Here is a 144,179-nt window from a genome sequence, read left to right as displayed (position 1 = left end):
TAGAAGATGGGTGTTTAAAGTATAATTGTAATGTAGATAGTTAAAACCTTTATTAATCATCTAATTCTTAATATTGAGGATTCGAGTCATTTCATGCGTATTTTATAAATTCAACTCATTCTGAATTTGAAGTTCTAACACACCCTTTTGTGAATAATTCAATTCTTAAGGTTAAGGGCTCGAGTCATTTCATATATATTATGGAAGTTAATTTGTTCTAATTATTTTAAAATAAATTCAACTTGTTCTGAATTTGAGAATCCAATGGACTTATATAATAAAAAGTCTAATAAACTTCAGACTACAGAAAATTCTAAAAAATAAAAAATAAAAAAAAGGGTCTAGCAGATTGTTATATACAAAGGACTTTTGAATAAAAGTATACTCGGAAGTGCATTTGATGAGATTGTTGTTATAGGGCTAAATTCTCCATAGTTTCGAATATAATATATTCTTGTTAATAATATGTTCTGGATTCTTAAGAATCTTGGCATTGAGTTAAAAAAGAAAAAAAAAATAGTTAGGCGATTTCCATGAAAGGCAATTCTTGTACAAAGTGGGAGATTCTTTGTCGTTGTAAAGGTATATTTTGCATTTGACATAGAGAAGTTGCAGTTAAGAGGAAAGTAGTGATTCTCTTGGACTGCAATCGAAAGGATCATTTGCTTTCAGGCTTTATTTCGTATTTACCCTTTATAAAATGATAATTTTTAAAATATCTTTTAAAATATTATACATCTCAACCTTCCATCATTATTAAAAAGATTAAAAAAATCATAATCTGTTTTTATTTTTCCTTTATCTTTTGAATAAAAATAAAAATAATTTGAGATTTAGAATAACTTAAGAATACTTATAAAATTATCATTTCACAAAAAGTATTTCAAAATTTACCCTTGCTTTTATTCACCATAAAATTTAATAGCAGCCCACTTTACTTTTGACAAAAGAAAAATACAACACAATATATTGGTAGTGTGGTTGGTGTTTGTTAGCTAAATAATTGTTGTATATATGTTATCTAAGGGTTAGATGATTAAACTAGCTTTTATATATATACAATTTTCATTTTGGAATATTAGATTACTCTTATGTTTGCCAATGAAAAACTGCCCAAACCTAATCTTTTAAAAAGTGAACAGCTTAACTCTTATCATTTAAAAAATTATAATTATTTATATTTATTTAAATAAAAATAAAAATATCATAGCACATTAATTTCGTGGAAATTATAGTGCTAAATAGACAAAACCCACAAGTTGAAAAAGACCTTATTGTCCTTTTTTTATGGTGAGATCTAGTTGTGCATTATGGAAACTATTATTGGGTTGATTGTCTTTTTATATTAAATTTATTGATATTTACAATAAAAAATTATTAAAACCAAATTTATGTAGCTTTTTTTTGTCTAAAATTTGAATGGGTCTAAATTTTTCCTAAGTCTTAATGGATCTGAATACAAATGTCTAGATGACATTTTTTTTTAATATCTGAATATAAGTGGCATCTTATTTGTTATTATAAACAAAAAATATTTTAAACATAATTATTTGACATTTATCGTTTAAAAGATAAGTGTATTTAATATAAATATTTTTAGAATATTATATTTACTTCTCATTCAGATATTTTCTTATTCATATAAAAGTCATAAAAGCTCACTTTTGATATGTAGATATAAATCTCTAAAATCAAACATAAGTAAAATTTTAATAACCCTATATAAATAGGGAGATTGCCAATTTCCCTCTTACAGTAATCAACATATATCATTTTTCTCCTTGCTGTTTTTATAATGGCCAAAAAACCCCCCTAATAGCATAAGTTTACAATATTACCTTTATTTTCAACTACTCTTTTATTTATATTTATTATAAATTAAATAAATCACATGAATATAAACTAAATAAAAAATTAAGCATTTAAAACAAGAAATATATGTTTTGATATGAACAAAAAAATTAATAAGAATTTTTTTTATACTTATTTATTTTGTGAAATTTTTCTTATAATACATTTATAAGAAAATTATTAGTAAAATGATAAAAAAATTATTATAAGAAAACTTGAATGACAAATAAAAATTTATTATAAGATAAATATTAAAATATTTTGCCTATACTTTTTACATTTACTTTTAAAATATTATAAAATGTTTATTATAAGAAAATGTTCACAAAATAAATAATTACAAGAAAAAATTTTATTATTAATTTTTTTGCTCATATCAAAACATATATTTCTTGTTTTTAATACTTAATTTTTTTATTTAGTTTATATTCATGTAATTTATTTAATTTATAATAAATGTAAATAAAAGAGTTGTTAAAAATAAGGGTAATATTATAAACTTATGTTGTCAGATGAGTTTTTGGCTATTATAAAAATAGAAGGGGGGTAAATGGTATATGTTAATTACTGTATGGGGGAAAGTGGTAATTCCTCATATAAATAATCATTCTTAGGTGCGGATGCTCTTTTTTTTTTTTTTAATTTTAATATGAACACGCTGTTAAGTCATTCGGCTTAAAAGCATTAATTTTCAATACACTATAAAGTCATGCAGTTGAATAACACTAGAAACTGACAAATATATATATATATAAATAGACACACACACACACACAAGATAAATTATCTCTACACCACATTTGTTTTGTTATATGTGATATGTACATCTAACCACCACAAAATTTTGACATGTTCTTTCCACCAGATTTGTTTCTAAATTGTATCAATCAACCACTTTTCATGTTAATTTTTAATTTTAATTTTATTTAATTTTTTTAATTAAATTAGGTATAGGAAAGTTTACAAAAATTAACATGAAAAGAATAACTCCCTATAATTATTGTAAACTTCCCTATAATTGATATTAAGAAACTTCCATATACAAATTAAATGAAATTATAATTACAAAAATTAACATGATAATTTTTAAATGAAATTATAATTATAAAAAATTGACATATTGGATTTGAGATTTATTTATTTTATTAAATTCAAGGGTATTATTGTAATTATAATTTTTATTTTTTAAAATTTTGTAGAATAAAATGATATTTTAATTCACTTAGAGATAAGGTGGTCATTTTTTAGTGTTAAAGTGATTTGTTGATATAAATTTAAAAACAAAAGTGATGTAAAGAACATGTCAAAATTTTGAGATAATTAGATTTACATATAACAAAATAAATGTGGTGTAAAAATAATTTCTCATATATATGTAACATGAAATCTTAAATATTTAAACTCCATAAAAACTGAATTTACTTCTAAATAATTAGATGAAAAAAATTGTCCAATTGAATAGTAAACGAAGGAATTTATACCTCTTAACTATACATGTGGAAAAAAAAAAAAAACTTATCACCCAACAAATGAGTAGTTTCCTTATCCAAAATTATCATTATACCAAACATAATCGATATAGTTACATGAGAACGTTACATCAATACGATTACATTGTTACACGAATATAAACATATAATTAATTGTTTCTTCGACCATGATATTGTCGAAAGAAAGAAAGAAAGAAAATTAAAAAAAAAAAAAAAACTTTGATATGAGCGAATATAAAAGTACTTTAGTTCTTTTTCATGGATTGGGTTTAGAACTTCTTTTACTTTGGCATTACAGGTGGGCACAATCATTAGAATAAATCTTATTTTGTATTATCTTTGAGATTCTTAACCTTACTTTGCGTTATCCAATGAATATTATTGCCAAATAAAAACGATAAAAGAAATTTGTAGAGTCACTCATTACTTTAGAAAATTGCTTGTTTGAGTTGCTTGATTCTCTGCAACTAGGGCACACATGTCTAGAAGGAGACCAAAATTCAAACACTTGCACGTACACGCGTGGCGCACGCACACATATATAAAATAGGGTTAAGAGTAAATATAATTATATTTTATTCTCACATTTGGTAGACTGTAATAATCTTTTCCATATTTTCTAATAAAATTGAATTACAATGACCAATAACAAAAAATTCAAAAATATTTTGATAGGCTTATTTGGTATGTAATCACCATTATATTAATGGATCGTCCTATATTTATTAGTACGATATTTGATAAGTATGACCATAATATATGTTACGTGAAATACAAAAAAAATGTATTTCCACACAAAAAATAGTATTAATCCATTAAAATAACTAAAAAAATAACACAAGATAAAAAAAAAAAAAAACTACAAGATATATTTTTTAAACTTTTTTTATAAATTGTATACTATTTTTGACACATTGATTGTATAGTATTATTCATCCGAAAAATATTATTGACATATCAAATGAGCTCAACCGTACGTGAGCTGTTAAATTGTTAGAGCCACCTTCACGGGCAGAAACCAGTGAAGCATTCAAGGATTGTGACGTGGCCAAGTACTTACCATCCACGTAGCGCCCTTAGTACCTGTAGTCTGCAATCAGCACCTTGAAAAATGTTTTTTTGATCCTACACTGAATACAATGACTTCACTCCCATGATGTAATCATGTGGACGTGAAGCAGAAAATCTGAAAAGTCGATTTCAAAGACACTAACGTCATTTTTTAACAAAATCTCGTTTATATGATTTATTTTGGACAAAAATAAAATAAAATAAAATATCTTACTCATCTTATTAATGGTTTGAAATTCTTAAAAAAAAAGTTTGAATAATTTTTATTTAATTGACTCATTCATAGTGGTAAAAGTAACCCATTTGCACAAGCATTCTATTTTACTTTAATTAAGAGCGCAATTAGCATTAAGCAAGTGAAAACAATCTCACAACCGCTCTCGCTTGATTAAAAAAAATTTTAAATTATTTTTATTATTTAAATTTTTATTCCGGTAAACTTAATTAAAATATCTCATGAGTTGAATTTGTGATCACTTATATTAAATCGTACCCTATTTTAATTTGTAACCCATTTGCACAAGCATTCTATTTTACTTTAATTAAGAGCGGAGTTAGCATTAAGTAAGTGAAAACAGTCTCACAACCACTCTCGCTTGATTAAAAAAATTTTTAAATTATTTTTATTATTTAAATTTTTATTCCGGTATACTTAATTAAAATATCTCATGAGTTGAATTTGTGATCACTTATATTAAATCGTACCCTATAAACTAAATTTTTGACTCGTGCACTATTTGAGAAAATGGAAGAAAGAAAAGAATTAATCCATTAAATTAATATTTTTTTTGGAGAAAATGGAAGAAAGAAAAGAAGCAGTAACAATCATAATATTTGGGAAGAAAATTTACATCCACCTATATCTTTTGCAGAGAAAAATTTTCAAGTCTCATGAGTCATGAAAACTATAAGTGATGCTAAAATATCAGTGTTAAAAAGAAAAAAAAGAAATTGCTTGGAGGGCAAAAAGTATCATGGGCAAATCGTATATGCATGTACCGGTAGAAATTAGTGGGTATTAAAGAGAGCTCGTATTGAAGTAACATGATCTTATCTAAAGAGAAGGCGTGGGATTCTTTTTGGATGAGATTTTCAGTGAACAATGGGGCCCCAAAGGATTGCATTTGGTGGATTTGAAGATCATTTGGATTATTTAACTTTGAATAAGGACATTCATTATCACAAATTTATGTCAAATTTGGATGGATAGATGGAGACCCCGATGACCATGATGCGTCGCAGTGCCTTGCAACTGGCCATGCCTCCTACTCTTTTCTAATTCATTATCTTAATTTTGTCTTTCAAGTTTCAACATATGCAGTCGTGGTTTGATTTTTTTTTGAGTAGTCGGTTTACTTTTATTCTTTTTTTTTTTTTTTTCCAATTCTTCTTAATATGGATTTGAGTTGTGATAGTCATACTTGGTGGAATTGTCCACCTGAAAATATTGGCAAGTGCCTACATGAGATTTCTTTGAACTTATCTAAATGTCGTTTTGTTTAGTTGAAACTCCTTCTCTGTATATTTCTTATCCTTTTCTAATAATTTTTTTTTGAATTTATACAAAATATTAATAACAACAACAATAATAATTTAGGTTTCGGTTTATTGATACACTCGATTTCATAAATCAACAAATGAGCACATTGTGGAATATATTTAGGGCTTGATTAGGATTGCTTCTGGGAGCGTAAAAAATGATTTTGAAATGCTAAAAACTAATTTTGGTACTTGATACATTTTTTTTTAGATCACTTTTAGTAAAATCACCTTATCGTATAACAGATTTTGAAGTACAAAAGGAGTAACTTTTCAAACTATGATTTTGAGAATCAGTTTTATACTTAACACAATTCCATATATATCCTTATATATATATTATAAAAATCTAAAACTAACCTTATTAATTAAGAAATGAAATCATTAACTTTAAAGAGATTATTATTATTATTATTATTACCAACTATATTAGGATAAAAAATAAAAATAAAATTAATAATATAAAATATTTATTTTAGTTATCAGTTATTACATATACAGAATAAAAAATATTTATATACATTTTGTCCAATTTAATCATTTAAATTCTTATAGCAATTTAACAGTAAAATTCTCCAAACACATGTGACGGTTTTTAAAACTCACAGCACTGCTAAAAATAAATTTTACCAAACATCTAACTAGCTCTATTCACAATTGATTATTTCTATACAACAACTAATAATAATTATTTTAAAACTACAACACTATCATACTAAGTTACTAACCCTTGGTCTCATACTTGTCGGAGTCTGCATAATTGTTAATTGATTTTGGGAATCCCCTAAGTATAATTAAGGTGACTTCCGTTTATTTAATGAATGTCTGTAGCGGAGGGACTGGTAGTTATGGGCTCAAATCCCGGATTGGGCCCAGGCCTGGTTTTTTGTTTTTGTTTTAGTTTTAGTTTATTTATTTATTTATTTTTCCCTTCAGAATGGGCCTGGGTTTTTGTTAACACTATAGAAAGGAGGTATGAAACAATTTTTTTTTTGGGTTGAAACGAAACCAGTTAACCGTCTTAGAATATAAATTAGCTTGCAAGTTGCATACGTGCAAAGTAGTTTGTACTTACTTACTACGACGCAAGCATGATCGTTCGTGGTTGCTTTCTTACAACTCTCATCGTTTTCGTCTAGTTATCAATCTATTTTGGAAGGCCCACTCTCCTCCGTCATCATCACAGATGATATCGCACGATCAGGTGGTTGCCATGCGCCTGCCACGTTAACCTTTGCCTGTTCATCAGGTCAGGTCATTTACTTTTTCGTGGGACCATATCCATCCATGTGCACATGACGTGTTTATTTGATTGCCTTTAGAATACGTTACGTGGTTTTGACGGCCTCATAGAGATGGTAAAATTCCGGGCCGGATTCGGGTATTACCATGATCAGACCCTAACCGGATGTAATTAGTTTGGGTCTGGGTTCGGGTTGAGTTTTAATTCGGGTATCCAGATTTTATATTTTTTAATATTTTATGTGTATATATTTTTTATTTTTTGATAATTTTATAAGTTTTAAATTTATTTCAATAAAATTTGACATAAAAATATAAACTTTAAGTGTTTAAAATTTTATATATGTATAATAAATAAGTCAAATAAATATAAAATATTTAAAATAATATATATTTTATAATTTTTTTAAATAAAATTCGGGTTCCGGGTTTATCAAGTGATGCCCAAGACCGACTCGGCTTCATACCCGGGCCGGATAATACCCGGCCCGCAACACCCGGGTACGGTCCGGGTCCGGACCGGGCGAGTATTTTTGCCACCTCTACTGCCTCATTGCGCCGCATGCTTCCTGCACGTGTCCTTCCGATCGCTTTTCTTCGACTTCTCTCGTTGGGCTTACCGATTGCTTTTCTCTCACTTCTCTTGGTCTTTTCTCTTTGGGCTTACGATATTGAGCTTCTTTCAAATTGAGATTACACATTATAACATGAAACCAACTGTAATTTTAAATGAGAAAATGTCACATTCATATTATAAACAATCACATAATTATTATACAGAGTTTTACAAACTCATGTCAGCAATCAGCTAGACGAGTTTCTCCATTTTTTTAAAGAGAAAGTAAAGCTTTCTATTGATAACACTTAGAAAGCAAAATCATGATTTGAACCGGAAAATCATCTATCCAAATAACAAGTTTCTCAATTTCTAAAGCTATTTTAGCTATGAAGTGAGCAATGACATTGCACTTTCTAAGAGCATATTGAATTGAAGACAGATCCTGGTTCTTCAAGCTTATCTGGATTTAGGGATGACAATTTTTTCCAATGGGATTGGATCATGCGGGATCCAATCCCATTTGGAATGTGATTGAGACATATTTTTATCCCATAAAAAAATTTTGGGATAGGAGTGAGACTTTTTTTTTTATCCCACTTGTATATACGAGACGTGAGTGAGATTGACAAATTCCGTCATATTCCGTCTCATTACCGACTAAGAATGAGAATTTTTTCAATTGAAATGGGATTCCACAGGATCCCATCTCTTTTGGGATGAAATTGAGACATATTTTTGTCCCCAAAAAATATAGAGACGGGAGTGAGATATTTTTTCATCCCACTTGCATATACGAGACGAGACTGGAATTGGTAAATCCCATCCCATCCCGTCCCATTACCAACCCTACCTGGATTTCTTCAATAATCCAATATATTTTAGTTATGCTACTCTTTCCTGTTCATATAGAGCTCCATCACTTCTTTTGAATATGATTCAATTATTATTGGCCCACATTTTGCTTGTTGAGCCATATGAATCCCAAATAGCACTATTTCAGCCTTCGTGTTTGCTACATTTCCTCCACAAGGGACTTCTCTGAATTGTTGTGGCTATTATCTTTCCATTTGAATTTGTAATTACTACCCCTCAAGCATGCCTTCAAATCTGAAACTTGAATAACCGCGTCCACATTCACTTTGTACCTATAAAATGGGGGAGGCTTCCATGATTGCTAACTATTTTGCTGATGAAATGACAGACCTTGAGCACTTGGAGCATTAATTCGCCTGTATGACTCCACCACTCTTGCAGCTGAAACTTTGGGGTCTTCTTTCCTTACATACCGAACAGCCCAACATACTACAATTGTTTACTCCAAACCTTTTTTCTTTCTCTTCTTAGCCAATTCTTGCAACACACTCAACAGATCTTGATAAGCCATCCACTTGACATCTTAATGGGATTCTATCAACTTCCAAACCATATAAGCATCCTTACACTCCATCAATGCATGGAAAACATCTTCACTTTTACATCAACATCTCTAGCAAATCGAAGTCCTCACAACTTTTCTCTTCCATAAATTGTCAATTGTTGGTAACATGTTATGTGCAGCCCGCCACATAAATATTTTCATTATTTCTGGAATGTCATTTGCCCAAATAACTTTCCACTAGGTTTTTGTATTGTCTGAGCAACTTGGATTTTCTGGAAGTTTAAACTTTATAGCCAAATGATACCCATTTTTGATAGAATAATAACCACACTTATCAAACTGCCGTACCGACATGTCTTGCCTTGGGGTTCTTGGAAGTAAAGTCCTCAAAATCCTCTCTGCCACCTCCTTTGAGAAATGTTGGGGAATCATGTTTGCCTTCAACTGATTTCTCTCATTAATGAAATCAACCATCATTGCATCAGTCGATAATTCAGGTTGATTGACATTTTTAGAAAACTCAAAATTCAGAATCCAATTACTTCTAAATATTGGTACCTGCCTCCCGTTCCTTATCTTTCATCTTAATCCTTTATGAAGCACTGGTCTGCCCCATAATATACTTCTCCAAACAAATAAAGGACTTGAACCCAGTTTTGCTTCCATAAAACTAATATGCTTGAAATATTTTGCCTTCAACATTTTTGCCATTAGAGAGTCAGGATTATGCGAAATTCTTCACCCCTATTTAGCAATGAGAGCTTGATTAAAGCTAGAGAAATCCCTAAATCTTACCCAGTGTATGCATCTATGAGACTCAGACGGTCCCCGTCAAAACCTTGTTATAGCTTTTTCAATATCATTACATAGGCCTTGGGGGATTTTGAATGCACTCATTGCGTATGCTGGAACTACTTACTCTACAGCTTTAATGAGAACCTCTTTTCCCTTCATAAGAAAAGCCCTCACTTTATCAGCTGGACAACTTACTCAAAACTCTTAGCTTTATGTTATTGAAGAATCTGATATTATTTCTTCTTACCATAGATATTTATCATGTTTAGAAACCACACTCAGGCAAAAAATGCTTTTAATTTCCTTCATTTGACTTTGGCTTGTACTAGAGTTAAAGAACATAGAGGACTTTTCATAGTTGAAAACGTGCCATGATGCTAATGCGTAGCAATCAAACATGGACTTTAAATTTCTATAATCAGAGGTGGATGCCTTTGTAAATACAAAACTGTCATTCGCAAATAGAAGGTGAGTGACCGACAATTCTCTATTGAATCTCAGCCCCTGTATGAGAGTTTGATTTTATGCCTGTATCAGCATATTTGAAAAACTTCTATACATACAATGAAAATGTAAAGTGCGGGAGGACATCCTTGCTTTGTCTTCTTTGGGGAATGATGAGACCTTTTGGCATTCTGTTAATTAAAATTGAAAAACTTACTTTAGAGATATAATCCATGATTAAATTCACCTATTTTACAAGAAATCTTAGCTTTTGCATTGTACATTTTGTAAAGTTCTACTCAACCCTATCATACGCTTTACCAGTATCTAACTTCAAAGCCACCAGACTGTGTCTCTTACTTCTATTCAATCTAATTTTATTCAAGTACTCATAACCAATAATTATATTATCGGTAATGGGCTCGTTGGAGACAAAAGCACTTGAATAAGGGAAATGATATCATTCAAAATTTTCTTAAGTCTATTAGTTATTGTTTTAGCTATGATTCTATAAATAACATTACAAAGGCTAATTGGTCTAAATTCGGTCATTTTTCTAGGCTTTTTCACTTTTGATATCAAAGCAATATAAGTATGATTCAGAGGTGTGAGATTACCTCCCTCATTCAAAATATGAAGCATGTTGTGACTACTCTCTCATTCATTAAACTCCAATGCTTCTGAAAAGACACTACAGGGAGTCCATCCGGGCTTGGTGCTTTTGTGAGACATATTTGTGTAAGAGCTTCTGTATTTTCCTCTTTTCTAAACAGTTGTTCTAGAAAATTAACCATCTTCTTTGTAACCTTGGTTGGTAAGTCTGATAGAGTTATATTCATTTGACTCAATGAAGGGTTTGTTGTAGTAAAGATATTTGTGAAATACTCACAAAACATCATTTCCACTTCCTCCCTTTCCTCAACCCATTTTCCATTTTCATCTTCAAGGCCATCGATTCTATTCTTTTTCTTTCTTGCAGAGGATATGGAGGGAAAAATTGTATTCTTGTCCCCCTCTCTCAACCAATCAACTCTTGATCTTTGCTTCCAAAAAGTTTCCTCATCTAAGAGGATATTATCAACATAATTTTTTGTCCTTCAAATTTCCTTTCCATTATGAAAATGGTTGTACTCACTTTTTAACTAATTTAACATGTTAATTAACTGCTTCAACTTCTTTTCCCTTCCACTAAGTTCCTTCTTGCTCCAAATCTTCAACTTTGCCAATGAGTTCTTTGAAATCTTCTTAAACATTTCAACCAAATTGCTACCGTTCTAATAGCTCATTTCTTTTCATTCATGCTCAATAATTTCCTTTTACATTTCATATGAACTCTACATATATTTATAGTGGACTCTAGGAAATGTTATTTTCGTGTATCTTTCTCCCTTTATTTTTTCTAATACCTCCATCAATATTGGATTATGATATGAACTCTAGGAAATTAAATTCAATACTACCTTATATTGGAAATAACTTCTCCAATTGTTATTACACAAAAATCTATCAAGCCTATCTTCTATTTGACCATGTGCAATGATACCTAATACTCTCCAAATCCATTAAATGACAATCCCTGATAGCTTCTCTAAAATTATTCACCATAGATACCTTTTTATCTCTTCTTCCTAGCTTCTCATTCAAATTCTGCACCCCAATAAAATCACCAAAACACAGCCATGGTAGTGAAGAAAGAACAATTAACCTTTTAATAGCTCCCAAGTAAATCTTTTCTAATCTAATTATAGGTGGCCATATACTCTCGTACACCTCTAATATCTTTCATTTTCACTATGAACTATAGCATCTTCATAATGTTTACTAAAAGATTGGATCTCTATATTTATCTCGAAATTCCACAACATTGCCAAATTACCTCCCAATCCCTCTCCACTAACCGCAAAATAGTTATAGAACCTTAATTTATTTGCCCTATCTTGTAGTTGCTTGGATGTCATCTTTGTTTCATAGAAAAATCAAATTTGAGGCCTGTACTTTTGCAAAAGTTGTTGGGCTTCACAGAACGTTCAGCCTTTCCCGGCCCCCTGAACGTTCCAGCTTAAGAGTTTCATGGCTATCAGCGGTGATGGCTCCTAACCACCGCGGATATCCCATTATCAATATTCTTAACTTCCTTTTTGTCATCACGGACTTTATTTTCAAAGATCAGGTTCTTAGTTACTACATTAGCTTTCTGGAACTATGCTAATACAACAATGTTTGTGGGCAATTAAATTTGGTCTTTTTTGGTTTTGGGCTTTCCCAATCCATGAAATTGCTGGGCCTTTTAACTTTTGTGACCCTTCATTTATCCCACTTCTTCCTTCTACATTCCGAGCTTGCTATTTTTACTTCTTTTTTTAGGCCTTATTTTTTTCGCCCTAAGCCTATTTTCACTGTCTTTAACTTCAGATTCCATTTGAATTGGAAGCCCATTTGTTTTTTGTTTACATCCCATCTCATCTACAACCTTCATGGCTTCCTCATCTTCCCACTCAAAATTTCCGACTCTTCATAATACCTCTTCTTTGCCAAGTTTTTTGCTTTGAGCTTTTTCTTCCTAATGTTTTTCTTTCTCGCCCATAATTTATGCTTTCTCGAACACATCCCAATGAGCTATATCACAATTGGCTAGATTTTTGCGCACCTTATAGCTATCAACTAGCTCTCTGTGTTCTATAGACCCTTGCATTAATTATATCTCACCAACTCTCTGAATTTCTCCCATTAGTCCACTTGAACTATCCATACTTGAATTCAGATAAGTCTTGTTTACCTCATCATCTCTGTCCATTTCGACTAGGTTGCATTGTCCATTTTTGATTAGCTTCTACCTGTTTATTTTTTTGTTGGCATTGAGAACATGTATGGAATTTACTGGGCTCTGAATCCCATCTATCTCTTCTCCTGTTTTGTTTTATTCTTTCAGTTATGGTGGTTGCCTTGAGCTATCGACTGTACGCTAGTTCATCATTTGATTTGTACATGCATAAGAATGTGCTCTTCCCCCATCCCCTTCTTAGTCTAGCTTAGTTAACTTTTTTAATGGCTTGGTGATGTCCACTAAAATTCTCATTCTTAAAAATTATTCAAAACATTCCCCGGCAACATCAGTGTCTACTTCTTCCACTTTCCCTATCACTTCACTCAGCTCTACTGCCATCTTCTTGGACATGCACATAATGGAGACATCATGAATTTGAACCAAAAAAGATATATGATTAAAATCTTACTTTTTGACATCCCCTACCCCAGTTGGTTCAGTGAGCACAATGAGTGCTCTATTAAAGTGCCACGAGCCTCTTACCATGATACTCTTTTTATATGTTCCACACTTTCTGCATCGCAGTATCTAGACCTTCAATACTGACCCCTTTGTATGAAACACTTTCTTAATCAAGCACCCATCTATAATTGTTTCACTTCTAGCTTTCATTTTACTTTTGAAAGCTACTCTCCCTTCTTTTTCTTCACTTAGCTTTATTGATATACATCTCTTAATTAGTTCTTTTGGATCCATCTATTCTAGGTTGTTGCTCTCAATAAATGACCATTGTGCGTTGTACACCCAAGCCTAAAGTTCTGCTTCTGAATCTTTGACTGACTGAGCTGAGAAGCTTTAATAAAAATAAATATTCCCTATTAACAATGATAACACCTAAACACCCATATAAGAGTGACTTAAAGAGTCACGATAGCTCTACTATTTCTCTCATCCTTATTTATTTTTAGAGAAAACTCATAAAGAGAGAGATTCTTTATATATATATGCAATTAATATAATTATTCTGAGTTTCTATAGTTTTAATAATACAAAAGCATATGTAATATTTTTATGCACTGAAGGGAAATTGAAGCATACAACAATATTTTTGCACACTAAAGGGAAAAGAAGGCATAATAATTATTAGCCTTCAGATCTTGATTTTCATGCAGTGGGGTAAGAGGCTTGCATGGCAGTTCCTCAGAGGCCTTCCTTGGCATCAATATCCCTTTGCATCTTTATGTATCATTCCTCTCCCCAGGTTATACCCTATGAAATTTTCACCAGCCAATACTTGGTTCCATCATCAGCAACTCCATAATCAACATACAGTAATAACAACATGGTCCAATTCAATGCCACAATCTTTGGTAAACACACCGCTGTAGTATAATAAGAAATCAGAGCCCTAGGCATCAATTGCAACTAAAATAGGTTGATTAACAATAACCTTCATTAGTGTTGTCTCACTGTTGGCCAACACATCCTTGTGTCCATTAATCTTGGCCGCATGATTTGCTTCCTCTTTAGCATTGCATTTTCTATCAACTCCCTTGTAAGGATAGTTTATTTCAGTTGTTATCACCTTGTTATTTTGAATGAATTGGAATACATTGTCGATCAAATCACCGTTGCATCCTTTATCTTTACCCCTAGAAAATTTAACACAATCTGATTATCCGACACAAACATAACATGAATAAATGGGTGTAAATCGTCAGATTTTACATTATTATCAAAGGGGCCGAGTCTGAGTTGACACAATTATTTTTCTATGTCGGGTTAGGCTTAAAGTTCTTGACCAATTTACTCAATCAATGACACGATTATATCTTTTTATTTTAAATTAATTTGTAAGTTCTTATCATCAAGACTCAATATTGGACATGATTCTTTCTTTTTCTTTTTATTTTTTTGGAAGGATCACAAACATATACATAGTGTTTCATTTATAAAATTCTATATAGATTTGAAATTTCAATAGTGTAAATGTGTAAAATATTGGTAGACATGTATATTTTATAATATCGATATATAATATCATTCACATGTATATAATTAGAAATTCAATAGTATAAATGTATAATATTTTAAATTAACATTAATAGCATTGTGCAAATATTTGGTGTAAATTTTGTTAAATATAAAGATATTAAGTGGATTATTGGGTAACCCATTTATTTTCTATGTTGTGTTAGGGCTTCAATATTTTGACATGATTATTAAATGGGTCATCTTTAGATTAACCTAAATGAATGCTCTTTAAAGATTTCACATCAGAATTAGATGTAAGTTTAAGCAACAGATGACTGCAACATTGACTAGCATTCTATATTCACGATAAAACGTCTATCTTAGAATTATTATTATTAAGCTTGAAAAATAAAATTACCCCTATTGCGTTCAGACATGGAACTTAATTAAAAATGTTAGCTACATGACACAATGATTATTTTTTTTTGCAATTTAAAAACTGAGAAATACTATCATGCATACATCTTGAGATGTTATAATTAGTTCGATATCTTAATACTGTTTTTAATCTTCCTTGTGAGGTTTTAAGAATATTTGGCTAAATTGTAAGTCAAAGGCTAAAATATATATTGCACTCACATTTATTGAGAGTGTAATGTTGTTCAGAAATATCTTTGACAAACTTTAGCTTCAGATTTGTTGAGCTATGTCTTACATTAGTTAGTAAAGGAGAGTAACTTGGATATAAAAAAATACAAGAATTGATTGAAAACAATTGCCCAATCATTACATTATACATAGATTATGTTTAGTACAAATGGAAGATTATCATAATTGTATCGATTACAATAATTTTCTAAAATCACGACATTGAATGCTTGCTATCAAGATTTGGCTTTTGACCGTTAGACTTCTTGAGTCCTGCTCTTTTGTCCATCGGTAGTGTATCACGACCTATGTCTTCATCTTTCTTTAATCTATCCTTTGTAAACCCTTTAGCTAAGGCAACATATACTACCACATTTGTCTCAACTAGTGACCTTGATACTTGTTAATTTATATGATTCTTTTGTTGCTTATCAACCCCTTCTCAAACTAAATGCGTTAATGCAATGAATGCTCTATGTGGTGAACAGGGCTCGGTTTAAAGCTTTGGTGAGAACATTTGCAATTTGTGTTCGTAAAAGTACATGCTTAGTAATCAATAAACCTTGACTTACTTTTTCATGAATGAAGTTGAGGTCAATTTCATGTGCTTAGTGCGAGCATGATTGATAGGTTTCTTTGTCACATATAGCACAATTATGCTCCTATATAGAAGAGTAAGGGTTTATTAGCCTCTTAGGCCAATGTCTTTGAGTAGGAAGGTGATCCATGTAAGTTCAGCTATTACTAAGGTGATAGAGCGTTATTCAGCTTCAGCACTTGATCTTGCTATTGTGGATTGCTTCTTAGAGCTCTAAAAAATACAATTGGCGCCAAAATATATGCAATAACTTGTGGTGCTTTATCTTATTGTTGGATAGCTTTCCCAATCTTGAGGCTAGCCTTAGTCGGTTGTTGAAAATGACACATGTTAATAGCATAAGTGATATTGAGTCGCGCAAAAAATATGAGTTATTGCCAAGTTCATTATCATCATGGGAAGGAACAACTTTTACTACTAAGAATGTTGCAATTGCCATGCAATTTTCCATTTTTGCTTTGACTAAGACATCCTTTAGTATATTTGGCCCGTGATAGAAAAACGCCTTTTGTAAAATAATTTATTTAAATGCCAAGAATATAATAAAGTCTACCAAGATCCTTAAGAGCAAATTTTGTGCTTGAAGTTTTGATAATAGATTCCATGGTAGTAACATTGTTCTCTGCAACAAATACATCATCTACGATTCTACATGAATGAGTATAAGAAAAGTAATAGAATTATTTATAATATAAAGGGAAATTATCATTCATATACCATATAGATGCTCTGTTATCAAAAATACTACAACACTTTGATGGTGTATCAATCGTCCACCCTAAGTTGATAAAATGTATCTGCCGTCCACCAAACTATTACTTGCCGTTTAAATAGGATAGCGCCAGAGGGGTAATTTGGTCTTTTCATATAATACAAGTGATAATTTAAGGGTATACAAGTGATAATAAAAGAATTTAAGGGTATACAAGTGATAATTTTCAAGGATAAAATCGTCAATTCACTATTATTCCGTTAACTTTCAAACGGCAGCTAACGGTTTGGTGGTCGGCAGATAGCTTTTGTCAATTTAGGGTGGACGATTGATACATCCTCAAAGTATTGTAGTATTTTTGATAACAGAGCATCTATAGGGTATACGAATGATAATATCCCTAATATAAATAATTATATGTCAGCTTTACAACTATGAAAACCAAGATTAAAAAGAGCTTGGAAAAGACACTCAAACAAACCACGTGGAGCTTACTTTAATTTACATAGGGACTTGTAAAGTTTGCATACATAAGAACGATATACCGGATCTGTAAAGTCCTAAGGCTGCTCCATGTAAGCAACTTCTTTTAAATGACTATGGAAGAAAGTATCTAAACACATCTAATTGCTTTATTGTCCATTTTTAGCTAACAGCTAAAGCAATTATCATCCAAATTATGGTATGTTTTACAATAGGACTGAAAGTCGCAACGAAACCATTGCTAGGAACTTTTTGTAAATTCCTTAGCAATTATTGTGCCTTAAAGCTATTAATATATCCTTCTTCTTTCTGTTTGATTCTAAAAACCCATTTTGACCCAACAACATTGGCTATAAATGGTCATATGACGAGTGACTAGGTTCAATTTTGATATAATGCTGCCAATTCTTCTTGCATTACAACTAAATCTGGCAAAATGGATTACTAGGTCATGCTTGTGTCGTTTTAACTTCATATGGTGTCAAATTTAAGTCGATGTAAACAACACTCATTTAATAACCATGTCAAAATACTGAAACTCTAAATCGACATAGACAATAAATGGGTTACTCAATGATCCACTTATTAGTTATATATTAAATTAAATTTATGTCAAATATTTGCACACATAATTTATTGGTATTATAAAATATACATATGTACCAAAATATTACATATTTACACTATTAAAGTTTAAATTTATATAAAATTTTATAAATGAAACATTATGTAAATGTTCATCCTTCCAAAGAATAAAAAAAATAAAAAGAGAGAATCATGTCCAATATGTATATGAGTTTTATGACAAGAACATACAAATTAATTTAGAATAGACAATATAATTAATCATGTCATTACTTAGGTGAATGGGTCAAATACTTTAATCCTAATCTGAACAAAAAAAATGTCAATCAGACTCGACCAATCTAATAATAATGTCAAATTTAACGAGTCATACCCATTTATTCATGTTATCCTTGTGGCGGGTAATCAAGTCATGTCAAATTTTGCCAGCTCTAATTACAACCATTCACAGAGGATTTTTAAGGTTGTCTTTATGGATTTTAGTTCGAATGGTGCACCTGAACTGATTAAAGCGAGGCCAGAGTTACTTTTAAGCTTTTGCTTGGTGATCACTAGATGAGTATTGTCAGCCAAAGATGTTGGTTTTGATGGTTTTCAATGGGAATATTAGGAAAAATCTACAACTAGATTTCAAGATATATATGGTGTTATTAGAGTTTGCTTGTGATAAGCACTTTTAACTTCTGCAGTGGTTTAAACGAGATTTTCAATAATGCTTGCTGAACTAGGAATTTTTGTGAATTCATTTTAAGATTTTATGTGGGGAGATTTTGGTAAAGAAATATCGATGGTAGTGCTTTGTTGAGGACAGATGGATTTGGACATCCTTAAATTTTAGCTTAAGGCAAATGCTTGCGAACATGCTCTGGTATGTTGGCATTATTTAAGGAATCACAAAAATTTAGTCGTGAAGCAATTTAAGATTCACTAGAATTGTCATCGATTTGTTGTTGGCTTGATGGAATTTTGTCTTTCATATATGAACCAATCCACTCTTCACACATTGAATAAGATGAAACTTCACTTTGTTGCTTATAAGAAGAAGAAGAAGAATTTGAGTTAGCAAAAGGAAATCCTTTTTCATAAAAAATTATGTGCTTAGATATATAGACGAATTTCATTTTAGCTCTTGCACAGAGGAAATCGATCATGGCTACTACTCTTTCTTTCTTCTTCTATGTCTTCAAAACTTTCACCCCTCTACAAAACAAGTATCCTGTGAGAAAAAAATTCACTACTGCAGGAGATCTTGTGAGAAAAAATCTTTGAAGTAAAATAAAAAATAATTCACTGCTGCAGGAGAGAGTTGTAATGAGACTTGCCGCGGAAGTTGAGTTACACGATTGCGTCTTGTTGCATTCATGGGCAGAGACTGGGATTAAGACATTGATGACCCTTATACAATTGACTATATCTAATAAATTTACGAGGTTATAATTTTGCGTCAAATTTATTTTTCTTATAGTCCCATAGATAAGGGAAACTTCTACACTCCAAAAATCTTTATGCCATTGAAATTAAGAGTCTTATGCAATAATGTTTCGTATAGACTCTTCATATTTAATGTAGACAAGGGCATTCTATTGATGAGATAAACAACTGCTAGAAATATTTCTGTCCAAATTTGCAAAAGTATCGATGTGCTGAACATAATTGTAAGGGTTGTCTCAACTATATGGCAATGTTTTCTTTTTGCAACACAATTTTGTTCAGCTGTATATGCAAAAAAGATTATTGATATACATTCACTTTCCCCGTCACATTGGAAAACCTTAATCTTTCTGTCAAATTGGTTCTCCATTAACTTTTGAAATTTAAGAAAGCATATGAAGAAGTCAAAATTGTTTAAGAGGATAAAGCCAAGAAAACCTAGTATAATCATCGATAAAAAGGCCAAAAAACGATAGCCCAGTTATAGTTGTAGGAGCAAGACCTCACGTATCACGATGTATTTACTCAAATAGAAGTGCCGAGATTTTATATGATGAAAAAAAAGGAATGTTTACAATTTTTTTTCTAATTGATATAAGACACACAAATTAGGTTCCTTAGTCCATTGGGAATTGATAATTCTCCTTTTTGCTTTGATAAAATGTAACAATTTGGCATTGGGGTGTCCAACTTTTTGCATGTTGGAATAAGTGGCTTTTCCTTTTATTACTGACAAGGCTGCTTTATTTTTTTCTTTCAAAGCATGCAAGTCTCCTCTTCTACACCCTCTTACCAATACTTGGTTAGCTTGGTTCTTAACAACAATACTATTAGAATTAGATACAAATGAATATTTATTGTCTCTTTTAAATTTTCAATAGATAAAATTTTTTTCTTTAATCTAGTAACAACAAGAATATCATTAAGTCTAAATTTTCCATAGTCAGAATCAAAGGAGGCATTGCCAGTATGACAAATTTTAAGTCCTTGACAATTCCCTACGAATATTTTATCATTACCTTTCCAGGTAATTATTTGGTCAAAGTTACTTGTGTCGTTCATCTCGTGGGAGGTGGCACTTGAGTCAGTGTGGATTTGAGGATCGTTTTATTTTATGTTCGAGGCTGCAAAAGCTTGAGGAGTTTCTTTGCATTATATTCATAACGGAAATAACGCTTTGCACCACTGTGATTTTTTTCTTTTATAGATTTGACAAACAACGACCTTTTGTTGAAATTTGAGAACAAATTACCAAAGAAAAATCCAAGAACGAACCAAGAACAGAGAACAAGAGCACTGAAAACAGAAGCACTTAGAAACTAACAAACTAATCAAAACGACATTGTTTGAAGGAAAAACTCACAAGATTTTATTGCTCAAACTGATTACACCCTGATTGCACATTACAAAAGAAATTACGAGTTTTTAATCAAAGCAAGAATTATAGAATTTGGTTAAGAAACGAAAGAGAAATCACATCCTCTCCAGAGGCTATGTAACAACCCTTTTATATTGAGGTTTTTGAAAAATTTCCAAAAACACTATTAACGACCGTAACAGAATTTGCCACGTCAGCAAATTACTTGCATATTGACCCATAAACTGAATGTAATCTGCACTATGGCGTAATAACTCTCTTTCGATTGCACTTAAGTCTCCAAATCCACAACTCAATTCTTTACACTCTCCACCTTGCAATCTACACTATTTGATTCAGTTTGAATTATCACCAAGCCAACATTTAAAAAACCTTCAACCATATGTAATTCACTTCTAAATTCAGTTTGAGTTGGGCAAAACACCTATGAAGTTCACACAAAACTTAAATTTTGCAACGGGAAGCACTTTGGTAAGTGGATAAGCTAGATTCATATTTGTATGAATTTTAGACACTACTACAGTCCCCCTTGCAACTTCTTCTCTGATAAACTGCAGCTGTACATCTATATGTTTGGTCCTTTCATGATAAACTGGATTCTTGATTAATTGAATGATATTCTGATTGTCATAGAAAACTTGAACTGTTTTTTTATTCAACCAAAGCTCATTAAGTATTCTTTTAAGCCACAAAACCTTCTTTACAGCCTCTATAGGTACAACAAATTCATCCTCAATTAAAGACAAGGCTACTACTGGTTACAAGGATGTTTTCCAGCTTATCATGCACATGTTTAACATAAACATGTACCCTGAGATAGACTTCATTTTGTCTAAATCACCAGCAAAGTCAGAGTCTACATACCTCATGATAACTCTATGAAATTTCATAGAGTTATCATGACACTTTTAGACTTAAATCAATTTTACTTAAAGAGTAAATGATATGTTTCTATTGTTTTTTTGTTACATTTTGCATAAACATTCATTTTAGTTTAGTCTTAATAAATTTTGTTTGATTTAGAATAATTCATACTTAGATTGTGTGCATAATTGTAGGAGTCCAGAGCTCATATTTCAAGTAAGGAATGCTGATGCAATAGACTTGCAAAAATGAGGAATGAACATGGCTACAAAAGAATTGAAACAAATCTGGAACAATGTAGTTGCAGTAGCAATCCTGGAACAACGACAGAGACAATTTCGCACGTAGAATCGCGATCTGTAGTTTTCTAATCTGACTTATGCACACCTTAAGCTTCTGTTTACCCTAATTTTCAAGTATAAAATGAACACGCATCATATAGAAACGGGTGGTGAATTAACATCAAAGAAATCAAGAGAAAAAAAAAGGAAGAAGCATAATTCAAGTAAGAACAAATTTAAACCATTGAAGAAATCTGCAGAACTATTTGGATTCAATTTTCATCATTCTTTACTTATTTCCTTACTTATTCTCTAATTGAGACGATGTATTTCATGACTGATATTTTGTTGTTAGTTTTTCTTTTACAAGTTATGAACTAAATTTGATTGTAATTGAGTGACAAATAATCTTAATGGGTTCTTGACTGTTCTTATGAGTTGCTGCAAGATTGCTGTAGCATTTTGCTTTAATGGATTATATTACAATCATTATTTTGGTTGACCTCTCATTTAATGGTTGAAGTTAAGAGAGAGCCGCAAAATGGCCAGTCTTGGTGGAAATTATTAGAGTAATACTTGATCTTAATTTAAGTTTTCTGGATTGAGTTTAACTTGAATCCCAAAAGGACCACACTTGAGTTAAGATTTGTGAAGAACTAGATATAGGGATTCACCTTGTAGGATAGAGAGAGTACATGTTTGTAATGTCATTTCTTATGTGATATAACAACTGGTCATTGTTAGAGTGCATAAGGGTATGAGAAGTCCAACAAGCGGCAGCTGAGGATGCAAAATAATTCTGCCTAGTGCTGTAGGAATTGCTGTAGCAACTGGTGCTAGTTTGAGCAAAACAGTCAGCCATGTTAGCCTAAAGGGCTACACATATTATAATTTTGATGATAACAAATATGTGTCTTAAGTAAATTTAATAGATATTATATTTCACTTTTTCATTAGTTTTTGAAGGGTAATATTTATGCAAGTGAATCAAGTGAAATCAAGATTGAAGACACTCAACGGACAACAGCAACATCAAGAATATAGTTCAGAGCTCAACGAATAAATTAGTGCGATAAATTCTTGTAAAGTCGATATGATTTAATTGATGCATGATTTAGCATTTGAGAAGCTCAAGAGATTAATTCAATTAAATACTTTTCATAAACTAAAAGGTTTTATTTTTATAAAGTAAAGTATTTTGTGGATTTGAGTAATTTGGACTTAAATGTAAAGTTTTGAAATCTTTGATTTTAATAAGTATTATTATTAAATTTCAGAGTTGGACGTTTTTACAAACATTTGAAATGTTTTGGGCCATACTATAATTTATGAATATTTTGGACTAAAGTGAAAGGTTTTGAGAACTTTAAAAAATATGGGTATTATGTTAAAAAAGACCTTTTTGTGAATAATAATATCTTTGGGGCCATATCATAATTGTAAAAAAGTTTTAGAAAGACAATGATTCTTAGAAAATTCTGAAATTAGACCTATTTGTAAAGTTTTATGACGTTTTGGGCCGTATTATAATTATAAAAAGTTTTAGGCTAAAGTGTAATTTTAGTGAACAGTATTATTGTAGCAAAATTCAAAAATAACGGTAATATCACTGTTCTTGAGCGGCTAGCCGGATAAATCAAGCGGCTAACCGCTTGGGCGCGGGAATTTACCTATAACGGCTAGTTTTCGGGCTTTAACTATAAAAACTCAACTCAAACTTCAGTTTAAGAACTAATGCTAGCATAAACAAGATCATATAACATATATTGAGCTTCCATTTCGTAAATCATCATTTATTGAATCATCATTGAGCTATAATTTGTTATCTACTCTTAAAGAGAGTTTCATTGTTGTGATTTTCATTTCTCATCAAATTGTGAGTGTACAAGTGTGAGAAACACTTGGGGTGAAGAGATTTGGGAGATAATCTCTTGTTGTAAAGATCCATTGATACCTTGGAAGTCAATTGTAAACATTTGAAGCCTTGGGAGGCTTAGATAGTGAAATCCTCAAGCCGGGTGTGCTTGGAGACGTGGACGTAGGCGGGGATAGCCGAACCACGTAAAAATACTTTTGTTTGTTTTCTCTTCCCTTACTCTTTTAATATTGTGCTTGATTGAATTTATTGTTTTTTATTTGATTAAGGCAATAGATTAAATTGTTGTGCGAATTGTATTGCATAATTTTGAAATCTCAATTCACCCCCCCTCTTGGGTTGCATAACTTGCATTTCATTTGGCATCAGAGTAAGGTGCTCTTGTGTAGACTTAACCGTCTAGAGTTAAAGATCCATGACAACCGATAATGACTCAACCTTTAGGGAAGGACAATCCGCAATTAGACCACCGTTTTTTGACGGTAATGACTACCCATATTGGAAAACTAGGATGAGAATTTATTTACAAGCTTTGGATTATGAAATTTGGAAAATTGTTTGTGATGGTCCATTTATGCCTCTGACTAAAAATGAAGTCGGGGAAGATATTCCAAAACCTTCACGGGAATGGAAAGAATTGGAAAAGAAAAAAGCTGCTCTAAACTCCAAAGCTATTAATGCCTTATTTTGTGCACTAGATAAGAAAGAGTTTCATAGAGTATCTAGTTGTGAAAGTGCTAATGAAATTTGGCACAAACTTGAAGTTGTTTATGAAGGCACGAATCAAGTGAAAGAGTCTAAAATTAGTAGGTACACTCGACAATATGAATTGTTCCAAATGGAACAAAATAAGAGTGTGTATTCTATGTATACTAGATTTACAGACATAGTGAACATTCTAGGAGCCCTAGGAAAGACCTTTTCAAATAACGAGAAAGTTAGGAAAATTATTAGGTCGCTACCTAAGGAATGGAGACAAAAAAAGACTGTCATTGAGGAAGCCAAAGATTTAAATATTTTACCTATTGATGATTTAATTGGTTCTTTTATTTCTTATGAGGAAGACTTGGCAGCCGAAAGAGGCAATGAGGAGTAGAAGAAAAGCATTGCTCTCAAAGCCTCGAAACATGAAAGTAATGAGGAAAGCGAGCTGGATGAGGAGGAGATGGATGTGCTAGCTAGGAGGTTTAGAAAACTTTTTAAGAAACTCGGTGAGCGAAGAAAATTTAGAGACCTCAAGAACCGAAAGGAGAAAAAGGAAGTAATAAAATGTTATGAGTGCAAGAAGCCTGGCCATATAAGAACGGAATGCCCTCTTCTCAACAAGCTTAAGAAGAAAGCAATGGTAGCCACATGGGATGATAGCGATGAGGAAACAAGTGATGATGAAGAGCATCAAGAAATGACAAATCTAGCTCTCATGGCAATTGGAGACGAATTAGATGATGAACTTGATGAGGTAAATGATCTTTCTACTTATGATGAATTATATGATGCTTTTAAAAAATTGCATGATAATTGGATAAAAATTGGTAAAAAGAATGCATGTCTTAAAAAGAAAATAGTAAAGCTCACAAATGAGAATGAATCTCTAAGTGCAAAGATTACGTGCCTAGAATTAGAGAATAAAACATTGCATGATAAAGTTATATTATCAAATGAGAAACCTAACACTTCACATGAGCATCTAGAATCATATGTAGATAACTTGAAAAATGAAAATGATGCTTTACAAAAATGCAATGATTCATTAAATGAAAAAATTAAAAGACTAGAGTTAGATAATAAAATGTTGCATGATAGAATTGCATCATTTAAATACAAACAAAGAACTTCATATGAGCATGAGAAATCACATGTTGATGAATTAATGAAAGAAAATGAAGTGCTCAAGAAGAAGAGCAATGAGCTAAATCAAATTGTATTAAAATTCACAAATGGGCAAAAGATGTTGGATAACTTGCTTAATTCACAAAAATGTGTGTTTGATAAAAGAGGTATTGGTTATAAGCCAAATTTGAAACAAAAAATATTATAAGAGTTATTTTGTTAAAACTACCTCCATTAATGATAAAATTGTATCCCATTATTGCAATCAAAATGGTCACATAAAGCTTAGATGTCCGATCAAAAGAAATGCATATTATGGAGTAACATGTATTTGGATTCCAAAAGGAACCATTGCTAACACTCAAAGACCCAAGAATATTTAGGTACCAAAGCACACAACTTGAATATTTTTTGTAGGCACCACAATCAAGGAATGGCGGAGAGTTCCTTGATAAAAGCTTATGAGAATAATCACTTGATTATGGTGTAAGCAAAAATGATGAGACAATATGATTTAATTGTTTTGGTAACAATTATTGCCTTAATGATTATAAATGATGATCTTTTAAGCTTAGTAAGTATTTAATAATTTATTTGGTATCATGTTGAGTGAATCATGAAAAATGGATAGTAACTTGAATTTATGAAAGTATACTTGTATGTTTACATGATTGAATTATCATTGTGTTTAACATTGAGTGCTTTATCATGATGCATGGTTATATATATATGATGATAGCTTGTCAACTCATCATGATGGATTTGTTTGATTTTAATGATTATGTAATGCCTAAGCATGATAAATGAGTGATATGCTTATTAATCTTCGAATGCATATATGTTTAATAATTGTGTAAAATATATGCATGATGGATGAATTATATGTGTGAATTAATCATGTCTTAAATGTTTATAATTCCAACCATAAAGTGTTATCGTATCTCATAATTGTGATGAATATGTTATAAATTTGAATTAATCATCTTTTGAATGTTTAAAATCATGAATCATGCATTAAATTCGATCTTGAGATGTTTCAGGATCATTAAATGGTCACGGAATTGATCGAAACTAGCCGGAAAACAAGTATTGTGCAGATGGACAGCCACCAGGCGGCTAGCCGCTTGGAAACTATCCCAAACCCGAGGGCAAGCGGCTAGCCACTTGCCCCCAAGCGGCTAGCCGCTTGGTCACGGGTTGGAGTCATTTTTTTTGCTTCTTCTTCTTCCTTCATTATTTTTCTGCACTTGTTCTTTCTCTCACCCAAACTGTGAAACACCTTTCCATTTTCACTTCCAATTTCTTCCTTTTTCATCCATTTTTATGCCCAAATCAATCATTCAAACTAAAACCCATACATCTCATCTTCATTAATCACTTCTCCATCATCTTTTCTTCACTTGTTCTTCACTCATTTCTTTTTCTCTCTCACGCATGAATAGTGCCCCTCCATTTCTCTCTCAAATTTCTTCATCTTTCACTCATTCTCTTGCCAAAATCAATCATCCAACTCATTATTCATCCATTACTCCTTCAATTTTCACTCTCAAAACTTGATTTCATCTCTCCACATAAAACCCAAAATCAAAAACCTAACTTACCCATTTCTTTCTCTTCCAATTTAAGCTCTTTTTAGCCCACTTTTGATCCAATCAACATCATCCATTATCTTAAATCATCTCTTGGATCAAGATAATCGGTTTAAAATAATCCATTTCACTCATTATTTTACAAAATCGAATTTGTGCATTTTGGGTATTTTAAATTACCACTTCCATAGTGTGCTCTTCTTATGGATTTTACCATGGTTCCTTATTATATTATGCACCTACATTTTCATATGCATAATTTTTTTAATTGTGGATTACGGATAATGGTTGTTTAATATTTGGATGATATTTTCTGAATTCTTAGAATGAATATGACTCTTTGAATTAATTGCATGCTTTATTTTTATATGCTTCTTGATTAGTCATTGAGATGTTATTTTTGGTGTGAGCATCAAATTTATAGTAATTTTGATGATGAAGGGGGAGAGATCATGTATTTTGAATACGGAGACGTGTAATACGTATTTTGTATTTCAAGTATTTATGCATGGTTTTGAAATATTAAGGGAGAGCTTACAAATTATCATAAATCATATATTTAGGGGGAGTTTTTGTTTTAATTTTGATTTATTTGTTGAATTATATATGCCATGTATTAAGGGGGAGTATAAATGCCAAAATACATGAGATGTTTGTCATCATAAAAAAATGGGAGATTGTTAGCCTAAAGGGCTACACATATTATAATTTTGATGATAACAAATATGTGTCTTAAGTAAATTTAATAGATATTTTATTTGTTATTTTCACTAGTTTTTAAAGGGTAATATTTATACAAGTGAATCAAGTGAAATCAAGATTGAAGACACTCAACGGACAACAGCAACATCAAGAATATAGTTTAGAGCTCAACGAATAAATTAGTGCGATAAATTCTTGTAAAGTCGATATGATTTAATTGATGCATGATTTAGTATTTGAGAAACTCAAGAGATTAATTCAATTAAATACTTTTCATAAACTAAAAGGTTTTATTTTTATAAAGTAAAGTATTTTGTGGATTTGAGTAATTTGGACTTAAATGTAAAGTTTTAAAATTTTTGATTTTAATAAGTATTATTATTAAATTTCAGAGTTGGACATTTTAACCAAAATTTGAAATGTTTTGGGCCATACTATAATTTATGAATATTTTGGACTAAAGTGAAAGGTTTTGAGAACTTTGAAAATATGGGTATTATGTTAAAAAGGACCTTTTTGCGAAATAATAATATCTTTGGGGCCATATCATAATTTTAAAAAGTTTTAGAAAGACAACTACTCTTAAAAAATTCTGAAATTGGACCTATTTGTAAAGGTTTATGATGTTTTCGACCGTATTATAATTATAGAAAGCTTTGGGCCAAAGTATAATTTTAGTGAACAGTATTACTGTAGCAAAATTCAAAAATAACGGTACTATCACTGTTCTTGAGTGGCTAGTCGGATAAATCAAGCGGCTAACCGCTTGGGCGCGGGAATTTACCTATAACGGCTAGTTTTCGGGCTTTAACTATAAAAACTCAACTCAAACTTCATTTTAAGAACTAATGAAAGCATAAACAAGATCATATAACATATATTGAGCTTCCATTTCGCAAATCATTATTGAGCTATAATTTATTATCTACTCTTAAAGAGAGTTTCATTATTATGATTTTCATTTCTCATCAAATTGTGAGTGTACAAGTGTGAGAAACACTTGGGGTGAAGAGATTGAGGAGATAATCTCTTGTTGTAAAGATCCATTGACACCTTGAAAGTCAATTGTAAACATTTGAAGCCTTAAGAGGCTTGGATAGTGAAATCCTGAAGCCGGGTGTGCTTGGAGGCGTGGACGTAGGCAGGGATAGCCGAACCGCGTAAAAATCTTTTTGTTTGTTTTCTCTTCCCTTACTCTTTTAATATTGTGCTTGATTGAATTTATTATTTCTTATTTGATTAAGGCAATAGATTAAATTGTTGTGCGAATGTATTGCATAATTTTAAAATCCCAATTCATTTCCCTTCTTGGGTTGCATAACTTGCATTTCAAGCCCATGAAGAGAGTTTGATCATTTAACTACCGTATTCTTATTAAATTATTTTTGCGCAATTTATCTAGTTTACTTTATTACTGCAGTTATTTTATTATATTGTTAATTTCATTAGTCAATTAGCTTAAATTAGATTTTTCTTTAGATAGAAAGAAGTTTGCACTATCGTGATTGCTGCAGCATTTCTAGTAACATCAGTCCTTGTGGAGACGATCTTGAATATTCATCACTTTATTACTTATTGTGTACACTTGCACATTGACATCGATAGCAATTGAGTTAAATTATCCAACACCCCACAATCTCACTTCCATCACTTCTTGACTTCCCATTTTGCAGACCACATGCAGAAAATCCCTTGAGATACCTCATTATCCATTTAACTACACCCCAATGAGTCTTATTTGGACAACTCAGAAATCTACTCATTGCATAGGCTATATCAAGCCTGGTGCATATCATTGCATACATCAAGCTCCCCACAGCCTGTGCATATGGTTTCCTATCCATTTGAGCCTTTTCAGCCCCTAAGTATTAACTTGTTGTCAACTTGAGCTAAGAACCAATAAACGTTATAACAGGCTTGCTATTATGCATATCAAACCTTTCTAAAACCTTCTTGATATATTTTTCTTGGCTAAAAAACAAAGACAGCAGCCCTGTTTCTAAAGATCTCCATGCCAAAGATTATTTTTGCACTGTCTAAATCCTTCATTTCAAACTCACCTTTCAGTAGATTCTTCAATTTGTCTACCTTAGTTTTGTGTTTGCTTGCAATCAGCATATTATCCACATAAAAAAGCAAGTATACAACTCTACTTTAATCTGAGCCACTATAGTAAACACAAGTATCGTACTTGCTATTGTAATAACCATTAGTCAACATAAACTCATCAACTCTCCTATACCATTGTCTTGGGGATTGCTTGAGTCCATATAATGACTTATACTGCAAATAAACATAATTTTCTTTTCCTTTGTGCTCAAAACCTTCAGGTTGCATCATCAGTATTTGTTCTTCAAGATTTCCGTGAAGGAAGACTGTTTTGACATCCATTTACTCAAATTCCATGTCAAGCAAAGCCACCATAGTTATGATAATTTTATAGAACTGTATTTAACAACAATAGAAAAAATTTTAGCGAAATCTATGCATTCTCTTTGTGCATACCCTCTAGTTACAAGTCTTGTTTTGTATCTAGAAGGCTCAACATCTGGAATACCCTTCTTCTTCTTCTTAAAGATCAACTTACAACTAATTAGCTTCTTATTACCTGGATTTGGCACAAGTGTCCAGGTATTATTTCTTTGCAGGGAATCCATCTCTTCTTGCATAACTATAAGCCACTTATCACAATCTTTACTTTCAATGGCTTTAGAATAACTTCCAAGTTCCTCAATTGCCATATCATCAACACTAATCAATGCAAAAGCAATTAAGTCAGTATAACCAAATATGTCTGGTGCTCTAGTTTGCTTTCTAACCTTGTCTCTAGTCAATTGATAGTCTTGTAGATCATATTACTGCAAGGCTGGTGACTCAATGTCTTCAACTTCAGTATGTATTTTATCCTCATTATCAGATGCTTCTACTTCATGGCCAGAAAACTCCACCTCAAGTGTTGGAATATCAACAAGTTGTTCAACATCATTATCAGCATGCATATCAGTATCACCTGCTGCATTTCCTTTCAATATTGCAGCCTTATGAAACACTATATTTCTGCTGACAATGCATTTTTTTTCTCCACACCAGACTTAATACCCTTTAACTCTATCAAGGTATCCAATAAAGATTTCGTTCAAGGCTCTAGCATCTAACTTACCCTGATTGATGTGTACATAAGTAAGACACCTAAAAATTCTGAGATTTTTCATACTTTGCAGGCCTTCCCGACCACATTTCTTCCAGTGTTTTAAAGCCAATAGCTGCTAATGGGCTTTTATTAACTAAATAACATGTTGTACCCTCTGCTTCTGCCCAGAAGCTTCTTGAAAGCTTTAAGTTGATAATTATGCATCTGGTTTTGTCTACTAGAGTCCTATTCATTCTCTCAGCTAAGCCATTTTACTGAGGGGTAAATATGCCTATTTTATATCTCAAAACATTATGCTATTGACAAAAGTCTCAAACTCCCCATTGCAAAACTTCAAGCCATTGTCAATTCTTAAAGCCTTTACCTTCCTCCCACTTTGGTTTTCTAACAATGTTTTCCAAGCTTTGAGCCTAATATTTAGTTTTCAGAATATAAAGCCTCACATTTCTTGAGTAATAATCAATTAAAGTCATGAAATATTTGCCCCTTGATAATGATGGCACTTGGGCTGGTCTCCATAAATCAGAATGAACATATTTTAAGACACACTTAGATCTATGCACCCCTTTAGGAAACTTAGCTCCATGTGCCTTACGAAAAACATAATTCTCACAAAATTCAAGACTACTTAATTATCTAATTTTGATTATTATTATTTTTTAATCTTATTTTTTTATAATAATATAATTTTTCATTCTATCTAATAATAGAATTTTAAATAATATAATTTTATTGTTTATTTTTCATTCTAGTTCCAAAAGTTTGACCCCTCCCACGAATTTTTGTGTTTTTTTTTATTTGCATTTTGGAGACTTATAGTGAAGGTAATAGCCTTTGTTTTTCAAGTTCTTGTAGCTCTTTTACACTCGTATGACCAAGCCTAATATGCCATATTTTTGTCTTATCTACATCAGATTCTACTGTCATTACAACATTTGCAGGTATAGAAGAGCCAATTAACACATACAACCTAATTTTCTTTTCACATTCCATCACTACAGAACCCTCTTTAGTCACACATATCTCTCCATTATTTGAATTAAATGAATACTTAGAGTTGTCTAACATGCCTAAAAAGATTAAATTTCTCTTTAACTCAGGAGCATGTCTGACCCCATATAGAGTTCTAATGACCCCATTAAACACCTTTATCTTGATAGATCCTTCCCATGAGAATTATACCACTATCTACAGACTTATATTTATGATTAAATGACCTATTGGGACATATGTGAAAAGAACAACCTAAATCTAACACCCACTAACCTTTTAAGTCACTTTTTGAAGTTATCAACAGATCAGCCCTGTAATAGCCTTTATCAGTAGAGTCATTTAAGGCCACAGTTGCATCATTTGACCTTTCTTGATTGTCCTTCTTCTTCTTTTCCTTATTGCAGTATCTTAGTTTTTTCCTTGCCTCTTTCTGTTCCTTTTTTCTTTTCATTTTTGGCCCTTTTTCTTTTCTTTTCTTTTTTGGCAATCAGCCTTTCACTATTGCTTTCCTCATGCCCATTCTTCTGAACTTCTTATAAACTCGAAAATGCTTTAATATATTCTAAGGTCAAAGATGTTCTACCATACAACATTGTATCCACAAAGCCTTTATAAGACTTTGGCAGTGAACTTAGTAGGAAAAAAACTTTATCTTCATTACTGATCTTCACATTCTTAACCCTTTCAAGATAAAAAATAATCTTGTTAAAGGTGTCAATGTGATCTTGAATTAAAACTCCTTTTATTAACAAGGTGTATAGTCTTTTCTTCAAGAAACGTATGTGGACTAAGGACTTCATCATGCACAAAGCTTTAACCTTATTCTAAATTCCTAAGGTTGTCTTTTCCTCAGAAATCTCTCTCAAGATTGAGTCAGTGAGACTCAAAATAAAAGTGCTTTGAGCTCTATTTTAAATATGGTTTTTCTTCTCATCAGGGAATAGAACTTGCAGCAGCCTCTAGATCTTTTTCTTCCAAAGCAGATTCAAGGCCTTGATGCATAAGGGGAGCCTTTATTTTCAGTTCCCAAAGTGAGGACTCACCACCAATAGTGAATTTTTCAATTTCAGGCGTTGGAGGAGACATGGATAAGATTCCCTAAGCTCTGATACCACTTGTTGAAATTTCAGAACAAATTACCAAAGAAAAATCCAAGAATGAAACAAGAACAAAGAACAAGAGCACTGAAAACAGAAGCACTCAGAAACTAACAAACTGATCAAAACTGCACTATTTGATGAAAAAACTCACAAGCTTTTATTGCTCAAACTGATTACACTCTGATCACACATTACAGAAGAGATTACAAGCTTTTAATCAAAGTAAAAATTGAAAAATTTGGTTATGAAACAAAAGAGAAATCACATCCTCACCAAAGACTATGCAACAACCCTTTTTATATTAAGACCATAACAGAATTTGCCACGTTAGTAAATTATTTGCATATCGACCCATAAACTGAATGCAATCTGCACTATGGCCCAATAAATCTCTTTCAATTACACTTAAGTCCGCAAATCCACAACTCAATTCTTTACACCTCTTGCTACTCGTATTGATTTTATTGGTTTTGCTGAGTTAGTTGTTTATTTTAAAGATTCATTCCTTTGCATTTGAGCCTATCCCATGATGATTTCTTTCTAAGCTTGCTTGTTAGAAAAGACTCTATTATGGTTTACGCGTCCTTTTTACTTTTGACTTATTACCACTTGCTCATGATTTTAATATTCATTTAACACAGGCTTGCTGATTGTGGCAAGTTTTTCACAAAGCGTTTAAATATCTTAAGAAATTCTTTAGCTTTCAGAACCCTTATTTAAGGAGTACAAGCTATTTTTTAACCAAAAATTCATATTCTTTAATTACAAGAAACATGTGCTCTTCCATAGATAACCAAATATATCTAGTGGAAAACACCCAACAATCATGGTCATTACATCCTTGCTCTTTATTCCCCAAAGCCAAGTCATGATAAATCCATCATTATTTTGCCAAATAGCTAATTCAAATTGCTAACTTCTTTTCCTTCTGCAAAAATAGTTTTTAATAGAATTGTTGCATTGTTGATATAATGCTCTAAATCGATGCTTCTTATAAGTGGTAGGACCTACGACTTTGAAAAAATGTAATTTTTATTGTTGATTTTGATAGAAATTAGGCTTGCACATTGGTGGAATAGCTGGATTGAGAGTTTGCTCAGTTTGTATTTTTGTAGCCATAGGCTCTAATATCACAAAAAAACACAAGGATTGATTGAAAATAATTTTTTTTCTTGCTTATTGTATTTGCTCGATCAGCGCATTATATACATAGATTATGTGTAGTAAAAATAAAAGGTTATTAAAATTGCACCAATTATAATAACTTTCTAAAATCATGATGTTGAGTGCTTACAGTCAAAGTTCACTTGTAGCTGTTGGATTCTTTGATTCATGCACACTGATTTTTCTTTTTTTTGTTGGTAGTGTATCGTGCTTGTTTCTTATGCTTTTCTTAATCTTTCTTTTGCAAACTCTTTAGATAAAGCAACATGTACTGACATATTTGTCTCTATCGGTGACCTTGATTTTTGTTGATTTATCTTATGCTTTTGTTGATCTTTCCACTCAATAGGCTAATCTTATAGGTTGAATACTTAGAGATTCTGGGCCCAATTCTCCCAACAAGTGGTATCAGTACTAAGGTTGCAATGCAAAGTAAAATGAAATTCTCAAAACAGTGAAGTAGAAATAGAAAAATTTGATGGGAGAATAAAATTTTGGCTTGAAATTTTCAAAGCTTATGAAGTAAAAAATAGAAAAGTTTGGGAGAACCAGTTTTTGCATGAAGTTTTCAAAACATGTGAAGTAGAAATAGAAAAGTTTGATGGGAGAATAAATTTTGGCTTGAGGTAGATTGAAGTCGATATATATATTGATCCAATATATGTTTAATAAGAAAATCAAGGGTAATGTAAATCTCAAAACACCTAAAGGTGTATAGACAATCAAGATAATTTAAAGAAGATTGTTGGAATAGAACATGTTCGGCAAGTAGCTCTAAATTAGTTGATACAAATACTAATAGTGACAGCTAGCTGTATGACACTTTTCTCCATGAGAGACTAGTCTATTGTTTTTGGTGTGCTATAGAAGAGGATGTGTAACTGCTCGCGGGTCTACAAGGTTTGTACACAAGGCATAGTTTGGCATTTATGCAAAATGCATAGAGGAATTTTTATGTTAATGGTTGAGGGCGCTTAAGGAAGCCAAACATGAGAATGGGTATTTTTATCAATGTGATCGACATGAGCTGAATATATGCACTTTGCGTACGATGGAGTATGATAATTCTTGATATGAAGAATTAAAGTTGCTGGATAAAGTATAAGATTTCATCCATAGTTGAGCGATTCTTATAAGCCCTATGCAAGTGTGGTTTTGGTGGAGTAAAGATGGTGGAGACAACATGGTTATGTGCATAGATGGTGGATCATGTTTTATTATGTAATTAAAAAAACTCGCGAAGGTGAGGATTGTTAGGAAATATGTCTCTTTAATAAGAATTTGTAAATCCTAAATTATAATATTTCCCAGATTTTTCTTATTTAGTGGTTTTCTTATTTAAAAGGATTCATATTTAAGGAATAACTAATTTTTTTAAGACTTAACTTATTCAAGGAAGAATAAAATTTAGAAAGAAATACTACTTGAACAAAAAAAAATCACTATATATAAAGAGGTTGGGTTCACTCGGTAATTACTCAGTTTTCTCCACAAGTAGATAATTTCAGTGTGAGAGATACAAAAAGTGTACTGCGAGCCTTGGGTATTATTAGGGTTTTGTAATAATTTTTTTTATGTAATAAATTTTTCTCTCGTCATCCTTGGCAACCACAACTTTATTGGTATTACTAGAATGTGGTGGTAGAATAAACTCAGATGTGTCAGACGAAAGGTTAAGGATTTAGCAATTGTTTCAACTGGAGGGCATTGTTGAGTTATTTTGCTATTATTGTTATCTGAAATACTATCTAAGCAACCCAAGAGGGGGGGTGAATTGGGTTATTAAAACTTATACAAAACAAATCACACAACAATTTAAATCTATTGCATTAATAAGAGCAAAAACAATAAATTTAATCAAGCAAGATAATACAAGAGTAAGGGAAGAGAAATTAAACACGTGATTTTTATGTGGTTCGGCTAACCGTGCCTACGTCCACGCCTCCAAGCTCATCGGGCTTGAGGAATCCACTAAGCAAGTTTCTAAGGCTTCAACCGCTCTTACAATTGACTTCCAAGGTGTCAATAAACTTTTACAACAAGAGATTATCCTCAATCTCTTAACCCAAGTGTATCCCAACACTTACAATCTCTCAATTTGATTTTCAAGAATATTACAAAATAAATCTCTCGCACAATGTGTTTGATTACAAATGAAAATCTAAAGTGTGAGTAAACGAGATGAATACAAGAATTTAAAGCTCAATGAAAGTTGTATGCTCAATAATTTGCTCAAATAATAATTGTTGGAATCGTTGTTGTTTGAATTTGATTGAGTTTATTTATAGTTGGAGCTGAAAAATATCTGTTATTGACTTTCTGCTCGAAGTCGGATCGCCGTTAACTCGAAGTCGGATTTCCGTTATGACTTGAGCAAGTTACCGTTGGACAAAATTTGAAATTGTTGGATCGCCGTTTTCAAGATGTCGGATCCCCGTTAATGTCCAAAGGCTACTCTTCAATTCTGTTCGATGTCGGCTAGCCGTCATCAAGATGTCGATTAGCCGTTTGCTACAGTGACTGCTACAGTGAGCTATTTTCCACAATTAAAAGTTTTTAAAATTATACTATGACCCAAAACTTTATAAAACTCGTCAAATAAGTCCACTTTCAGAATTTTAATCAATACTTGTTAATTTCAAAATTCGCAAAACATTTTCAATTTAAACCATGAAAATTATTAATATCGTAAAATCACTTTTCATTGAATATAAAACCTTTATAATATGAAAATATATGAAAAAATAATTTGAGCCTTTAAAAATTAAATCAATCTTGATCAAGTTTGTTATCATCAAAATCAATATTAAAGAAATATTTATGTTAACATTATCTTGGTTATTATTATTTCATTACTTTTAGTATTGCAAAATAGCAAAACAACACAAATAAATTATTTCTAATTAGTTAAAAAATTAAAAATTAAAAATTTATGATTTAGAAGATACTATATAGTTCCAAAAAACTTCTATCTATATATTATTTTAGTTTAAACTAAATTAAGTTGTGCTTCTCATCAACCAATTAAGTTATTGACCAAGCCAAAAATCAACCTTATCCCTTTAACCATATATATTAAACTAAACCTTAATTACTCAAAACTAAAAAGATTTATTGACATTTGGTAAATAACCTAAAACTAACGAATTAAATTACCAAAGTAAATTGCACCAGATGTCTCATTATTTTTGTCAGTTTTCTTTAATTTTTTTTTCAATTAACAAAGTAAATTGGACTAGGTGTATTGTTATTTTCTTGAGGCGAATTCAAGACTGTTCAAATTGTAAAATCATCAATTACTGACATTGGTAAATGACCTAAAGCAATATGATTATAATTCAATTTGTAACAATCGTAAGTAGCAAGTTCATATTTCTTTAGTCATTGATAAACAATTTATTGGATCATACACAATGCATTGATCCAAAAAATATAAGGGAAAATATCCACCGTCCATCCGTTTTTTCCAACTTTTTTAAAAATACACAATTCCTTCTTTTTTTGACTGGAATCCACCTAAAGTTACATGTTGTTTCACTTTTCCACTTCTGTTTGGAATCCGTTAAGAAAACTAACAGAAACTTTAAAAAATGACAATTTTACCCCCCAAAACGAAAATTACAATTTCACCTTAAAAATTACAAAAAGTAATCAGATTAAATCTAATTATTTTCCTCATCGGTCAATAAAGAAATTAATTGTACAACCATCAAATGTAGGGTTTTTTTTTAATATGTCTATAATTAGAATACTAAATTATAACAGTAGTATTAAAAATAGCTCAATCTCGCAAACCATCAATTGAATTTAAAATAAGTAGAGTTTTATTATTCATTGAGTTATAATCTCTAGTAGTTAAGATTTTTTTGTACTTCATTAACATACCAATAATGATATTCATCATTAAATCTGATTTTTTTTGTATTTTTTAGGTGAAATTGTAATTTTCATTTTGGGGGTAAAATTGTCATTTTTTTAAGTTTCCGTTACTTTTCTTAACGGATTCCAAACGGAAGTGGAAAAGTGAAATAAAATGTAACTTTAGGTGGATTCCACCCAAAAAAAAGAAAGAATTGTGTATGTTTGAAAAAGTTGGAAAAAATGGGTAGACGATGAATATTTTCCCAAAATATAATTCCAAAATCAATTCTCTCAAATATCTATTTTAATTTTCCAATCAACAATACGCAAATCTATATGACATATGCCAATGCATACTTGAGAAGCAATACACTTACCGAATTTAAAATGGATTTGACCGAGAAAATAATCCGAGGTGGGTAAAACTTCTATGTTTATGAGTTTATGACTTCTTTGTTTGTACTTATGGTCCTACAATTAGTTATGTAGACCTATATATAACCAGTCAACAAAAATATAATATAATATTTTGTAAACATGACATAATTTTATTAGTTAATCTTATAAAAAATTTAAAGAAAGCCGAGGAAAGTAAAAATACACACGGTCCAATTTACTTTGTTAATTTGAAAAAAAAAATGATAAACGGACCGAGTGTACTGATATTTCTAACAGCTAATTAGCTAAATTTTATTATGGGTAATTTTTACTTTCCTTCCCTGAGCTTTGGGTCTTTTGTGCTTAGATGACCAAGATCCATTTATTAGTAAAGACCCCCATACCGTCAGTTAATTTTGTACTTGACTGTTAGTTGAATTCAAAAAGAGTGAAATACCCCCAATTGGATTTTCAAGACTGAACATGCTATACATTTGGCGCGAAAACCATAACAACCATAATATTACCATTATACCCCTTCAAATTGGGTTATTTACAATCGCATTCAACAAATAAAATGATAATATTCACTGTTGCAATTTGGCCGTTGGATCCCAACGGTCACATTGCCATAGATTTGCCTATTTAAAGGCTTAAATACAGAGCTTTGTTTACAAGCATCCCTACCTCTTCTTAACACTTTGCAAACTCAACTACATTTCTCTTAATCTTTCAATCTCAACAACATGGATTCAAAGGGCTGAAGTACAGTAACTAACAAGAAGAATAGATATAATAAAGGCAGTATGAAATGGAGGAGTCAAGTTAATGGAAATCTAATCAAGTTCAGGAACTTGAAATGTGATTGCAGAGTATGTACTGCTGTTCAGATTTCAAAGACTGAAGATAATCCAAACAAGCTATTCTACAACTGTCCTTATGATGTCTGTGACTTTTTCCAGTGGTGGTGTCCATAACCAAGTGATTTCGACAATGGGGCATTCTTTGAAGGTCATAGAAGTGTACAGTACCACAATAACAAGTGCATGTAGAACTTGAAGAAATACTAAGTGCCCTAAATGAAGTGAAGATTCTACCAAAAAAAACTTATCAAACTCAAAATGTTTGTGACCAAGACCTAAGTGATGTGCATAAACTCACTTCAACGAAAACCGAACAAGGTGGAGTGATATGTGAGCTACTGAAGGCTGTGCTCTGTTTGAATGCCTTATTTTTTTTACTGAGTGATCTTGTGGTTATTTTTCCTAAAGTGATGAACCTAAATTACTAGCATGAATTCTTTAATAAGTTGTACTCTAACTACTGCAATGAGTAATGATAAGATGAAAATGTAATGAACTTGTAATGCTCTATTTTCAGAATGCTTATCTTTGCTAACTAAGTGTATATAATGTGAAGTATCCTGTTTGATTTGAGCATATGGCCTAGTCTTCAATACTGCAATTCCTATGTAATAACTTAACATAAACATTCTGCACATATAACTAAAAATAAGAGGGATTACAATACTTTAGTTATAATACTATCTACTAACAGTAGCAAAATTAACTTGTGAGTAAAACTTTAACACTAACAAGCAAACCAATCCAGAACGAGTGAGAAGAGAATCCATTAATTGCATTCCAGCATTAAAATTCTTAAGCAGTATCATACATAGTTACATTCAAGTAGCCGTCACAAAGCATGAAGCAGCTGAATATAAATAGCTTCCTATAAACTCATGTATAATTTGCAGGCATTCACCAAGCAAGCTTATCACATTACTTGTCTTTGGCATCACAAATAATATCATGTACAAAAAACAAAATAACAAAATGCTCAAACCTATAGTTAGTCTGAGTAAAAGATGATACACCAGCTCCATTCTTCTGCCCATGACAAGATGTTGTATCATCTTATCCCTTCAAAAAATTAGTTAGTGGGAATAGTCTTGATCTGCTTCACATGTTGGATGCCATCACTTTAATGGGTTCATTCTTGAGTAACATGTCCTGGCATGAATAAAACAAACACTTATATATGAAAATTAAAAAAATAGATGTTGATTACTAAAATTATTTAAAGAATTATGAATAAAAATCACAATTGTCATGGACAGTAGGTTGAGATAGTGCACTACATGCAACCCTTTGAGTTATAGGCTGATTATAACTAGAATTACCTTCACCATTCACAGCCTATGCCACACCCATTACATCATAAGCAATTAAATTAATTAAACTTAACTACTAAATGAAAGAGAGATGATAATTAACTTGTTTGCTAGATACTTTTGTTCTTTTGCATGTTCTCTTGTTATGATCCCAATGCTCACACTTAGAACATTTGACACTTGAACGCCTCTTGAATGTAACTCGTTCATCAGCTTCTTTCCTCCTCTTGATCTATGGTCGGCCAATAGACTCGATGATAATAGGTGGCTACAAATTATCATATAGAACCAGTGGCCACAGTTTCTCATCAGGCAAAAGAAAGTATTGATACTTTTAGGTGTTGATAAAAGCTGGACATTTTAGATAATTATGGATATAATCTTTAATGTTGAGCCTTTTTGCATCAATGGAATAAACACTATGCTTACAAGGTAAGCTGGGTATCTGCCATTCCCCACAATCACGAGTTTTATTACCTAAATCTACTACAAATACTTTATAGAGATCTTCCATCACTTCGAATGTATTTTCATGACCAAATATCACTATTAAACCTCTCGATGCAGTTCTTGCTTCCACAACCTTTCTCCTAACAAGAGGTGGTAGATGTCCATTCAACTTCTTTGCATCCTCATTCCTTTTATGAATAAGTTTCATTATCTTTCTCATTATCTCTTCGAGCATCCTAACAATAGGCATGCTTCTAAAACTGTCGATCCAACCATTGAACGATTCAATCATGTTATTGGTCACATGATTACACTTGGTGTGGTTAGGAAAAGTGTGTTTAGCCCAATATACAGTTGGAATGTTCATGAGCCTTCGGTGAGTCGCATCACTGATTTTCTTTAATTCCTCAATGTTTTCACTAAATTCTAAGTAGTTTGGACTTCTACATGCCTTCCAAAAGACCTTTTTCAACAAAGTGCCAGGAAACTTTTGCTTGAAATTGGCATGAATATGCCTACACCAGTATCTTTTGATTGCATTAGGAAACACTCTATCAATTGCATTGATCACTCCTTTTTGCCGATCACTTATGAAACATAAGCCTTCTCCACAATTACAACCAATCTGGTCATATAGTTTTGCCATGAAAAACTCCCAAGAGTAAGTGTTTTCGCTCTCTACTACACATAAGGCTAGTGGATATATACCATAATTAACATCAATCCCAATTATAGTCAATAAAACTCCTTTATATGACCCCTTTAGATGGCAGCCATCAACCCCTACAAATTGTCTACAACCTTAAAAAAAAACCTCTCCTACTTGCATCAAGCATCATGAAAAATCTTTTGATTACTGGATGAGTGTTGTGCAAATTTTATTGAACTAGCAAGTGCACGAATCTATTGCAGAATAGATTAATGGTAACAAGTGTCGATCCCAGGAGGAGGTGGATTTTAATTATGTGTAGAATTAATTTTCTAAGTGGGTGGTTGAATTTATGGTAAAAATGAGTTGTGATATCCTAAATTTTAAATTGAAATGATAGAATAAAATTAAAGTGGAAACTATTATAATTAAAGCACTTGGGTATTTGGATATGCATCAACACGCACCATGGGCTAAATATTCCTTATTAGTGCCAATTAAATCATGACGGGGTTATCCACTCCTCATGAACCACACTCTAATCAATATGGTGCTAAGGGCTTATCGTGCCAAATAATAATAACTTTGTACTAGGGAGCCAGTTAAACCAGTGCGGTATCTAGACAATATTATTACTATTTGTCGACGAAAAGTCAAAACATCCACAAAAATTAGAGGGGAAGAGAAAGTAAATTTATCAAATAAAGCCCATGGCACATGTTGAGACATCACCTTCAACCCAAGCTTCAAAGAAAATTAGCTACTCATAATTGAACTAGAGGCAAAATGAGAATTTATTAAAATATGTAGAAAATACAAGATGGAGAAGGAATTACAGAAAATTAAACTAAAAAATGAATTCAGGGATGCCAAATTAAGGGGGGAGAGCCCCCTTTTTATAGATACATTGAGTAAATCATGGTCATCGGATTAAAAATATTTTGGACGCTCAGGATTGCGCCACGTCATCAATCAACAGTACGTGCTTTGACCACACGGTTTGACCACGCTGTTTGAACAGTCAGGCGGCTTGAATAGTGACACGATTTGGTTGTAAATAATCCCGTGTATATACATGTACCGTACACACGATTTTTAGTCTACTAACATGCTGTCACGTCACTGATCAACAGTACATAAGAATTTTAGTCCAATAGGATCGTGACACCTTATCAATCAATGCCACATCATCGGTCAATGCCACGTCATTGTTCCATATATGTGAACAGTGTCGTGAACAGTAACATAGACAATATCGTACATGTGAATAGTACCGTACATGTGAACAGTGTCATTTTCCTTTTATGCTCTTCCTAAGGTTTTTGACTGTCCTGAGTTCAAATGTGATAGCCGTTTTGCTGTCTGATCTCTCATTTATTATGAAATGACAATGATACCCCTAAAATACATAAAATACTTAATTAAAATAAAACACACATAATTAAATTACAAGAGACTTAAATACATAAAAGTAAGGGTGTTAGTAAGATTTGAAATGTAAAATGACGATTTTCTCTTTTATAAATATACACTTTCTAACACTCAACAATGAGCTGTATCTCCATTCAATTCCCTCTCAATAGCTACTGTGGATCCAAGGTTATACTTTATCAAAGCTTGTTGGTATTTATTCAGTTTGTTGTAACTTTTCTTCTGATCTTGGCCAAGTAACTCAAGTGCTTTTTGTTTTGCTCTGTATAACTTATGCACACTGCACTCAACGCCATACTTTTTCAAAAGATCAGCTGCTATCAACTTGACACTGACTTCGGGAGTTAACTTGAAGATATGATGATAAGTGGCTGCAATCCAAGTTGAAGTAGCTTCTCTATTATCATCATTAATCCCACCACATGTATGAACATCACATAAGGTCTTAATTTGGAATGACTTGCTGTTCCAGTTTGGACTAGCATGATTTCTCCATGTACATCCTGACTTTAGCACATCTAGTTGTCACTCTAGCTTTTTCATTCTTAAGTCTATAAAACCTGAACCCATTTCTGATGGCATATACCCTCAACACCTTCCTAAACTCATAAACATCTACAAACAGCTGACCAGGCCGTAGAACAAGGTTATCTCCATCTTGTGTGAACCCAAATCCACCTGAATTGGTGTCATATCTTACACAAGCAGCAATTTCCTCACCAGACGAATCAAATTCATCACCAGTCTCATCACCTGACTGATAATCATTAAGAACATAGTCACGTTATTCATCATCTGATCTTGCATTCTCTTCATCACTTGAAGTTGATTTAAAAGTATAAATTGTGTCAATTGAACCTTTGCCATTTTTCCCAGAATTCTCAGAGCTAAAGTGTACTACCATATCATCTTCGAGTAAATAACCACTCCCAATGCTGAATTGTGTCATATTATTCTCTTTGTTAATTTCTTCAACATCATCTAGTTCATTCCAATTAATTTCAGGATCAGCATTGAGGTTGACAGAAAATTGATTTTCAGGAGCTATCTCAGTCACCTTGCCATCAACTACTGCTTCAACATCATAATGCACAACATTGTAATGCAATAAAACAACATAAATAAATGCTATTAATGTTAAAGAAAAAGCTAAAATTTAGTAAATAGAAAATGCAAAGTGTAGTTGACTAGTAGTAACACAAAAATGCAACATATCATCTATTTGATGCCAGCAAATTCAGTACATAACAAGACTATACAGATTCAACATCTAACTAATTTAAAGAGACTAATCATTCTATATGGAAACATTTCAAGTTGTCGAAATAACATTTTATCAATTATCTAATTAAAGACTATTGAGGCATATCTTACATTATGCAATTAAAAACAATGATCATTAAGTGTTTTAAACTTCAGTTTTTTAGCTCTGTATAACTGTCATTAAGACAAAAAAAAATTGTTTATACTTTCATACATATTTCGGGCCTATTAAAACTCACTTTAAAAAGTACATCATGAATATTACAACGCATAAATCAAATGCATAATCTACCGTAACATAAGCTGAAACCATATGCTTGCAAAATACCCAAAATAGCGTTGGAAAATTTATTCTCGATTTTATATTTCACAGTTCCATAAACATTATCAAAGATGTGTCAATGAACAAAGAATGAAGGACAAACTTGATATTTACAAACAACTCACAATAATATCAATACGCTCTAAATGGAGCCCAAAAAAAGAAAAGTTTTATTGAAAACTAACATATTATTAGTTTCAATATAGCGATTCAAATATTTCGAGTATCGGCGAAATTCAGAGCGAAACATGATGCAGGTTTGGTGTTTCTTCTTCACTTCACACAAATAATAGATATTGCTTTGCTAGAAATAAAGAATTTTTTTGCCTTCTAAATAGAGCTTTCGTATGAGCTTCATGAAAGAGAAACGCTTAGTTTGAGAGAAAAGAGAAAAAGTTTTAAGCTTTGATTGTTTTTATAATTTTTTATTTATATGAATGATCACAAGACATGATTTTTTTCACAATGATTTGACAATTCACTGTGCTCATGTCAATCAAAATGTATAAAAATTATGCTTGTCAAATTAAATTACTAAATTACCCATAATTAACCATATGAGATCTACCGTTGGCATTCCGTAAGGGGGTCTTTACTAATAAATGGATCTTGGCTATCTAAGTGTAAAAGACCCAAAGCTCAAGGGAGAAAAGTAAAAATTACCCATTTTATTATCTCTCCGAAGAAATTTTCTCTCATTGTTTTAGTTTTCTTTTTTTTCCCCCGACACATTTCAGCTGATGATGTTCCTGTGATGAGTTGAAGTTGCAAAATGAACCCGCACGAAATTTATTCCTTTACCAAGCTGTAAAAGGCATGTGTTCGCACTAAATTTCGTTCGGACCTGCACAGGGATATCAATTAGTATTAATAATACTTTTGTGTCATGTGATTTATTGAATGAGACATTTTAGAATACACTTATTGTATTTCATCACATATGACATGCGGAAATAAATTAAATATAATTATTAATTACATAATAACTTTTAAAAATAAGTACATATATATCACACATACATTAAGTCGGTGCAATACAATAGAATTACTTTAGAATATCTCCATCGCTCTGCTAATTAGTTGTGATTTTGTGAGAAATAATTTAGATTTTTTTTAGGATCTAGAAATCTCACATATTGCTCTGTTTTTTATTCTGATAGTGAGGCTTCTATGAAGCGATAATTCTGAGGACCTGATAGAATATTGTAAGAGTACGTTTTTGAAAGACATGACTGTCGCTTCTTTTGGTGACATGACGAGAAGTTGAGAACATCTGGTTTCCTTAGTTATAATGATTTGGAGAAAGCTCAATGTAAGTGTTTGATCAAATGCATTATATTACCCAAAAAGAAGAAAAAAAATCACGCTGCTATGTTTTAATAATGCTGCCCAATATTACATTCCTATTATTGGCTGGAAGAGTTATAATTGGTTACAAAACTTATCAAATGCATTATGCTCCTGAACCTCTTCGCACTCTATATTTTAAAAAAAAAAAAAACACACAAATACTGCCGATGGTTTTATAATTGGTTAAGTGAACAAAGTGGTTCTATGGCGATTACTGATAGTAATTGAGAACGAAAATGTCATCATACATATCATAAACAATCACTAAATTATAAATAGTTTTATAAATAGTAATACAAAAGCATACACAATATTTTTACACACTGAAGTCAATAGAAGGCATAATTAATTATTTGTCTTGATATTTTGATTTTTATGCAGTGGGGTAAGAGGCTTGCATCGCAATTCCACAGAGGCCTTGCTTGGCATCAATATCCCTTTGCATCCTTATGTATCCTTCCTCTCCCCAGCTTGTGCCCCATGAATTTTTCACCAGCCAATACTTGGTCCCATCATCAGCAGCTCCATAACCAACAGCAGTGACACCATGGTCCAATTCAGTGCCACAGTCTCCGGTAAACACGCCGCTGGAGTAGAACTGGAAATCAGAGCCTCCGGCATCAATTGCAACCGAAACCGGTTGATTAGCAACAGCATTCATCAGTGCTGTCTCACTGTTGGCCGGCACATCCTCGTGTCCATTAATCTTGGCCGCATGATTTGCTTCCTCTTTGGCGTTGCATTTTCCATCAACTCCCTTGTAAGGATAGTTTATCTCAGTTGTTATCCCCTTGTTCTTTTGAACGAATTGGAATGCATTGTCCATCAAACCACCGTTGCATCCTTCATCTTCACCCTTGACATCACAATCCACCAACTCTTGCTCCGACAGAGAGGCTAATTTTCCAGTTGTTAGCTGATTAATTCCTTCGATAGCTGCCACTGCCGAAAATGCCCAGCAGCATCCTGTATACACACATTTATATATATCATTCTGCAAAGTGTTTGATAAATATATAATATGCTCGTCCTTGTTATTCGGACGCAGCTAAAGAAAACGAACTCCAATATACTAAATGACAAAATGAAAAAACTGACCGCATTGTCCTTGATCCTTGACGGGTGTGACAGCGCCTTTCTTCCGCCAGTCCATGGTGGAAGGCACCGCAGTAACATTTTCGTACTTGAATGGACCTGTTTGTTCGGAACACATGTGGCCCTTGAATCTGTTTCGTGAGGCTTTGAACTCTTCATTAGTAAGATCAGCAAATTCATTGACGGCTAGCTTGTAAGGTTTCTCACTAGCCTTGTTGAAAGCTTCAATATTTGCAACGTTTTGTTTGAAAATGGTGAACCGCTTCTCCTTCTCAGCGTTGTCCCTGTACACGCGTCCGTAGCGAGCCGTCCATTGCTCGTACCTCTCGTACATAGCTGCATCTTGCAGCGTACGAGACGACATGGCTTGTGGACTCCAAGCTCCTAATAAGATCAGGGCCAAACAAAGGCATTGCTGCTGGCTTGTGAATGCCATTTCAATTAGTTTAGCTGCTGTGAATAGAGTAATTGATCAAAGTGAAGAGATACATGGAAACAAGGATCACTCCTGGGATTTATAGGCAAGTTCTTAGGCCCCATTGAAGATTGTGATTATTAGTATCAAACGAAAGCTTCGATTATCAGCGTGGCTGAGAGGATATTCTGATTTTGACCCATAAAATTAACTGAGTTGAACCAACAAGACGTACAAACCGTTATGCAAGCTCTTGCCGTACCGTTACATTCTTTGTGTTGAAGGTTTGACATAAGAATTGGATGCAAGTTTGAGCAATATATAGATGATTGAGACGTTGAGTAGCTGAAGAATAAGTTACATATTCACAATTGCTGAAACGTACGTCTACATTTAGGCCCGAAAAGACAGACATCTTGAGATTGGATTAGTTTTTGCTTTTTGAAAACATTTTCAACGGTATTTAAAAAATAAAATAAAATAAAACCGAATCTGATGCCGTTTTTGTTTTGCCAAACTCAGCCAGGGGCCCAGGGCCAACAAATGAGCTGGGCCTGAATCCATCGGTAAGAAGTTAGCTTAGGTTCCGACATATATTACATTTTATATATGGGTCCTTCTATCTTACATGCATGTAAGATACATTCCTCTCACATGAATGGTATGTGGGTCCCACACATGTACTATTCATGTGAGGGGAATGTATCTTACATGCATGTAAGATAGGGTTTACCTTTATATATAGATTAATATGATCCATATTTTTCAAGTAACAGTATGTTTAATTTATAATTTTTTTTTATGCCTTTGTTTATCACTTTATTGCGCTTCATTTGCACATTTGGGGTCGTTCGATTAAATTATTAAGGCGTGTGTATATATAGAATTTTGGATCAAAGTGCTGATGTTTATAGATATCGTGTCAAGTGTGTATTTATAAGAACATATACTTTTCATTTTTTTTAAGAACATACAGTTAATATTCAAATATATGTATTTTCTTTTCTTTTTTTTAATCATAAAAGGGCTCTTAAGAGAGTTAAGGCAACACTAAGCGGGAGTGTGCAACCCCATAAACATCATTATTCAATATGCTAAGCATATTTGGAGAAATATATTGAAAGCATTGTAAACCCAAAGGAAACGAAAAGCTGTATGAAGCAAGGAAATCTGCTGCTGCATTGCCTTCCGGTAGATATGGTCCACTTTGATCAGCCAATCACGATGGAGGAGATCTTGGATGGCCTAAATGAGAGTAAAATAGAAAAGTTTGATGGGAGAATAAAATTTTGGCTTGAAATTTTCAAAGCCTATGAACTAAAAAATAGAAAAGTTTAGAAGAATGAGTTTTGGCCTGAAGTTTTCAAAACATGTGAAGTAGAACTAGAAAAGTTTGATGGGATAATAAATTTTGGCTTGAGGTAGATTGAAGTCAAGATATATATACTGATCCAATATATGTTTTATAAGAAAATCAAGGGTAATGTAAATCTCAAAACACCTAAAGCTGTATAGACAATCAAGACAATTTAAAAAAGATTGTTGGAATAGAGCAGGTTCAGCAAGTAGCTCTAAATTAGTTGATACAAATACTAATAGTGTCAGCTAGCTGTATGGCACTTTTCTCCATGAGAGACTAGTCTATTGTTTTTGGTGTGCTATAGAAGAGGATGTGTAACTAATAGCGAGTCTACAAGGTTTACACTTAAGGCATAGTTGGGCATTTATGCAAAATGTATGGAGGAATTTTTATGTTGATGGTTGAGAACTCTTAAGGAAGCCGAACATGAGAATGGGTATTTTCAACAATGTGATCGACATGTATTGAATATATGCACTCTGCGCACGATGGAGTATGATAATTCTTGATATAAAGAATTATAGTTGCTGGATAAAGTATAAGATTTCATCCACAGTGGAGCGATTCTTATAAGCCCTATGCAAGTGTGGTTTGGTGAAGTAAAGATGGTGGGGACAACATGGTTATATGCATAAATGGTGGGTCATATTTTATCATGTTATTAAAAAAACTCGCAAAGGTGAAGATTGTTAGGAAATATGTCTCTTCAATAAGGATTTGTAAATCCTAAATTATAATATTTCCTAGGTTTTTCTTATTTAGTGGTTTTCTAATTTAAAAGGATTTTTTATCTAAGGAATAACTAATTTTTTTAGGACTTAACTTATTCAAGGAAGAATTCAATTTAAAAAGAAATACTACTTGAACAAGAAATAATTACTATATATAAAGAGGTTGGGTTCACTCGGTAATCACTCAATTTTCTCTACAAGTAGATAATTTCAGTGTGAGAGAAACAACAGGTGTACTGAGAGCCTTGGGTATTATTAGGGTTTTGTAATAAATTTTTTCACGTAATAAAATTTTCACTCGTCATCCTTGGCAACCACAACTTTATTGGTATTACTGCAATGTGGTGGTGGAACAAACTCAGATCTGTTGGACGAAAGGATAGGGATCTAGCAATGGCTTCGACCGAAGGGCATTGTTGAGTTATTTTACTATTATTACTTTATTATTATTGTTATCTTGGTTATTATTATTTCATTACTTTCAGCTAGAGCTGGCAAAATTTGACACGACCCGATTACCCGACACGAACACGACATAAATAAATGGGTATGGGTCGTCAAATTTAACACGATTATTAAATGGGTCGGGTCCGGGTCAACACGATTTTTTTCCGTGTCGAGTTTGGGTTAAAATTCTTGACCCATTTACCCGATCAATAACCCGATTATATTTTCTATTTTAAAATAATTTACATATTCTTATAATTAAAACTCAAATATTAGAGATGATTTTCTTTTTTTTATTCTTTAAAAGGGTGAATATAAACACAATGTTTTATTTATAAAATTTTACATATATTTAGAGCTTCAATAGTGTAAATGTGTAAAAATTGATAGACATGTATATTTTATAATATTGATATATAATATTATATATATATATAATTAAAACATCAATAGTGTACATGTGTAATATATTGGTAGATATGTATATTTTATAATATCGATAAATTATGTATGTATGTATGTATGTATGTATGTATTTATGTACATACGCATATATGATAGTGTGTAAATATTTGATGTAACTTTTGTTCAATATATAGATATTAAACGGCTTATTGGGTAACCCGATTATTTTTCCGTGTCGGGTTTGGGTCTCAACATTTTGACATGATTATTAAATGGATCGGGTTTGGGTCGACGTAAATTTGACACGACACAAAACTGACACGACACGAACACGACCCGATGACCCGTTTTGCCAGCTCTACTTTCAGCATTGCAAAATAGTAAAACAGCACAAATAAATGATTTCTAATTAGTTAAAAAATTAATAAATTAAAATTTGTGATTTAGAGGATAATTTGTCCTTCAAATTTTATTATAAATATAAAATGTTGGGAAAAAATTTAGTAAAAGTCATTCTTTTCCTAGTAATGTCAATATGATGTCAGCATTTTAGTAACAGGGTTAATGAAAATGTGGTAAAATCTATAATTTTTTAAAATATAGTAATGAAAAACTTTACAAAGGAGGACTTCTTGCACTGTTTTTTTTTTTCCCCGCAATATCTTAAAATGGATGTGGATACAATTCTAGGATCAATTTTGTTTTTCGTTATTCTATATGACAATTTGAAATTGATGCTATCTAGTTTGAAAAAGCTTCTATCTATATATTAGGGGTGGGCAAAATATCCGATCTGATCCGACCCGATCCGAAAAATTTCAGGTTCAGATCGGATCGGGTTATAAAGAACACCCGATCGGATGAAGATGGTGAAACCTGATCGGGTTGTGATCGGATCGGGTCAAATCCGATCCTATCCGAAAACCCAATCGGGTTGCTTTAAAAAAAAAAACCTAAATCTAAACACACACGCCACACACAAACAACCTAAATGGCTAAACAGAACAGATACGAACACTACGGCTCACAGCCTCACACCAACACTCTCCGTGTTCTTTCTCTTCACTCTCTTCTTTCTCTTCTTTCTCACAACTCACACAAACAACTCTCTTTTTTCTCTTCATTGTCTTCTTTCTCTTCTTTCTCGCAACAACAAAACTACAGACGGTTAGCACAGCAGCGGGCCACATGCAGCACACCACTCGACTAGATCTACTGCACTGACGACAGGATCTGCTTGCTGCTGCATCGACGGTTGCTGCACTTCACTTCGATCTAATCTGCTTTTTCGGTAGCCACCGACAAAACCTGTGAAGCCATGAGCCATCGACGAAACCCGTTGCCGCTTGATCCATCGGCTGCCGCTTGACCCGCGCGAAGCAATCCATGGTTGTTCTTCCAACGAGACCGAGACTGAGATTCATGACACCAAGTCCTCCAAGCTCACAACTTTTTCAATTCTATTTCAGTTTATATTTTTTTATGATGGTCACTGGAAAGTGGAAATGGACTAAAATGAACTAGTGATCTTGTAATTATTAAATAATTATTAAACAACCCAAAATTAACACAAATGACTCTTTTTTGTCCTTAACCCGAATTGATCCGAAATTGATCCGAATTTTAGATCCGATTCGACCCGACCCGAATATAACCCGATCCGATCCGATCCGATCTAAAATTTGGGTTGAGTTCGGATGAGTTTCTCTCTAACCCGATCAACCCGAAATCCGATCGGGTTGATCCGAACCCGATTTTGCCCACCCCTACTATATATCATTTTAGTTTAATATAAATTAAGTTGTGCTTGTCATCAACCAATTAAAAGTTTGGTTTGAAGTTATTGACCAAGCCAAAAAGCAACCTTATCCCTTTATACCATATATATTAAACTAAATCTTAATAATTCAAAATTAAAAAGATTTACTGACATTTGGTAAATCACCTAAAGCTGACAAATTAAATTACCAAAGTAAATTACACCAGGTGTATCGTTATTTTCGTCAGCTTTCTTTTAATTTTTTTTTTCAATTAACAAAGTAAATTGGACGAGGTGTATTGTCATTTTCTTGAGGTGAATTCAAGATTGTTCAAATTGTAAAATCATTAATTACTGACACTGGTAAATGACCTAAAGCAATATGATTATAATTCAATTCGTGACAATCATAAGTAGCAAGTTCATATTTCTTTAATCATTGATAAATAATTTGTTGGATACTACACAATGTAGTTACCCCAAAAAATATAATTCCAAAATCAATTCTCTCAAATATCTATTTAAAATCTCCAATCAACAATACGCAAATCTATATGACATGCCAATGCATACTTGAGAAGCAATACACTTATCAAATTCAAAATGGATTTGACCGAAAAAGTAATCTGAGGTGGGTAAAACATCTATATTTATGAGTCTATGACTGCTTGTTTGTACTAATTATGGTCCTATAATTAATTATGTAGATCTATATATAACTAATCAATGAAAGTATAATATAATATTTTGTAAACATGACATAATTTTATTCGTTAATCTTATAAAAAATTTAAAAGAAAGTTAAGGCAAATAAAAATACACCTGGTCCAATTTACTTTGTTAATTTGAAAAAGGAAAAATGATAAACGGACCGAGTGTACTGATATTTCTAACAGCCAAATAGCCAAATCGCCGAAACCCTAACGATCTGCTCGACGTTGGTGCAAATCTCCTTATAAGTCGAATGCTCCCTTTGCCTCAGCTGGATGCCGGTCTGGCGGCGGTGTCTAACTGGCAAACTTTTCTTCCTTTGTTCTATGGCTTACTACTCTCTTTGTTTCGGAGTTTCTAGTTGATGTTTGCACTTAACATTAATTTAGCTGCATTTATAAATCCATCTTACCTTGTTTTAAGCTCCACGTTAAGAAGCTATTTTATTATCTCTCTGAAGAAATTTTCTCTCTCATTTCTTAATTTTCTTTTTTTTTTCCCCGACACATTTCAGCTGATGATGTTCCTGTGACGAGTTGAAAGTTGCAAAATGAACCCGCACGAAATTTATTCCTTTACCAAGCTGTAAAAGGCATGTGTTCGCACTAAACTTCGTACGGACTTGTACAAGGATATCAATTATTATTAATAATATTTTTATGCCATGTGATTTATTGTATGAGATATTTTAGAATATATTTATTTTATTTCATCACATATGACATGCGGATAAAAATTAAATATAATTATCAATTGCATAATAATTTTTTAAAATAAATACATATATGTCACGGTGCAATACAATAAAATTACTCTTGAATATCTCCATTGCTCTGCTAATTAGCTGTGATTTTTGTGAGAAATAATTTAGATTTCTTTTAGGATCTAGAAATCTCACCTATTGCTCTGTTTTTATTCTGATAGTGAGGCTTTTATGGAGCGATAATTCTGAGGACCTGATAAGAATATTGTAAGAGTACGTTTTTTAAAGACATGACTGTCGCCTCTTTTGGTGACATGACGAGAAGTTGAGAACATCTGGTTTCCTGAGTTATAATGATTTGGAGAAAGCTCAATATAAGTGTTTGATCAAATGCGTTATATTACCCAAAAAGAAGAAAAAAAATCACGCTGCTATGTTTTAATTATGCTGCCCAATATTACATTCCTATTATTGGCTAGAAGAGTTACAAGCTCCTGAACCACTTCGCACTCTATTTTTTTTTTTTAAATAAAAAAAAAACACAAATACTGCCGATGGTGTTATAATTGGTATAAGTTAACAAAGATGGTTCTATGGCGATTGCTGATAGTATTTGAGAACGAAAATGTCATCATACATATTATAAACAATCACTTAATTATACATAGTTTTACGAACTCATGTCAGCAATCAGCTAGACGAATTTCTCCAGTTGTAATAATACAAAAGCATACACAATATTTTTACACACTGAAGTGAAATAGAAGGCATAATTAATTATTTGCCTCGATATTTTGATATTTATGCAGTGGGGTAAGAGGCTTGCATGGCAATTCCACAGAGGCCTTCCTTGGCATCAATATCCCTTTGCATCCTTATGTATCCTTCCTCTCCCCAGCTTGTGCCCCATGAATTTTTCACCAGCCAATACTTGGTCCCATCATCAGCAGCTCCATAACCAACAGCAGTGACACCATGGTCCAATTCAGTGCCACAGTCTCCGGTAAACACGCCGCTGGAGTAGAACTGGAAATCAGAGCCTCCGGCATCAATTGCAACCGAAACCGGTTGATTAGCAACAGCATTCATCAGTGCTGTCTCACTGTTGGCCGGCACATCCTCGTGTCCATTAATCTTGGCCGCATGATTTGCTTCCTCTTTAGCGTTGCATTTTCCATCAACTCCCTTGTAAGGATAGTTTGTTTCAGTTGTTATCCCCTTGTTCTTTTGAACGAATTGGAATGCATTGTCCATCAAACCACCGTTGCATCCTTCATCTTCACCCTTGACGTCACAATCCACCAACTCTTGCTCCGACAGAGAGGCTAATTTTCCAGTTGTTAGCTGATTAATTCCTTCGATAGCTGCCACTGCCGAAAATGCCCAGCAGCATCCTATATACACACATTTATATATATCATTATGCAAAGTGTTATATAAGTATTTAATATGCTCGTCCTTGTTACTCGGACGCAGCTAAAGAAAACAAACTCCAATATACAAAATGAAAAAACTGACCGCACTGTCCTTGATCCTTGACGGGTGTGACAGCGCCTTTCTTCCGCCAGTCCATGGTGGAAGGCACCGCAGTAACATTTTCGTACTTGAATGGACCTGTTTGTTCGGAACACATGTGGCCCTTGAATCTGTTTCGTGAGACTTTGAACTCTTCATTAGTAAGATCAGCAAATTCATTGACGGCTAGCTTGTAAGGTTTCTTACTAGCCTTGTTGAAAGCTTCAATATGTGCAACGTTTTGTTTGAAAATGGTGAACCGCTTCTCCTTCTCAACGTTGTCCCTGTACACGCGTCCGTAGCGAGCCGTCCATTGCTCGTACCTCTCGTACATAGCTGCATCTTGCAGCGCACGAGACGACAAGGCTTGTGGAATCCAAGCTCCTAATAGGATCAGGGCCAAACAAAGGCATTGCTGCTGGCTTGTGAATGCCATTTCAATTACTCGTATTAGTTTAGCTGCTATGAATAGAGTAATTGATCAAGTGAAGAGATACATGGAAACAAGGATCACTCCTGGGATTTATAGGCAAGTTCTTAGGCCCCATTGACGATTGTGATTATTAGTATCAAATGAAAGCTTCGATTATCAGCGCGGCTGAGAGGATATTCTGATTTTGACCCGTAAAATTAACTGAGTTGAACCAACAAGACGTACAAACCGTTAAGCAAGCTCTTGCCGTACCGTTACATTCATTGTGTTGAAGGTTTGAGAGAAGAATTGGATGCAAGTTTGAGCACTTTATAGATGATTAAGACGTTAAATAGCTGAAGAATTAATTACACATTCACAATTGATGATACGTACGTCCACATTTAGGCCCGAAAATACAGACATCTTGAGATTGGATTAGTTTTTGCTTTTTGAAAACTTTTTTAACAGTATTTAAAAAATAAAATAAAATTGAACTTGTTGCCGATTTAGTGTTGCCAAACCGAGCCAGGGGCCCAGGGCCAGCAAATGAGCTGGGCCTGAATCCATCGGTGAGAAGCTAGCTTAGGTTCCGACATATATTACATTTTATGTATAGATTAATATGATCCATATATTTGAAGTAACAATATGTTTAATTAGTTAATATTTTTTTTTATGCCTTTGTTTATCACTTTATTGCGCTTCACTTGCACACTTGGGGTCGTTCGATTAAATTATTAGGGTGTGTGTATATATAGAATTTTGGATCAAAATGCTGATGTTTATAGATATCGTGCCAAGTGTATATTTATAAGAACATATACTTACTATTTTTTTTTAAGAACATACAGTTAATATTCAAATATATGTATTTTCTTATCAAGTACGTATTTACAAGAACATATAATTTTCTTTTTTCTTTTTTCTTTTTTCTTTTTTCTTTTTTCTTTTTTAAGAACATACAGTTAATATTCAAGTGTATGTATTTTCTTACCAACAATTACAATCACAGTCTTAAACTCTGTTTTTTTTTGTTATATCTTAAAAATTTTGGCTTTGTCAATTTTGTTTGTGTTTTGTGTTTCAAATTTTATAACACTTATCCGCAGGAATATATTTATTTAAGAGGAATAGAGGGTGGGTTAATTCAGGTAACAACAATCAACCACCTAATAACCATTGCCTAAATGAATTGAGGTTTGGATCAACAAGATTTACAGCACCAACATTATAACAACATCATATGAAATCGCACACTACCCGGCGTGAGGCCTAACCCATTGAAGTGTTTAGCAGTCGGTTAGGTCTTAATCATTCCCCATTAATTACTCGTTTCCATAATGTGCCTACAAGTCAAAGTCCTATAACTGGAAAGTAGAAACTAATTCACGTAAGCGGAGAACAAGCACATACAGACAAAATGCTCAGTAATCGAGCAGACCGATTCATTGAATGTAACTAGGAAGTGTCATGAAGATCATGAAAAACACACTTCAAATAATTTGTACATACGTTTAATTAAGTTCTTCATTTCTTTTCAGTCTTTTCCACATTTTAACTTTGCCACAAATTTCAAAGGTCTTTTCCAAAGTTCTGAAACTCGAGAGATTTTAGAGTATATCGAAGAGGATCTCCATGTTATGTTTAAGTAACTTACACTCACGTACAGTAACGGTAGCTATCGGTGGAACTTATTATTATTGTTGTGTGCTAACAAACGTAATTTAGTACTGGCCATATCAAAGATATTACATAGAAATTTTGGAATACATTAAAGATATCATATTTAATTAATGTATATATATTATGAGTAATAAAATAGTCACAAACTCTTGTATAAATTTATTTTATATAAATTAATGTGGCGTTAATTCATTAGTTGAATTAAATATCTCTTAACCCATTCTATTATACAAAATAAGTTTATACAAAAATTTGTGCATGTATCATCACTCATATATTATGTGTATTTATTTTTAAAATAATCCTATAATTAATAATTATATTACTTAAGTATAATATCTATAATGTACTCTAGTTCTTATGTTGATACTTTTTTCTATGCCGAATACAGAACACTGCAGACTCTACTCTTTAGGTCATGCGGCTGCCGTAGAGACAAACTTCATCTTTTTCATTTGTCGAACCAACAACCGTTCCTTAGAAAAGAGGGATTTATTAGGACTCAAAAGACATATATTTGATACTCTTTAACCGTTTCAGTCAAGAATTTAACCATAAGAGAGTATGAATACATACTGGAAGTACCTAAGATTAATTATTTCATATTTGAGACGGGACAATATTGACCATTAGAATTCGAATTAGAATTAAGTATCCTGCAAAACCCTAAATCTAGGCCCCCATGTGAATTAAAGAGAAACATTTAAGAATTTTGATTTGACCCGTCCGTCGATGCCCTAATCTTGCATGTTTTATGTTTTAGCTATTTTCTTTTTTTAGTATATAATATTATTTTATTTTTAAATTTTCTTAAAGAATTAAAGCATATCTAATCAGCACGCACCAACAATTCCAAAAGCCAGTTGCTAATAATAATATCCCATGGATTATATATATGGAAGCAGTCAAGCAGACATCGGTTCATGTCGAGGCAATAAATTAATCTTCAATAGACCGATCACAAGTTTAATTAGTGTTAAATAATAATAATACATATATCATCAATATCTGATTATATTAAAATTAGAGATAAATTAAAAAATAAAATACACAGCACATCCCTAATTTAAAATATTTTCAAGGATTTCTTATGGGAATATATAAGATTTTCGCCTGCTTTATGCTTGCCATTGCACCATCTACCATTTTTTTTTCTTTGACAATAATAATAATTACAGTATCCTTATCAATTCCCCTAGCTAGATGATTTCCATCAGGGAGTGGGAAGTGTGGATTCCTTTAACTCCAATGTTTACTTTCTCATTTAAGGAAGGGAATGGGAGTGAGAATTTCCCACCTCCTTCTTTTATCCTTTTTTTTATTAAATATAATATAATTATATTTATATAATTTCAATAGTATTATATTTATTTTATATTAATAATAAATAATAAATAATAATTTGTTCTAAGAAAATATTAATTTTATACTATATTATTAATAATAATATTTCATTTGTGTTGCTCTTATCAAGAATTTTTAATTTACATAATTAAAATTAGTAAAAAAATGCTATTTACATAATTAAGAATATTAATAATTATTATTAATGTATATAATTAAAATAAATAATTTATTTTATAAATATACTTCTTTTATTCATTTTGTAATTAAGAAGTACAATTCTTTACATAAGGATAAAACGATAATCTAAAACAATTCATTCTTAATTCAAGACAAAGGAAACACATAAATAGGATTCTGATTCATATTCCATACTCCTATTCCAATATAAGTAAACAACATACACCCACTCTCACTCTACCCTCCCAATCTCTTAATTCCCACTCCTCATAATTCTCACTCCAATCCAAGAACTAAATGCTATCACAGTGGAGAGGAAGCAATGCATTGAGTTTAGGTACCCACGGCTCCATTGAAGTAACATAATTGCTTTCAATAATAATAACCTCAAAATACTATATCTATATCTATATCTATATCTATATCTATATATATATTTAGAATGTTGCTAGTGGCGGATTTGAACAATATGTAATTAACACAAATTGCATAAAAAGTTTGTGATATGCTAGGAGCTTACAAATTCCCAAATTGCAGACAAGTTAAAAGAAAATCCGATTACCAATATTCCAGGAGAGTCGTCATATTGCATATCAACTCCCTTGATCACTTCTGATACCGTCGAGGTTCATAGAAAAATAAAAAAAGAAAATTCCTTGATCACAGACATAGTAGGAGAAGCTGAAATTAACGTAGAACTGAAACTGCAATAGCCGCTCACAAACCCTTCCACAGATTCATTAGCAATCCTGCAACAAAATAAATTATCATATTCAGAAGTGGCAAAAACTCACAAGGTAGTAAATTGTCAGATTTGTTTTTTGTCCTCTCTCCCATGCATCTCGATTCTTGCAATTAGTTGATATACAGATCATTAATCATCAATATCCAATTCAATAAATGACTCTAACTAGATGAATATAGCAACCAAAATTTATGTAGTTTATAGCCTGTATGAATGCATAGAAAGAGTCCGTAATAAAAGTATTTGTATTAAATATTAGGAAAGAGTTTATTATTGGTGATTAATAAATAAATAAAAAATAAAGAAGTTAAGTTCTGTTCCTACATTACCGTTAAAAGACACAGGGTAAAAGAATTTTGAAAACTCAAGTAAGCTCATATAAGTATATGTATTAAATTTTTATGAAAATTACTCAATGATTTCAATATCTTGAAAATCATCACCCGTTGGTTAATGAAGGATGAGAAAATGATGAAGAACTATGGAAAAACATGCACTCATCATTTTCCATCATATATTCAAGGGAAAAATCAGTCCACTGCAAAAAAAAAAAAAAAAGGTCAATTACACAGATGCATTAACTTGATCATGCACGATAGATAAGCCTCTCTTGAGGTGTATGTATACAAATAAAGAAAACAAAATGTGGATGCATGTAAATAAAGAAGACAACAAAATCTAAAGGACTATTTCATTTAAGATGATTCAGGTTCACTTAAACCACAAATAAGGTCTCATTTTCAATACTGGAATAGGAAATTCATTAACTATTTATATTTTTTTAGCTTCTAGTTCGGAAATCCTAGAATTTATAAAATTTGGGAACTCATTTACAATATTGTAAATAGGATCTGAACTTTATAAAGTCTAGGATTCTCAAATTATATATATATATCCCCGCACGCTTGCGCACACATTCATATACACAACGTACCAACACGGGTAAGATCTTTTGGTTTAAAAACATTAAGTCTAAGGTTCAAACCCTGCTCACATGGATGGAAAAGGGATTGTGGCTACCACTAGGCTAAATAAAATGAAAAAATATATATATATGTAACTTTCCCATTATTGATCATTCATTTTATAAAGTAGGTTATTTGTCTTTTGGTGTATTAGAGTTTGTATATTTCTATCTTTTAATTTAATCTTTACTTTAATAAAATAAAGGGAACACCTCATTAGAAGCGGACTCATGTAAATCCTGGTCTCAAGGCTTTGAATACTCATTGTAAATTAAAGCTAGAGCATGCAACTATTTTCGTGTGTGATATGAGTATATTTATGATTCATACAAAAGAAAAATGAATTAGTAAAATTGATTGCATGTGTATTCTTTACGGAGGTTTTAAAGCTAAAGTGTGAGATTTTAAGATATCAAAGTGGTACAACTAAAGAAACCCTAGTTAACATGAATATCAAGGAACGTGAAAGTGAAGCCTTTCATCTCCACATGAAACTCCCAATCTCAATGCATGAATGTTCGGCTAATAGAGAATTTTAACTAAACATACACATTACAAACAGAAAATGCAATGTGGATATGACAAAAAAAGATTTGAGATGAATACAAGTAAACTAATTCTAGTCATTCAACACTATTCAAATTATTTTCGTCAGCTAATTAGAAAGGAAAATGGAGAGCACAATCATGAAGATCAGCGACAAGAACATGTGAGATGCAAAGGCTTTAAACATGATAGGAGCAGGAAAATGTGAAGCGAAAAATAAGAATTGTATTCTTTTAAAGCCCAAAGCTCATCACTCAGCCAGAATTTGATCATGACCCCAAGAAAAGGTCTATTTCCCAAACAAATCTGAGATCCAATATCAAAGCTGTAAGCTTACTGTCCCACAAAATCTGAATTAGACGACATGCAAAATCTAGTGAAGGTACAAAAGCCTACAACAAATGCAGATACAAATTTTCAAAACTGCCCTCGCAAAGTTCTTCTGCATTAAGGAAAAGCAAACAGTGGGGCAATTCTGGTTAACCAAACTAACATTACTGATATTAAATTAGGATTAAGTTTGTATTAAATAATGGATTTTTTATCATTAATAAGTTTGTTTATATTTGGAAAAGCAATCTTAAAGCATGAAAGACGACTACAAAATAATTTATTAATTAAGGAGATTTTTGAGAAACCTTAAAACTTTGATTAATCACTTTTAGTCAATCATTTGCTTATTTAACATATATATTAACATGAAAAAGTGCATACTATATCTTACTTGACCATTCATGGGGGCAGAAAATCTTCAGAATCTTAAAAAGAACCATATTAATTAAGGAAAAGTTAACATGAATTTAATAGATACTAAATTCAATCGCCAACATTACAATCTTTTTCATAATTATTCATGTACGCACGTATGTCTCTGTGTTGTGTAGTGCGTGTGTGTAACTACTGGTATTTGAGATCAGTTTTCCCGAGAAAATTAACAAGCACCTTCACTAGTTTCTTTTAGACCAAACAAACGTTATATAGGATATATACATTGTCAACATTGCATCTAATATCTTTGACAGTTGAAAAGTTACTACATGTTGCAATCGGATTAGGGTTTTGGCTAAAGGGGCAGTAGTGGTTTAGTGTGAAGAATTATTGAGCTCAGATGGTATTACCACACTACACACATGTAATATTAATGCTTATACTTAAATATATAAATCAAAATACTATTTAACAATTAATGAAAATTAATTATTACCAATGTAATCCAGAGGAGCTGGCAAATGATGATTCAAGAAAAATGCATGGCGGAGCTTGATTCATCGCTAGCCTTGCCTTGGCTCGGCTTCTTCTTCTTCTTCTTATAAGGGATCCCTCTAGCCTTAGCTTGGCACTCCCTCACTTCCCTTAAATAAACCCTTATCGCGCCACTAGCGAAAGGATTTGTCTCCGGCGATCCTCCATTCTCTTCATAGGCAGCTCGAAGCCGACCGATGAGAGCATCAAGGCTGCCCCAAGCTTGCCGTAGAGGGCAAGTACAAGGAGCCGGCGGCTCGGGCTGGCCATAAAACATGCAGCCTTGGAGATGAACCTTTGTCTTGCCAAATTGATCAAGATAGCGAAGAAAGTCAAGCACATGATTGCAACTGCACTGAGACAAAGGAACCGGTGGCCTCTGGTTCTTTAGATACTGCCCAAAAGTGTTCCAGTCCCTTCTCTTTTGTGACTCATAGCGGCTAGGAGTAGCTGGCTGCTGCAGCTGATGATGATGATCTGATGATCCTTCAGCTATTTCCTTGCCTCTATCACTGGACATGGCTTGAGATTGATGAAGATGGTAAGTTAAATTTTGGTTGGTTTTGCTAAATAAGGCAAGAAATGGAATTTTTAGTTCTTAATTTTATTATATATATATATATATATTTTGTGAGATAGGTGAAATGAATAGGAGAAAATCGAGAGTGGAGGAAGATGAATATCAAATCGTGGGGACTAGACTAGACATGCCATGGGGGCCATGTGAAGTTGCTTTCACTATGTGTGTCATCTTTTTTTTTTTTTTTTTTCCTTCATCTTTCAAATTTATCTTTCTTTTTTTAATACGTTTTTCCCCTATTACATACAATTATTGTTTGTCCTTTTATTAACGTCAGCAATTAACAATTAATTGAGCCGAGTTGATGCTAATTTGTAATTACCATAGTACCATTAAACTTAATTATTGTTGGTGTGACAAATTCATACTTACTAGGTAGAAACTAGAAAGTGGGAATTGGACTAGGTTATTGCTATGGAGCCGTTCGAGGCATTTCATAGGTTGATAACAAAAACTTAATAAATAAAATATTATTGTACATATAACATGAATTAAAATAATGCATAACCTGCAGGTTTATAGTAGTTAGTAGAAGTAATTACCTAAACACAAATGCTGTTTAAATTTGACTCATTAAGGGCAAGAGATGGACGATGATGTGAAGGAGATCTAAAATTCAGATTTGTTGTTGATTTATTTTACATTTTAGTTGTCATTTTCTAAAACAGTAACTTCACGAATTAGGATCTACAAACTTATAATACAAAAGATACTAAATTATAAAGATAAATATACACATTAAGGCTTTTCTAGAACTGAGGCTTTTATATATGCCGGTTTCATGTCAGATTTTAGGAAGCAAAAGATCATGCAAGCCAAAAATTAATGGCCCTCTCTTGCTTGGATGCTTATTATTATTATTAATGCATGCATCGACCGATCACATCTATTTTCATTTGATTTCTGTTTTTAATTCCTTTTATTACTTACATTTTACAAGGACTTTATCGCTGATCAGGTACTGTTGATTGAAATTAGGTTGGCATGTGATGTGTGTATTATTTTGGCATTAATTTTTTTTCATTTTTTTAATAAGATTTTGGCATTAATTAAACCTAATGCCGTTTGATTTTGCCATACATAATGCGGCAATTAAATTCTCACTAGCCATAATTTAAGAGTGAGGAAACCTGAGGCACACGTCAATTTTTGATGGAGATGACAGCTGACCAATCTCACTGGGTCCCATCAGAAGATACCCTTTCGCTGATCGCCGTTGATCGATATCATCAAACTCACTGGTTCTTTCTGGCTATTAATTACTTGATAATATTATTACTATCATCAATAGTTAGATATTGACTCTGAATTTGATTCAAATTTAATCGAGCACTTATATTTGAACACCATCAAAGTAAAAAAATAAAATACTATTTATACCACAGTATTATTATAACACACCGTATGATAGCACTTTTTATACTACAATATCATCGTTTCTATCATGTTGATATTTTGTTGATAGCTGAATATCTTTCAATCAACTATATCGCTCGTGAAAATTTAAACCCTAAATCTTTAGATGGAGCAAATTATTAAAGTTGAAATCCAAACAAAAAACAATTGAAAAATCTAGGACGATGACTAAAATAATAATATTGTGTATAAACAGTGTGTTATTTTGGTGTGCAATATTACTATTCACTAAAAAGTGACTATTTTTCATCATCTTGGAATCTAAATATCAGTGCTCAAAACTACTATATCTGCCACTAAAGAAGAAAAGAAAATATACTCCAACACGCATATAGAAAGATTTGAACAATTGTTTTCATCAAGAATGAGATAATAAGATATCCACCACTCAATTAAAGAGTGATTTAACTATTTAAAAGTTAACAGACACAACCGGTAATAGTCCAAACAAAAAGGTTAAATACTCATTTAGTTTTTATATTTTAAGTTAACTGCTCATTTTATTTTTATATTTTAAAAAAAATCTCAAAACACCTCTGTTGTCAAGTATGTAACACTCTTACTTTCTTTTTCTTTTTCTTTTTCTTTTTCTTTTTCTTTTATATAATAATACTCTTGCAACAATTATAGGGACATTAATTAATTTATCTATAAAAAATTTAATTGACAAATTAACCAACAATTATTTATTAAGAAATTAACAATCCTTGCTAATAATTTTTTTTATAAAAAATTAATTTATCAAATTAACCTTAAAAGAAAAATAATAACAAAAAAGTTTGCAATAATTTTAATTTTACTAATGTCCCCAAAAATATTGTTGAAAGGGTATTATTATAAAATTCAAGAAAAAGTAATGATATAAGTGTAACATATATAACAATATGAGCATCTTAAAATATTTTTTAAAATATAGGAACTAAATAGATGCTTAATCCAAAATATAGAGTCTAAATTAGGATTTATCTAATAAAAAATACTGGATAGACTAATAGGATCAAGGACTTTCTCTTCATATAAAATATTAGATTGAATGCATCTTTCATCAAAACTAAATACTTAACTTATTTTCATCATTAATATTGTATGAGGAATTTTCAAAACTAAAGCCCTAATAACTTGGTTGAGTAATTTTTAAATAGTGTTCTTTGAGAGGTTATCTAAGTTTGAATTTTAAAGAGATATGAGACTAAAAAATTGATCTGTGAGTTGTTTATCTCCACATTTATCTATAAAAAATAAAAAAAACAAAAAAAAAAACCAGATATAATGCTCAAACTGGAAAGATTCCATTTTTAAGAAATTTCTATTCTTCTTTTAAGTTAATGATTTTTTTCGGTTTTGGTCCCTCTTGTACCTTCTGTTCTGTTAGCTTGTATCAATTTCAAGGCAAGATAGGTTGAAACTCGGAACAGTTTGGCTAGTATAATTATGCCCGTAGTTTTGTTTCTTTCTGAAGTTTCTGTGTCGATTAATTCAAAATGCATGCACAGAAAAATTTAGTCACATCTGAATTGTACCAGGACATCGCACCAAATCTTGCCTATTTCACGTCATATAAAGCTGTAGATTCCATTACTGCAGCATTCAAAATTTCATTTTGTTTTTAACCCTATATATGTAATTGACATTTGTCTATAGCATACAGGAGTTAAAATGTTTCAAGTTTTGTGTGAAGACCTTTCAAAATTTGTGTTTAGTTTCAAGTAATCATTTAAATATATGAGTTTGGTGTAATTACCTATATATATGTGTACAGCAGTAGGAAGATGACTCTATACCAGCATAAATATAAAGAAAATCAAAGTCTTAATTAAGGTCATCCCTATATTCAGCAATATGATGGCTGCTTTTCTCTTACCTTGATAATGCAATTAAATATATTATCACAGTCGTCACAGCCGAATTGGCCATGACGGATCACCTTTGGATGTTTATTTCTAACCTAAATTTCTACAAGTTTATAAGATTCATCCGTGCATATATACTCTTTGAATGATAGATTAAAGGATTCGGGCAGTATTTCTTTCAGATGTCAATTGTTTTTACTCTCATCTTCACTTTCAATGTTTACATGATCCATTGTTGAGTAGTTAAGTTACTACATATTTTTTTAGGAATAAGAGTTCAAGCCATAATAGTAATTAAATTCTAACGAATCATTTTAAGTATGTTTGCACCATAGATGCATGCCTAATTTAAAATTTAAACTAATTGGTAAAGGTAGTAACAGCCTCTGATCACTTTCATATTTAACTATGCCATTTTTTTTTTTCAAATATGAACAGAACTATAAAAATAACCGTTTGACCTAAAAACTTAAACTATTTAATATGGACCCAAATAATAATAGTTTTAATTAAGCTCTAAACCTCTCCCAATTTTACGGTTCACATAATAATGTAAGATAAAAACTAGCTAATTAATTGTTCAAATAATATAAATGATCACACATTCTGCATTTATCATTAATGTTCTTGTTTCTTCTCCGGCGTGTAGTGTGTAAATTTCATGCCAGCAGCCCCTACTAGCTATCCGCTAGTCAAAAAAAAAAAAAAAAAAAAAAAAAACTCTAAATATTGGTGGACACCAAAATCACAAGCTAACCATGAAAATGAAAGCTTATTAATATCGCCTACCATTCTTTCTCTGTTCAATGTTCAGTTCATATAATTAATGATGCTGGTGCTGAAATTTTTCCATCAAGTCCACTGATGGGTCATATTCATTCCATTCACATAATTTTTCAGTGTCCTAGCAGAAATATGTACGTATTACATAACCACCTTGAGGTTCAATTATTAAACAATAAGTAATTAATTGGTTAACAGCTTAACACTTTTTTTGCCATCGGGGTTTGACCGAATGGTTTCAAGTATGATCTAATGATTTTTAGTTATTTTTTTTATTTAATTGATTAACCTAAAGTTTGAGAAATTGTTACGCTTCCTGATGAGTGCACATTTATTGATGACAAAAAAAAAAATAACAAAAATAAACTTGAGTGGAAAATAAATTATTATATTTAAGGTACGGATTAGCATTTTTAAATTGTATCTTTTAACCCCCGGTTTGAATTTTTACATCATGCTCTAGCCATTAAAGGCAGAATAATGACTAATGAGTTCGGGAACTATTATTGTCAGCTAGCAAAATTGAACAATATGAGCAAAATAAAAAATTGAAAAAAAAATTATGGTTTCTCTTTCTTGTTGCTTTTAAAGTCTCAGTACGAACCAACTGGAACATGATTGCGAAGATACTGCCTGTCATTGTTCGCAATATTACCGGATTGCATATATTGTAATAATAATTAAGCTTTCTAGGTTATTCCCTTTGCCACCGTTTTTTTTTTTTTTTTTTCTCTTGTCAATCAACTTTTTGAGGCCTTAAAAGTCTTAAAGATACCTTGCTTATGTTGGGAGTTTTCAATTCGTTTATTGCAACCCAAATAGTCGAAATATTTAACAGCAATTTTTCACATCGAACGTGCAAGATAAAACGAAATTGTTGACCCTAAAAACCAAAAAAAAAGTTCGATTGATTAGAGAGCCAAAAATTTCCATTTTGTATGATGGCTGAAATCAAGAAAGTATTTATACTTTCGTTTGACATGTGATACTCATTTAATTTGATTAATTGTGAGGGTAGAAACTTTACCCCATTAGCAAAATAGTCAATGTTTCCTTATAAATGAGTATCACAATTAATTCGCCAGATTTTAATTTGATTTATCCGATAAATCATTGCGGGGAGAGTTTCACATAACTTTAACTAAAATCATTGATTTTAAAATAATTCGCGCCAGTTTCAGATGATTTTAGAAACACCAAAATCTGGGTAGAGTTTATCAGATTTTAATTGTGAGGGTAGAGTTTCTAATCGTTAAATTTAATTTGATTAATTGTAAGTTCTCTAATGGGTAGAGTTTCTAAAATTAAAATCTGGCGAATTAACCTCAATGGTAAATCAATGTTTCATTAAAATTATTCTAGAAACAAAGCGCTCTTTGTTATGGTTTCTTACTTTTCTTTTTTCTTAAAGGAATAAAATATAATTTTTTTTTTAAAAAAAGCACATTATTTCGCATTGAGATAAGGAGTGAATTTGAGCAGACTCACGATTCAGTTCACTCAAATAGTTAATCATACGATGCAATATCTGTGCACATGCATTTTTCAATCATCCAAAAAGAAAAAGAGAGAAAGATGTGAATGATTATAGACATGTTTGTTGTTAGGTAACATCTAACTCCAAGCGTGCAAAAAAACTATGTAATTAATTATAACTTCATTGAAATTTTCCTTTAGATACATCATTAAGGTTAATTCTGATAACCGCAAAGGTCTAAAAAATTATCTTAAATTTTAAGAAAATGTGTTGTCAAAATGATATACCGACAAGTATTGACGCGCCGCTGATCTTTAACACGTAAAAAGTCACCTAATTTAACGACAGGAAATGTTAATTATCAATTTCATTGTATAAATCAATAAATATATCATAATGATATTGCTGGTTGAAATGTATTCCCTTCTCAAATAATTCATCGGCATTTCAACGAAAGAACATCCAAAATTTTGCTCTCAATTCGTTTTCCCGACTTTTACCTTTAATCGAGCCAAAAGGGCAGGTGTCTTGAGTTAAAAAGGAATCTCTGGTGTAACGCAATATATATATATATATGCAAAGCTAGCTTTGTCGCTGGTTAGAACAGTAACTCAAAGATTAAATTTTTATTTTTAACAGTGTGTTTTGAATTGTCATCATCCCTACCGACTGGTGAAGAGACACCCCAATGTCATATTCAAATGTCGAGTGAGTGCTTAGCTTTTGTTTTCACAAAATAGCGTTGTCTGTTGGGCGTCCTTAAGAATATTTTCTCTTGACAGTAAGCAGGTAAGTTGGTGTAAGGCACATACCCCACAAATATGTTTTCTTCCCTTTTTGATGACAGTGAAGGCCTCCCCCACATTGACCCTTTTTCTTTACATGATTGGACAAAAATTGGACTGATGATGCCCATTTCACTATTTCTTTTATTGTCTTTTCTTTCTTGATTCTTGATTATCACAGTGATGGTGAGTTTCATTATTTTTTTTCCAATCTAAAATTTTGTAAATTCCGACAAGGAGGGGACCTCAAGAAATATTGCAACAATCACATGACACATGATGGTCTAGGCTTGGGAAGAAAAAAAAATTGTTAAGAATTGGATGGTGATTTCTCTTATTATCGTACTTTTGTGATCAATATTATTCCCAAAGCTTATTTTGCAATTTCACCAATAGGTTATCATTGGGTCTAAGAACAAAAAGAGTTTATAGCCTAACATAGGGCATTGAGAGATTTCACTTGGTAAAGTTTGTGTGAACTATTCATGGAAGTGCTTTTGTTTGTAGCTGGCGCTTGCTGCACAATTACATAGCCGCGGTGCTTATCCTAGTTCTGTGCAAAAATCCTTTTCAGACCGTAATACCCAGCATCTGATAGAAGCAGCGGATGCCAGAGATGCAAGCTTATCTAGTATATGGACCACACTCTTTCGAATGCGACGACAACTCTGATCACCAGTGTCACATTTACATATGCTTTTACAGTGCCCGGGCGCATACAAAAGGATTGCAGCTAGCAATTAGCATCATATTTTCCAGTAATCCATAGATGAATAATACGATGGTTAACTATTGCATTACTGATATTTATTGCGGTAAATTCAAGAAAAAGCAGCTTCATCTGGTATATCTGCAGTGTTTATCAAGAGGCCTAGTATAACAATTATCAGAAACTAGCAAATAACTTATCATACTTCTTATAGCTTACCAATCATCATTGAACTATAGGAAAACTGAAGAGAAAAAATAGACAACAGAGAAAAAGAAATGACAAAGAGCGACAAGAAGCTATGCGAACATTCAAAGTTTCCTAATTATGAGCACAATTCCCGACACATTTGGGGGCGGTTCACCTTGTAGCAGCTCTTGCACTCATGGATGAATGGTAGGTTGTGCTTCTTTGTTTCCGATAAGAAGTATAAACATCATCATATTGACTTGCCTCAATTGGATTAGCAGTTGCCCCAAGTCCTAATCTTCCTGAGCCACTGGATCCAGGTTTTCGCTCCACACTTCCATCAGCATAAGTTCCTGTTTCTGGGTCCACCTGCAGATTTGCTGGAGGAGGAATGCAAGCCCCTCCCTTGCGAACAGGAGGCTCTCTTTCATAATCATAATCTTCATCTCCTGAATCAGATTTCATTGGTCCTTCAGAAGGATTCACCTCTCCAATTTCTTTAAAGAACTTGGATACTCTTTCTAGAACCTCTGATGGTGATACATTGGATGGAGGAATAACTGTGGGGATGTCCAAAGGACTCATGGGAGAGTAGGGTACCCCACTGCCTATTTGCATCTTCCTGACCATCCCAGGAATAAGTCCTGGTGGAAACAAAGGATATGGGGGCAATTTTTCACCAGCGCTAGCAGCTGACTGGTTCGCTGGTGGAACAGAAGAATTAATGGGCATAGAACCTGGAAAAGTACCAGCCGGAACTGAATTAGGAAGAAATTGCTGGCTTGCAAGGGACGTCGACATGACAGATTGAATTTGTTTATCAGGATGCTCTTGCTCTAATCTAGTGGGCAAAGAACTTCTATTATCAGGGTGCCACTGTGGGATGTTATGGCTTTTTGTTTGTGTATCTGCTGTAGCAGCAGACATTTCTTTTGGAGGAACCGAAAAAGAATTGATTGGTGGTCCACCTAGCATATCACCCTCAAGTCCGTGAATGGTATCTTGATCATAAACTTCTTTGGAAGCCCAGAATTGCAAGATTTTCTGTAAGCGTGACTGATTTTCCTCCTTATTCTGCGGGTTATGGTAAATCCTTGCAAGCATTGAACCTAAAACAGGTCTAAAAGCAAGAGCCTCGTTATCAAGGTCATGTGGGTTAGTCCTCCTTTGCAAACTGCAAATCAAGAAACAACGTTAGATAAAGACACAAATAAAATCAATGCTAGCAAAAAGCAAAAACTGAAGCCTTTTCAAGAAGGGGAAAATAAATATATTTAAGCTCTAGATAAGCTGTAAATTGCTAAGAAAGACAGGCGATGTTCTGCATGATGCACAGCACTTAAAACTCATTGGACATTAAAAAAACCAGATCCTGCCATTAAGGTTTAAAAAGGATCACAAGGATTGGTGCCAACATTTATAAAATGTCTCATTCCTAGTCATTTCTGTATTAATTCAGATCAAATCAGCCAACTTTTTGCAGATAATCAAGTTTCTAAATAATGAAGGGAACATCTAAGCCAGAGGAATAATCATTTGAGAATATAAGGTTCAGTTACTTTGTTTCTTGCTCTAAGGGACAAGCTTTCGTTATCCTTCTTCTACTGAGGATAACCTGCCTTTTTATTCATATAAACTAAAAATATTCAGTTCCTTATGGGAAAAAAGGCCATGAAGCAACATGAAACAAACAGATAGGAAAGCTTCTGACCACATTTCATTATTAAAAAATAAATAACTAAATATCTTAAAAAGTAACTTCCCATGATCAAACCAAAAGCATGGTATTTAGAGTTGTGAAAATTAATTGGCCCAGACATCCATGAACTCAGTAGCAAACCGTACAAAGAGATCCATGCTACCAAATGATCAAGTGATTGGGGGCCGAAAAAATAAAGAAAAAGAAAAAGAAATTCAATGCAGATACAAATCATCAATGAACATCCAACACTAGCCAATATTATGTTTTAGGAGATAAAAGAATCTATTATAAACAACAGCATATTAGAGAAGCACCAGAAAAATACCTGTCGAAGAGAATGTCATTGGCCAGGTAAATTATATGGAGTTGCCTCTCAGAATCATCTACAGCAAAAACCCTGTTTCTGAGTCCCTCAGCCAGAGCTGGTGCAAATGGAGACCTCTGCATGAACCAAGTCTTGGCACTTTTAATTGACTCTTTGGTACCATTCAGAGTGTTAAGCACATTATTAAGCTCCATAGCAACATCAGATGGAAGTGGACCAGAAAGACCCTTAAAGGGCTGATCATATTCTGGTCGACCATGACCCACAAATTGCTGAGTATGCTGATGACGCTGCTGCTCGTAGAACGGAGGAAAAGCAGATTGGTGCATCTGAGTAGCACCCATATTCATCGGAGGAGTATTTGGAAGAGGATTCATCATAGCATTTGGAGGAGCGTGCATTGGAGGAATGGAAGAGGGTGCTAATGGATGATTAAAGGGGCCACCAGGGGCATGTGTAGATATCCAGAGCTTATAACGATAATAGCCATGCCCCTCACCACCAAAAAGGAAACTATAAGCAGGATTATCTTTCTGCTTTTCACGGATCATGGCTTCAAATTCTGGGCCATTCTTAGTAGCATACTCAACAAGTTTGTCAATACGCTTTTGGAGCTCAGGTTCAGATGGGGGAGGAACAGGGGGCGGAGGAGAATCATACAGCCCATGGAAAGTTGAAGGGACGAGGTGAGGGGGCAAATGTGAAGGAAAAGCTGCCGGTGGCGGCTGTTGTTGCTGCTGAATATGAAGAAGGTGAGGATGGGGAGGAGGATGTGGATGGAGTTGCATTTGCTGTTGCATGTGAGGATGGTAAGGAAATGGCTGGAGAGAAGGATGGGGTGGTCGGAATGGAGGAGGAATCGCTGACGGAGGTAACTGTTGATGTTGCGGAAGATACCCAAACTGTTGCTGCTGTTGCATATTAGCAACTGGTCGCTGCTGTTGAGCGTATGCCATTGCAGATGCTGCAGCATAATCATGAGCTTGTCGGTCCATAGACCTTCCAAATAAAATAGGCCACCCAATAATACAACAAACCCTCAGAAAACCTTTCAAGACCCTAGAAAACAAGAAAAAGGAAAGTCCATTCATATTTATAGCAAATATCACAAGCACCAGACCACCACAATCTAATTGATGCTTTCACGATATCATAACTCAGCAATGGATCTTCTTAAAAAACACTCAAATGCTAATTTTTTTTTTTAATTATTATCTACTCGATGGCAGCTTGCAACACTTGACAATCAAATTCAACTATTCGAACAGCAATATGTTAAAAGTGTTGTGGGGGGGGGGGGGGGGGGGGGGGTAACACCATTGTCTCAGTAACTAAGCTAACATTTGAACAAGCCGAAAAGAAAAAAAGCTAACATTCGAAGCTTGCCAGATTCTTTCAACAATTAATTCTGCAAATTTTACAAACTCGAATACAACCCTAAGTTTTTTGGCTATTATATTAAACTAATCGAAATATTAAATTTACAATTCCAGATTGCAGTAGTGAGTAAGGTAAAGATTTTTGCGTACCTTTTCTATCTTGTGAAAATTTTTCAGGGATTCAATTAGAGCTATTCTGTTTTCGTTGCCACTGAGTCGCTTATTTTACTTCAATCGCCAAGTCCGAAGAACACTGCCAGCAACGACGTCGTAAAAGTAGGAGCCTTTAACTTTTTATTCGACTTATGAAGGTAGGGCTGGTAAAATCGGATCCCAATTCGGGTTTGCCTTTCCGATTTCGGATCCGGGACAATTTATTTTACCGAATCAGGATCCAGAACCGGTCCGGATTATTTAATTCTTGATTCGGTCTTGGTTCAACTCGGAAAAATCTGGATTTCTGGATTGGGGGTTTTAAACCCAGAGGTAAACTTAACGCTTGCCACTTTTGGCTCTTTGTAATTGAAGAAGCATAAAATAGGATGACAAATTCATGGGATCTCAACTAAATTTGCTTACTTCAATAATAAACTTTACAATTATATTGATATTATGTGCTAAAATGTTGTATTTGGCTATTCACAACAATAAAAAGTTTAATAATTACTGAAATTAAGTAGAAGCAAAAAATTAAAAAAAAAACATAAAAATGAAAGAAAATTACTTTGACTGAGCAGGTCGCAGCTAAGGCGGTGATAGGTGGTTAAGTCTAGTGAAAAATGTAATCACCAGCAAGAAAGGGTTAGCGACTAGCGGCAAAGCTTGCTCTTTTAGTGAGAGATGAGATCGAATTTGACTGTGGTGGAGCTTGGTTGTTGTTCATTGTTCTTGATGATGATGGATGGTGAACTGAAAATGATTTAAATTGATGATGTATTGTTAGGATTCTAGTTTTAGTTCTATATTATTTCCTTTTTTATTAAGGATTAGTTACTAAGTTATTATGTTATTAGGAATTATTATTTTAGTAGGTTTTCTTTGACTCTATATAAGGAACTGTTGTTCGATTAATAAATAATAACAATTGCTTCAAAAAAACTCTCGCTTCCCCTTTGGTTACCTCTCCTCATTATTCCTCTCGTTATTCTTCTTTTTAATTTGTTACTTCTAAATTGCTAATCTAAGAGGAGTAGACTATCTTCTGGTATCATAGCATACTTTTCTTGGGCATAATGACCGTTAAGGAACTTGAAGAAAAGGTGGAGCAATTATCTCATCAATTCAATGAGAAAGTTGTCTTATCCCAACAGTCTAATGACCTCTAAGAATTAATCCTCAGTTTTCGCGAACAATTCATCCGGCTTTAAGAAGATAGAAACAACAACCAACATACACAAATCAATAATTAACAACCCGAACTTGCAGGGCATATTTGAGGAGCACTTGTGCAAGCCCATCATTTTCGACTAGAGTTCTTGATTTTCAACGGTGAAAATCCAACAAGCTGGATCTTTCGCTGTGAACAGATCAACAAATCCCCACCTTATCTGAAACAGACGTGCTGTCGCTTGCTATCGAACACCTAAATGGCAATACGATACCTTGGTGTCATTGGTTATAGCAAACTATGAGTAATATGACTTGGGCACAATTCAAACAACCTCTAATTACTTAATTTGGAACATTCGAAGAAGGTGATGCAGTCAGATCCATTACTAAACTACGACAGACTGGGACCGTTATTGAATATCAACGACAATTTGAAATATTGGCTGATATAATCTATTATTGAATATCAATGACAATTTAAAAGATTGGCTGATAGAACTTGGAATCTACCAGAACCATTCTTCATCAGTTATTTTCTTTCAGGATTACAAGAGGATATTAAAATTAGGGTGCGGATGTTGAAACCTACAAGTCTCTCACAAACTTTTGAGCTTGCAAGATTCTAGGAAGAATACATGATTGTTTCTAATCGGAAAATTCCACCTCGGCCTAATGTGAACAGGCCATCGCCACAGACACCACTATTCCTTAATTCATCTCCCACAAAAAGGCCCACCCCCTCTTGGATTACCGTCGTTTCGACGTCTATCAGTTGCCGAACAAGCTGAAAGGTGAGCAAAAGGATGTGTTTCAATTGTGATGAACAATTTAAGCCAGGGCATCATTGTAAAGCTCTTCAACTTCTATTGCTAAATGCCGATATTGAAGATAAAGATGAACAAGCTGAGGCTTTAGAGGGATTACCAGAAACAATAAAAGTCTCTCTAAAAGCTCTCACAGGAGCAACCCCCACAAAACACCATGCGACTGAAAAGGAATTTAAAAAAATATGGCGTCACTATATTAATAGACTCTAGTTCTACTCACAATGTTTTGAATTTATCATTGGCTAAGCAATGTGGGTGCCCTGTCACTACTACAACTCAGTTTCAAGTTACTGTGGTTGATGGTGGAGTGATCAACAGCTCGGGAAAATATTATCACGTTCCAGTGAATATTCAAGGCTTCAGATTTCACTTTGACTTTTTCTTATTTCCAGTAAGTGGCTGTGACATTGTGTTGGGTGCTAAGTGGTTACGTTCATTGGATATTATATTGTGGGACTTCTTAAATATAACCATGCAGTTCACTTGGAAATGTTCAACTCACTGGATATGATTTTTTGCCTCTGGCTTTGGCAAATCACAGTGAAATTAATAGATTATTACTTCAAGAAAAACAACTTCAGTAACCGATACATCATCACCTTCAGTTATTACTAAAGTTTTAAATACCTATTCTAGCATCTTTTCGAAAACTATCGAACTTCCTCCTTAACGCTTTATTGATCACCGTATTCCATTACTTCCTGGAAGCTCCCCTGTCAATGTGTGACCTTATTGTTACCCTCATTTTCAGAGACAAGAAAGTGATTGCCTAGTTCATAAGCTTTTGGATGCCAAGCTCATTCGGTACAATGTTAGTCCTTATTCATCTTCGATTTTATTAGTTAAAAAGAAAGATGGTTCTTGGTGTATGTGTATCGACTATCGTGCTCTCAATAAGATTACCATCAAAAACCGTTATCCAATTCCGATTGTTGACGAGCTATTAGATGAATTACATGGTGTATCATTTTTTAGTAAACTAGACCTTCTCTCGAGTCATCACCATATTCGAGTTTATCCCTCAAATATATCGAAAACAGTCTTCCGTACTCATTACGGCCACTACGAATTTCTTGTTATGCCTTTTGGCCTTTCAAATAAGCCAGCAACATTTCAGAACTTGATGAATGAGATTTTTCAGCCCTTCCTTCTCAAACTTGTCTTAGTTTTCTTTGATGATATCCTTGTCTACAGTGCTTCTCTACATGAGCATGCTCGACATTTCTTTATTGTCCTTCAATGTTTGCAATAAAATCATCTTTATGTCAAGCTTACAAAGTATTGTTTTGCTCAATCATCTGTTGAATATTTGGACTATATTGCTTCTGCTACTGGAGTAGCTGTTAATTCTGAAAAAGTTTAGTGCATGCTTGAATGGCCTAAACATACAACTATCAAAGCTTTAAGAGGCTTCCTCGACTTGACGAGATACTATCGTAAATTTGTTGTTGGGTATGGAAAAATTGTTGCTCCCTTAATTGACATGCTTGAAAAGGATTATTTTACTTGGAGTCCTACCACCGAAGCAACATTTGATGAGCTACTCCAGGCCATGGCTTCCACCCCAGTTCTAGCCTTACCTAATTTTGTCAAACCATTCTTTATAGAATGTGATGCTTCTGTTTGTGGAATCGGTGCAGTCCTCATGCGAGAGGGCTGTCAAATAGCTTATAGTCTTATCTGGAAAAAAACTTAGGCATGTCCACATATGACAAAGAAATGCTTGCTATTGTTTTCGCCGTGTAAAAACGGTGTCCGTATCTTATGGGTTGGCATTTCAAAATTATTACAGACCATCGCAACCTTAAGTATTTCCATGATCAATGTATTTCATCTCAAGAATAATGGCTGTGGTTGTTAAAACTCTTAGGTTTTTATTATGAAATTATTTATATGAAAGGAGCTGAAAATTCAGTCGTTGATGCTTTGTCTCGTCACATCGAAGACTCACATTTCCATGTCATTTCTTCCCTAATATTTTCTCATCTTATTAACATTAAGCAAGAGTACCAAGCCAACCCAGCTCTGTCACTTCTTATCAACCGTCTTCAGTCCTCCCAATTTGTTCTTAATTATTCCTATGATGGCTCTATTTTGTGATACAAGGGTTGGATTGTTCTTTCTTCTTCTTACAGTAGGTGCTAGCAAATTTTATGAGAATTTTACGCCTCTCCAACTAGTGGCCATTTGGGATTCTTGCACACTTACAAAAGAATCAAAGCTAGTTTCTACTGGAAAGGGTTAAAAAGGGCTACTAAATTATTTGCTGCTGAATGTGATGTCTGTCAATGCAATAAGGCTAAAAATGTGCATCATTTAGGGTTGCTTCAACCTTTGCTCATCCTTGATAAAATTTAGAAAGATATCTCCATGGATTTTATTGATGGTCTTTCCCTTTCTAACGACAAAATAACTATTTTTGTTGTGGTAGATCGTTTGTCCAAGTACGCCCATTTCAGTGCCTTATCCCATCTTTATACAACTGCTATTGTCGCTAAAATTTTTGTATATTGCTAAATTACACGAAATGCCTCACATAATTGTCAGCGATCGTGATCCTATATTTCTTAGTCAATTTTCGGAGGAATTCTTTTGATTACAGGGCAGTCCTTTATGCCACAGCTCTACTTATCATCCTCAAACGGATGGCCAAATCGAAGTAGTTAATTGCTCTTTGGAAGGATATTTGAGATGTTTTGCTGGTCACCAGCCTTTCACTTGGACTAACTAGTTGCCCTAGGCTGAATGGTGGTATAATACTACATTCCATTCTTCCATCAAAATGACTCCATTTGAAGCAATATATGGTCGACCCCCACCTCGAATCGAATTTTACTTACCTGGCACAACTAATGTTCATGTTGTCAACTTGGCTCTCTGTGACAGAGATATGATTTTACGTCTTCTCAAAGATAATTTGGAAGCTGCTCAGTCACAAATGAAGTTTTTTGCTGATAAAAACCATACAAGTATTTGTTGAAGGGAATTGGGTGTATCTTCATCTTCAACCTTATCAGCAATCCACTTTGCATCCTAATGGCACTCATAAGTTATCTCCGTGTTATTATAGTACTTTTCATATTCTTTCTAGCATTGGAACTGTGGCTTACAAATTGGATCTTCCAGCTACAAGCAAAGTTCATCATGTTTTTCATGTTTCATGCTTAAACTAGAAAGTTAGGGTTCATACACCATCACAACAGCTTTCTGATTCTCCTTATTTTATGGCTTGAGAATGGTAGCCTTTGGCCATTTTAGATAGTGGACTTTTCAAATGCAACAATCACCTTGTTACTAAGCTCCTTGTTCAGTGGCAGGGTCAATTTAAGAAGGAGGCTACTTGGGAGGAATATTATGAGTTCGTGGCTCGTTTTCCTTCTTTCCAACTTGAGGACAAGTTGCCTTCTTATAAGGGGAGGATGTTAGGATCCTAGTCTTAGTTCTATATTATTTTCTTTTCTGTTAAGGACTAGTTACTAAGTTATTATGTTATTAGGAATTATTTTTTTAGTATGATTTCTTTGGCTCTATATAAGGAACTGTTGTTCGATTAATAAATAATAACAATTGCTTAAAAAAACTCTCATTTCCTCTCTGATTATCTCTCCTCGTTATTCTTCTCTTCAATTTATTGCTTCTAAATTGCTAATCTGAGAGCAGCAGCCTATCATGTATTGATGAACTATTGAATTGATGTTGGCCGATGGGGATGAGGAAGATGAAGATTGAGGTGGTGGCTAGGGCTTGTTTTGTGTTGCTTTAGTTTTTTTTTTTTTTCTGCAAGGTGGCGGCTGATGTGATTGTTTTGTTTTGCTTTGGGGTTTTTGGATTTGTTTTCTTTGCTTTTATGTTTTTTTCTTTTTTTTTCTAACTTATTTCTTTTATACTTTTAGTTAATTATAAAATTAATTAATAAATAAATTGTAAAAGCAAGGTAGTACGGATCCGATTTTGGAAATTTAGGTTCACCTGAACCTGAACCTGAACCTGAACCTAAGCATTTTACATCCAAATTTGAGATAATACAACTGGTTCCGCATTATTAATGCATTCGGTATGGTTGAACCTGGCCCAGATCATCAGTATAGCTCTTTCAATGGTTTGATAAACTCAAATCCTTTTATATATAAAACCAATCCTATTATCATTAAAATATCAAATGAAAATTTAATTAAGAATTTCCTAATTAATTTGGAGTCTTAGTAGATTTCATATCGTAATGCATTTATAGATGTAGTAATTTAAAAAATAAATAAATAAATTGTAAGTGCCTTGTATTTTTGCTACTCGGTCATTGTTGCCTTCACATTAGTGAGACTGGCAGTTTAAATCCTAGGGGACTCAATTTTTTTCCTTAATTATATAACTAGATAGAGTTAGATTTTTATCCTAATGTAAAGCGTATACAATTACACTCCTCTGATAATGAGGATAGAAATCTAAACTGTGATATAAAAAAAATATTTTAAATTATTTATAGTAAATTTCTAATAGGATATCAAGAATTAATTCTCTAATTGTAAAAATATCACTGTTTCATTCAAAAACAATTTCACCTCCGTTTATATAAAAAATTTAAACAAATTCAGTAAAAATAAATTGAAAAAATAATAAGTATGCTTAAATAATTGAGTAATGCAATTTAGGATGGGTCTATGGAGCAAAAATATGGGCCACAGCCCAGCACATTAAATCATCATAACGGATCAAATTTTGGGTCCAACCTATTTTAAGTAGACCGGTTGGGCCCAACTTGCAGACTTTTGACTATTATTCTTTCAAACTGTATAGTCCCAAATTTTTTTGCCTCATTTTTTAAACTAAAACTGATCTTGTCATTTAATGAAAGGGTAATTTTTAAAAACCTCCCCTGAGGTTTGGACTTGTTGCAAGTAGATGGCGAGAATTTATTTATTTATAAAAAATCTACTACCGTCAGTTAACTTTAACATTGACCGTTAGTTGACTGTGCAAAGACAATATTACCCTTAACAACAGTTTGTAGACGGAAATAACTAAAAAAAAATTAAAATTGTTGGCTATTTTACCCTCTTTAAATTATTGATATTTTTTTAAAGTTCCTACAAAAAAAATAAAATTAAAAATTTGAAAAATCCTCTTTAAATTATTGATATTTTCTTAAAGTTCATACAAAAAAGATAAAATTAAAAACTTGAAAATGAAATAGTTATAATCTTTACCTATGATATTGTAAATCTTTGGAATTGATAAAGATAAAATTGTCAAAAAATAGGGTTTGTACTTTTTGCGCCAACAATTTTAAATTTTTTTTTAGTTATTTCTGTCTACAAACTGTTGTTAAGGGTAATATTGTCTTTGCACAGTCAACTAACGGTCAATGTTAAAGTTAACTGACGGTAGGGGATTTTTTACAAATAAATAAATTCTCGCCATCTACTTGCAACAAGCCCAAACCTCTGGGGAGGTTTTTAAAAATTACCCTTTAATGAAATTATGAAAATTCCATTTAAATTGGTTGTTATATACTTATTATTTTTTAATTATATTCATTATGTAGATCGAATTTGGAGTTCATATTGAGCTAGCTCTCTATTATTTTTGTTTTTCAATTATGAAATGTTGAATTTTAGGTACCGTCGATGCCTAGGACTACAGCGGAGATAAACGTATTCATTTTTTCTTTTTCACGAGAGCCGAAAGTCACGTGGCACTAGCCACTGGACACCAAAATGACCAAAATTGTTTTCAGCAACCCGCCTCCTTAGGAAATCAAAAGTCAAATTCCCGAAGCCACAGGTAACAAGAATCAATTGTCCTTTCAAAATTTGCGAGGACAGTGATTTTATTTATTTTTTTGTTTTTGTAGTTAATATTTTTTATTTTTGTTTTTCTAGAGCAACAATTCTTTTATTTGAATTGTTGTCCTCTTTGTGTCCCTAGAAATAATAACTTTTTTGTTAATTGATAATTAATTGATAAATGACATCTAAAATATGTTGACATTTAAAATCTTTAGTGTGTGAGAAATGTATATTTTCTATTTATTTATTATTATTTATACCATCATTATCACGATTAATCGAAGTATACTCATAGAGCACCCAAGATTTTTTTTTTTTAAATTGAACAATTTATTATAAAATACATATGAATTGAGAAATATGTATCGATAAACATCTGATATCGAACCTTATTAATTCATTTAAAGAGGAAAAGCAAAGAAAATGTTCTTTCCTACAATGAAAAAGTCATTTTGAGTCGTATTCAAATTAGATTCCAAAAGACAAAAAAAAAAAATGGTATAACAAATTTTACGTTTTAGATTACAGGCATTTCGTCCATTCGCAATCTTGGTCCCAGAAAAGTAGGCTTCATGTAGCAAAATTGGATTTGAGCATCATTGGAAAGGACCAGTAGTCCATTACTGTTTACCAGTTGCGAGAAAGAAACAATATTGGTCCCTTGATATTGATTGCACCGTGTGTACTTGTTTGAAACCTTTTGTTAAATGCACGCTTTAAGTATGTGATCTAAATTATTATAAATCTTAATTTATCTCATATTTTTATAAAGAAAATAAAAATTTTATCATTAATGAATTTCAAGAAGTGTTGTCAAGAGATATTTATTTATATGTAGGGGTGTCAATTCGTTTAATCGTATCATGTTCGTGTCGTGTTAAATTTAAACAAATATAAATATCACTCATTTATTAATCGTGTTGAAATATTAAAAGACATATACACTTGCTTATTAATCTTGTTAATCGTGTTTACCTGTATAATATATTTAATATAAAAATTAAAAATTAATTGAAAAAATAATAAATATGTACTTCATGTTAACTTATTTATAACTTATTTTGAAAATTATTTTTCAAAATAAGTTATAAATAAGTTAACATGACATGAACAAATTTATAATATAATATGAATATGGCATGAATAATTAATTTAGTTTTCAGCATATATATTATCTAATTTTTCAATAATATTACAACATAGTAATTAATATTCATTTCATAAATGTATAACCATGTTGAAGTATTCTAATACAAATACAATAAGATTATTTATTCTATTATTCTGTCAATTTATTTATTAATCGTGTCAATATTTATCAGTGCGAATATAAAAAAATAATATCATATTTATATCGAATAATTATATCGTAACTCATTTCACCACCTATATTTATATGTGTTGATAACATTTGAGGTTAATAACTAAAAATAAGTGCATCGGCACCATTCGGAGAAATCTCTCTTAGACAGTTTTCTTGTATCTTTTACTTGAGTTCCTAATGTTCGTAAAATAAATTGAAAGGGTAAACGTTTTTAATATGTATTACTTAAATCTTCCAAATTTAATTTTTTTTTTCATTCAAGTCCTTGACCGAATTTTATCATTAAAAAAAAATTAACAGCACAAGGCATGATTTAACAGAACTGTCCCCTCACATTTAACTCGATGACACGTGGTCAAGAGTTTAACCCTAACTAAGGTTACGGTTAGTTATATCCAAAAGAAAACCTAATTTAATGTTAGAAAAACAATTGCTTAATCTACTGAAATTATAAGCATCCTTCTACACTGATCAGTGAAAACAAGATTCGAATTCCATGTACTAAATTTAATTTGACATAACACAAATTCCAACTCCACTTCTTTCAAATGTAGAATCTACTTTTATACAAATATGAGGAGATGCTTCTTTCACAGGCATATTCCAAGTGTAAATAGGACCATTTCCGTAACTCAAAGAAGCTTTGCATCTTCCGCAGGTCCGTTCAATCAAAATATTGACAATATATTCTTAAAAAAAAATATCGGAACATAATTATGTATTAAAAAAAAAGTGAAACAAATGGCAAGAATAAAACATGTTCATTGTTTAGTATCTAATTACGATTTATGTCCGATTCAATCAATCTAACATAATCCTTTCTCCCTCTATAGTAATTTTGTTTTAAATGCAAATAAATTTATTAATATGAAAAAAAGTGATGTCAAAAAAATTTTCAAGCACATTTACGTGAACCTATATCTGGCGATACTTCAAGAATCCTCAAGCATATTATTATAAATAGTAATAAGTGACCCACTAAAGATAAGTTGAGTTCAAGATAGCTGGCTCGGTTAAATTATCTACCGTCACCTTCTTGATTCACAAAAAATATGAGGGCATGACACTTCATTCCAGGAATTATTTCTAAATAATTTATTTAGATCTATAAATATTATAGAAAAATTATGTATACTTTTACGCTGTGTAGTAAAATTATTACATTAATATATTTAGTTACGGTCGCAAAACTTAATTATCATTTGTATGAAAAAAAAAATGTATACTTATATGGTGAAGGATAATAAATTAAAATTTTTAAAATACTATAATAATTAGTCGATAACTTACCCTAACATAGGGTCCACAGTGCAGCTGCCCCGAACACTCTCTTAAGCATATCATGGTGCATGGTGCATGACATAAAGGATCGATTGGTGGGACTCATGAGGCATCCACTACAAGTTGGCCGTTGCAAAACAGGGATTACTGGAGTTAGGAGTAGGACCTATTTGATCAAATAGACAGACTATGTTCCTGTTTGAGAAAATAAACAAAATACGGGAAATAAAATATTATTATCCTAACTATTTAAAAGTAATCTTAAATTAGAACAGTCTGGTTAGCTTATGAGAATCTCTCTCCCTCTCTATAAATAAAGTACAAAACAGTTTCAGTTCAAACACAACTCAACTCAAACTCGTGAGTCGTCTAAAATCTTCTGGTAACCGGTAAGTGGTTACATTCACTTTTTCCCGTGTAAAGCCGATCAGGATATCACGAGATGCTTTTCGTTTTCGATTTCTTTTTCATCTAGTTGCATTGAATTTCGATTTTTTAATTTTTTTTTTCACTTTCTTTTGCATTTTAGTTCATAACTGCGCAGGTTGCATTATTTAAGAAGGAGGCGGGGGAAATGGCTGCTAGAAATTTGGAGAAGATGGCATCAATAGATGCTCAATTGAGGCTACTGGCACCGGCTAAGGTCTCTGAGGATGACAAGTTGGTGGAGTATGATGCTCTGTTGTTGGATCGCTTTCTTGATATTCTTCAGGACTTGCATGGGGACGATATCAGAGAAACGGTAACGTTTCGTTATGTACTATTAACTTTGATTACGCTTAAGTTTTGATTGAACCTTGAAGTGATTGCCAAGTTTAGATTTTCATGGTTGTTACACATGTTGTTTGATAAAATTATGATTTTATGTGGTACCCATTTATTTTATTATTATTATTTTTAACTAATGAACTTCACTTCGTTTGAGCTAATGCTGAAAGTTTGCACTCTAAAAAATTGAGATTTCTTATGGTTTTAGCTAAATCAAATGCATGGCCTTTTCATTTTAGCTTCCCCTGGCTCCTTTTTCTTTTTTTTTTTTTAATTTATAGTAGGCTGAAAGCCTTTCACTTTCATTTCATTTGCTAAATTCTGTTGGGAGCGAATTTGAGAGTGATTATTTTGGATTGCAACATCAATGGCATTGGGTTCATTTTAGTATATTGGTACTGTACAAAGCCATCATGCTGTCTGAAATTTGATGCATAGTTTCCTTCATTCTTTTCTGATAAACTGATTAAATGGGAATTCAGCATTGAGATGTGTATTATTATTAATGAACTGGGTGATTTATTGTCTTTTACAATTGTATATGATCTATAGGTTCAAGAATGTTATGAGCTTTCAGCTGAGTATGAAGGGAAGCGTGACTCTCAAAAGTTGGAGGAGCTTGGTAATGTTTTAACAAGTTTAGATCCTGGGGATTCTATTGTCGTTACCAAATCATTTTCCCACATGCTTAACTTGGCCAACCTGGCTGAGGAAGTTCAAATTGCTTATCGACGAAGAATCAAGTTAAAGAAAGGGGACTTTGTTGATGAGAATTCAGCAACAACCGAATCAGACATTGAAGAGACCCTCAAGAGGCTCGTCGTGCAGCTGAAGAAGTCTCCAGAAGAAGTTTTTGATGCTTTGAAGAATCAAACTGTCGATTTGGTCTTCACTGCACATCCAACCCAATCTGTGCGAAGATCTTTGCTTCAAAAACATGGAAGGTTTGTTGTCCCTTAACCTTGATCAGTTTCTTGGTCAGTTTCATCATGTAATCTATTGATACTCAGTTGTGAAGATATTGTTTTGTGTTTCCATTCTAATCCATAGGTCTTTTGTTGACTTTTCAGGATCCGTAATTGTCTGACTCAGTTGTATGCTAAGGACATTACTCCTGATGATAAGCAAGAACTTGATGAGGCTTTACAGAGAGAGGTATGTTGTTCTTGTCTATTATTAATGGGTTTCCAAAGCAACATTTGGTTCATTAATGCTTCTGGACTAACTGTATGCTTTCTCCCCTTGCAATATCATGAGAAATTCCCAGTTCTTCTTTTATTTATTGGTCAATGTTGTAATTCTATGTATTGTCGTCAATTTTGATAGTTATTATCTTCAGAAAACTTAGCCATATGAATCATATGAATTGATGATCCAATATTTGTGTGCTAACCACAAATAAATTTCTTGCTGTTGAATTATTTTTGAAGTAATTCACTTTTATAATGCCCAGCCAGTCCTAACTCTACTTGATAAGACATATTAGGTGTCAAAATCTCTTTGAAATTTAATCATGATTTTATTCATTGATTTTTCTACAACATTATTTGTTGAACAGTCGTGCTTATTAATACATATATCTTTCCTCCCATGTAGATACAAGCTGCTTTTCGTACAGACGAGATCCGAAGGAGTCCTCCCACCCCACAAGATGAGATGAGAGCAGGAATGAGCTACTTCCATGAGACAATCTGGAAAGGAGTTCCGAAATTCTTGCGCCGTGTTGACACTGCTTTGAAAAACATTGGCATTAATGAACGTGTTCCCTATAATGCTCCTCTCATTCAGTTCTCTTCATGGATGGGTGGAGATCGTGATGGTATTCTTTTCTATAAGCTTAATGATGATAATTGATGTTCTTATCAAACAATGATTATACATGTTAGCACGCTCCTAGGATTACAACATTGATCAATAAATACATAGATTTAACATTGATATAATACATTAGTATATAATAGAAGTATTACATTTGTTAATCAAATTTATATTGTCAGCCTTCTTTAGGTTATCACGTCTTTGCTTTCATCCCATCTCTCTCTTTCTCTCTCTCTCCCCCTCCCTCCCTCCCTGAGAGTCATACCTTCCATCTGAGGATACTTTTTAATGCTAATAGCTAATGATTTGGACTGCAGGAAACCCCAGGGTAACTTCTGAAGTTACAAGAGATGTTTGCTTACTGGCTAGAATGATGGCTGCTAACTTGTACTTCTCCCAAATAGAGGACCTTATGTTTGAGGTATCAAAAGGATGGACTTATCTTTTTATTTATTTATTATTTAGAGTATTACCAGGATTGTACCTGAAGTGGCTGAGGTTGTAGGGTGGTGGTAGTAAATGCATTGGGTTTGGATGATGAAAATTATTATGCCTTTCTTGTTGCCATTCTTCGGATTTGCTTTTGTGAACTATAAACCAAAAGAGAGTAAGAAATGAATCAATTAACAAATTTAATGTGTCTATGCAGTTATCAATGTGGCGTTGCAATGACGAACTCCGTGCTCGTGCAGATGGACTTCATAGGTCCTCAAAGAGAGATGCAAAACACTATATAGGTTTGTGTTATTGATCTAATTTCTTCTTTGGACTTCACTGTTCAAAAGTTCTTGTTATTTTCTTGAAACCTTGGTTTGGTTTATCTCCTTTGAATTCCATTGCGTTTTCGTTAATTGTGAAAGTCCAAATTTGTAACGATAATGTTAAAATGATATATCGTAGATGCTTTGGCTGAAAGCTATGGTCATACTTCTCTGGTTTGGAAAACAATTTGCTCTAGAATATTTCTTCTAGTTTGAGGAATCAAATTATTTTTTTCCCTTGTTTGTGGGTAAGCTTTAATGTCAATAGATTTTGGTTAGCAACTTAATTAATCTTGAATATCCTTGTCACTGCTTTGTGTATACAGAATTCTGGAAACAAATTCCACCAAATGAGCCTTATCGTGTTATTCTTGGTGATGTGAGAGACAAGCTATATAATACACGGGAACGTGCTCGTCAGCTGTTAGCCAATGGGATTTCTGACATTCCAGAGGATATAGCTTATACTCATGTGGAGCAGGTCTCTCCTTTATAACTAATTAACTCTCCTTGTCAAGTTTGAACCATAAACTGCCAATTATTGATCTATTTGTGATGTTCCACAAATGACTTTTGTAGGAACACTAAACCTCTGAAGTCCATTCTACCTTTAACACCTTAATTAAAGAATTTTGAAAATTCTTTTTGTCTAAATGATTTTGAACAATCGGCTAATGGTAGATATTGTACCAACTTTTTATATGTAATATGAAATTTTGGTTATTTATGTAGCCTTATTTATTGGAAAGTGCATTTAAGAACTGAGAAGGCATAGAATATTCCATTAGGTTTGAAGAAATTCATTGCTCTTTAAGTCAGCTTTAAGTGAATATCCTTGTTATAAACTTTAGTGAGAGTGAATGCATTGGAGTCTCTCTTCCAGCAATTTGCTATTTTATATGAAGTTCTCTTTCCCACAACAGACTAGCTGAGCTTCAATTTTGATTTTCTTTTCTGAATGAGTTTTGAAAATATTCGATAGGACAATACTGAAATTTTTGCATTGTGGCTCTCACTTCTTATTTGATTTAATATTTAGAGAAAATTTATTTTTATTAATTTGATTTCTTTTTTCCTATAGTTCCTGGAGCCTCTAGAGCTCTGTTACAGATCACTCTGTGCTTGTGGTGATCGGCCAATAGCCGATGGAAGCCTTCTTGATTTCTTGCGGCAAGTTTCTACTTTTGGACTTTCACTAGTAAGACTTGATATCCGTCAAGAGTCCGAAAGGCACACTGATGTTATTGATGCTATCACCAAGCACTTGGGCATTGGATCTTATCGAGAATGGTCTGAGGAGAAGCGGCAGGAATGGCTTTTGTCTGAACTTAGAGGCAAACGTCCTCTATTTGGCTCTGATCTTCCTAAAACTGAAGAAATTGCTGACGTGTTGGACACATTTCATGTCATTTCAGAACTTCCTGCTGACAGCTTTGGTGCCTATATAATCTCAATGGCGACAGCTCCATCTGACGTACTTGCTGTTGAGCTTTTACAACGTGAATGTCGTGTGAAACAGCCTCTAAGGGTTGTTCCATTGTTTGAGAAGCTTGCTGACCTTGAAGCTGCTCCGGCTTCTGTGGCTCGTCTCTTCTCTATAGACTGGTATAGAAACAGGATCAGTGGGAAGCAAGAGGTTATGATAGGGTATTCTGATTCAGGAAAGGATGCTGGCCGTTTGTCTGCAGCTTGGCAATTATATAAGACTCAGGAAGAGCTTGTAAAGGTTGCAAAGCAGTATGGTGTTAAACTCACAATGTTCCATGGCCGAGGAGGGACAGTCGGAAGAGGTGGAGGACCCACCCATCTGGCTATATTGTCTCAACCACCTGATACAATTCATGGTTCACTTCGTGTGACGGTTCAAGGAGAAGTTATTGAGCAGTCTTTTGGGGAGGAGCACTTGTGCTTCAGAACACTTCAGCGTTTCTCAGCTGCTACACTTGAGCATGGAATGCATCCCCCAGTGTCACCAAAACCAGAATGGCGTGCACTCATGGATGAGATGGCTGTCATTGCTACAAAGGAATATCGTTCTATAGTATTCCAGGAACCTCGTTTTGTCGAATATTTTCGCCTTGTAAGTATTTCACCCATTCATCATCATTTTGTCTTTTCAATTTTTTAAAATTTGATTGTAGGAACAAATTCCTCTTAAAGGTACTATTCTTTTTTCCATTTTATCTGAGTACAGTATTTTGTAGTTCAAGTTTGTTAGTTCCGAGGTATCTTCTAATGGATGATTTCTTGCCATTACATCTGTCAATTTTTAAAGACCAAAGTTGTCCTTGAGTCCTGAGTACTTTACGATGATGCAAGAAAAATGCTAATATATATACATATGTCCTTGGGATGCTGCAGGCAACACCAGAAATGGAGTATGGTCGGATGAACATTGGAAGTCGTCCATCAAAGCGAAAGCCAAGTGGAGGTATTGAGTCACTCCGTGCCATCCCATGGATCTTTGCATGGACTCAGACGAGGTTCCATTTACCTGTGTGGCTTGGCTTTGGGGCAGCATTTAAACATGTCATTCAGAAGGACATAAAGAATCTTCACATGCTTCAGGAGATGTACAATTTGTGGCCTTTCTTTAGGGTCACAATTGACTTGGTTGAAATGGTGTTTGCCAAGGGAGACCCAGGAATTGCTGCTTTATATGACAAACTCCTTGTGTCAGAGGAGCTGCAACCATTTGGAGAGAAACTTAGGGCTAACTATGCTGAAACTAAAAGCCTTCTCCTACAGGTATGTGGAGCAAATCACTGGAGTGACTTTAGGAAAGTAATAATAGTAATTTCAAAATTAAGATATAAGTCATGAATATTTCCTGGAACTACATTGTAAATTCTTTTTAAAAAGGTTTTGCACTGCAAAATTATGTTATTCATTTTGTCATGATTCTTCTATGAATTTGTTTGCGGCAGCCTTATTCCTTCCTCTCTCTCTCTCTCTCTACATGCATCAGTGTACGTGCACAAATGAAAAGAAGGAAAATGGAGCATTATTAGTGTTTGTAGAATCTAAGTTCATTTTTCTTGTAGGTTGCTGGGCATCGGGATCTTCTTGAAGGAGACCCATACTTGAAGCAGAGGCTTCGCCTTCGTGATGCATACATCACGACACTTAATGTCTGCCAAGCCTACACTCTGAAGCAGATACGTGACCCCAACTTCCATGTTAAGGTCCGACCACACCTGTCGAAAGAATACATGGAATCAAGGAAGCCAGCTGCTGAGCTTGTGAGGCTTAACCCTACCAGTGAATATGCTCCTGGTCTTGAAGATACTGTCATTTTGACAATGAAGGGTATTGCTGCTGGCATGCAAAACACTGGTTAAGGCATCATTATAATCGTGTTGCTTTCACCAAAACCGACTTATCACGTCCTGTTAAATTCCAAAATTGTATGAAGTGCATCTACTCTTTATCCAAGCTGTAATGAACATGTAATAAAGTAAAGTAACCACTGTATGTCCGATATAATGTATATTTTTTATTACGCTGCAAAGAAAGCATTCCTTTCTTTTTTGCCTCCATGGCTTTTTTCATATTTAGAATATATGTTCATGAGAAGCGAACAAAACTTCTTTGCCTCTCCTCTCAGTTTATCCTTTGCATTCTTTCAGGTCGCAGGATTTCATAACTGCACCAAGCAATAAACATAACCAATAAATCAAGATTTTTTTCCTTGAATAATTTATTTAATCAATTGCAGTAGTCATCTAGAAATCACAATTAACTTGTATTGTCTCCCGTTCTGAAAATATCAGAACAAAGGGAAAAATAATTACAAGAATATTAACTTTCTTTTTCCTATTAGATATGCCCATCGAAGCAACATGGTTCCAGATATTTCTGGTATTCCCTGGATTTCTGGTATTCCCTGGGTTCAGGCTATCCCATCAATCCAGAGCATTTGATTCACTGTGACAAAGTATCATTTCCCTTGGCCCTGAAGCTGGCAAGAAATTACCCAAAATTTTAGTGAAAAAATAATAATAGTAATAATCAAAGAACAAACCCCATCTTTTCATCCAGGAAAGTAATGAATCCATGACTTTGAAAATTGGACAGTTTCTGTAATTTTCTAGTTGGTTCAACTTAATGCCTCCTACAGAGGATTTATGGATTACTTCTCAAGGATAATATGCGGTAAATCATTAGCTTCTGGGGAACTCCATGATACCTGTCAGCTAACTAGAAACACCAATAAATAAGCAGAAAGGATTAGAATTCGGTAAAAATCACCTTGGCAACATTAGATAATCTCCTAATTCATTGAGAAGCTTTATACTATATCTGGGTCTTTTTTCTCAACTATTGAGACTGCCTCTTCTACAGCTTGAAAGAAAGTGGCAATCTTGTAGGTGAAAAATCCCACTAACATCGGTATCAATTCTAAGTGCAAAAATCCATATTCAGGAACAGTGATCCTGCACCCAAACATTATAATGTCAGCACGAACACGAGGAAAAAGCTGCCACTTGAAGTAATTGTCTTTTATCACACACTAAATTATAATCCACAAAAAATCTACTTTACACTGGAAATAAGTAGGCAAAAATTTGGTTCCCAGTGCAATCAGAATGTTGCCTTAAATCCAGGTTAACTCAATCAGAATGAGGATTTGAAAAATCAGCCTGTAAACTGAAAATTTATCCAAACAGACCAACAACAACTGACAAAAAAGGTGTATTCTACCAACAGAAGAGCCAATATTTTTCAAAGGGTTCATTATTGAGGGGTAAAAAACAATTAAAAAAGAATTTTTAAAAAAACAAATCACAAGGAACTTCATGACACTAATGTGCATATATGGATTTATAGTTAGGAGAAGTCATTCGTAGTATGATGAAGTAGTGAACTAAAACAAGACACCAGCATAGATGCTTACTCATTCCACCGATTATAGATCATGACCAATACAACAGGGACTAACAGCCTTGGCTGCCCAACCGCTCCCCTGCAAGCAAAAGTTACTGAGTCAAAAACTGTAATGCAGTCTCCTTACTTGGTGGCCCAGGATTTACCAAAATAACTTGATTCATCAAAAGTAAGTTCCGTGGCAAAACAATAATCAGAAAGGCCAAATGTTTCCAAAGAAACTGGGCAAGTTTAATGCTTTACACTGACACGATCTGATTACTTTTAAAAGTTCGAAAATTAACTTTAAGTTTAAATTGAACTGGAACACAAAATTTTGGCAAGCTGCTGCAAAGGTGGAATGTTTTGTGAATATGCGTGTGTAGTATTAGAACAGGCTAAGGTACAATATGAAAAGGAATATTTTGTAAGCCTTACTTACAGCACCATTTTGTACTTTAGTGGTGGGATCATGGGATTATGTTGATCGAAGAATACAAATACAAAGTTCACTTTAATCTGCTTCAAAATAAAAAACAAAAAAAAAAACTACATTTTGCATTCTGCAGTTCATTACAGCCTATCCAGATAGTTAACATTTGGCTCAACATATAAAACAACTTTAATAAAAAATGCTAAGGTAGGCAATAAGTATGCACAAAATCATCAACAGACATTGGTTAGCAACTGAAAGTAAAGGGGTAATTAATTAGTAAATACTTACTTCATGAGCCCCTTGGCTCCAGCTGCCATGGAATCCACGGTACTTCCCAGCATTCGTATATACACCAAAGAACCAAGCAAACCAGCGGCAAAGCTGTATACAAGAAATAACCACAAAGAAAATCAAGTATCAGAGATTGAGCATTAGAAATCATCATTCAATCCATACTTGCTACATAGATACTTTGAAATAGATACAGACAATTTGCCAGCAACATCATGTTAAACATTTAGAAAGCTTCTCATATTGCAGGTCTGTTGAACGTATCAGACACCGTAATTTCCAGAATAAATGACGAAAAAACTAAAAACAATAAGGCGGAAAGACATTGTCTGCAAAATGCAACAAATTGCCAATTTCAACTTAATAAACCACATAGTAGCTGGGGTCAAATGTACTTAAAGGCTAAATAATTTGCAAGCATATACTCACCTAGCGGCAATTTCAGGAGAATAAGAAATATAAGCTGACACTAAACCAACACCACCAATTCCAAGTGTGAGGAATTGCAGCTTGCTCTTTAACTGCAAAAGAGAAGCCCAGAAGCTGAAAAATTAAATCCCTATAGGTTTCCAGTATCAGAAACACAAAAGTAGTGAACTGAAAAGAAAATGCTGAAGTGGATCCAAAGACTGAAACACTTGCCTTAAAATACTGCTCCTTTGACTGTGCAGCCAATACTTCTGGGTCCCCTCGAGGTTTCCTCAGTTCCCGAAACATTACATCCTACAATCAGTCTAGGGTTAAAATAGGCCATAAATTCCAAAAAGCAATCTTTGCAAAAGACATGGAATAGGATGCAAGTTTAAATGAAAGAACATGTAACTTACACTGCCACCAGTTGCAGCCTTAGTTGCTTTATCCCACTTGTCTTGCTCACGGCGTGTAGGTGCCAATCTCCATTTGCGTGGCACACTGCCACTCTTTTGCTGATTGTCCTATTAACAACCAAAAACCCAAAAAAGAAAAAAAAAAAAAAGAACAGGAAACTCTCATACGATAAAACAATATGACTGGAAATACCAAAACATTGATCTTACCTGAATGGCAGCCTCAACTGGCTGCTGTAAGGCAGTCTTTGAAGGCGCTGTAAGCTCTTTGCTTAAATCAACTTCCAAACTGTTAAATGCCCATAATTCAAAAAAAAAAAAAACAGTTTCTAAAAGAAGTAACTTTAATTAAAACCTTGTAAGTAAGAACAAACCTGTCAAGGCTCATAACTCTGTTTAAGCTTAGAAACCCAGAAGGGTCTTCCTGTTTACACCAAACCCAATTGAGCTCAAAACCAAATTCGAAAAGAGAAAAAAAAAAATAAAAATCTCAATTGATATACAAATGGAACATATTGAAAAAAAACCTGAACTGGGAACTTTTCAGCAGCAGAAGATTCATCGGTGTCTTCAATCAGCCTCTTCATGCGAGGCATGAAGTCATTGTTCCAAATAAACTCATCAGAAGTCAAAGGGTCTTCTTTTTCTCCGCCCCAGAACTTCCGCAGCTTCGTGGTGGTCGGCGGGCCACCGTATTCGCCGGGCGCCACGCCGGTGGACCATTTCATTGGTTTCTTTTTTGGGAGTAAGATTTTGGTGGGTCTTGTGTTTGGTACTGATGATGATGTTGATGAAGAGTCTTGAGAAATTGGCGCGCTTGTTGCAGTCACTGGAATGTAATTCAGCACTGCCATTGCTATCTGGCAAGGAGAAGCTAAAATGGATGTTGTTATTAATTGGGTCGAATTTAGTGGGTTTTTTTTTTTTTAAAATAGAGCGAGTTTAGTCTGATGAGTAAGATTGAGCATGCAAAGTACAGGTTCAGTTGATGATCAGTTTTGATAGAAGTATCTGCGTGGTCCCGATCACTCGTGTGTCCGTTCATTTTCCACGTACGTTCTTGTTTTAAAGTTTTTGTGTTTTCCTAAACGACATCGTCTTATGAATCCAGGATAATGGGTTGGGCTAGGTTGCGTCCCACCCCAGAAATATGGGCTTTGAACGCTTGATCGACCGACCCATTTATGGAATCGAGCCATTTAGCCTAAATAACCCAAAAAATGGGGAAAATAAAAAAAATAAGGTCCGTGGACCAACATCTGGACAGCACGACAAGTAGCCACGTGGGCACATGCATTCAGTGCCATCATACACCTCAACTTCAAGCCATGAAAATTCAACAGTTCTAATGATGAATTTTAATTAAAAAATGCTAAAGAAAGAGAAAGACGAGAGAAAGCGTATTAAAAATGAAGAGAGAGAAAGTGGGTTGGGTAGAGAAAAATAGTAAAATTCTCTCATTTTCTCTCGTTTTTCTCTCTCTTTAGCATTGCTCATTTTAATTTCTCTGCCAATTTTTTGCTTCCAAAAGTTTAAAAAACAATATGTAGAGGGGAGTGACCCCAAGTCAATTTTTGTTGGAATTACCATGCCTGATGAATTGTATTGGCTGAACATAAACAGCAATCTAAAAAGTTTGTGAAGTTTTTTAATTGACTTTTTGATATGATGAATTTCTATATGAATATACTTATTGTATTTAAAATAAACACATGGGATACAGATGAGAAATACGTAGATACGTATTAATAAATACATAAAAATTTATAAAAGGCGTGTGTATATAAAAGAATGAGAGAAAAAAGATAGTACCATAGTAGGTTCTTACAATGTGATATGATAGGTTTTTTTTTTTTTACATTATTATCCTCTAAACATAAACAAACAGTGACATGAGAGCTTTCCTGATGATTATTTTCTATTTCTAACAAAAAACATAATAATATAATTTTGTTGTGATTTGCTTCCGCAATCAAAGATTAAAAGGTATGCTTTTAAATCTTTCTATTAATTGTATATTAAGTCCTTACGATTTGAATTTAGATGGCCAATTATATGAAATTGTTTAAAAATTATTCGACCACGCACTTCGAAGCAAACATCCACTAAGTAACATGTATTACCAAAAAGATTAATTTCACTAATTAGTGACATACTTTCACAATTTTGACAGCAAAATACAAGCTTTTTTGAATTTGAATTCGAATTTCTACATTGCTTCTTTTATTCATTATTTTCTGTTATTTCATAAAGGAACACTTGTGTCCATGGAAAGCTACCTTCAAGTTGAAAATGAAAAAACTTAGACCTGAAGAGGAATAGCTATACAGCAATATTAGGCACGATCCGACAGGACCGCTCCGCCAGCATGTGCATCAATTCATTCTCCTAAGTAACTTTGTGGCAAATGGTTATATATATTGAACTTATAAATTATTAAACATCTAGAAAGTCAAAATGCTATATATTGAAATTGGATTATAACGTGACAATGGCGGATGCCCCATGCGAGGCATCATGTCTCGACCTTGAAGAATGAGTAGATGTAAAATAGTCGGTGCAATAAATCATAAACTATACTAAATACTAATCCAGTCTCTACGCTCTCTCTATGTATATAAACATCACATTGTTATTAGCTTAAACGTCAACTCACACATATCACACTTCTATACATAACACACAAAGTTTTTAGCATAAGCTCCAAATTAGACGACGCAGATTTTTTATATTCTCTTATTTCTCTCACACTTTCCCCCAGCAAAATGCCGACGGTAATTAAGCAAATTAGTTAAACATGCATACAACTTAACTATTTTTATTTTCTTTTGCTTTTATGTATATATATATTTGTCGTTGATTAGTTTCTTTTTCTTGCTCTTGCATTAATATTTTCTCAGATCACAGAAATGCGAGTACACATGGACTGCGCCGGATGCGAAAGCAAGGTCAAAAGTAGTCTTAAAAAGCTAAAAGGTATCATATTTTTTCATCATTACTTCGTTATGTATCTTTTTTTTTTTCATTTTTTATCTCTTTTCACGAATGATTGCATTGGTGGGGCAATTAATTTTGTTGTTGTGCTCATCTGCAGGCGTGGATGACATAGACATAGACATGGCCATGCAAAAGGTGACGGTCACCGGATGGGCTGATCAGAAGAAGGTGCTGAAGGCGGTGCGTAAGACCGGCCGGAGAGCCGAGCTGTGGCAGCTGCCGTACAGTCCGGCAGAGCAACACGGTTACTATAACCAACATCAGTGCAATGGTCCTGTGACCCACTATGCACACCAGCCTTCATCTTCTTATAACTACTACAAGCATGGATACGATAGCCAAAATCATGCGCACTATCATTATCCTGCGGTTGCTTCCATCTTCAGCAACCAAACGGGTTCCACGTTTAGTGATGAGAATCCTCATGCTTGCTCTATAATGTGATCTCTTCAAAGTACATATCCAAATGTTCTAATGATGATATTGAACCATTTTCTTTTGATCCTTTTGTTTTGAAGCCAAAAGGTGATAAATGAATTTGTTTCTTAGGTTTTATCTTCGTAATCACTTAACTGCGTAAATAGTTTTATCATATCTCTTTTCATAATCAAAGGGATCATGAATTTTATTAGTAAGTATTGAGTAAGTTTATGTTTAGTATTAAGGTGTTGTGACTTTTACATTAAGAGTTGTGCAAAATAAATTTGATAGTCCAAGGGTAAATATGACGTTTAAAATAATAATTTTGACAAAAATAATAAGAATTTTATAAATTTTTCATCATACAAGTTTTAGATGAAATTAACTTACATATTAAATCATAATAACAAGTGTTTATTAAAAACTTTAATGATGTAACTTAAAAACATAATACCAAATAGGCCCTAATTAAGTTTTTAAAATATATTTTTTTGTTATGTGGCTACCAAATTATAACAATGTTAATTCGATTACTCTTTTAACTTGTTTAAATGATCTTATTAGTATGTTAATTGTATACAATACATTCACAATTTGTATCTTAATTAATGTGAAACATTAAAGGTGGTCTTCTTATACATCACAATGTATGCGAAAAATAAATAAAATAAATAATCTCTTTAATAATAGCAATAGCTGAATCTCCATTGTTAAGGTACTTTATTTATTTCTTTCTAAAATTTTAACCAATATTCTTTTGTATATTTTGTCTCACACTTGAAATTTTCTTTGGATCTTGAAAGCTTGGCCGATAAATAAAAATAAAACTAGAGATGCTAGTGCCTACAATGGTAATAAATTTTATGTCTACATTTATGGATTTTTGTGGTTGAATATTTTTTGCTTTTGTATTGCATTTCATAAGCGTGATTTAGCTAAAGTTTGAATCCATTTAGCATGTGTTCCTACTTTTAAGTTTAAGAAATTTGAAACATTAGATAATTATTGTACTGGTACCTAGAAAGAATTAAAGAAGTTGGGTGTGGTTGATAATTCTTAAGTATCATTTTTATAGTGAAATGTTTGTTTTTAGTTTCTAAAAATTCAAAGTTAATTAGAGATTTAAGACTATCTACTTTGAAGAAGTCAATAACCATTGGCATAATTATTTTATATTTTTGGTTCTGATTGTAGCATGTATATGATTTGATTCAATTATAGATAGTTGAAAATATTGGAGTTTATACAGTGAACTGGATCAATCCTATTTAAAGAGAGCAATTGATTAATCTTTTCTCATTGAGGTAAATAATGGATTTAGATTAGAAGGAACATTAAAGCCAAGGGCTTGGCCTCGAATTGTAGGAAAAAAATATATAAGACATTTGGAACAAAGTTAGAATGGAAATAAATTAAGAATGGTTGGTACTCTGTGAAAAAAATAATATTCGACATAGATTAAGATGATAATAGTATTGGGATATGTTTACAATCCCGTAAGCCAATTATTTGACTAACCAAATGGGAAGAGTACATACAAGTAATATATTTTTTAATTTATTAGAATGAGTATATAGGTGTTAAACAAAAATATCCAGATACTAGATAATTTCATTATCAGCCTTTAGTTTATGTTGATGAGTTAGAGACTTTGTTCTCAGGAGTTTCAATTATTGATCTAATACTTGGAGTTCTAGTATGCATAACTTACCAGAAGTGTAATATTTATCATCTATATATTTAAACACATGCGCTTATGAAACTCCAATCAATGTAAAAGATGATGATAATGTACTGATAACTTTATGAAATAAGAGTTATCATGATACTTTTAAACTTGAATCAATAATACTTATAAAGTAAATGACATATTTTTATTGTATTTTAGTTATATTTTGCATGAATATCCATTTTAGTTTTTTTTAAAAATAAATTTAGTTTGTTTTAAAATATTTTGTGTGCTTAGATCATATGCATAATTGTAGGTGACCGGAAGCTCAAATTTCAAGAAAAGAATACTGCCGCAATAGATTTGCAAAGACAATGAAAGAACTTGGCTACAGAGGAACTGAAACTAATCTAGAACAGTGAAGATGTTGTAGCATCATTGTTGTAGCAATCCTGGAACAATGACATAGAAGATTCCGCGCGCATCAACTAAAAAATTGCTATTTAGAGTTTCTAAAAATGAAAGATACACGCTTTAGACTTCCAGTTGCCTTAATTCTAAACTATAAAAGGAGCACTCGCAAAGAAAGAGGAGAGCCATCAGCCAAAGGGATAAACTGCAAAGAAACAACAAGAAAACAGAAATCAAGAGAGGGATTGAAGGCTGTAACTGAGGAGAAATTGCAGAAATCAATCGAAAATAAATTCTTCTTATTATTTTTTTGTTTTCTATTTATTTATAGGGATGTATTTGATGGCTAAAACTCTTTTATTTATTTTTCTATCACAAATCATGAACTGGATTTGATTGTAGTTGAGTGATAAATGATCTTAATAGATGTTTGACTGATATATATGTGTTGCTATATGTTTGCTATAGCATTTTGTCTTAATTGTATTTATTTTAATTTCCTATTTCGGTTGACCACCTATTTAGGGATATTAGTTAAGAAAGAGCTTAAAAAAAAATCTGACTTAGTGGATCTCATTAAGATAATACTTGGTTTTAGATTGGGTTTCTCAAGTTGTGCAAATTTCAATTTGAATAGGGTCATGCTTGATCTAAAATTAGTAATGAACTAGACATATAGATTCACCTTATAGGGTAAATGGAACCTAGATCGTTTAATGCTATATTTAATGTTAGCATAACAATTGGTCACTGTTAAGTTACATTAAATATAAAATATCTAATATGCGACAGCTGAGGATGCATAGGAGATTCTGTCTAATATTGTAGTAGATGTTGTAGCAATGGTACGGTAATTGAAAAATAATCAATGCCATTAAATGAGTTTATTCACTCAACTACTCTATTCTCATTGGTTACATCCATGTGTTTGACGTGAGAATTTTCTTTATTGTATTTTTTTATTAGTTTCATATATTGTCTTATTTTAATTAGAACAAAATTACACTGTTAAGATTGTTGTAGCAAATCTGATAACATCAATCTTGTGGAGACACGACATGTAGCTATAACACCTACATTAGATTACAACTTAGATTAACCAAATATAAATAAGGTACAAAGTTTTAAGAAAAAACAAAATAAAAGAAAAATTATTGAACTTGTGAAGAAATTAAAAAAATTAGTGTAGGTATTGGAAAAGGCTGATGATCAAGGACCCTTAATGAAAGAATGCATAACAGTTCTATGAAATGTTTTACCTATCTGGAATCTCCTTTATTATATAACTATCAACACATTATGCAATAAGAGGGAGTATAGAGAGGTATGGATGGAGATGGAAAGTGATTAAGAACGAGGCTAAGGACTAGGCATGGATAAGGCACGATTCAATTTTTTTAAAAAAAAAATTGAACTTTTAAAATCTAGGTTATTTAGGTTTTCAATTCGGTTTTTTATTTATTTAATTAAACTAACCAATTTTTAGAACAAATATGGTAGATGCAAAGTTTAGCAAAATAAGCTAGGAAACCTGTCTAATTTAAGTTTACACTTGAATCTAAATTCTTGTTGTTATGCTTATTTAAGTTTGACAATGTGTTTTAATTAAAAAATATTATATGGTGATCTATGATTGATTTTTTTTTTATATTTTACTTCATTAAATGTTTATTATTATCTTTTTATAAAGTGTTGTATTTTCTTTGATAGTTGGATAACTTTGTTGCCTAAAATTTTTTAATACTATTACTCTTTTTTTCTTTTTTTTTTTAAATGTGCCTATGGAGAATTCTTCTTTGTATAATTCAAGTGAAAGAGATGATGATACAAAATACAAAGTTAAGAGATTGCTACATAAACGAATGATTATATTAATATTTAATTTATTAAAGTGGTTGAATGTTGAAAGACTACCTGCATCAATACCAATACTTACAGGCTCAGATTTTACTAAAAAGCCATCTACTATATGTTATGAATTAATGCAAATGGAGATGAATGAATTTATTTGTTTATGTTAACTTTTCAAAAAAAAAAAGATGTTTATACCTTAGTAAACATGTGTCTATTAAACATAAAATAGCAATGTTCTAGATGACAATTAATCATAATCTTCGTAATCGACTTATAAGAAACATTTTCTATGCTCACCTCAAGCAGTTGAGAAATACTTTCATAAGGTTTTAATAGCCTAAAATGAAGCTCTCAAAAGAAATGATCACTCGTTCATCCTTTAATGACGATTTAAGTGGCATAATTAATCACAAGCAACGGGAAATATTTAAGGTCAACTTTCTTTTGTCAATGATAAATAGTAACATAATTTTTTAGTATATTTATCGTATTCATAGTATTTGCTTATGTATAGGGTGTTGTTGGTGCAATAGATAGAACCCTCATTCATGCATGTATTTTAATAGAAAAACAAATACACTATACAAGTCGTGGAAGAGCGAATGTTTTTAGATGTCATGGCAATTTGTGGCTTTGAGATGATATTTAGATATTTTGTTGGATAAGAAGAAACAACACATGATTCAAGAGTTTTGACAAAAATAATTCATTGTTTAAGGACATAAATTTTCAATGCCACTAGGTAATCTTTTCTCTTTATATGATTATTAGACATTTTTTTAATAATTAACTTTTAGTAATTGCTGAACCCAAAAAAATACTATTTAGTTAATGTGGCATATACATATAACCGGGAGATTTATGGTGCCATATCACCATGTATATTATTGATTGAATGATTTTTGTTATGGTGGTCGGGCTAGAGGGAAAGAGGAGATATTCAACCAAAAGTCATGCCAAATTAAGGATTATTATTGAGTGTATTTTTGGCATTCTAAAAGCTTGCTTTTCTAATTTTAAAAATGGATGATGCTGCATAGACAAAGATAGTTATCGCATGCACTGCGATACATAATTTTCTTGGAAAATTGTCTAATTCTGAAGCATTATAGTTAGAATATGACAATGAAGAAACTAAATTGGAAAAATTATAGTGCAAGTATGAATCAACCAACAAATACAAGTAACTTTTTTAGACCTTTAAATCAAGTGTTAAGCTACAAGATAAACTTGCAAATCGATTCTCTCAAGGTTGTAATAATTGATTTTCTTAACTTTTAGAAATTGTAGTTATTATAATAAAATTTATTAACTTTTGCATTTAGAGTGATATAGTAATATTTTTATTTAAAGGCCAATTGTTACCTAACCTATATATGTTTGATTTTAATTACAAAGTCCATGTATTTAACTCTTAAAATTTATAACAAACATACATAATACATATAATTATAAAGACGTAAATATCAAATAATCATATTTGAAATATTTGCGATTTATAAAAACAAACAAGATACTACTATACTTAAATATTTAAAAAAAAAAAAGAAGAAAACAAGCATATTATCAAACATTTGTTCTCATACCTATTCACAATTTAACCAAATTTAAACCCATTTATATTTCAAATAAAAAACAAATGTTATCTAAGGTAAACCTTGCAAATACTTAAAAGGAGGACTGGCCCATCAAGTGTAAGCAACACAAGATAGACCAACATTCGCAATCATATTACATTGTCGTCCCTAAAAAGAAATAGAATTATGCCACCTCAAGCAATTTTGTTATCGAACTTGCAAAGAGTAGGTCTGGTTTAGGATTTAGGTTAAAATGCTATAAGCAATACAAGATAAACTAACATTCATAATAATATGAATCACCATATTGCCCTCCGTAAAAGAAATAGAATTAAACTATCTTAAGTAATTTTGTCATCAAACTTGCAAGAAATTAGCCTGATTAAGGATTGAAGTTGAAGTGTTATAAGCGACTTATTTCATAAGTTTTGACAAAAATGGTATTTTGTAAATTTTTCAAAAACTGCTTATTTTATTATTTTTTCGATTTTGACAATAACTTTTAAAAGAAAGTAAAATATTACTTTTTATAAGTAACTTATCAAATAAGTCACCACATCATTTTATAGTTTCTATTATAACTTTAATATCTTAATAAAGTGATTACAATTATGTTTTATTTTCTGTAAACACAAATATATAAATAATATACGATTTAAACTTATATCTATTTTGGTAATTATCTAATAAAACAACACTTTCATAATAGGTACTTTGCTTTTCAAACTTATAGCAACTAAAACAATATAACTCACCAAACACGAAACTCCTTTTTTTAATCAGATTATTTGATCAACTTAGTATAACATAAACAACTTATTTTATCAGTCACCACAATCTCAAACTGATCCTTAGATTACTGATGTATTACATTGTCCGTGTTAACATTGAATAGTGATCTTATAATAAAACATTAGAAGATAAACATGTATTTATTGAATATGTAAATGGTAAAATAATACTTCAATTAATTAAAATAAAACATAATTTTTTTAATAACAAAGATTATTCTTACAGTAAGATAGTTATAGGTCTGAATATAAATATTTAAATGATATATTTCTTTTTTTTTTAATATCGGAATATAAGTGACATCTTATTTATCTTTATAAATAAAAAAATATTTTAAACGTGGTTATTTGATATTTATATCCTTCCAAATCAAAACAAGAAAATGAATATATTTTAGGAAATAAATATATTTTATGTAGATACGTTTGGAATATAGTATTTACTTTTAAAATATAATATTTACTATCATTCATACATTTTTTTCATTCAGATAAATGTCATAAAAGTTTACTTTTTGTATTCCAATGTAGATATTCAAAAATCAGATATAAGTTGCAAATAAAAAATGAACAATTTTTTTAAAAAATATCTGAAATTAATAAAATTTCAAATATTTAACAAACAACTTCTAAGTAAAATTAATTACAAAATCTGACACCAGAAGAAACAAAATGAAATATCTCTAGATCAGTGGTAAACGAAATAATTTTTTTAAAAAAAGAAGTTACTATTAAACAGTAGAAAGTCAGTCTCTCTCACACTTATGCTTCTTCTCACGAGTCATTAAGCAAATTAAGCATTTACGGTGACTCAATACCTATCTGCGTATTTGATTGAGCTCTAGTTTCACCCCCCCTCTCCAAAGTAAATAAAATATACAAGAATAATATTATCAGATAATACCCACCTGCGTTTTTAACATATTACGCGTCACACATCTTTATATTGTATTATTAATTATTTTTGGTTTTTAATCACCGTGGCTCTTTTATCTTCTATTTAGTCGCATCATCACTGGCAGTGCCGAGAGTGGTTCGTTTTACAAGTGTGTATGATTTGATAAATAAAAGTCATTATGTAATAACTTAGAATATGTTTTTTTTTTTTAAAAAAAAAATGGTTACTCATAAATTAAACGGGTGAATTGTTAGAGAATAGCGATAAATGCGAGAAAAATATGAATTGAAACGTTATATATTCAAGTTTACGTTAATATAATTTATTTTTTAAAAAATTTTTCTTATACATATAAATTGCCATAATTATTTGATTGTAACTCGTTGTAAAACAATTATTTTTACACTAAAAAATTATATATGTTTGTTATACATATTACTACTATCGATATCTAATTGTAAGACGTTGCAAAATAACTTTTTTCTTTTTTAAGAAAAGATACTCAAGATAATATATAAAATATTTCGATCTAAAGTATATTTTTGTACTCATTAAAAAAGAAATATTCAAATGATGATGATAATTGGGCCCCATTTCCATTTGGTATTGGACCATCCACTTGAGTGCACCACCGTATCCTACACACAAGCGCATAAGCCTTGAAAATCCTGACCAAACAATCGAAAAATAGATTTTTTTTTTTTTTTTAAAAAAAAAAAAGAGTAGAGTCTAATTCGGAATTTTAAACTGTTAACGAACGGCAACGTGCCGCGCTGTAATTGGCTTTACTCTTGTCTTAATTCTTAATTAAGACAAATCCAATTCCCTAATCTCAAAGTCTTATTGGACAAGTAAAATAAATTAACAGATTAATTTATAACAAAAGGTGAAATAAACTCGCGAACTCTAGTCTTTATGTAAACTGTTGTAAAGGCGAAGAAAGAGAGAGGAATCTATTGAGACTACAGTAAAACCCTAATCTCTTCCTCGGAGATCGGCCATGGCTTCCTCTAAAGAACGCGAAAACTTCGTCTACGTCGCCAAGCTCGCTGAACAAGCCGAGCGCTACGACGGTCAGAACTCACGGCACCTCTATTTGTTTCGTCTCTTTGTGTATTTCATTTGCTTAGTAGCTTTTTAGTGAAATATTCATCTTTTTTTTTATTCTTTTTGCTTTTTTTGTTGATTAATTGAAAGATAAAGTTAGTTCAATTTTGATCCTCGTAGTTTATTTTGTTTTATTTTTTCATTTTTTTTATTTGGTATAAAATTGGAAAATTAACCGATTTGACTGGATTGGCTGATTTGAAGGTTGTTATTTTGTTGATTTATTGAAGCTTTATTTTGTTATATATTTTTTTAATTTTATTTCTTTTATGGAAAATGAACAGAGATGGTGGATGCGATGAAAAATGTTGCGAAGCTTGATGTGGAATTGACGGTTGAGGAGCGCAACTTGCTCTCTGTTGGCTACAAGAATGTAATTGGTGCTCGAAGAGCATCGTGGAGGATACTTTCGTCAATTGAGCAAAAGGAAGAAGCGAAAGGGAATGAAGTGAATGCAAAGCGGATCAAGGAGTATAGGCAAAAGGTTGAATCTGAATTGTCGGACATTTGCAATGATATCATGACTGTCATTGATGAGCATCTTATTCCTTCAGCAAGTGCTGGTGAATCAACTGTGTTCTTCTATAAGATGTGAGGGCTCATACACCGCTGACCAATGTTTGGTTCGTGTGTGTGTGTGTGCGCACAGGGTTTTAGAGGTTGAGAATTTTTTTGATTGCTTGCAGGAAAGGAGATTATTATCGGTACCTTGCTGAATTCAAGTTTGGCGATGAGAAGAAAGAGGCTGCTGCTAATTCAATGAAAGCATATGAGGTAGCTTATCAATCAATTTCTTAATTATTTTATGACGTTTACAACTTTAATTTTCCTATTATTTATCAAGGGAACTGTAATATTGCTCCTTGATCAACTAATCTCATCAAGTCTTTTGTGCTGTTGGTTTCTAGTCTCTTGTGAAGTTGTTATTGAATTTGAGGTCATTGGGCCTACTGTTTCCATTGGTGTAATATCGAGTTACTTTTTTCTGGGTGATATTATTTCCCAGTTACTTTTGAAGAAATTGTGATTGAACTTCAGTTTGTGTGTCAACTGAAATAATCAAAGCATCAAAGAGTTTTGCTTTATAGAGCTTTATATAGACCTGGTGAAGCAACCTGTTTTTTGAAAATTCGTTATTGTATTTTTAATTTTTCAGTTACTTTTTTTCTTATTGGCTTTAACTATTTTTGAACTTTGTGGCTTTTATTGATAGATATCTCTATTTGCTGCATTTTTTTTAATTTTAATTAGATCAGATTACCTAACATTGAGAGAAAGCTGCATTACATACTCACTTGCATGAGCGAAATTATCTTTTGCCATTTTATCTATTTGCAGACAGCTACCACTGCTGCAGAGGCTGATTTGCCACCTACACATCCCATCCGATTGGGTTTGGCTCTGAATTTCTCTGTCTTTTATTATGAGATCATGAATTCTCCTGAAAGGTTTGTAAGATATTATATGCATTGTTGGTAGTAAACACTTTTTTGCATCATTTGATTTGAGATAGAAGCTGGTTATTTCTTCTTACTACCATTTGTATCTTCAGGGCTTGCCATCTTGCAAAACAAGCTTTTGATGAAGCTATTTCCGAGCTGGACACCCTCAACGAGGAGTCCTACAAAGACAGCACCTTAATTATGCAGCTTCTTAGGGACAACCTTACCTTATGGACTTCTGACATTCCAGAAGATGGAGGTGATTATAGGACTTAATCAAGCAGTTAAACTTTAATTTAGATGTGTGATTCTGTGCTGTTGGTTTCATTGTTAGATCAATTTTTCGCTGTGCATAGAAACAAGCTGATATTTTTTAATGGTTGCATCTACTTATGGCTCTTTGGCATGTCATGGATATGGTTCCTGAATAGATTTTTAAAGTATTTATGGTTGGAGATTTTTTGCATCCATACTAAATGTTCTTGATGCATTAGTCCTGGTGGAGAAAGGTCAGTGTTCTTAACGTGCATATATTAGCATATGTTCTGCAGCTGGGAAGTTCTAGTTTAATTTCTTTTGTTTTTCCTAAACTCTTCCATCTTTTTAATTTTATATTTATCTTTTTCCTCTTTTGTTACTGTAACAGAAGATGCCCAGAAGGCTAATGGCACTGCCAAAGTTGGTGGGGGAGAAGATGCAGAGGTAGGTTTTCTCTTTTAAATGCTATTATCAGTGTTGTCATTTTTCCACTCACGATGTGATCTCATACTTTTTATGCAGTGACAAGGAGAGCATCGAGGAGTTGCTATGTGATTGGGGGAGAAAGGATGAGACTTGTTAATCAAACTTAGTGTTTGCTTAAAGTGCCATTGTCTTTTGCTTGCTGTATTTTCATTTTAATAGTGCCATATTGTGGTATGGCTTACTTTATAGCATGGTTGTCCAAACACGATTGGTCGTACTTGTCCTGCCTCCCATTGTTTCCCTCCTGTCATGATGGATGGAGTGTAGTAGAGGATTATTTGGTCTGATTGCACAAGGTGTTTTTCTTATTTAGCTGTAAATGCCACAGGAGGATTTCTGCTATTTGGACATCCTCTTATGTTTTTAATGTTTGAAGTTCACATTGAATCTTGCTTGCAGCTCAGTCCGTGATTATTTTGCAATCTGTATGAATGATATTGCTTGCTAGTTGCTATTAATTGTGAAAACTCTGTATTGTGGTCAACCGCAAAATCTCTTAATTGGGAGTAGGAATAATTCCTATCCTTCGACCTTCGGTATAGTTCCAAAGCTCTTGAGCATTAGTGAGAAATTACGATATGAAGCTAATTTCGAGTGGCAGGTGTTTGCAAATGGTTTGTTCTGAATTTGCATGATTGAATAAAGTGAAATGGGTTAACATTATGTGGTGTCCCGGGGAGGTGTGGCCAAGAATGTGGAAATGCTAGTGGGAGGGCCTACCTTGGGCAAAGTAGTTTCAGGCTGACTGTTGGATTCCGCAGGCTTCTCTAAACTTGGTGAGACTGACGTGTATATTGGGGAATATAAGGTTTGCCCTCATCTTAGTTTGGAGAAATTAAGTAAAACTGTTCTATTATTGTAAAATAGGTTTAAATTTCCATGCAGTTATAATGGGGTAAATTTTGTACATCATTTTATTATTTTACTCCTAATTTTGATGTTAATCATAAAATTTAAATATTTTAAGAAAATAAAGTAAAACAATTTATATACTTTTAATGATTAGATTAATTTAATAATGAATAATAAACTATGGAGAAATATTAGTGACCAAACAATTGACATCCTATACCTCTAAATCATTTTTCTTTCCACCAAATTTATACAAAATATTCGTATTAAGCATCTAAACACAGTAACAATGGACATTAACATCATTATTTCAAGAATGCATCAAATGAAATGAACTTGAATAAAAGTTTAAAATTTTCTTTTGTTCAAAATCATTTTATCCAGAAAATCAGACCCAATTTAGCAAAAAATTAGAAAGAACAAACAAAAAGTTCAAACTATTAATACCCATAAACCCATATGTCAAAACATAACAGAAATAAATTTTTAATAAAAAAGCTTATATTTTAATAATACAAATGACTATAAAAAATTTTTTAAAAAAGAACAAATAACTTACATTACAAATTAATTAATATTTCTCCATAACTTACAATTTATTATTATATTAATTTAATCATCAAAAGTATATAAAACATTTTATTTTATTTATATTCTAAAAATATTTAAATTTTATGACTAATATCAAGACGGAGTGAAATAGTAAAATAATACACAAAGTTATTACTGTTATAACCTATTTTAAACATGATCAGGTTTCACTTAGCTGCTCCAAACAATAGGAGGCTATCCTCAATTTCCCGTATATATTATAGGAGATTTATTGACTTAAAGAAAACATAATAAAATTTGTATTAAAAATTATAGAAAATTAATATGAATTATGAATAAACATTATCGTCTCCCAAAACCAGTATCCTGGAAACTATGACGATGTGTAAATAACCATGCGACATGTCTGCTAACAAACTAATAGTAATTTCCTAGAGATGATATTTTATTTATTTAATTTTTTTAAAACATATTGATAATTTAGAATAAAAAAAATCTACTGATATTACAATTAGTCAATTAAATATCTATTGAGACTACTATTTTATTATTGAAAAATCTAAAATTCTTCCTCCATTAAAAGTTGGGAGGATTAATATGATTGTGTTCCACCGATTATGGGAGTGAGAATTGACTCCTACTAACTTTGACCATTCTATTGTTGAAGAACTAAAAATTCTTCTCCATTAATATAATCGGGAGGATGTTCGACCGATTCTGTAAGAGGGAGAATCTACTCGTGCAAGGGAATTAAGTCCCGTCAAAATCAAATACCAACGAGACTTGAAATGGTCAAACTTAAAGGTCTGAGTATGACTACTTTTGCTTCTCCCTCAAGGTCATGAATAGTAGCCAGGATTGCGTTTTGTGAGGTCGTTTTATTTTGTTATTTGTTTTTAATTTGTTAAGGAACTGTAATAATGTATTTAAGGATTTTGAATCAAGAGTTCATATTGTTAAATTCTTTCATGAATTTGGTCATAATTATTTTATAAGAATATTTACTTATTACAATAATGTTTAAAAATATTTAGTAATACAGACTAGTTCGTTAAAAAAAAAAATCTTTTAGATTAATTGACATGAGAGGTCAGAGTTATCTCACTCTCAAAAAATGGAAAGTTATTATTAGTACATATTACAATTTTTAATTCAAATTTTCTAAAGATTGTATTCCATGAGTCTATTTATTTATTTTTATTTATAACTTATATGTATTACATTGAACATAAACTAAATTTTTATTTTCACAAACTCTAGAGGGATACATGTTCCACTCACTTCCAAAAGGGGGAGGTTATTGTTAATACATGCTTTGATTTTTAATTCAAATTTTCTAAAGATTATATTCCGTGAGTCTCTTTATTTATTTTTATTTATAACTTACATGTATTACATAGAACATAAACTAAATTGATATTTTCACAAACACTAGAGGGATACATGTTCCACTCACTTCCAAAAGGGGAAGGTTATTGTTAATACATGCTTTGATTTTTAATTCAAATTTTCTAAAGATTATATTCCGTGAGTCTCTTTATTTATTTTTATTTATAACTTACATGTATTACATAGAACATAAACTAAATTTTTATTTTCACAAACACTAGAGGGATACATGTTCCACTCACTTCCAAAAGGGGAAGGTTATTGTTAATACATGCTTTGATTTTTAATTCAAATTTTCTAAAGATTATATTCCGTGAGTCTCTTTATTTATTTTTATTTATAACTTACATGTATTACATAGAACATAAACTAAATTGATATTTTCACAAACACTAGAGGGATACATGTTCCACTCACTTCCAAAAGGGGAAGGTTATTGTTAATACATGCTTTGATTTTTAATTCAAATTTTCTAAAGATTATATTCCGTGAGTCTCTTTATTTATTTTTATTTATAACTTACATGTATTACATAGAACATAAACTAAATTGATATTTTCACAAACACTAGAGGGATACATGTTCCACTCACTTCCAAAAGGGGAAGGTTATTGTTAATACATGCTTTGATTTTTAATTCAAATTTTCTAAAGATTATATTCCGTGAGTCTCTTTATTTATTTTTATTTATAACTTACATGTATTACATAGAACATAAACTAAATTTTTATTTTCACAAACACTAGAAGGATACATGTTCCACTCACTTCCAAAAAGGGAAGGTTATTGTTAATACATGCTTTGATTTTTAATTCAAATTTTCTAAAGATTATATTCCGTGAGTCTATTTATTTTTATTTATAACTTACATGTATTACATGGAACATAAACCAAATTTTTATTTTCACAAATACTAGAGGGATGCATGCTCCACTCGCTTCCAAAAAGGGAAGGTTATTATTAATACATGCTTCGATTTTTAATTTAATTTTTCTAAAGATTATATTCTGTGAGTCTATTTATTTTTTTTATTTATCACTTATATGTATTACATAGAATATAAACCAAATTTTTATTTTCACAAATATTAGAGGGATACACGTTCCACTCACAAATTAATGAGAGAAATATCTATTCCTACTTAATTTTGTAATTAAAACTTGATAATAAAAAATTTGTAATTAAAACAGAAATACAAAGAATTTCTGAGACCACTCGAAAGTGAGGGCACGAGTTCACCGTCCGATTGTGGGCCGAGAATGTGGGCCTACTTTAATTTAATTTGAGCAGAAGTGCTATGCGACAGCGAGAGTTCACGAGTGGAAAACTGGAGATCAAGTTTGGCCTCTGCGGCACGGTTTGGCTGTAGTTTCATTGGTCGTTGGAGAAAATTAAGTACCCTTCGAGTGACGCAAACCTTTTTTGTCAATTGAGGGAAGCAAAGGCTGAGTGGGGGACGCGAAACATCCCTTTGATTGATGTTAGCTTAAAATCTCCCCATTCACAAGTCACGAGAAAAAGAAAGAGTAAAAGAGGGAGAGGGAAAAAAAGACGGTCGATTTCTGACTATCTCTGTAAAATCTCTTGGAATTCCGATGGCTAGTGGCAACCTCCCTCGCAGAATTGTCAAGGTACCCTCCTCTATCTTTTCCTTTTCTTTTTCTTTTTTTAATTTCTCTTTTACTTTGCACTACACACGTTTACTGGGGTTTTATAGCTTTCAAGGTTTTGATTTTGGCTGTGTTTATGATTTATTAGGAAACCCAGCGGCTGCTCAGTGAACCAGGTTGCTCTTTACTCTCTTTTGGGTTTTTATTTTTTATTTTCTATTTTCTATTTTTTTTTGAAAGTGTAGTTCAACTTTGTACTTGAACTAATTGAACTTTCCAATTTAGCCGTAGATACTTTGTTATATGTCAAAATGGATTCTGGTAGTTGATGATTTGGGTGTGTGCTAGTTTGGAAATTGTGTATTGGTTCTGCTATATTGTTAATTTCATTAATGAGATATGTAAATAATTATTTGAAATCTTGTTCTGATGAGCAATTATTTGATAATAGTTTATGCTTTGTGATCTCTGTAAACACAGCTCCGGGCATTAGTGCTTCTCCTGCCGAAGACAACATGCGATATTTTAATGTAATGATTCTTGGTCCATCTCAGTCTCCTTATGAAGGTAAGTAGTTAGCTGGTACTGTTCATTGATGTGTTTGGAATTCTTTTCTTTCACATTTTTTTCACGCACTGTGTGGAATTGTGGTGTTGATTTACTGTAAGTATAAACTGTGATTTTTGTTTGAGGGGTTCTTTTCCTTATTGTTTTCTAAGTTTTCTTGGTAGGACCTTTTTTCTGGGAATGCTTTTTGAATGAGAATGTTAGTGAATGTGTTCCTAATGTTATGTATGATGGTTCATCGATGAAATTAAAGTTTGACATGGAATTTCCTTTGAAGTTATTGAACTTTAGGTAAAACTTGTTTTGTAGAATGAAACAGAACTAGGTATGCCACATATGAAAAAAAGAGGAGTGGTTTTATCATTTTCTTCTGTGAAGGGCATGTACTATATTGTTGATGAACCATATTGGTTTTGGTACTTCCATGACGAGAATTCTGTTGGGCTAATTTTCTCATTTTCTTCTTTAAGTTTTATAAAAAATTCCATTTAGCATTCTTGCCAGCAGTTTTATTGTTGTGGTTGTCATTATCACAGTGTAAATTCTGTTGTTGAATCATGCTGGAAAACCCAAAAAAAAAAAAAAACTGATTATCTTGAAGTGTTTGGATGAGATTGATGTATTTTAGCACCAATTTGATGGACTTTATGCTTGTCACTGCTGAGACACTGTGAGATTATAGAGCATGTTCTTTGTGTTTTATCTTGAAATTACTTTAAGAATTTTGCCCATGTGGATAATGAGAATCATGACAGAGTATCCTACTCTCTTTCTTTTCTGTTAATATTTATTGTGATCCTTTAATTAATTCTGGTATTGCTTAGGTGGGGTTTTCAAGTTGGAGTTGTTTTTGCCTGAAGATTATCCAATGTCCGCTCCTAAGGTATCCTGTTACTTGACTTGCATCTCATTATCCAATGTCTGGTCCTAAGGTATACTGTTATATGCCATGCCCTTCACTTTTTCCACATGCTCGTCATAGGTTTGAGATCTAAATTTATAATTGCAGTGTGTCTTATGAAGGAAATATTGTTTCATTGTTTTGATGTCAATTGGAAGTCATAACAATTTTCAACATGTGCCATATCTGGTTGTTAGTTTTCCAACAGAATATACTCCCTGTTGTTGAGTTTCTGTAAACTTTGACTTAAATGCTTATAATAATTTTTAATTTCATGGGAGTATAATCAGGTTTTGGTCTTTAGCTGTTCTACTTTTTGGATAATAGGAAGTTTTTTGTGAAGAAAAGAAACTAAAAATATAACTTTTACGTAAGAAGCGTAAGAATATAACTTGCGCAGCTTATCAAAAAAATGGATTGCCAATCAGTTTACACGATCAATATACATGCTTCTTTAATGCGTATTTATTCTTCAGGCACGTTATTTGGTTTGACCTTGGCAACTGCAGAACAATATCTTGTTTTCATGCTTGATTTTGCCCTTTTACTCAATTATGTTTTTTCGTGTATTGAATGTCTCCTGTTAACAGGTTCGATTTCTGACCAAAATATATCATCCTAACATAGACAAGGCAAGTTGTTCTTTCATTGCTTTTTCCAAATTGATTAAATCTCCTTGTGCCTATCTGTGAATAGAGAATTTCTTATTGCAGCTTGGAAGGATATGCCTTGATATTTTGAAAGATAAATGGAGTCCCGCCCTGCAAATCCGCACAGTCCTGCTGAGGTAAAGTTTTGGTGCTCCCACTATATACATACATGTTTGTTGACAACAAAATTTCTCTTAATCTAAATCATAACTGGGAAAAAATTGAAGTAAGTACAAGAGAATCATACCTAAACTCTGAATGCTGCTACTAACCCAGAACTATGTTGCTGTATATATTATTACATTGGATATTGACGTGTCTGTGAATAAACAAGGGAAGGTGGAAGAGTATTCTTAACACGGTGATGTTACTTTTAAGAGCAAATTTTGACTGATGACAATGATTGCATGATTCAGTATCCAAGCTCTTTTGAGTGCTCCGAACCCAGACGATCCACTTTCTGATAACATTGCAAAGCATTGGAAGGCAGATGAGACTGAAGCTGTTGAAACTGGTAACTCCTACTAAATACTAATATTCCATTAGGTGCAGTTCATTTACGCCTGCAACAGTTGTTTACCATGTGATTCATAAGAATTTTGTGCTTGGATTTAGCATATTGCTTTTCTTTTAAAAATCAAATTAGCAAGTGACGTTACATCTACCTTCATCAGATTATTCTGATGTAGTGCTTTCAACAGCACGGATTTCTAGTTCATGTATTCATTCTTTCCACTGATCATGGTTTGTTTGGAACCTTGTAGCGAAGGAATGGACCCGGTTATATGCAAGTGATGGGTGAAGGCTAGAGCTTGTTCGAGAATATCTCTCTACAAGTTTATGTTAAAAACACTAATTGATGTATGAACAGATGTGTAAAAATGTTTCTCAATCGGTCTGTTATTTGAATGTTTTACTTGTATCGTCATTAATTGAAAGTGCATGCTTTTTAACAAATGAATAATGATCATAGGGAAAGAACTTCAGCATCATCATCTCCTACAAAAAAATGTTACTTAAAAGACAGAAATACCCTTCCATGTGAACCAAATTTGCAGATCCACCATTAAAACTCCCGCCAAATTGACAATCGAAACAGAAATAGAATCAGGGAAATCAAATTAAAAACCTAAAAGCAGACAAATCTCTAAAAACAAAACTAACATGAAAAACACAATCACGAGTGCATCTCAATTCAAGCCAAGGAAAAAGTAACACCGACACGCTTGCTTCTCTTCCTCTTCGGAACCAACTCATTGGCCTTCTCATCACCAATCTCATCAGCTCCAGCGGCGCCATATAACGACGAAGTTGGAGCCAATTTGTTCGACCTCTTCTTCTTCGGCTTCGCGCCAACATCAAATCCAGCGTACAACGACGTCATAGAAGCAGAAACAGGAACATCTTGCTTCGACGTTGAAACTTTGGAGGCAACAGAGAAAGCTTTTATGTTGTTGTTATCGTTGTTGTGATTAATATCCTCTGTGCCTTGGGCTTGGCGCGAGTTGAGGACTTTGATTGAAGTGACGCAGCACTCTTGCCAAGTGAGGTCGTTTAGGTCCTCCATCACCTGCTTCAGAGTCAAGGACATAGCGGGCGAGATGTTCTCCTTCAGCGTGGATCGCGATGGATTCATCAGATCGATTGTGCTCACCGCCTCGCTCAGCGCATTCTGTGCAACGAATTTTTACAAACGCGTAAGTAAGTAAACTCACAACTTATTTCATGTAGGAAAATACATTTTCTCGAGAAACAAACAGAAAATCGGTTTAGTTTCTCGTACCTTAGGAAGTCTGGGTCTCTTGAAACCGTGCATGGAGATGATCTACAAAATTGTGCTTATGATTAATATTTTGAAGAAAAAAATAGATTAAAATTGAAGCTACATAACAAAATTTATAGCAATGAAAAGTGAACGGACCCGATTGAGAAACTCGACTTTGAGATCTGATTGCTTGCGAGAAGCAAAAAATTCCAAGTACTTTTCCATGTACAATTTCTCGTTCTTTTCTTTCATTTTCACTTTCTTTTCTGTTGCTTGCTACTCACTCAACGTCTCCCTGTGAAGCAAGTAGCTGGCAGCGATCGATATATGTGTATATAAAAGCAGGAAGAAATACACGCCAATGTGTTTGCTACGGTTTGTTAGCCGACGTGGCCGCACAGATTGTACTATCCATGAAAAATAATTTGGTAGGATGGGGGCGCACCACACTATCCGTGCGGCCATCCGTTCAATTTTGACATATGTTCATCAATTTTAAGTTTATGATAAGATCAGACGATAACAAAGTAGTGTTGAGACTTAAGAGAAGTAAAACAAGGAACTGCCACAAATAAACTGAAGCCAAAAGCTTATTGACAACATACAGGACGAAACTCACAACGCAACATTGATTAATTTTCTTTGGTTTGATCGTCGACACTGGGCTTTTTTTGTCACACACCTCTGGCTACGTACTCTCTCTTACAGTCCCCAAATTAATGAACTTAACTTGTATATAAACAAACCACCCTCTTGAGTTTTCCCATCCCGAAATTAAAGCTTCAAACAAAATCACTAAATTAATAAATAAGCCATGGCAGCAGAGAAAGAAGGAGGCATTGTCAAGAAAGGCCATGAAGAAGGCCTGAAATTGGCGGTTTCTCTACTCAAAAAATTTGAGCTCCCCGAAGGGCTGCTTCCCTTGGCCAACGTTGTCGAAGTCGGCTACGTGGAAAGCACGGGGTACATGTGGATTGTGCAGCAAAATAAAGTGGAGCACGAGTTCAAAATGATCAGCAAACTTGTGAGCTACGATACCGAAATTAATGGGTACGTAGATAAGATGAAAATCAAGAAGCTCAGGGGAGTGAAGGCCAAAGAGCTGATGCTTTGGCCTCCGGTGAGTGAAATCAGAGTCGATGACCCACCAACCGGGAAGATTCACTTTAAAAGTCTTGCTGGAATCACCAAGACTTTCCCCGTCGAAGCATTTGCTGCTGGCCAGTGATTTGAATTTGGCTTCCTGATTGCAACTATTTCTAATTTAGTTGGTTGTGCTCGTGTGTGTGAGACTCTCTGCGTTCATGTGCATGCCTTGTTCTTGGATCATGATGAGGCCCCGTTCTGTATATTTCGGGCCGGCCTATTTTCAAGACTTAATTTCCTTTCCAGACTTAAGTGAGAATAAAAAAATTGACGTGCTTTGAACACTTCCCAATTAGAGAAAGAGTGTTTCATAACCGGACCAAGGGCCTAGATGGCGGAAAAACTAACTATTAGCTAGTATTGCTAATTCGCTATCATATGGCTTTTGGTTGGACAAAAACTCATGCAAGTGTAAAATAAGCATATTCTTCCTTGGGCAAGAAATTAAAATATTTACGTCAATAATATTACATAAAGTTAGTCAATATTTACTGTGGACACCGATAATATAAAAATAGTCAATTACGAGGTAAAAATATAAAAATAGTCAATATTTACATGTCAATAATATAAAAGATAAGTCAGTATTTACATGCCGATAATATAAAGATAGTCAATATTTACATGCTAATAATATGAGAAAAAAAATAGTCAATGTTTGGTTGATAATAAAATAAATATAATAAGCATATGTCTAGTTACAAAATTAGTTAAATCACGTGATATTCTGTGCTGATTTGTTTAACTGGAATGAATGTGATATTTTGAAAAAAAAAAAAAGATACATAAACTAAAAATTTATTAATTTATTGATTAATTCTTTTTTCTAGTCCCAAAAGTGTTAATTTGTTTTGTTTTGCTATATACGAAGCCTTGGAAAAAAGAGGAAACTTATAGTGTTAGAGAAGTAAAAGAAGGACAACCACAAACAAACCCATCACTAAGCTTTTTGTTATACATCTCTACGCGCTCTTAATCTACTAACTTATATATGAAGAAACCTCCCTCTTAAGTTTTCGCTTCCGAAATTAAAGCTGCAAGAAAAGTCACCAAATAAATTTACAAGCCTTGGCACCATAGATGGCAGCAGAGATGGCATCAGAGAAAGAAGGAGGCATCGTCAAGAAAGGCCATGAAGAAGGCCTCAAATTGGCCGTTTCGCTTCTCTAAAAATTTGAACTCCCCGAAGGGCTGCTTCCCTTAGCCAATGTAGTCGAAGTCGGCTATGTGGAAAGCACAGGGTACGTGTGGATCGTGCAGCAAACTAAAGTGGAGCATTTGTTCAAAATGATCGGCAAACTTGTGAGGTATGATACTGAAATTAGTGCGTACATAGAGAAGAAGAAGATCAAGAAGCTCAAGGGAGTGAAGGCCAAAGAGCTTATGCTCTGGCCAGCAGTGAGTGAAGCCACGGTTGATGATCCACCAACTGGCAAGATTCACTTGAAAGGTCTTGCTGGAATCTCCAAAACTTTCCCCGTTGAAGCATTTGCTGCTGGCCAGTAACTTGCATTTCGATCCCGAGGCATGGCAATTACTTCTAATTTAGTTGGATGTGTGTGTGTGTGTGTGTTCATTGTTCATGTGTTACGAGGATACGTTGGTTAAAATAAAAATTGTATGTGCTTTGAATTTATTTTTGATTTCTTCTTAAACATTATCACAAGCTGTTGGGTTCTATTGAGTACGTTGCTCGAAAATTTATGCTAAATAGATGCATAATCTACCCTTTATTTTATATATAATTATAAAAGAGTGATTTTTAAATGTCTTTTAGATTTAAATTCTTTCACGTGATTAGAAGAAGAGTACTTTACGATATGATCAATGATTTTGGATGATTTTTTTTGAAAAAAAAATTATTAACTCATACTAACTTAAGAGATATTTGAGGTTAAAGTACTGTAACTTTAAATTTACAATGTAGAACTAGAGATTCATCAATTCCATAAGACCCTAATAGTACTGATTAAGAACAATAACTAATAAGTTGGAGCGTGCAACAAATTATATCACCATTTCTTTTCTTATATATGCTTCTAACCCATATTTGTTATTCAATTACAATCGATGAAACATCTACTGGTTGAATTCAATTGTCATACGAATTGATTTATAGTGGAGATGTTCCAACACAACTAGACCTGTTAAGACAAGAGCGGAACCAGGCTTTAAAATATTTTCTAAGACACGGTTTGAATTGATTGAGTTTTTTATTGAACTCAGTTGCCATAAATATAATTAAAATTATGAACCAACCCGATATGGTCCAAATCTAATTTGGTTTAGCTTTTCGATTTTTTAACCTTTAAAATCTTTATTATCTCTAGTAATTCGATTTTCGGATTGACTTTTTCTTGCTTTACAAACTGAACCACTTGTTCGGTTCGATTTTTTTGGAACCACAGTTTATTTACCAACCCCTATCCATATAAGCCCCCTCTGGACTTTTGAAATTTTGTTTTCTAGAAGCCATATTCTTGTTTAATGAGTTTTTATTTTATCTAAACACTATTCATGTTTGAGTGGAGCTTTTAAACACTCCTAAAAAATCCTTATAACACCCCTTTTGAATCTTATTTCCTCAAAAACCACAGATTAATTTATAAAATACTAACTCACAAATTAAAATCAATTATCTCGTCATTAAATTTCACTCTAAAAAGTATAATTTTTTAAACTTTTTATTTACAAATGCATACAATCCTAAAATCTTAAATTATTTTTTATCTTATTACATAATATATGTTTCCGTATCTAATTTCAAAAATTTCTCAAAAAAAAAAAATAAAGTATAAATAAAAATATGAAATGGGGTAGGCGTAAAAAAATCATTAAAATAATAAATCAATACAATATTTAATTGAATTTTTATTCAAAACAAAGAATGAATTAATTTGTTTTTGGTTATTTAGGTAATTTCTATCAAAAAGGATTTTATCAGAAATTTTATAGGGATGTCAAAAGGCCTACTTTTCATATTTTATTAATGAGTGATGATATTCTATCTCACTAGTCCCTACTTTTCAATTTATCTTATTACTTTTCATAATTACCCTAATTAAATCAAAAGGTCATTATTTTATTTTATTCTCTCTATTTTCTCTCACTCTCTTTATTATAAATGTATAACCTTCATCCCTACCACTTCATTAACAACAAGTTCATCATTATCGCCGCCGCCACCGCCATCAACTATTTTCTTCACTATCAATTCATCGCCTCCACCAGTACATGACTAGTTCCAATATTAGATTTTGTTAAAATTTATGAACAAGTGGTTTGTTTTGTTATTATTGATGATATTGGTTTTGGATCTTTTGATTTTGTGTAAGAATGTAAGATTTTGTTTAATTTCATTATGGGATTAGAATTAGTATTCTATTCAAATTATGAATCAATTAAAAAGATAAGAGAGATGAGAAATTAATCTATTGAAAACTTGAGAGAGAAGAAAAAAAATTATTTTTTTAATTGTTTTTACTTTTCAATAAGGGCAATTTGGGATTAATATGAATTGAAAAGTGGGGGATGGTAAGATAGATAATTCAAGGGGGTTAAATATCACCACTCTTTATTAATAGACAAAAATGTCAATCTTAAATTATAAAATTTCAAAAGTGTCATCCTACAAATCCAGCTTCTTCTTAACCAACCCATTTTACTTGGGATGTCATATCAAACCGGACCAAAGAAATGCGGTCTAGGTAATACTTGATTAAAGAATTATACCGAGGTAGACCTGAACTTCACTTAGGGCCAGTTTGGGAATGCTGTAGCTTTTAAAATAATTGTTGTTAGCTGTGCTGTAGAAATAATCAGCTGTGAAGAGAATCAGTTAAGTGTTTGGTAAATTTTGTTTCAAGAAGTACTGTGAGTTTTGAAAGCAGTTATGGACGTTTGGTAAATTTTACTGTTATACTGCTGAGAAAAAATAAATGACTAAAATATCCATAATATAAGATAAAATTTACTTATATATATAAAAACATGTACATATAATATTTTTAATTGTGTATTATAATAATTTTTACTAAAAATAAAATTTATAATATATTTATTTAATTTTTTTTATCTTAAAGCAATTGATAATTAAATTAATAATATAGTGAAATAAATTTAATAATAATTCAACCAATAAATTGATATCAATAAATTTATATTTATGAATTATAATACAAATTTTTTATAAATTATTTTGTTTCCAATTTGAATAAGGATAATTTTGGATTTAAGTAATAATTTTAAGGATATTTATGGAATTGTATTAAATGATAAAATTGATTTTCAAAATCAGAATCTAAAAGCTACTCCTTCTCTGCTTTTCAAAATCAACTGTAGGAGAAACTGATTTTAACAAAAGTGATTTTGAATTTTTTTTACCAAACACTAAAACTAACTTTTAGATTTTCAAAATCACTTTTAGGTCTCCTAAAAGCAATCCCAAACGGGCCCTTAATAAGCTCAGAATATTTGAATTGGGGGGGGGGGGGGGGGAGATAATGTTTCAATTAGGGATCCTTAACCATATTAAAATCAGAAAAAATTTAAAAGATAAAAAAAACACATATTTCAATACAGTGTATTTTTATTTTGTACTATATTAAAAATCTGTATTTTTTATCTTTTACGTTATCCACAATTTTAATATGGTATATATATAATTATTCTCTAATAAAGATATTTTTATTTTAACAAAATGAAGAATTATAAAACATAAAATTCAAAATTTTTACTAGACTTTTTACGCCTAGGCCGGGTACTACAAAAATATGGCCACACCGGATCTCAGACTTGCCACACTCAAGACCGGCCCCATTTTTAACCATCCCTATTTTAACCCATCACATCCTTATTATCAATTTGCCCTCTTTCCAAACTAAAAGTCTAAAACTCTAGTGTTTCCATATATATATATATATATAAAAGATAATAATAAAAGTAAAGATTAAGCTAGGGTGCCGCTTCTTTTCTTCTAATAATTATTATGAATTTAACATTTTAATTTTAACAGAAATTACATCAATTGGAATATCGAAAGAAATTTGTTGACGCATTATTTTATTTTTGAAAATTTTTATATTTATAAAATTATTTGTATTAGGCACTTAAAAAATTTTATATTTATAAAATTTTTCTGGTCCGCCACTTGAAAAACGCCTGTCATTCTAGATTGCGTAAAATCTTGGGGGGTCACCGACTAGTTGAAGGAAATTATATATGATTTTAATAAAACAAGGTTACTATTTAGATCAGACGGCATGACATGATGATGTACTACCCACCAACCAAAAGTTTGTGACAAAACCCTTGCGAGTGGTAGAATATCGAGGAGAATCAAACAGAACAGAACGGTCATATCTACAAGTCTAACCCTGCACTCTCTGTCTCTGTGCCTTCCAACAGCAAAAGCACACTAGCACAGGCACAGTCACAGCACACCTATTTCCTGTACGTACTTACACACCGACACCGTACCATATTTTTACGAAACACATCACCCTTGGATCTCTCAATCAATGTGTTCACTCTCACCAGTCACCACGGCCTGAAAGCTTTGCCCAGTAACACAGTTCCAGTCCAGTCGCTACATTTTTGTTCTTTTCACATCAACTCAAATTTATTGCAAGTGGGAGAAATGAATTTGTAAATTCTCCGAACACTGCTGTAGGTACAATTGATGAGGGTTTTATGCGCGCGCGCGTATGCTGCGAGTGTGTTTTCTTGGGTGACAAGGGGGCCTATGATTTATTTTTTAACACTTTTTTCTAACTTTCCAGCTGGTGCAGTATTGGAGCTCCATCTACTGCCACTTCGGTAAAAGGAAACATCCAAAAAAAAAAAAGCTAGCCCATTCATTCAGGAAAGTACCGTACTAAACCAACCAAACGGGGACCAAGCTAGAGTCACCAGCGGAAGTTTGTAAACAGGGCTAGGAGCAAGATTTGCCTGTCCATGGGTTAAAAAATACTAGTTCTAAGAAGGGGTTATAAATTGTGAGAGATATCGACGTGCAAAAATGAGAGTTTTGGACTCCTTTTTTGGGAATTATTGGGTCCATAAAAAGTTGTATTTACACTTAGAATAGGAGGGACTTTAACTTCAAGAACAGGAGGAACTTTAAAAAAGAACGAAGATGGTGATGAATACAACTCTAGACACTATAATTTAATTGCACAGCATTTTCCAGCTTTTCTTGGAACACAAAAATGAGAAAGGCCTTATATGTGACAAAAAGTTTGCCTTTGAAAGGAGAAGGACTAAACCAGAAAGCATAATTAATTCTGCAAATGTTAACTGAAGAAGCTATTTCCTCTGTATTGGTTCCCTGCCTTATAAAAAATTCTGAGAAAATTATATAGATGATTATTTCACAGGTAAAATTGGTAATCCTAAGGACTAAATGATGATGGACAATTACCATCAAATATGTGGTGGCTCGAGCCATGACAGAACAAGAATCAAGATGTATTTTACTCTATAGACTATAACCTCTCACCGAGTCCTCCAAGAATTGGTGGCTTGGGTTGATCATCTCCTTCAACTTTTCTCCATTCTTGTATATCTTAAAAGTCGGCACAGTTCTTACACCCTCAGATTTTGCTATTGCCAAGCTCTCCTCCACATCCACCTGCAGTTGGTTGAATGACCACAAATTTTTATATGTCAATTTGTTAAAAGATTACATCCATCTTTGCATGTTATGGATGAAGACTATTCCATAGAATGAAGTGGATTGATCTCATAATCAACTTTAGGTTGGTTGAGGACCATTAAATTGCCTACCTTAAAGAAATGCACATATGGGTATCGAACACAGAGCAGGTTTACGAATGGTGATATTTCTTCACACTTTTCACTGGATGCCTCTTTAAAATGAACTAATGAAACACCTGATATCAGTCATGACAAAGTTAAGATATGTACGTTGAAGAGCAAAAGAGAGATGAGACAGAACAATAGTCAAGAGAAACCCCACCAGGTGATGATATTGCAGCTTTGAACTTCTCTAGGTTTGAAATCTCCTCTACCTCACCACTCATTTTCATATTATGTACAAACTCTCCGCGAGATTTCTTTAATGCAACTTGTGCATTGTGCAAAGATTCAGCAACTTCGTTGTCTCCTGGAAGTTCCCTCCTCAAGGCCTCGTAATCTCTCACAGCTTCTGACCATCGCCCAAGCTACAATACCCCACAACAAAATATCCAACAGTCAACTACAAAATTAAAAAGAAAGTATGTGTTCCATCAACTCAGAAATACATATAGGTGCACAAAAGCATTATGCCGACTATTCACCTTTTCATTTGAGACAGCCCTGCGAAGAAGAGCCTTGGTGTAATTTGGTTGTATTCTGAGGGCTACATTGCAGTCCTCTATGGAATTTTCCCATAATCCCATCTTAGACCAACAAATTGCTCTATTGCAATAGAGAATGGAGTTGTAACTATCATATTTGAGGCCTTCACCATAAGCTGAGCAGGCTTCGGAATATCTTCTAGAACTGAAAAGATTATTACCACGAGTACGAGCCCTTACCACCATTTTCACATTGGTTAACACTGATGCAATCTCTACATTACTGTAATCAAGAAGCCCAGCTTTCTCTGCTGATGAAACTGCATTCTCAAATCTGCAACACATCTACTATCCATTCTCACTCACCCCAAATAAATATAAATTTTTGAATTTGAACTTCATAGTCCAGAGCTCACCTTCCTAGTGCCATCTCAACCTGAGCTCGGATATATTGAACATAAGCTTCAGCAACCATACCGAAAAACTTAACTTGTGAGGGAGGAGAGTAGTGTTCAAATTTAGGCATGTTTGATAGGCAAGAATCTGCATCCTCATTTTGGTGGAGTTTCAAATGAGCTTCTGCTTTACAAGCAACAAGCTGTAAAATACCATCCAGAAAAGTTCAGGCAGTCTGAAGTTTACTTTTATGTCAAGGAAAGCTAATAGAAGAAATTCAGGAGAAATGTTTGCACCTGAGGAGAGGAGTCTACTCCAATTGCTATGGCTGCATCAGTCTCCCTAAGTACAGTCTTCCAATCCCCAATCTTCCTGCTCTCGGCACATCGGTTTAGATGCTTCTCAAATGATTGCAACTTCAGCAATTCATTTGGATCTGGGTGATGCCCAGGAAAACAGAGGTGATGCCGAGCATTTTCAACCTGCCCTAATCTGAAGTGAAATCCAGTTGAAGTTGTGGATAAGCTATCATGGAAAATTCATTAATAACTAGCGAAAATCAAGATGTTCTTGAAAAACCCACGAACCTAAATTGCATAGGTGTGTTATGATCAGTACAATTTAAATTGAATACTAAAATATTATCAACTCTCAAATAAAACTTCAATCAAAGACAGAAACAACATAGAATGGTCAACCACTCTAAGCTAATAAAAGCAGACCAGTGAGAAAGAAACAAGAGATCTAACATCCTACATCACCAAAAAGATTAAAAAAAAAAAAATTCAACAATTGAAGAGAATATTAAACAAAACCCAAAACCTCAGCAAATCAAAAACCAACCACACAAGGGACTAATAGCACCCAATGAAACAGATCCAAGTTATAGCAAAACGAACAGGAAACACAACATAAAGACAGACTAATAAGTATTCACTTAACTTAATTACCTAAAATAAAGAGAAGCCAATCTCTGATGAGCCCTGTTATAACCAGGGTCCAACCTCACAGCCTCCTCGCAGTCAGACACAGCCTCAGTCAGCCTCCCCAAAGCCGTCAGAGTCGCCGCCCGGTTACTCCGATACGCAGCGTTTTCCGGCGACATGGGTATAGCCTTATCATACAACTTCAGAGCCTCAACGAAATTCCCTTTTCTATACATCTCATTGCCAGCTCTCTTCACTTCCTCTGCATCCACTGCCACGTTACTCGTTTTTACATTATTGTTATTGTTATTGATATTACTTCTACAGCTACGCACAATACTGCCGTGTCCGTAGTTCCCGGTGCCCGTACCCAAAGTGTCCGTCCTGTTTGAAACGCGACACGTCATCCCAGTTTTGAGGATCTTCCCGGAGGGGCAAATGTTGCCACTTGGAAGCACGTTACTCGTGTTTGGATGCGAAGAAACTGAATGTGTTGCATTACCGTTACAGCTGCTGCTACCGTTGCTGGTAGTGCTGAAACTTGAGCCAGAGTAGATCAACGGAGGGCCAGCAGAGACTGATCTCCGATGACCCGGCTTCAAACTGCGTGGCGGCGTAGGGCCGGATCCAGAAAATCCCGAGAGCTCGCCGGAGTGGCTGCTGTTTTTGTCACTGTTAGGCAATTGGGCTGCGGTTGTTTTGCCTCCTGAAGCAGAACCAGAGGAGCTTGAACTGCTGCTGCTGCTTGATGTGGCCGCGGCTGCTGCACCATTTGCGCTACTGCTGGCTGAGCCGCCACGCGTCACTAGAGGTGAAACAGGCGAACCCAGATCGAGTTCTTTGAAATCCGGCTTGTTTTTGTCACTGTCGTTCAATGTGAGAGAGCCAAAGCCTGTGTGTAGTTTCTTCGAATGTGACATTGTCGTAAATCCACTTGAAAAAACTTGTTCTTTTTGTTATATCAAGAAGAAGAAGAAGAAGAAGAAGAAAATTCGTAAGAACAAAGAGTTTGCGAATGGAACATGAAGAGAAGGAGATGTGATGGGGATCTCGTGATTATTTAGAGAGAACCCAAAAAAAAAAAAAAAGAAGCAAAGGATGAATTAATGAATGTGAGTGAATAGTGGTATGAAATATATGATACTGATGAAGTGATGCTGATGATACCAAAGTGCTTTTAAGGAAAGAAAGAAACTGCTTTTAATTTTCTTTCCTTTGGGAAATTAAAAAAAAAAAAAATTTTTGATCTTCACGAGACAAACAATTTTACAAACTCTTCTCTTCTCTCACTCTTCTTCTTCTTCTTCTTGTAGTTCTCTCCCAAGTCTCAAATGGTCTCCCTCTGATCTTCTCCACGGCTATCCCACATTTGTTTCTCTTCTTTATATATTTTATTCATTTATGGATAAAATTTTGACCAGATTGTTATTTCTTTTTAACTTCTAAAATTCAGTCACTTACAATAGACAAGTAACAATGGTGCAACGTGCAAATAATAAGTACTAACTTTGATCGGTGATTATTAGATTATAATAAAGGCTTACCCCATTATAAATACATGCATAAAACTTTAAAAATTTACCTGATTTCAGATCAGAAGATGATCAACTAAAATTCATCACACCTTAATCTCTTTTGCATACTTTAAAATTATTGTTTTTATTGTTTTATTATTATATTATAAATTAAAATTTATTGAAATCAATTTTTATCCCTACAACAGTGAAAAGCTAAATCCAAACTGAAAAAAAAATCTCACTTGAAAATTGTTCTTGCATGAAATGTTAAACACAAGATAAAACGGATTCTGAAATTAGAGTGAATTATTAGAGAGATTGAATGATATTTGTTCTCAAAGTTTATGTATTTTTGGTACAATCTCAGCAATTTATTATTATTATTATTATTTTTTTTTATGTTAGCCAGCAAATTACATTTGCATGAGACACCGCATTCATTTATTTTAAAGAAGAATTCTTACTCTCACACAACAAGGTGCCATGCGTCTTAAATTTTGTAAAAAATTAATAGTCATATTGGAACAACAAAAATTTACAATAACTAATGATGTTATGATAACAGAAATTTACAATAAATTTACATTCTAACTTGTAGAGATATATTGTGATAAATGTTGTTGATAATGAGTTTTAATGGGAAATTAATAATGAAAATGGATATTAATGAAAAGATGGTTAATTATGTCATCAAAATCTAGAATAAAAAGCCAGTAAATTAAATTTTATCTCAAAATTTGAGCTGGCTTTCGGGGCTTATGTCAGAAGCTATCATTTATAAAATTAATAGCTTAATTATGTGGCTTACGTGTACTTACCACAATTAACGTCTTTTTTTTTTCCATCCATTCCATATGTTCCGTACTGCCGGAGGCCTAGTAAGCCTAACGCCGTTTCCCCTCGTTCGCTCGGCTTAATTTAATAGTCCTCTACCAAATTTACCAAACTACTCATGAACTATCATTACTATTATTATTTTTAACACTATTGGGGTTTGGTTTACACTTCACTCTTCTTTGTTTGGATTCTTTTTATACATATATATTTTAATTACACAAGACTATTACTTATATTACAACTCATATTATATGATATTACAATTAATATTACTTAAATTTAAGAAATGAATTAAATCGAATCACTACCCTCACAATTATGAGAGAGTAACTTTAATAGAATAATTTAAATTTTTTATATTTATTTTTACTCATAAATACTCGTTTTCCTTTAATAGAAGGATTACGTTTTGGAAACTTCTCAATTTTTGTCCTTCAATAAAAAAAAAAAAAGAACTAGCTTGTATAAAGTGGTCCTCAAGTAGATATATACAGTGCAATTATGATCCCACTCCTCTACATCCATTCCTAGAATTAAAGAGCAAATTTTTGTCCTCAATTAGGACAGCAATATGCAAATCCAATAATAAAGTCTTTGGTGGTACCAATGTTACCGCATCATTAAATTAAAGTTCATTAGCGTTCCTTCTTGTGTAAATACACACCTTTCATCAAATTCAAAATTATCATAAATGTATTGTGTATACATGACAAAATACACTTGGATGGTAATGTAACGGTGTGGTGGTGTCGTGTTATTTACTACTCATTGTGATAATTTTGAATTTATCAATAATTTTATGTGTGAAGAAATGCAAGTAAACGTCAGCGCGACGATGGTGATATATATTATCACTTAAGACTTTTTCCTAATGTCCCCACAATTGTTTACTAGTAATTATTTAGCATTTCTTGTAAAATTGTGGAAGAAAAACAATTATAAATAATATCACCAATAGCTTTTATAATTGACTTGAAGTGAAGCCACCTAAGGAACCCGTGATATATTTAACAAATTCCTCAATTGTAGCTTTCTAAAACATTTGCTTTACATAATGAGACATACCCATCTTATTAGATTGCATAATACCCTACAACTCCAAGTTGGCTCCCGAGAAACACATGCAGACACAATTATTTTCAATCAATTTATTCATTGAAACCACATGCCTCTGCTTTGTATATATATATATATATATATATATGCACTTTCATTATACATTGTTTATCAATTCTGCAAATAATTTTGATATCGACTAATTGACGTTATATTTTCGTTAATAACATTACTTAGGAAAGAAAATTCAGCCATATAACGAAATTGAAAAATTTACATGAAGTGGATCTTTAAAAGAAAAAATAAAAAGGGCAGAGAGGGTGAAGATGTCAATTGGAAAATGAAGAGGGGGGATAAAATGGGAAAGAAAGACAGAAGTGATGTGGAGACAGGGAGGCAGCTGGCCATGTGCAAGGTGCCGTGCCAGCTGGGCCTAAGCACCAGCGGCCTCCAGTTGAGCACATGACATCATCACATTTGACGCCGTTTGCCATTTTTTTGACGGAATATTTTCATCATTTTTCATGAATATTTCGTTTTTTTGGCTTTTTTTGAAGCCGAGCCGGATATGATGTTGACTTCGGAGGAGCAGCCATGCCTCGGCCTCCCCTACCGCCTCTGGCTTTTGGAATTTGGATGATTTTACCATCATTAGTCGTCACTATGTCCATTAGCCACACTCGGGCTCCCGCTCTCATTTTTCCGGCTCGGCTCGGCTATAATTAATTTTTAGTTAAGTTTTTAACAACCGTGACCCCTGAGTGTTTAATAAATCCCCTTAACCTTAATTAATTCACATGTCATCACTTTGTTTTCTCTATCTATCCAAATGATTTTTTTAATTAGCGCTAAAATATGCATCGTGGCCACTGACTACCACTCATAGGCAATTACCCTTAAAATACACTAGTTTTAAAATATTTATATAGTGCAAGAAATTATGAAAAATATTTTGTTGTTCAAATTATTTTGATTTAAACGATAATCCCAATTTCCCCCCTTTTAAATCAAAATCCAACATTCTAATTTTTTTTAAATATTGCATTAATTAAATAATATTTGAAATAAAAAAATTTATCCGAAATCTCGTAAGTAATTCTATTATGAAGTTGCTCAAATATTTTAGTCAACATTTTTCAATGCTAAGATAACTCAAATTCTTTCCCATTAACATGCGAAATATTTAAGTTTATGTTTTTTTGTTTAATTAAGAATTATCATCTAATAGAATAACGCTGTAAGAGACATAGCATCTTGTAGTTTTGTACTTATAATATTTTTTTAAGTATCTATTTATTTATACAGTTGTTTGTATTATTTGTCTTTTTAGATTGGATCGACATATCAAATTGTGAACATAACTCATTAACATTACAAAAAGAAAAAACCAAGGATCCACTCTCTTCTCGTACTTCATTTATGGGGATGTGCGAAAATCACATTTTATCGCCCTTTCTCGTTCGTCTTTTTATTAATTGTTGAATATTTTGATAATCTTTAAATGAAATCACGTATGAGGAATACTCCTTACGAATTTTTTCACCCAGCAGAATGATTGCGATTGCTTTCTCGGTTGAAAAGTCAAAAAGTTCAGCAACTCATGGAATAGTCTTTTTAAGATAATAATTCTTTAATCTTCCTTTTCCTTTCACAAGCTTACTTGGTCATCAAGAATATTTTCCTTTTTTAAGATAATAATTCTTTTAACAAACTATTGCACCGGCGCGGTGGCTTGCGGTGACAACTTAGGGTTTCCTCGACAGTGGCAACTTAATTAATTATACATCTAAAAGTTTAAGTTTGATTAGAAAGTATCTAACTTGAGTATTAAAGATTATTTTTAACGATATCAAACTTAAATTATGCATGCTAGTTGATTCACGGGATCCTCCTTAAATTGTATAAGGAGATCTTAGGTTGAATTCGTATCGCACACATGAGAAAGATTTTATACAATTGAAGCAGACCTTAAATTTGTATCTATTTTTTTAATCTAACAAGGCTATATCTCAAATAGTATCATCTTCACTTTTTAAACTTAATCTAATTGCAGCAAATTGAATGTATAAACAAGTGGGGACGATTCATTTAGATCTCGATTAAACGAATCAAATTAGATCTAAATAACGCGTTTTAATACATGTATACAAAATGGCACATAAATTATAATTGCCCCCACCACCACCAAAAAAAAAAAAAAATTACCACCCTTTAAGTGCATGGCTTTGGGATCATTAAAGCCCTAAGAATTAATTTAAGCATTTGGTTTTCTCGAAAGACTAATTTAAGCATCTTAATTAATTGTAGGCGCTCGGTGCAACCATAATTAAAGTGACTGTGTCATCAACTTGCAGCAAGCCAGCTGCACCTTACTCCAGCGTATTGACAATTAAAAGAACTCAAATTATATATTATCAATTCATTTTCCAAAAATGGAAAGTAATTAGCAGAAAATGACGGTGTCTTTTCCTTTATGTGAATATAATATGTATTGATCTAATAAACTTCTGCAAAAGGCGCCCAAGAAGACAAAATGAGTAACTTTGACAATTGTGAACCTTCGATGGGAAAATTAATTAACTTTTATTTTTAGCATTGGATCTACGCTAGATGTGAAACTAGACAAGTTTGTTTTTCTTATTTTTCCAATTTTCGGAATAGATTAATGTTTTATTCTTATTATTAATCATTATGTTATTGTTAAATAAAATTTTATCAATGTATTTTTATTTTTCGGTTTAATATTTATTGGATGATGAAAGCCAGCACTATCATGGCATACAAATACATAACATTTCATACTTAGTGGATCCACAAAGCATTTCTTAAGAAAATTGAGCTTAGATTATTATTATTATTGTTATTATAATGCGGTTAGAAGATTCGTTAGTTGTGCTATATGGGACATAATGTTTCCCATTTACGATCTTGAAAGATTGTGCGGGTCCTATGTGACAATTTTTATTAAGATAAAAGTGATCTTTTATGATTCTCCATATTTGATATTTTTACGAATAAGGAATACTCAGGATTGCTTAAGGTGAAAAAGTTTGATTATGGAATCCTTGTACTGAGTAATTTTAGATAAATAGCCCTGTATTATACCCAGTTCATCAAATATTTTTAACTTATATTATATTAAGTTCTTCTTTCATGTACACTCCCTCATTTTTTTTTAATGGTTTGGACATACTATTAAATCATATAATTTAATAGAATCAGTTTCATGTGTGGTTTGATAGAGTAATGGGTTGTTTGTTTTGATATTTCGGCTTGTTTATTTTTGTATCTCAAGTCTTATTGTAAGACATTTTATTTGAATGAAAAAAATAAACTTTCTAAACTTTTATCCAAATGATAAAATGTCTTAATGGAAAAACAATTTCTTTTCTCACAAATACCCTTATTTAATATATTTATTTCATACTTAGCTATTAGATGTCATATTAGAATTTTTCTTGATTTGAAATTTTACTTAGTATAAATATTATTTTATAATTAGATAACAACTTTTTTATGCATAAATATTATTATTTTATAATTAGATAACAACTTTTTTATGCATAAATATTATGTTAAATTATATAAAAAAACAAACATTTTATTCTAGTATATACATTTAGACTTATTTAGATTTTAGATAAAAAAAAAATACTACCTAAATGTTAAATTAACTATAAAACTATATGCTTTAATAGCTTGTCTGCATAAGAACGCCCACACATCAATATTTCTATATGTTATATTTTCTCAATATGTAGTCCATGTTAGAAATTATATTTGCCGAGTAGGTGAGAGCTGAAGATCATATACAAGGGTTAATTATGAAATTGAGAATAAAAAATGCTTAATTATTATTTTTAAATAAATCATAAGCATCACCCCCATTGATAAATGGGTCGTTTTAGTTGGCACGTTTAAAGGTAAATATGAATTTGAAGCTACATTCTTTTTTTTAGCTACATATTTTCACTCTTCAATTGTTTCCATATTAAGCACCTATTCATTCTACGACGGAATTTCATATTTGTGGATTATTTTGGTAGCACATGCCACTGAAGATGAAGGAAAAAAAAGAGAAAAAACAAAATAACTTTTTCTTTGTTGTGCTAGATGCAATCATACAAAACAGTAACAAGACAACCAATATGAACTTGAACTTCCAGAGTGTTTTTTTTTTTTGGGTTACTTTTGTATATATATATATAATTCGAAATAAAGAAGCTGCAGCTTGGAATTATCATAAGTATTGGAGCATGGCCTGCATTAGCATGTTCGCAAAAGCCCAAAAATAGGCACAAAATTGAAAGAAGATGCCATGGATTTTCGTTGAGAAAGAGACTCTACATTGCAGTGGGATGAAGCTCGCACATGTCATGCATGTGGTTCAAATCATTGTGATCGTATTGGAAGGCCATAGCCGGAGCCATGGCTCGACCATTATTGCCTTTGATGACTGACTACAGATGCTTGCCAACATCTCGCAATTTAGCAACTTGTGAGTTTATTTATTAATTTATTTTGTCTCCATTTTGAATTCCTGAATAATCAAATGATTAAATAGTGGGACTCATTTCAGAAGTAGCTTCGTATATCAATTTAGGACCCAGTAGGGGGATAGAAAATATTAAGTGAATTGGAATTTAGCCATTTTATTTAAGATTGTAATAAATTTATTTATTTATTCAAGACTTTTCATTCTCAACAGACGATTGTAATCTATCTAACAGACAATGCTAAACAGAATGCCCACCATGCGGCCCAGATGGATAAATCGGCACGTACGAGAATGTGATATGTCAGCTCGATTTGGTGTTGTGGCCTAAAAGTTATCGCGGTAAAAAAAATTCTAATTATAAAATAAAAGTTTATCATAATAATATATATAACTAATAATTTTGAAGAATCAATTATATAAATTTTTTACCAAACTGTAAAATAAAATCATATATTTATTTTTAAACTGTGGTCACATGTATTTATTAAATACTTTAGAACTCTAAAAAGAACCTCAAACCATAGTGTATTGTCACAACTATCAAGTCCATAAACTGTATGGTATTGATAAATTGCTTTTTCAACCTAAAGCAATACAAATTGTGATAAATTGCTGCAGAGCAACGAAGCCCCCATGATTAAGTTACAGAATTCAAAAACCAAGATGATACCTCAACATTCCAATTTGTTCTGGCAGTGAGAATGACTAGAGTTTTTATGTTCAAGAGAGATAGCACTCATTCCCCACCAAATTCCTTGAAAAATAAGATCAACAAGCATCTAGTTTCATAATCAGTAATAATAATTTGAATCCAACTACGAATCCAAGCTTGTTTTGAAACCAAGCAGACATCCCATAGGGAGGCCCATTATATGGTAACAGGCTAAGTTAACATAGGCAACTATAGCTTGCCATCCACTCCCAATGGCCACACCTGAAAAATACAAAAGGAATGGAAAAGCTTAAACCTACGTCAAGATGAAGCATAACTTTCCATCATCACGTATCACATTACCTGAAAGTATAGGTTGAATGCCATTGAGAAAAACAGAGATGGCAAGCGAAGGTATCAAATTGGAAACAGCTTGGACAACCTCGGAATCACTCGCGAAGGGTTTTACTTAATCAGCTCGGAAGATCAAAACAACTGCACTGAAGACCACGCTGACGAAGATGCTATTTGCGTTGACTACTAAAACTGAAAATTTTGCAGCTTTTGGGTGAGCTGCTCCGAGTTCATTACTCACTCGAATGCAGCAATCAGTTTTAAGAATATTAACATTACACTTTCAGAGAGAAACCAAACTACTAGAATATCAAAATTTGCAGCATTATAACTAACCTGGCTGCTGCAGATAAGCCCAACATAACATTTATGTCCCAGTTGAGGTAATTCATAATGAAATTAATGAACCACCACCATGTCAGTATCAAAAGTTTGCTATCTGTAAAATGCAAATGTTGAAGAATAAGGGATGGATGAAAATACCGGACACTGACGGAGTCCAGTAAGATTGTCGGATTAGGAAGGAGTCCTGATATAGGTGCCAGTCCTTGATTGAACCAAATCTCCAAACTAAATCAATGAATATATAAATTAATATCAGAACTATATAAGATATGCAAGATCAATCATCATGATAAAGTCACAGCAACTCCCATGACACTGCTATTATAAAATGCCAGGCCAGATATTATGCAGGTCAATTATTTTGACGGGTAAAATCTCTTGGAATGCTATAAGAGGGTCTAGAGTTTGTAATTCCCTCATATATATATATATATATATACATATACATACACACAGATAACGTAAAAGGAGGGAGAATTTGTACAAACCAAAGCATGACAGTAGATGCAACAATAAGCTTGATGTAAGTCCAAATACCTGTAAGTGCTTTGATAGATAACCATTGATGATGAGAAGAAGCCACCAAGAGACCCAGAAGGGAAAGCTTGAAGACATAAACATCAATCCAAGTCAAAAGAATGTAAAGCAGAAACACCCTCACAACCATATACGCCAAAGGATTTACAATTTCTGTGCTTGAAGAAACCGCTACATTGGGCAACTCAGTGCAAATGTATATATTTGAGGGATCGAACCGCGGGAGAAAATTTGGCCTTTCTCTGCTATGCTTTCAGATTGACCCATTGCTCGAGGAGCTGGACCTGAGTATCGACATACGAAAGTGAGAATTACAGCTGCTCCCGAATGCACTATCATTGCTCTTTGGCAGATGACGCCCATTGCTGCATATTTCTTTGCTCCATAAGCGTGGCCACAGACAGTTTGCACAGCGCTAGCCATACCCAACTGTTAAACAAGTAATAAGTTTGTATAGTCAAAATAACCAATATATTAATGACATTATGAAAAATAAAAATGTTACCTAGCAAATTAAGACATGATATACTTGAGTTTGAAAGTGCAAAGTGCTTGTGGAAGAAGCACTTATGATTGATGTTACTTGTAATAAAGTTACAGAAGCAAATGTAGTACGGATACTATGATTCCATGGGAGAGACCCTGAATCCCAACACTAGCTTTGGAAGCGCCAGCAAGCTCTAAAGCACTCAAGTGCAAGTAAACATCAATGTGACAAAAGTAAGCATGTAATTGAAAATGGAAACAGCAAATACAAGCCCCTGAAAGGAGCAGAGCAGCCTCCACTCCCACCCAAAAAGTCGAGGCCACCACCGAAATGCCATCCGTTGACGTCCCAAATACTCCTCAATCACATCAGATGGTAAGCCGGATAATATCCTGTTGGCTGTTGCTGGCATGCGAGTAGTCCAGCCTCCGTGGCAACCTTGTTTCATGATCTGCAGTGCCCATAATATTAATTAATTAGGGCACCCTTTTCGACCACTCAGTGAAATTATTGACTGAAACTTAGAAGTGATCTGGTTTTGTTTCACAATGTTCTTGTCTTCTGTTGGGCTTTTTAAGAGACAATGTTGAGAAAGAGACAGATGCTTTGGTTGTTTAGTGGGTATGTTTAGGATTGCATTACATTCTCAAGAAATCACTTCCATATTACGGAACAATCCCTTTGTGTGGTCATATTTTACAATATTTAAAATAGTCAAGCGAAAAAAGAAAATTATTATAATGTAATGAATGGGACCGAATTCTTTGCCACAGGCAGCGGTCTATGAGGAGGGCTGCTCAAAAGGTTGCAGCTAGAAGTATCGAAGAGATGGCATAAACATTTGAACCTTGGTCATGATATTTGCAAAAGGGCTGAATCTAGTACGTGAAGATTCGGATTATAACTGTAAGATGCAATATTGGAGTAAACCTAAATTTTCATCCTCAAAAGAAGATTGTAATATTTAATGGCCAATGCTAAACAGAAAGCCAGCCATGCGGCCTAGATGGATAACTCAGTTCTGTGACTTCCTGAAATACATTGTTTCAATTTTTTTTTTAGTATAAAAGAAAAAAATAAATCCGGTTGATTTGCCATAGTCTCCATTATCTGTATCTATAACTCTTTAAAATTAAAGTTTGGTTATAAAATAAAAGTTGATAATAGTTTTTGACAACATATTAAAGATTATGTGAATTTTTAATAGAACCCTTCACAATTTTATAAAGAACTTTAGGCCCGTTTAAAATTGAGGGGTGTTTGATAAACACTACCTGCTATAACTTAGATGGTAAATTAATTTAATTTCACTTGTATAATAAAAAACTTATTATACCTTTACTAATTTTGTCAAAAATTATTATTTAAAAATTATATTTACTATATACTATTAATTATTATTTTATAAGTACAACTTTTTATTACAGAACTACAGCTTTTTTTTTTTTTTTTTTCACTACAGCTGTGCCTTAAAATCTAAGCCAACTGAATACCAAAACCTTAGTCTATGTTGTTGGTTTTGAAGTGAGTGCTCATTAGCTAGTCGTGCTACCTTGCATTTTGCGTGAAGAATCATCACAAACAGGGATAAGGAGCAAAGAGATGTTAATGCAAGTGAAGACCTGTAACTAACCGTCTAACCCCATAATATCAAAATTACTATCTGTGTAGGGTAAGAGTCATTGTTTTACATATTAAATCTCTCTGGATACTTTCAGTTACTTGTTCGTATCTCAGTAACCAACAAATTGCCTACACATGTCAAATTAACAGAAATTGTGTAGAAACGCCACTTAAAAGACTGTTATCATTGCCTTTAAAATAGTTAAGCCTGGTGATGCACAAACTTAATTATCATTTTAAATTTATCAGATAGCTCAGTGGACTAACACATGCCCATAAATTCAAAACAAGACGTATTCTGTCAGCACATTCCTCGGAAACATACTATTATTCCACCAAATTCAAAAACCAGAAAGCATATTCTCATGTTTTCTTCAACGAAACCGGACATAGTGCAACACTCGCCTAGCAAACTAAATAAATAAGCGGCAACTCACACGACTAAGCAAAGTCTCTCCCTCCAATATCCCTAGGGGGAATTATTTTTTGGGCTAGAAACGAAAAGTTAAGGATTCACCAGGACTCAATTGCTACCCTGACGCAACTCTGGGCGCACAAAATCTGCATCTGGTGGCACTGAAATGTCAACAGTTGGTCTCAACTGAGCACAGACTTCAATGGCTCCATGGACTGGATCAGAAAGGAAGTTGTTGATATTAAGGAATCATTGTAGTCAACCTTTGCTTGATTGTATATCATCTATTTTTGGTTGTAAATATTTTATTCTTGGATAGTTACAATATTCTAGAAAGCTAGCAATAGGTGAATTATTTATTTCCCTTTCTATTATTTATTTCCTTTTCTATACAAACATGTAAACTGTATAAATTGTAATTATATTGTTCAATGAATACTTGTAAAGCTAGTTTTCCCAAATCTATATTATTCTCTAAAACCTTTCATGGTATCAGAGCCTCTATAGAACTTTCACAAGTTCAATTCTTTATCTTTCACAATGGCCGATCCTTTAAAAACTCCATACACTTCTAGTTCACCAACTTCCTCTTCCAACCAAACCTCTCCAATCATCGTCAATCCTCTTGACAACAATTCCTCTCTTATTTCAATCAACACAACCACTCAAATATCCATCAAACTTACCTCCTCTAATTATACCTCTTGGCGATTTCAATTTCATGCTATACTTATAGGATATGATCTTATGGGATTCATTGATGGGTCCAAACCTTGTCCCTCTCCAACCATCACTACCGAAACTGACAACAAGCCTAATCCAGATTATTCGCTTTGGATTCGGCAAGATCAATTAATTCTTAGTGCCATTGCCGGGTCTATTTCTCCCAATCTTGTTCCATTTATTGCCTCTGCAAAAACATCACAAGAAGCATGGACCATTCTAGCCAATACCTATGCCAAACCCTCACGAGGACGTCTCACACAATTAAAAGAGGATCTTCGTCTAATTCACAAAGGCACACAGACAATTACTCACTACCTCCAACATGCCAAAACCATTGCTGACGAACTTGCTATGCTTAATGCTCCCATTGATAATGAGGATCTCATATTAAAAATCTTAGGTGGCCTTGATGAAGATTACAAAGACCTCTGCTCAGCCATCCGTGTCCGTGACAGCCCTATTACGTTTGATGAACTGCATGAGAAACTCATCAATTTTGAAGCACATCTCAAGTATGAAGCACGAAAGAAAGCTAATCTCTCCAACATGCCCGCTTCCGCCAATCCAGTTCAAAAACCCTTTCACAATCCACCTAAAAACCAGCCCCAAAATCGTCCCTTTAATCCACCTTATCGTCCACCTCTCTTTTCACATAATCGGCCACCCTTCTTTTCACACCCACACTCACCTTCACCTTCCCCACTTCCTCCTACTCAACCTCGTCCCTATCTTGGTAAGTGTCAACTTTGTCGCCAACAAGGTCACTCTGCAAAACGTTGTCCAACCTTTAGACACATTCCTTGGTCTTCGAATCCTCAGCCTCAAGCCCATATTGCTGCCCCACAAACCTACATGACTACTCCTCCTGCACCCTCTGCCACCGAATGGCTTTTAGACTCTGGTGCATCTCATCATGTTACAACAGATCTTCATAACCTGTCACTACATTCTGAACACCCGGTCTCTGAAAGTGTGCACATTGGAGATGGCACCGGTCTACCTATTACTCATAGTGGTTCCACCACCCTACCATCTTCTTCTCAGTCTTTTGCTTTAAATAATGTTTTATGTGTTCCATCTATGAAAAAGAATTTAATTTCTGTTTCTCAATTCTGTTCTCATAATAACGTGTCTGTTGAATTCTTACCAACTTCCTTTTATGTGAAGGATCTTCGCACGAGGGCACTACTTCTGCAAGGAACAGCTAGAAATGGTGTTTATGAGTGGCCACGTCCTTCCTCTGCAACTAAGCCTTTACTTGCCTTTTCATCCATCAAGGTTCCCATTGATCAATGGCATTATCGCCTTGGTCACCCATCCTCTAATATTCTGCGTCATTTAGTTTCAAGTCAAACTTTACCGTTATCATCATCGTCAACTGTCTTTGATTTTCCTTGTAATTCTTGTCACTGTAATAAAACTCATAAGTTACCATTTTCTTCTTCCTCACTTATAAGTTCTCATCCTCTTGAATTATTATATTCTGATGTTTGGACATCTCCGGTTATTTCTCATGATGGTTATAAATATTATGTTATATTTGTCGACCATTTCACTCGATATATTTGGCTATATACTCTTAAACAAAAATCTGATGTCCATGACATTTTTATTCGCTTTAAAGCATTAGTAGAAAAGTACTTTAACCGTTCTATTATTACACTTTACACGGATAATGGAGGAGAATACACCTCTTTAAAATCCTTTCTTGCTACTAATGGCATCTCTCACCTCACCACACCACCACACACCCCAGAACATAATGGCCTTTCCGAACGTCGTCACCGCCACATAGTCGAAACTGGACTCACTTTGCTTCATCATGCCCACATGCCTCTCACATTTTGGCCACATGCATTTACTACTGCTACATACCTCATTAACCGTATGCCAAAAGTTGCCTTCTCTATGAAAACTTCCTTTGAAAAATTATTTGGCCATCAACCAAATTACTCCAAATTAAAAGTATTTGGTTGCCTTTGTTATCCGTGGCTACGACCATATGGGTCTCACAAACTTTCTTCTCGATCTCACCCTTGTGTCTTTCTCGGTTATTCCTCCACCCAAAGTGCATATCAGTGTTATGATCCAACCTCACAAAAAATATATGTTTCCCGTCACGTCACATTTGTTGAGTCCATTTTTCCATTTTCTCAACAATCTCTTCTCCTTTCACGCCCAACAGATATTACTTTCCACCAATGGATCCAATCTTCTCCACCTTTGCCAATTTCTGAATCTGTTGCTCATGCAAATCAACCTTCGGCATCACATCCACCAATTTCCATAAATTCTCACCTCCCAAATTTTCACTACCTGCCAAATCTCCCTTTGCCAATATATAAATCAAACAACCAAACTCCAATAGTCTCTCAACCCCACTCATTAAACTCTTCTTCACAATTGTCATTTTCTACTTCTCCTCAAGCTGAACCTTTATCGACTGACAATGATGTGTCCACTTATGAGCATCATCTCCTGCACAACTTGCAAGGTACATCCTCTGTCGCACCTCTTTTAACCCCTTCCGCCTCTATTCCTCCAATCTTACATAAACCATCTCCTTCCTCTCATCTACCATCAACCACCATCCACAACAATCATCCCATGCAAACTAGAGCAAAGAACAATATCCATAAACCACTTACCAAACTAAGCCTTGCTACTGTCCACACATTCGCTTCCCCAACTGAACCAACCTCAGTCTCTGCCGCTCTTCAACATCCTGCCTGGCGAGCAGCTATGTCTGATGAGTTTAATGCACTTCTTCGTAATGAGACTTGGACACTTGTTCCTTTTCACCCATCTCAAAATTTAGTGGGTTGTAAGTGGGTGTTTCGTATCAAACGCAACTCTGATGGCTCCATAGAACGTTACAAGGCTCGCCTCGTTGCAAAAGGCTTTCACCAACGACCTGGCATAGATTATCATGAGACATTTAGTCCTGTTATCAAGCCAACAACTGTTCGACTTGTTCTTAGTCTTGCACTCTCCAATGGTTGGTCTCTTAGACAACTAGATGTCAATAATGCATTTCTTCATGGACACTTACTTGAAGATGTCTATATGGCTCAACCCCCGGGCTTTGTTGATAAGAGCAATCCTACCCATGTGTGCCATCTTAAGAAGGCTCTTTATGGTCTTAAACAGGCCCCCCGTGCTTGGTATCATGAACTACAACAATTCTTATTATCCTATGGGTTTGTCAATTCTCTATCAGATCCCTCTTTATTTATTTATAAACACCTGCATCTCACCATGTATCTTTTAGTGTATGTGGATGACTTAATTCTCACAGGTAGTGATGACCGTCTTCTTAGCCAATTCACACAACAACTTGCTGCCAAATTTTCCATTAAAGACCTTGGTGCCCTTTCATACTTTCTTGGCGTCGAAATAATTCCATCCAAATCGGGTGTTCTACTCTCGCAGCATAAATATATACATGATCTACTGGAAAAGGCTGACATGTTGCATGCCAACATTGTCCATACACCTATGTCTCCTAATCATATGCCAAGTCTCCATGATGGTGTCTCCTTATCAGATGCAAATACATATCGCTCCATTGTTGGTGGCCTTCAATATTTATCTCTTACTCGCCCAGATGTTGCCTTTGCTATCAATAAGTTATCTCAATTTATGCATTGCCCAACCACTCAACACTGGGTTGCTGTCAAACGACTACTTCGATATCTTCGGGGTACTATTCATCATGGAATATTTCTACATCGTAACTCTCCTTTGCTACTTCATGGCTTTTCCGATGCAGATTGGGCAGGCAACACTGATGATCGAACCTCCACCAGTGGTCACATAGTCTTTCTTGGTCATAATGCCATCTCTTGGAGTTCGAAGAAACAACGTTCTGTTGCTAGATCCTCCACCGAAGCTGAATACCGTTCAGTTGCTTCTATCACTGCTGAAATTACATGGCTTCAATCTCTGTTGAGTGAACTTGGGGTTCACTTGCCCACCATACCCACTATTTATTGTGACAATATTGGGGCTACGTATCTTTGTGCAAACCCGGTCTTTCACTCTCGCATGAAACATATTGCCATAGATTTTCACTTCGTCAGGGAAAAAGTAAAGAATGGCGACATCCGAGTCTCTCATGTGTCCTCTGCAGATCAGTTAGCTGATGCACTTACTAAGCCACTTCCTCGTCAACAGCTAGATGCACTTCGAGTCAAGATTGGCGTCCTTCCACGGGACACCATCTTGAGGGGGCATATTAAGGAATCATTGTAGTCAACCTTTGCTTGATTGTATATCATCTATTTTTGGTTGTAAATATTTTATTCTTGGATAGTTACAATATTCTAGAAAGCTAGCAATAGGTGAATTATTTATTTCCCTTTCTATTATTTATTTCCTTTTCTATACAAACATGTAAACTGTATAAATTGTAATTATATTGTTCAATGAATACTTGTAAAGCTAGTTTTCCCAAATCTATATTATTCTCTAAAACCTTTCAGTTGATGAGATCCCCATTGATGGGGGCATCATTGTCCACTGCCACCAAGGCTTGTTGTGTCAGGATGTAATAAAAACGAGGGGCCCATTTCCTTGATCCCAAATGGGCTGTGGTAGAGCAGTTGTCCACCACAAATGAAGCTCCACGAGCATGCATGAATGGATTCAATGAATCCACTGACTCAATCACACTTTCATTGATGATCTCAGAATAGGAGTGCCCTTTCTTCCTCAGGATCTCAATCTGGAGTTTTTAAATCCAAAGAGAAGGGTATCACAAAATCGATGTAAGTGAAGGATTTCAGTCTACAAACTTTATATCCCACAAGAATCACTTCAAAAAGTTCAGTATATAAGGATTTGGTGAAACCACGGTGTTCAAGCAACCAGTGGGGATGAATAAATGCTTGAAATATTAAAAATGATATAAACTGATTTTCCTTTTTCAAGACTCAAGTTAAAGAATTATTTCATTGCACAGGGCAGATCACCATCATACTGTTGAGAATGTCAAATAAAACGGCATTGAATGAAGTTTTCAAAGACATA

The 144,179-nt window shown here is 33.1% G+C and overlaps 13 protein-coding genes and 2 pseudogenes across 17 annotated transcripts; 5 read left to right on the top strand and 10 right to left on the bottom strand.

The window, feature by feature from the left end:
• Nucleotides 1–14,297: 14,297 nt before the first annotated feature.
• LOC127900269 (uncharacterized) lies at nucleotides 14,298–32,679 on the bottom strand (annotated as a pseudogene).
• An 8,559-nt stretch (nucleotides 32,680–41,238) lies between these two features.
• On the bottom strand, nucleotides 41,239–42,000 carry LOC127900268 (uncharacterized). The gene has a single exon (XM_052434873.1). It carries the CDS (start codon nucleotides 41,998–42,000, stop codon nucleotides 41,239–41,241), a length of 762 nt encoding a protein of 253 aa, XP_052290833.1.
• Nucleotides 42,001–46,634: 4,634 nt separating this feature from the next.
• Nucleotides 46,635–47,936, bottom strand: LOC102630908 (senescence-specific cysteine protease SAG39-like). The gene is made up of 2 exons (XM_052432916.1): nucleotides 47,468–47,936; nucleotides 46,635–47,335 (listed from the first exon to the last, which is right to left on the bottom strand). The coding sequence occupies exons 1-2, from the start codon at nucleotides 47,898–47,900 to the stop codon at nucleotides 46,743–46,745; spliced, it is 1,026 nt and encodes a 341-aa protein (XP_052288876.1). The 5' UTR covers nucleotides 47,901–47,936; the 3' UTR covers nucleotides 46,635–46,742.
• A 6,655-nt stretch (nucleotides 47,937–54,591) lies between these two features.
• LOC102631207 (senescence-specific cysteine protease SAG39-like) lies at nucleotides 54,592–56,235 on the bottom strand. Its single transcript, XM_052432917.1, has 2 exons — nucleotides 55,514–56,235; nucleotides 54,592–55,389 (listed from the first exon to the last, which is right to left on the bottom strand). Exons 1-2 carry the CDS (start codon nucleotides 55,944–55,946, stop codon nucleotides 54,797–54,799), a joined length of 1,026 nt encoding a protein of 341 aa, XP_052288877.1. The 5' UTR covers nucleotides 55,947–56,235; the 3' UTR covers nucleotides 54,592–54,796.
• A 3,354-nt stretch (nucleotides 56,236–59,589) lies between these two features.
• On the bottom strand, nucleotides 59,590–63,266 carry LOC102606613 (hypothetical protein). The gene is made up of 2 exons (XM_006468950.3): nucleotides 62,593–63,266; nucleotides 59,590–59,881 (listed from the first exon to the last, which is right to left on the bottom strand). Exon 1 carries the CDS (start codon nucleotides 63,148–63,150, stop codon nucleotides 62,626–62,628), a length of 525 nt encoding a protein of 174 aa, XP_006469013.1. The 5' UTR covers nucleotides 63,151–63,266; the 3' UTR covers nucleotides 59,590–59,881; nucleotides 62,593–62,625.
• A 7,025-nt stretch (nucleotides 63,267–70,291) lies between these two features.
• On the bottom strand, nucleotides 70,292–74,125 carry LOC102606916 (uncharacterized). Of its 2 annotated transcripts, none has more exons than XM_052435190.1 (3): nucleotides 73,976–74,125; nucleotides 72,447–73,505; nucleotides 70,292–71,593 (listed from the first exon to the last, which is right to left on the bottom strand). In XM_052435190.1, the coding sequence occupies exons 2-3, from the start codon at nucleotides 73,439–73,441 to the stop codon at nucleotides 70,591–70,593; spliced, it is 1,998 nt and encodes a 665-aa protein (XP_052291150.1). In that variant the 5' UTR covers nucleotides 73,442–73,505; nucleotides 73,976–74,125; the 3' UTR covers nucleotides 70,292–70,590. The 2 variants fall into 2 exon arrangements, with proteins under 2 accessions (XP_052291150.1, XP_052291151.1); XM_052435191.1 differs by having other exon boundaries at nucleotides 72,447–73,445; nucleotides 73,976–74,119.
• Nucleotides 74,126–84,625: 10,500 nt separating this feature from the next.
• LOC102607204 (phosphoenolpyruvate carboxylase 2) lies at nucleotides 84,626–91,253 on the top strand. The gene is made up of 11 exons (XM_006468953.4): nucleotides 84,626–84,758; nucleotides 84,899–85,111; nucleotides 85,690–86,081; nucleotides 86,208–86,292; nucleotides 86,734–86,956; nucleotides 87,273–87,376; nucleotides 87,605–87,692; nucleotides 88,043–88,197; nucleotides 88,798–89,796; nucleotides 90,078–90,464; nucleotides 90,761–91,253. The coding sequence occupies exons 2-11, from the start codon at nucleotides 84,944–84,946 to the stop codon at nucleotides 91,055–91,057; spliced, it is 2,898 nt and encodes a 965-aa protein (XP_006469016.2). The 5' UTR covers nucleotides 84,626–84,758; nucleotides 84,899–84,943; the 3' UTR covers nucleotides 91,058–91,253.
• A 122-nt stretch (nucleotides 91,254–91,375) lies between these two features.
• Nucleotides 91,376–95,149, bottom strand: LOC102607689 (protein CONSERVED ONLY IN THE GREEN LINEAGE 160, chloroplastic). Of its 2 annotated transcripts, none has more exons than XM_025095734.2 (10): nucleotides 94,664–95,149; nucleotides 94,511–94,560; nucleotides 94,347–94,425; nucleotides 94,137–94,244; nucleotides 93,952–94,032; nucleotides 93,739–93,830; nucleotides 93,307–93,399; nucleotides 92,614–92,682; nucleotides 91,968–92,152; nucleotides 91,376–91,671 (listed from the first exon to the last, which is right to left on the bottom strand). In XM_025095734.2, the coding sequence occupies exons 1-9, from the start codon at nucleotides 94,988–94,990 to the stop codon at nucleotides 92,008–92,010; spliced, it is 1,044 nt and encodes a 347-aa protein (XP_024951502.2). In that variant the 5' UTR covers nucleotides 94,991–95,149; the 3' UTR covers nucleotides 91,376–91,671; nucleotides 91,968–92,007. The 2 variants fall into 2 exon arrangements, with proteins under 2 accessions (XP_024951502.2, XP_006469017.2); XM_006468954.4 differs by having other exon boundaries at nucleotides 91,376–91,677; nucleotides 94,664–95,147.
• Nucleotides 95,150–96,804: 1,655 nt separating this feature from the next.
• Nucleotides 96,805–97,756, top strand: LOC102608190 (heavy metal-associated isoprenylated plant protein 28). The gene is made up of 3 exons (XM_006468956.3): nucleotides 96,805–96,910; nucleotides 97,037–97,112; nucleotides 97,231–97,756. Exons 1-3 carry the CDS (start codon nucleotides 96,902–96,904, stop codon nucleotides 97,575–97,577), a joined length of 432 nt encoding a protein of 143 aa, XP_006469019.3. The 5' UTR covers nucleotides 96,805–96,901; the 3' UTR covers nucleotides 97,578–97,756.
• A 7,894-nt stretch (nucleotides 97,757–105,650) lies between these two features.
• LOC102608475 (14-3-3-like protein D) lies at nucleotides 105,651–108,433 on the top strand. 2 transcript variants are annotated; one of them, XM_006468961.4, is made up of 7 exons: nucleotides 105,651–105,826; nucleotides 106,145–106,451; nucleotides 106,547–106,634; nucleotides 107,199–107,308; nucleotides 107,413–107,561; nucleotides 107,952–108,004; nucleotides 108,083–108,433. In XM_006468961.4, exons 1-7 carry the CDS (start codon nucleotides 105,754–105,756, stop codon nucleotides 108,083–108,085), a joined length of 783 nt encoding a protein of 260 aa, XP_006469024.1. In that variant the 5' UTR covers nucleotides 105,651–105,753; the 3' UTR covers nucleotides 108,086–108,433. The 2 variants fall into 2 exon arrangements, with proteins under 2 accessions (XP_006469024.1, XP_006469022.1); XM_006468959.4 differs by having other exon boundaries at nucleotides 105,652–105,826; nucleotides 107,949–108,004.
• Nucleotides 108,434–112,194: 3,761 nt separating this feature from the next.
• Nucleotides 112,195–115,524, top strand: LOC102609816 (ubiquitin-conjugating enzyme E2 36). The gene is made up of 8 exons (XM_006468963.4): nucleotides 112,195–112,470; nucleotides 112,598–112,625; nucleotides 112,930–113,016; nucleotides 113,841–113,899; nucleotides 114,508–114,549; nucleotides 114,631–114,704; nucleotides 114,984–115,081; nucleotides 115,332–115,524. The coding sequence occupies exons 1-8, from the start codon at nucleotides 112,435–112,437 to the stop codon at nucleotides 115,367–115,369; spliced, it is 462 nt and encodes a 153-aa protein (XP_006469026.1). The 5' UTR covers nucleotides 112,195–112,434; the 3' UTR covers nucleotides 115,370–115,524.
• An 85-nt stretch (nucleotides 115,525–115,609) lies between these two features.
• Nucleotides 115,610–116,663, bottom strand: LOC102609533 (uncharacterized). Its single transcript, XM_006468962.4, has 3 exons — nucleotides 116,489–116,663; nucleotides 116,351–116,392; nucleotides 115,610–116,239 (listed from the first exon to the last, which is right to left on the bottom strand). The coding sequence occupies exons 1-3, from the start codon at nucleotides 116,582–116,584 to the stop codon at nucleotides 115,763–115,765; spliced, it is 615 nt and encodes a 204-aa protein (XP_006469025.2). The 5' UTR covers nucleotides 116,585–116,663; the 3' UTR covers nucleotides 115,610–115,762.
• A 483-nt stretch (nucleotides 116,664–117,146) lies between these two features.
• On the top strand, nucleotides 117,147–117,560 carry LOC107174502 (uncharacterized). Its single transcript, XM_015525461.2, has one exon. The coding sequence runs from the start codon at nucleotides 117,147–117,149 to the stop codon at nucleotides 117,558–117,560; it is 414 nt and encodes a 137-aa protein (XP_015380947.2).
• Nucleotides 117,561–123,771: 6,211 nt separating this feature from the next.
• Nucleotides 123,772–127,476, bottom strand: LOC102610443 (inactive TPR repeat-containing thioredoxin TTL3). 2 transcript variants are annotated; one of them, XM_052435538.1, is made up of 7 exons: nucleotides 126,126–127,476; nucleotides 125,472–125,700; nucleotides 125,196–125,377; nucleotides 124,780–125,113; nucleotides 124,458–124,662; nucleotides 124,265–124,371; nucleotides 123,772–124,109 (listed from the first exon to the last, which is right to left on the bottom strand). In XM_052435538.1, exons 1-7 carry the CDS (start codon nucleotides 127,019–127,021, stop codon nucleotides 123,957–123,959), a joined length of 2,106 nt encoding a protein of 701 aa, XP_052291498.1. In that variant the 5' UTR covers nucleotides 127,022–127,476; the 3' UTR covers nucleotides 123,772–123,956. The 2 variants fall into 2 exon arrangements, with proteins under 2 accessions (XP_052291498.1, XP_006469028.2); XM_006468965.4 differs by having other exon boundaries at nucleotides 125,472–125,667; nucleotides 126,126–127,475.
• Nucleotides 127,477–134,509: 7,033 nt separating this feature from the next.
• Nucleotides 134,510–137,003, bottom strand: LOC102615465 (protein DETOXIFICATION 41-like; annotated as a pseudogene).
• Between the last annotated feature and the right edge of the window lie 7,176 nt (nucleotides 137,004–144,179).

The sequence above is a fragment of the Citrus sinensis genome, chromosome 2 (assembly GCF_022201045.2).
Source record: "Citrus sinensis cultivar Valencia sweet orange chromosome 2, DVS_A1.0, whole genome shotgun sequence".
NCBI classification, from domain to species: domain Eukaryota; kingdom Viridiplantae; phylum Streptophyta; class Magnoliopsida; order Sapindales; family Rutaceae; genus Citrus; species Citrus sinensis.
The sequence above is the reverse complement of the archived record's forward strand: the minus strand, read 5'-3'. Positions and strand labels throughout refer to the sequence as shown.

Bases quoted from the DNA above. Each gene is read 5' to 3' on its own strand.
- LOC127900268 (XM_052434873.1), bottom strand. From the start codon at position 42,000: ATGGCAAAACTATATGACCAGATTGGTTGTAATTGTGGAGAAGGCTTA.
- LOC102630908 (XM_052432916.1), bottom strand. From the start codon at position 47,900: ATGGCATTCACAAGCCAGCAGCAATGCCTTTGTTTGGCCCTGATCTTA. The intron at 47,336-47,467 runs GTCAGTTTTTTC...GTGTGTATACAG, and splicing joins CAAGGATCAAGGACAATGCG to GATGCTGCTGGGCATTTTCG.
- LOC102631207 (XM_052432917.1), bottom strand. From the start codon at position 55,946: ATGGCATTCACAAGCCAGCAGCAATGCCTTTGTTTGGCCCTGATCCTA. The intron at 55,390-55,513 runs GTCAGTTTTTTC...GTGTGTATATAG, and splicing joins CAAGGATCAAGGACAGTGCG to GATGCTGCTGGGCATTTTCG.
- LOC102606613 (XM_006468950.3), bottom strand. From the start codon at position 63,150: ATGTCCAGTGATAGAGGCAAGGAAATAGCTGAAGGATCATCAGATCAT.
- LOC102606916 (XM_052435190.1), bottom strand. From the start codon at position 73,441: ATGGACCGACAAGCTCATGATTATGCTGCAGCATCTGCAATGGCATAC. The intron at 71,594-72,446 runs GTATTTTTCTGG...CTTGATTTGCAG, and splicing joins AATGACATTCTCTTCGACAG to TTTGCAAAGGAGGACTAACC.
- LOC102607204 (XM_006468953.4), top strand. From the start codon at position 84,944: ATGGCTGCTAGAAATTTGGAGAAGATGGCATCAATAGATGCTCAATTG. The intron at 87,377-87,604 runs GTATCAAAAGGA...GTGTCTATGCAG, and splicing joins TAGAGGACCTTATGTTTGAG to TTATCAATGTGGCGTTGCAA. The intron at 88,198-88,797 runs GTCTCTCCTTTA...TTTTTCCTATAG, and splicing joins CTTATACTCATGTGGAGCAG to TTCCTGGAGCCTCTAGAGCT.
- LOC102607689 (XM_025095734.2), bottom strand. From the start codon at position 94,990: ATGGCAGTGCTGAATTACATTCCAGTGACTGCAACAAGCGCGCCAATT. The intron at 94,033-94,136 runs GTAAGTTACATG...GACTGATTGTAG, and splicing joins AGGCTGCAACTGGTGGCAGT to GATGTAATGTTTCGGGAACT. The intron at 92,683-93,306 runs GTAAGTATTTAC...TTTTGCTTGCAG, and splicing joins GGAGCCAAGGGGCTCATGAA to GGGAGCGGTTGGGCAGCCAA.
- LOC102608190 (XM_006468956.3), top strand. The intron at 97,113-97,230 runs GTATCATATTTT...GCTCATCTGCAG, and splicing joins TAGTCTTAAAAAGCTAAAAG to GCGTGGATGACATAGACATA.
- LOC102608475 (XM_006468959.4), top strand. From the start codon at position 105,754: ATGGCTTCCTCTAAAGAACGCGAAAACTTCGTCTACGTCGCCAAGCTC. The intron at 105,827-106,144 runs GTCAGAACTCAC...GAAAATGAACAG, and splicing joins ACAAGCCGAGCGCTACGACG to AGATGGTGGATGCGATGAAA. The intron at 107,309-107,412 runs GTTTGTAAGATA...TTGTATCTTCAG, and splicing joins ATCATGAATTCTCCTGAAAG to GGCTTGCCATCTTGCAAAAC.
- LOC102609816 (XM_006468963.4), top strand. From the start codon at position 112,435: ATGGCTAGTGGCAACCTCCCTCGCAGAATTGTCAAG. The intron at 112,626-112,929 runs GTTGCTCTTTAC...CTGTAAACACAG, and splicing joins GCGGCTGCTCAGTGAACCAG to CTCCGGGCATTAGTGCTTCT. The intron at 114,705-114,983 runs GTAAAGTTTTGG...TGCATGATTCAG, and splicing joins ATCCGCACAGTCCTGCTGAG to TATCCAAGCTCTTTTGAGTG.
- LOC102609533 (XM_006468962.4), bottom strand. From the start codon at position 116,584: ATGAAAGAAAAGAACGAGAAATTGTACATGGAAAAGTACTTGGAATTT. The intron at 116,393-116,488 runs GTCCGTTCACTT...ACAATTTTGTAG, and splicing joins AAGTCGAGTTTCTCAATCGG to ATCATCTCCATGCACGGTTT. The intron at 116,240-116,350 runs GTACGAGAAACT...TTCGTTGCACAG, and splicing joins AGAGACCCAGACTTCCTAAG to AATGCGCTGAGCGAGGCGGT.
- LOC107174502 (XM_015525461.2), top strand. From the start codon at position 117,147: ATGGCAGCAGAGAAAGAAGGAGGCATTGTCAAGAAAGGCCATGAAGAA.
- LOC102610443 (XM_052435538.1), bottom strand. From the start codon at position 127,021: ATGTCACATTCGAAGAAACTACACACAGGCTTTGGCTCTCTCACATTG. The intron at 125,378-125,471 runs GTGCAAACATTT...GGTATTTTACAG, and splicing joins GAGTAGACTCCTCTCCTCAG to CTTGTTGCTTGTAAAGCAGA. The intron at 124,110-124,264 runs GTAGGCAATTTA...AACCAACTGCAG, and splicing joins CATATGTGCATTTCTTTAAG to GTGGATGTGGAGGAGAGCTT.